The 144,179-nt window shown below is 35.0% G+C and overlaps 1 protein-coding gene across 1 annotated transcript; it reads right to left on the bottom strand.

Moving 5' to 3' along the window:
• Positions 1 to 83,549: 83,549 nt before the first annotated feature.
• GNAT3 (G protein subunit alpha transducin 3) lies at positions 83,550 to 123,461 on the bottom strand (the record flags this gene model as incomplete). Its single annotated transcript, XM_084229584.1, has 8 exons — positions 83,550 to 83,740; positions 86,033 to 86,186; positions 86,378 to 86,507; positions 97,139 to 97,267; positions 101,525 to 101,682; positions 107,190 to 107,331; positions 112,329 to 112,371; positions 123,344 to 123,461. 8 exons carry the CDS (start codon positions 123,459 to 123,461, stop codon positions 83,550 to 83,552), a joined length of 1,065 nt encoding a protein of 354 aa, XP_084085710.1.
• Between the last annotated feature and the right edge of the window lie 20,718 nt (positions 123,462 to 144,179).

The raw sequence follows: 144,179 nt of genomic DNA, 5'->3' as shown, positions 1-144,179 counted from the left end.
ACAAATTTGAATTTATCTATATCGGTAGGAATAGTGAGTTTATCAACATCAAAAACGCATTTATTCTTGAGGGCATAGGGGTTTGAGGGACTTTTGGTTTTAAGTTGTTTTGACCTAATGATGTATTGATATTATCTTTGTGCAGAGGAGGCAATATTGGGATTTAATCTCTTCATTTCTAAAGAATGCCTATGAAGACTCAAATGATGGTTACCCATTGTTTAAATCTTCTTCATTTGGCTCTTGGTCATTAGTGGGATTGAAAGATTGACTTTACCCTTGGACAGCAGATTTTGCAAAGCTGCTTCACAGAATTCATATCTACGCAGATGGCTTTGCTCCCTTGTCTTGATTCTAAATTACCTCAGTGAAGCATCTCTTTGTAAGGCAATGCCAATTCTATTCAAGACCCACCCCCATCATGTTCATTGCTCCCAGACTTGTAATTAGAGGCTGAACACAGGATGTTGGGGTTGATTGCAAAGGCTAATCCAGGAGGAGATGGCACACATGCTGAAAAATAATATTTTCCAATGATATTCACAGAAACTGGAGGGGGATGGATGTTGGAAAAATGATTGTAGAGGTTTTATAGCAGGACAAAACACAAAGAAACAAATCAACAAAGAAATAAGAGCATACATACGTTAGGCTACTGAATGGGCAGTCCTACCAGACTTTCTGGTGTGCCTGTGATGCCACAGGACACCTTATTGAGGCTGTTAACTTGAATTCAAATATTTCAGCCACCTAAATTAAATAGACATGAGGTGCCAGGACTTCCTTAGTATAGCATAGAATGATGAATATAAAAGGAAATAAGAATGCTGAAGTGGGGCCTCCCCGGTGGCACAGTGGTTGAGCGCTGGGTTGCGAAGCTGCCTGCAGCCTCTGCAGCGCTGGTTCGATCCCCGGCTGTTCCCCTGCCACCGGAGGAGGGTCCCACATGGTGCACAGACCTCTCCTGCCGCCCGCTGCTCCCCTCAGCAGTGTACTTCGGTCCTTCTGCCTGCTCTGCTTCCAGCTCTGGCTCTGGTGAATTCTCTCACCCTCCCGCACTTCTGACTGTACCCAGTGCTTGTATAAATAAATAAATAAAATTAAAAAAAATAAAAAAAAAAAAAAAAAAAAAAAAGAATGCTGAAGTGTATCTTATAAGGAAATAAGAATGCTGAAGTGTATCAAGCACAGGAAACACATATAAGCCCTTAATGTGTCCTTAGGAAAACTTTGCTCCCTTCACCAAAACTTTGAGCAATGCTTATGTAGGTAACACCAATGTCTTTGAAAAGCATATAGTAGCTGTTCTCTGCAAGTTGGGAGACTTGTGACTCTGAGAGATAGTGGAACTCAAGTTGACTCCTTAGTTTTAAAGGTGAGGATCTCAGAAATTCAGAAGTCAAGTGACTGCATTTAACTTCCAGAGACAAGAAGGTGCAATTACTATTAAGAGGGGAGGGTGAAGCAGAATTCCTTGACTATGAGAGTCCTGGTCATGATGATTGAGCAGCCTACTAAAGTTTTACTTGATTTTTATAATATATATAATACTTTATCTGGATTCATCATTCTATTTTATACTAAGGAAGTCTTGGCACCTCATGTCTATTTAATTTAGGTGGCTGAAATATTTGAATTCAAGATAACAGCTTCAAAAACTCTAGTTTTAGTGAGTAGAGACCTGAATTGAGTCTTTACGGTCAATTTCCCAATTCAATCCAGTTCATAGATTCAGAAGCTTTTGAAAAAAAGAGTAGGCAGATTCTTTTGAGGAAGGTCCCAACAAAATTACCACAAGTGTATAGGATGCATATTCATTTTAGTCATCCATAAAGTGACCTAAAGCCCTGTGCCAGGGTATCCATGTATTCAGTAATAGGAAAAGCTCAATTTCTAAAAGATTTTTGAATATTGATTCTAAACTGACACTAATACTATAGTATAGTATTAGTATTATAGTATTATAGTATTAGTATTTTGAAGATTCAAAATACTATAAAGTATGGTTTACTGTGATCAGGCAACACATGGAGTTTTGGTCAAAGTACTTCTGATACATTGTGGTTATTATTCTAGTTATTGAATGCATCATTGGATTAGGTAACATTAGCAACGGACAGAGTCTCCACATTGGCTTTCTGACATATAGCAGGAGGCCTCTATAGAAGGAAGGAAAAAGTGGAAGCTGAGGAAAACAGTAAATGAGAATTGATGCCAAATCGAGGCTAATTTCAGAGACTATTGTCACCATCTCATTGGTAAAACTTGAAATTTTTAACATCACATTCCCATTTACCTTTGCTATTTGTTTTATCCAGAAGATATATAAGTCTTATAACATATCAATCGTCATGAAATTAGTCAGGTAATGACTCTAATTTCAGTTGCTGATCCAGATGTGATATCTTTGTTAGAGTAGATTGCCTGAGACACATTGAATGTACAGCTGTTTAGCAGTGGGATTTCATCATCTTACTCAGGGTTATATGAACTCTTTTACTCTCCATGACAATAGGTCCATATAGGGAAACATCACACAGGATATTACATTTTTCCAGTATGTTAATTGCATTATATCAGTTGTCTTGTTAAGAAACAAGTGTACCAGAGTGCAAAGAAAATTCTCATGAAAATTGAAGTACTACTATGGGTTTTGGTGTCAGATGGGATATCTAGGCCATGTCAAAAGATCGTATCCAGAAAGATACATAGTTCTTGGTAGGACACATGATCCTACAGGCAACATGTACCACATTTTAGAATGTTTACTCTAATTACCAAGAAACATACATAGCTGCCAGTTTTGAATAGAACCCAAAAGAGGGAAACATGCTGTCACTGGTTTAGGCTGCAGTGCATGCTGCTTGGGCACTAAGGATCTATGAGCTAGATAATCACGTATCTAATGATAATAGGCTTGTTCTGTGGCACCTCAGGCCAGCCCTAAGAGGCAGATTTGAGCATATGTCCCTAGGCCCTTTAGGCAAAGCACTGCCCTTCATTGTTAACTATTCTCCCTCTAAGAAATAGCCCTGGGCTTGGTTTTCATTCCTGACGGTGATACTGTACAAGAATATACATTTTTTAAAAACTGACCATGCTACCTAAATTAAGTTTCCCATCATAAACTGTATGCTATCTGATGCCACCCACAATGAGCATGCTCTGTACCACACTGTCATCAGTTGGAATATATATTAAATCATGTTTAATAGATCATGACAAACACAAGTTGCAGTTCATTCAGGCTCCCAAACCATCTACTCCTGCTTCAGTGTTATGTTTACTTTGAATCAGATGTATGGACTTAGGGGCAGCAGTGTTCTATTACCTGCTGTCTGAAGCAAAAACCTTTCTCATCTGGTTGATAGTTCTGGATGACAGGTTGCCACCAGTTGGAAGTGAACTGCACCTGGGTTACAGCCCCATTTAGGGATGTCATTGAAAGTTAATGAGAAAAAAGCCTTTCAGAGAACAGAACTTAAAGGAATACTCTGCATTTTAAACATTACCTTGAAGGGACAATGGCTAGAGGTACAGATGGATACCAATTCATGAGAAAATTCTAATGCATACACTTGATGGTTATAGACTTGAATGAGTAAAATAGGAAGCTTGGTGGTACGAAAGTCTAGGGAAGGCAAATGTGCTCATCAAATCACTCTAGAGAAAGATCTTCTTTCCATTTGGACACAACCCATTCTGTGGAAGTTAGTTTGCTTCTTAGTCATTGCAGCGCTTGAACATTGGACTCGGGGAAAAAAAAAAAAAACTGCCAGAATAAGGATGGAGTTGAAACAATAAGGATTTTTTTTTTTTTTTGTCTAAAAGCCCATATGGCAAATACTACAGCTGAATGGTTAACACACAGACCAAGTCTGAGCCCCCGATAAAGTATCACTGCCTAGTGGGACTGGTGAACAGAATGATTACATTGGACCACAGCCATCCTGGAAGAAGAGATATTTCTCTCTCTGAAAAATACACTTTCAAAGGTTGTGAATTGTATTTCCTCCCCCACAGTGCTTCTGCCAGTTTCACCACCTGTGTATTTACTGAACACCTTATTCTCTATATTGGTGTCTCACACAATATGGCTTCTGACCAAAGAGTTGATTTTCCAGCAAAAGTGCTAATTCATAGCCATGAAACTCATGGCTTACCATGTCCCACATCATCCAGAAGCTGCCGTGCTGATGGAATTGTGGAGTAGTCCATGAAAGAAAGAGTCTATTGCCTGCTGGGAGCATAACTCAGCCCTAAAACACAAATGAAAATTTGCAAGTCTGAGGTGCCATCTGACAAGATGTAGCATATGTTCTGAAAGCCATTGATAGCAACAGCAACTAATACAAGATGCTGTGTCTACGGCAGCCAGGACTAAGGGCTTTAGAGTGGGGGTGCCCTTTCCTTGTTACTTTAGTAACGCAGTCACACAAATGTTGTGTCTCCTCTCTGCAACTTTGAGTACTACTGGACTAAGGAGTGAATTTCTCATAAAAATGGTTATGAGAAAAGCAAATGGAAACTAAGAATGCCACCGAACCACTGTGAGCTCTTTGACCTCATGAACAAAGCAGGAGTTTTGGAGTTTCATGTCTGGTTGACTAATCCTGATTATTAAGAGGTAAAGCTGCAGTTGGATAGTCTGGGACATTTCTTCTGTTATTGCTGCTGCTGTTAATGCTACTACAAACAATTCAAAATAACATTTGGTAACCAGGTAAAGCACATCAACCAGTCCAGAAGTACTGACTGAGGGGCAAGGACCAGGAACTGGATGCCAGAAGAAGGAAATTATAAAACCTGACTGTCCCCTTGTGACCTGTTGCTATGTGTGCTTTTTATCTTTGCTTTCTTTATACATATGTTTAGTAACTGAAACAAAAAGTTAACATAAAAATACAGTATTTGGTATTCAATTTGGTATTTAATTTTATATTAAATAAATGTAAAAGAAACTTAAATATTAAAGCACACAAACGATGTTTTCTAAATTTGCAGCGTCTATATTTCTGGAGTGATTAAAACTTAAAACCTCATCAACAATTTCAGGATAACAGGTACACACACATACACATATTTGCATACACTAACCTGTTGATATTTCCCCTCTCCCCTCTATTCTTTTTTTAAAATGTATGTTGTTACTAGTCATATTTACTTAAATGATATCAAGGAAGGATTATACAGTAGGTAAGATTGTTTCCTTATTTTCTTAAGCATAAGTTAATTTTTGCTGTTTTAAAAATGTTTCTTTACCAAGTGAAAGTGGTTATTGTTATTTTCAAAATTGTCACTGGAAGTCCTTGTTCATTATTTCTCAAGATCTACAGGAACAAATACAAACTTTGGTTACAGGCAAAGAAACATTCCTCTCTTCACTTGAGGGAACTGTAATCTGTTTTCCTGCTGCATCCTGCATTCCTTCCCTTAAATTTTTTCCAGGGTGGGACAAAGTCCTAGAATCTTTGCTGATCTTGCCAAGAACAAATTGTGAAGTTGTTGCTGAACCCATTACCTACTAAGATTTTGTTGTTCATCTTAATTTGAAAAAATATACCTCTCTGACCAAAAAAGTGTGCTTCCTTTAATAGAAAGGCACTGTGCAAGTAATTCTTAGAAGGCTCAACTGTAACCGTAGTTTCCCTTTGACCAAATGGGCAAATTAAAAGGAAAAAAATAATGACACTGAGAAATGAAAAGGGCCTATAAATTTTTTTTTCCAACAGTTGACTCACTGCTTTTCTGTGTTAAAGCCCAGGAAAAGATTTAACCTGCTATGGGTTACTGGGAAGTCACAGAGCTAGATAAACTAGTTGTGTCGGGGGCAAGCTTTTTGAAGAAAAGTCACTGGTTAGATGTGGATGAGAAAAATAGCTGTGAAAGGCATCAGGCACTGCAAACAGTTGCAGCTGCAAACCAGAAAGTGATAGTTTGCTATTTTAGTTACCTATTTTAATGCCATAGTTTCTTCCTCTGCCTTTCCAGCCCTATGGTGTGCACACAAACCATACAGATAAGACCAGAAAGAGAGGCATTTGTATCCTCACAATGTTTGTATTTATACACCAGAATGAACAAAAAGGAGATATGGAAACACTACTGTGTAAACTAATAACTTAGTCTTATCATCAAAGTCATAAGCTGCATGAACCACCCTCAATTACGCAACATCCCTCAGAGGCCCCTCCAGCAACTCAGCTGTCAATGCTCAATCACAGCTTCTTGAAGAATGGGGATTTTGTACCTTCTAATGCCTAAAACCCCTAAGTTCAAAAACCAGATCTATAGGATAGCGCTTTTTGTTCGAACAGTCCACTGAGGCAGGGATACAGGGTATTTGGGTTTAAGCAGAGGACTATTGTGAGGAAGGTAGGAGGAGGAGAAGGTAAATCTACCCTTTGCTCTGAAAAAAGAAACTGTTAACTACACACTTGTTGTAGTTAGTAGCATCAGGTGTCATCTCTAAATTTATTGGATTTATCTAGTATCTTCTTTGGAGCATTGAATCTAGCATTAAAAATATAATTTACTTTGTTTTGTTTTTAATCTAATGTTAAATAGCATATAATTTTATACTTAATGTGTACTCTATTTTATGAAGAGAACATTGGCATAATTTCATATATATCCAGGTTCTGTGTGTCACACATCAAAAAAAATTTAAAACACCAAAACATTTATATTAGTTGGATAATATCTAGAATTTAATTATTTTTCTGTTACATACATTTTGGAGTACCTACTCTAATAATAAAATGTCATGGTGAAATAAACTAGATTTAAAAAAAATATGATGTGAGATTTGAAATTGAGTATATTTTAGAAATATAGTATAGGTGTGTGTGCTTTTGACCCAAAATACTCTTTATTTCCTCTTTCATGTAGGTGAAGAATTATCATACCATGATAATGGTATGTCCAAATTATGTCTTAAATTTCTTCGAAGAGCAAATAACTTTCACATTTAAAATATTAGGGAGGAAAGATAACTTCTTTTTAAAGTGAAAAATTAACCATTCCAAAGGCAATGACTATATTGATTCTGTTATGAAGAGCTTTCACTGAGAAGCAGAGGAGAATCTTGTCTTTCTGACATAGCAAAAGAAAGAGTAGGTAAATGGAGAGTTTAGAAAAGGAAGGCACCATTAGTTTTTTGCAGTTGAATGTTTCCCAGATGTATTTCTGCTTCTTGTAACATGATGTCATAGAGTTATTATATCACTGTTACCTCAATTTTATGGGAACAGTGGCATGGTGGAACTTGGGGGATACTGGACATCAGTGGGCTGTGTTCATGAGATGGGAACTTGAAACAAATCAATTCACTTTATCTTTTTTTAGGAACAGTCTTAGATTTATAAAAAAAAAAAAAATTGAGCATTTTGCTTTCAAAATGTCAGTTTCAGTTCTCTTTAAGGAACAGTGGTGAGAAAACACAACACTTCAAATCTCCACTAAGAACTACTTTGTAGAAATGGCAAATTTAAGAGCAGAGTGGTTGACAAGGTTCTAGAAATCCTAAGGAAACAAATTCCAAATACATAATTAGAGTGAGAAATGAATCAGAGATGGATGTAGTCATACTTCTCAACTGCAATTCAACTCCATTGGTAGCTTTTTTATATGCATTCTGACAGAAAAAATAATATATTTAAGCTTAAAAAATGGAAATAATACATTTCCTGGATCAGTCTGTAGTAAAGGTGGTGTGACTACCCCTCGCCTCACAAATCTTGGGCTCATCTGGGCTGCACCCATCACAACAGGTGTTCACATACAAGAAGTCAGAATTTTTCTATTAACATATATTCTATACAAAAGTACATTTTGACTATACATTATTATAAATGCAGCCTAAGTGGAGATAATAGTCTCTGGATATCTATATTTTCATTTGTCCTTGTAGTTTTTATTTCAATTCAAACAAATGAGTTGAATATTAAACTCATTTTTCCAGTATTGTTCCTTTCAGTTATATTATTTATCACTTCTTATGCTCAAAGGACAGGAAGTCAATGGTTTCCCATATACATAAAGTGGTAGGCTAGAGTCAAAATTATTAACTCTTAGATGGGTTTATCTAGTGATACTCTCACTGTTTGAAGGTATTGAACATCAATTTTTGAAAAGTACATATCACTGTTGGCCCAGTAGTGTGTGTATGTGTGTGTGTGTGTGTGTGTGTGTCTAATATCCTGAAAATTTTCTCCATCAAAACTGCACAGAGGATTCTTAGATTAAGACTAGAGCTATTTTAATGCAGAGAATATACAATGGTGTCCTAATGTGTTCAAAAGCAAACCTGATCTCAAGACAAATTGTTAAAATATGAATAAAATAGCTGCTTCCCAACATGACTATTGGTCAACTGTCAATTCTTTTGGTGGGAAGTCTCAGAAGAATATAATTTGTAAGAAAAGTACATGTTATATAAACCCAGTGCATGTACGGTTCCTTTTGAGTTGGACAATTTTACTTGCATATTTTATCTTTCTGCTTTAAGAAAGCAGCATGTAAGTTCATTGTGAAGTCTTCATCTATATAAAACTTTAAATAGTTCGAGCTATATTTTTGTATTTTGACACTAAGACACTGCAGAAGTGAGCTACGGATTAAGTGTTGAAATAACCAAGCACTTTAGCAAGTGTTAAGGGCATTTGAATGGTTCCATCATACCCCGCTAGCCTAACTGGTGTCAAAAAATACAATGAAGTACCTGTTATAGTGAAGAAGAAAGGAGCTTGTGGGCAATAAATGAGGAGAAAAATAGCAATTGAAGTCTTCCTATTAACATTAAAGGGATAGTGAAATGGACATTTCTGAATTGTGAGAATGAAATAATTGACACAAATATGTGATGACTCAAGATAGTTCCTTGCTATGGAGATAGGAGCAGACTTATTTTGATGTGTACTCAGCACAGGCATTTTGTCATTGACAATAAATTATTATTGAGCACTTATTATAGCCTAGTAACCTTTCTGTGTAGATATGCTTACTTCACTGTCTTTTTAGATGCACCTGAACTTAATCTTCTGGAGAATGATTATCGTGGAAGTGTCAGGCAGTTCTGTCAAATTTCATATTCTTCCTTTCTCTTTCCCTTATGAATTATACATTTTCTCTTTTTTAAATAAAAACAAAAAACTAAACATGGGAAAGAGGATTTTTGGGGGTTTTATTTTATAATTTCCTCTCACAGAATAGAACTGAGGTTTCAACATTTTCTTGGTTTCTACTAATTGGAGTCTATTACATTTTATTGTATGATCTAGGAGGTCTTTCAACTATTTGGAAAGAAAGTTTGAGGGATGCAAATGAGACTATGCAAGTATAGATTTTAGAATCAGGAGATCAGTACATATATCACAAGTTATAACTTATTCATTGTATGACCATGCAAGTTAGTAAGCCATTTGGAGATGCATTTTTTTTCCCTTTGGTTAAGTCATGATATTTCAGAGAATTAAAATTGCATACAATTGCTCATTATTATAATTGTTCATTATTATTAGTTTTTTTTTGAGATTTATTTATTTATTTATTTATTTGTTTGTTTATTTATGCAAGAACCAGGGTACAGGCCGGATGCACGGGAGGATGAGAGGATTCACCAGAGACAGAGCGGGGAACAGAACAGGCAGACTGACTGAAATACACTGCTGAGGGGAGCAGCGGGCGAGTCAGGAGAGGTCTGCTGTGCCATGTGGGACCCTCGCCAGCTTGCCGGGATCGAACTGCCGCTGCAGAGGCTGTGGACAACTTTACAGCACTGCGCTCAACCGCCTGCGCCACCAGGGGAAGCCCCTTATTATTATTATTAATTAAAATACCAAGGTAAAAATATGACTAGGAAGTAGTAAAATAAGCAAATTTTAAGTAGATACAATAATCCTTAATTGTCGTATATAAGATTCCTAACATGATCTCATACAGTTTAAAGACAAAGAACTGTTAATAACTAGGTGTATTTTCACCCTTTTCTGTCTTCTCACCTTTCAAATAACAGGCAATTAATTCAGACATGCAAAATAAGTCAAGATAGAATCCTTGTAAATATCTAAATTACACACTACTAAATATATGAAAGCTGACAACATAGAATTTCATGATAATCAACTTATTTTATGTTTCTCAAATAGTATCTCTCAAGCCAGAAGGGTTCATAGCAAATCAAGGAAATCTATTAGGAAAAAAAAAAAAAAAATATATATATATATATATATAAATAAGCAGTCTGAAAAAGATGGTAGGGATTATAAATGTTGGGAAATTATTTAAATGGGTGTTTTGCCATAAATATACTGCGTTACTTTTGATAAGTTTTAATAAGACTTTCATAAAATGGTCAAAGTTTAAACAATTTAAAAAATCATTTCAGTTATGTGGTATTACTCATATGTAAATGTATCTTGAAAATAGTTTCCATTTGAAAATTTAAAAATAGCACAAAATCAACCAATAGATCTCACAGTTGACAGTATTATGTTTTTGACTCCAAGTGTTTTGCACCTTTAAATCTTTTAAATATTTAAGATTGCTAACTTCATAATATTGTTAGTATGTTTGAACAATGTATATCACTGAGTGATAAAAACAGGTCATTATTTATTTCAGTTATTTTGGGATGGAAAAGGAACTATTTTGCATGTAGAGTAGCATTTATTACTCAATTTCAAATGTGACAGATTATACACATGAATTTAAAATATTTGATTTATTGAATGATACTATTTTAGACCTAGACATTTTAATGATCAATTAGTTAAATTCTTTTATTTTATTAATGAGAAACTTGGGGAATAAAAGTTTGACTTTCCCAAACACCACCAGCTGATTTCCTTTATTTTCAGTCTGAGTGAGAAGTAGTCTTTTGGTTCTTTTTGTAGTTATGAGTTCCAAAAATATGCACATTTATGTCATCTGTACAATTTCAAACCCTTTGCTTATTCATAGAACTATTTTTAGGAATCTATTTATAGTTATTTCTCTATTTGTGATGATGACGTTGATGATGATGGTGGTAAAAATAATGAGAAGCAGTAAAGACTGACAATATAAGTATTAGCTTTACTGATTTCAGTAGGTTATGATTTCATTACCATCAAGAAGTTTCAGTGACACAATCTTCACACATGTTATTTAGAACCACATTTTCCCCCAAATCTTCCCATTACTGCCATCAACTCCATTACTACTCAAATTGTGGCCTGTACTTTTTGGAGTAGAAAGCCAAGAACATGACTTTCTGTTGACCTGGAATCTGAGCTGGGGCAATTAGAGGCTTCTCCCCTCCCCCACTCACCCAGGAATGTATGTTTCATGTGCCTTTATAAACTCCCAGAAGCTATCCAAGAACATATCTCTGAGATAAAATCTGTTGCTAAGACCATCTGGATGGTGCATGTGATTAAAACTAGTTAAAGCATCTATATAAATTTTTAAGATTTGGGGGGTGGATGCACAAAATTTTTTGTCTTGAGGCTTTCGCAAAGAGTCTCGGTGTAAGTTTCCTTGGTTATAAAAGCTACCACCTAACAGTATGGAATGGTATGTCTTTTTCTTTGATTTCTCCTTGACCTCCATGTATAAGAGTCAGTTTCAGATTACACCTGAGTTGTGACCCAGCAGCCTTGACATAATCTGGAACTTTGTCGGAAGGCAGAATCTGAGGTCCATCTTATGGGGTCCTCCTGACCCCAAATCTGCAATTTAACAATAACTCCAGGTCACCAGAGTGCACATGAAAGTTACTGTAGATCATCTTTAATGAACCTCGTGCACCTTCTGGATGAAAAGTTGGATTAGTTAATAGAGACTCTGAGTACAACTTCAAGCTGCAAATTGCTTTGCTTTGTGTTTTGGAGCAGGCACAGATCAAGACAATCCAGACTTTTTCGTGGTACTTCTGAAATATTTGCTATTGCCAAAAAGTGAGGAATGTTATTCTCACACCAGAATTTGATGGCACCTATATTAATTACCATTTCATGGCTGTGGGGTGTACTCTACACTTAGAAAGAGACTGTGCACTTATTAGAAGTGACTTTACACTGCATAGCTGTTAAAACTTCCCACAAATGCTACCAGCTAAATTATAAGGGTGAATTAAAGGGTGCCCTTTATAAATAGTCACAAAAGGCCTCTGCAGCTGATTATAGTGTGGGTGTAATTTGGAGAAAGGGTTGCTGTAGGCATGAAATTATAGTACTGCTATTTGGAATACAGCCAAGAGCCTAGCCATCTCCAGTAGCTGTATCACCACCTGCTAGTACACTTATTCAGAACTGAGTCAGAAAGATGGGTGAAGTCTAAATGAATCATCAAGTTTTCATCTAAAAACACTTAATGTAGATATTACTTTTAAATGAATTTTGTTTGAGGCAGACCCTGGCCTGTGGACTGACCTGAAGTCCTACATAAAGCAAAGGCTTTCTGCCAAATGAATAAATTGTTTAACACAGTTTGGGGTCTAAGTTAGTCCTGAAATTTTATCTGGATTCTGGTGGTACTGGGTATCCTCATATGTGTGCACAAGCCATCAGAATCATTAACTCTTCTTGGAGGCTGATTTGATTCCATAACCAACTATTTCTAGCACTAAGCCAGCTAAGAGTCATTGTCCTTACATTCCTTTTCCCTTGGAACCATGGTCACTAAGGTCTGCTGTGGCTTGGGGACAGATAGCTAGGGAGCAGTTCTTTTATCCTAAGGTTTGCTTTCCCAGTAAGTTAGTCTTCCCATTTCCTGTGTGAATTGGAATTTTAAAAGTATCCATGAACGTATATGTCCAAGTGTGTGAAATTTATGTGTGCCTCCAATAGTACTAATAAAGCCACATTTATATGGAGCTCACTGTGTATACAAGGCACTGTTTTTTGAGTCTTAAGTTTATGATTTGATTTAATCCTTACTATACTCATGATTTAGGTGCTAGTATTATTTCTTTTATAGATAAGGAAACTGAGGCCCAGGAATGTTAAGTGCCCCTAATCAAGGCCATAAAGATAAAAAGGAGTCAAAATTCTTTATGAGTAGAAATGCTAATTTGTGTTCTAATAGTAGTTTAGTAAGCAGTGTACCTGACTCTAGTGGAAGAATGAGGGAAAAGAGGTGTCCAACCCCAGAGAATAGAGGACCTCTAATCAGTGTCTGAGAAGGAGGGTGTCTCTTCACTGAGTGTCACAGTGACCTACAGCTGATAGAATAGTGAAACAAAGAGGGGCCTGTATTTCAGGGCTGAAAAATACTACAGAAGCAGAGCAGCAGGGGGGACATGATGAAGCCCAAATAAGGAATAAGTCACATTCCAAGGGCAGATGCCAATCCCTAGGCAGTCTCACATGGTCACACACTTAGGGACTCAAGCAGAAAGAGGACTCAAGCAGTGCTTTCTGTGAGCAGGGAAAAAACAGGCTGACTTGGGGCACTTGGCCAGAAGTTAAATGGAAGGATGTAGGCTGATGGAAGCAGATCTGAGAAGTCTTATTTATATTCTCTGTGCCCAGATGAAGGAAGAGGTACTTGAGGGCAGAACAGGGTGTGGCTTGATCATCTGTAATTTCCTGGGGGCTAGGACATACATAACTCAGCTAGTCCCACTCTGTCTCTACTTTGTGCAAAACATCCCCAACAGTGTTCAGTCCTTTGTATAGTCTTGTATATTGAGTAGAAGACAGAATATCTTACATTCAACAATGTACAAAGAGTTCTTCATTAAAAGTAATTTGGTAATTTTAGAGATGGGAGACACTACCACTAGAAAATATGCTCCTGTAAGAGAAAATGATTCTAATTAATACTTAAATAGTGAGAATTGTGCTGGCATTAAGGACATTTAATATTAAACTAAAATGTTACTGCCTGCCGCTTCCTCTTCTCTTTAGGACATTAGCATAGGATTAAAAATTTTTAAATGAGATTTCAAACCCATGGTGAGCAGCTGTGTCTTCTATAACAAAAGACAGTGCACTCATACATATGTATTATGTACCTAATTAAAACTGTTAGATTTTCATTTAAAAAGTTCTGATGATGTCCTGCATTTTTTATTGATTTGGCTCATTGGACTGCCACCAGTTTTCATATTTTAAGTGGACGAGGCGGGTTTGGGTGGGATAAACATTCCAAAGTCCATATAATTGGAGGGACTTGGCCTGAAGTAAGCTGAAAAATATGTCTATGGTTCTATTATTAGGTGTTCTTTTCTTCTATTTAACAAGGAGATATTCTTTTCTTCTGATTACTTCTTACTGCAAATGTAATGTAGTATAGTGATTTTAGAGAAAATAATAATGATCTATATTCTTGTTCCTCTGAGATAAAAATTAACTCTATTGCATTTTGTTTCTACAATTTTATTATATATTTTAGAAAGTTTGAATCATACCATATTAATAAATATGCATTTAAAATTTTTTTATTTTTAAGTGGTTTCACATGCCATGAACACTTATTCAAAATAAGATTTTTCATGACTGCCTTATCATCATCATCATGATCAACATAGCCACAGAATATTTTGTCATCTGCTTTTATATATATTAAATTATAGGGGAGCTAGAGATGTGATTGAATTACATGGGGAAGAAGAAACAAGCAAAGTAGTATAAGATAAATTCTCAGAGGTTAAAATGAAATAAATTGATGATGTTTAGAAATGATTTTTAAAAATGCCTACAAGTCACAGTGTAACAGAGACATCTCCAAAAAAGGGGGCGGTATTATGTTCCCGCCCCACTTAACTCTGGGCGGACCTGAGCAGCAAGGTAGAGCATAAAACACATCGTGGCAAAGAGAGACAGGTGGAGAAGGGCTCACTTGCTTCTCCACCTTGAACTTGCACCAGGGACTTGGGGGACTTGGAGGAGCCACGTGGAAGAGAGACCTGTGGAGACATTTGGAGAAAACACGCGGGTAAGAGACTCTTGGGAGGCTGACAGCGGCTGCTGTTATCTTAATTTGTTCTGTGCTCTTCTACCCAATTCCTATGGTTCCCCGCCTGAGGTGCTTTACATGTTTGGCAAGTTTTTTTGAGCCTCAGCAGCCCTGTGTTGGGCCCACCCTGTTTGACTGGGCATTACCCATCAACAGATGGATAAATTTGGGTGTTTTATTGGAAAACTACTATCCTTTCTTCTCTCTATGCACGTTAATCCTATTAAAGTTCTTTTATAATAATTCTGCTTTGCTTTTGTGCACACATATGGCCAGATACTTTTAGTGTGTGCAAGTTAGGGGTCCCTGAGGTGCCCCTTGGTCTGTGAATTAACAACAGTATGATTAGGCAAGAGTCAGAAAAATTTAAAAGTCTGCTTTTGAAAATGGGAACTTATTTTAGCAATTTCAAATAAGTTTTTCTTAGAAGCAATTTTTTTTTCAAATAGGGTACTGATGATTTTCATTATAAATTCTCCTAAATTACTTGATTTTTAACCATCTGCATATATACTTCGGTTATAAAAATGGTGTAAATTAACAGGCAAAGAGTTACACATTAAGATTACCATCAGAATCTCACAACCAAAGAGGTATGTGTGTGAATATTCCTGAGAGAAGGAGAGCAGGGGAAGGCTGCTTCGGGAGCAGCAGGTAGGGCAAGAGGGACAGGGTGTGGTGCCTTTTGGGATAGATTGAGATCCCAGGGAGAGCTTGAAGAAGAAATCAGAGGGTCGAGGTGGAGGGGCAGTCAGTCAGCTAAATCAGATTATGCTAGTCTTTCCAAGAAGACTTCAAGTGGGATGTAGGATCCTAAGAGCAGAGAGCATTAGACTTGAAAAAAAGGACAGTTCTTGCAAATGTTACCATCATGAAGAAACAAAAGAATTTGTGTTCCTAGTAATGTCTATTTACCATTGACATGTAAGACCTCCTCAATATAAACTTCATAAGATGCAAAAGCCATTTTGCTGCAGTGTGATTTGTTATACATATAGCTAAAAATCACATTTCCAAGCTTAAATGATTGGAAAGGGGAAAAGATAGCTTAGTTTTCCTGGAGTAAATTGTGAGTTAAAATCAAGAAGCAACTTTAATCCAATGCAATCTGGGAGGTGTCAGAAGTCACCTTTGCTTATTTTGCCCCTCCCCCCTTTCTTTCTAAATGGAATTGTGCTATTGTTGAGTTTGATTGCAAGTTTAGATAGGAAGCTAGAAAATTTGAGGAAGGCAACTACTTTGTTAATTTTATTTTTAACATTTTGAGCTATTTACAATATGCTAGGATCTCTGTCAGCTGTTGGTTTACAGAAGTTGATGAAACGCAGTCCCCTCCTGAAACCGGCCATTGCAGTAGAGCCAGAGGAACAATTTTGCCATGGCAGCAGAACTCTGAACAGCCGAGCCTGGCTAGCGTTTCTCTTAATTTATATGTATATTATAAAATACCAAAAATACAACCATTTCTTATGGAATGAGTAAAGGAAAAATATGTAAAAAAGAAAAAAAAAAGTTGAAGGTATTTTTTATTGTTAAGGATTCATTAGACTGCGACAAATCAAGTTTTGGATCCCTAATTGCATTTGCTTAAAGGAAAAATTGAGACCAGGACGGCATACTTATTTTCTGTTGTGCTTGAGCTTTTAAATTTTCAGACAAGAGTCTCCTTGTTCTTTTCTCCTTCAAATGAATATATTTCCTATATTCATATAGGAAATAGTTGATTTCTCTGCTTCTCTCCTTCCTTCTTCTAGCAGTTTCCCTACTGTTCTTCCTCCGTTTTATTTCTCTTTTGAAACATTTTCCGTCCACATGCTCTGCCTTACCATAACCAGTAGCCACTAAACAGCCTTAGCATTTCAACAATCAAACCTAGTTGGAAGACTAGGTTTTGGAAGACTAGATCCTAGCATACTGTAAATAGCTCAAAATGTTAAAAATAAAATTAACAAAGTAGTTGCCTTCCTCAAATTTTCTAGCTTCCTATCTAAACTTGCAATCAAACTCAACAATAGCACAATTCCATTTAGAAAGAAAGGGGGGAGGGGCAAAATAAGCAAAGGTGACTTCTGACACCTCCCAGATTGCATTGGATTAAAGTTGCTTCTTGATTTTAACTCACAATTTACTCCAGGAAAACTAAGTTATCTTTCTCCCTTTCCAACACTGGAAACTGGACGGGCCATGGGCAATTCTGTGAGGGGGGTAGGCCGGGTTCTGCCTGACCCGGGCAAAGTAACAGGCCCCGAAGTTGTCCACGTCTCACCGTCCGGCACTTGTGACGGCTCAGACAGCCCGGCCGAGAACTGAGGATCCAGGTGGTGTTAAGTCTCTAATCTGCTGACCTTGAGCTGGGGGAGGGGCTGGGGTGTCCAGGTGTGCGCAGCCCAATCCCAAATCCCAACAGCCCTTAAAAGTGGAGGCGGGAGCGGGGGGGGGGGGGGGGGGGGGGGTGGGGGGGGTGGGATGTGGGGAGGTGTTGGAGAGATGGCGGCTGGGGAGGACTCCGGTGAATGCTGCTGACTTTGAGGATGAAGAAAGCGGGTCAGGAGGCCAGTTGTGAGGTCCCCGGAAGTCTGAAAAGGTAAGAAAATCCATTCTCTCCCAGCGCTTCAAAAGGGTAGCCTGGCCCTGCGGGTTTCAACATTTTGTTTCGAGCCTGGAAGGACCTGTGTTGGCCATCCGCCCTCTAGGACTAGGTTGCTGTATTGGTTGCATTACTGTGTTTGTGGCACTGTTATAGGGCAGCCCCAATACAAAACGGGGTGCCGAACATCCTTTCCCCCAACAGCACCTCTGAAAAGCAGATGTAGAAATTAACAGATGCCATCTCACTTTGCAAAAGTTTGGAGAAAGGATGCAGCTGAAGTTTGTTCCTGGCCAGGGACCCGAGACCCAGTAGGATCAGAAGTGATTTTAAGAGTTCGCTGAGCACAGTTGATTCTAATTCGGGCGGATCCTTCCTGAGGGGGAACAGGTGTTGCAACGGGCCTCCAAGGGTGAATCTAGAGGTGTGAGTACTGCAGCATAGTCTGAACAAAAAACTTCCAAGCTCTGGAAAAAAACTATATGCGACATGTACTGTGTGCAAATGCATTTATAACTTGTGTTTGTGTGTGTACCGTGTGGGGAGGACAAAGTTTTCCTACATTTGAGATCTTGGCTGAGACCCCTGTAATAAAAGATGAATTAGCAAGAAAATTAACACAAAAGGCTGTTTTCATGAACCTCAAGTATACGAGGCTGATGTCCAAGGAAGGTCGGAAAAATGAGTACATCCCCAAAGTGGGCTAGAATTTAGGCTTAAATCCCACCTTGATAGGCCATGGCGAAGAGGGATGCAGGTCTCTTAAAGGAGAGTAAATGTTTTTTAGGAAACGTTTGTATCATACCTCCCATTTATTTAAAGTTTCTTTCATAGTTAGGTTTTCCACTTTCACTGAATGTCTAAAAGTTTTGGATAATATTCAAGATGCCTGTTTTTTGTATTTTTTTTCTCCATGCAAATATTTCAAGGGTAGAGGGATTCTCGACCCCAGGTGTTTTGTTTTAATGAGTCAAATGAGAAGGCAGCATCCCGGGACAGTAGCAGAAGTCATACTTGCTCTGCCTGAATCGGCCAACACAGCTCCTGAACCGGCTGGATATTTGAGCTTTCCCAAAACATATGGATAATAACAGTAGAGGAAGAGGATGTATCTTTAGTGTTTTTTTTTTTTAAGTTATTTATTTATGCATACAAAAACTGGGATATAGGCCAGAGATGTGGGGAGGTAAGAAGATTCACCAGAGACAGAGTGGGGAACAGAACAGGCAGATCTACTGAAGTACACTGCTGAGGGAGCAGCCAGCGAGATAGGAAAGGTCTGCCCTGCTGTGTGGGTTGCTCCCTGGCTGCCAGGGATGGAACTCAGCTGCAGAGGCTGCGGATTGCTTCATAGTGCTATGTTTAACACCTTGTGCCGCCAGGGAGGCCCTATTCATAGGTGTGTTCTGAGGTCTACAGAAAAAAATACCTAGAGCAATGAGTAAAATATGTAACTTGCCAACATTTTTAAGACTCAGATTATAAATCAAGATTTTGACAAGGGGGAGAAGCACTCTTAAATTTCACTGCCTTTATAGTAGGCATGTGGTTTACTGAATTATGCTTAACAAGTTTTATAATTCAACTTGGAGTCAAGTTAACCATTTTTTTTTTTTTTTTTTTGTAAAGCTGGCCTTATATATGATAGTATTTCTTAACTCTGGGTCATTTGCAATCATCATACAACTGATATTTCTTAGGGATAGAAATGATTATTGTCTTGTAAGACCAGAAAAAATAATACCCTCAAAATGAGATAAATTTAGGTAGAGACATTCATGATATATATTTTGAGTAAATTACAGTTCTCCAATCATTTTCCCTGTGAACGTGAGTAGAGAGATTATGCTTTTCTTCAACTGACTGGATCCACTGTGAATGCTGTGGTTTCATTAATTCACTATGTAGCAAAACCATTTCCAGAACACAGTGGTCTGTTCTCTTTTGGATGTATTCATATGTTCCAGGAAACTGTTGGAAGGGCCTCTATGTCATCAATGAAGTCCTGAAAATCTCTAGCATACTGATAAGAAGGAATAATGATGGGAAAATCAGCCTGAACTTTAATGATTTGCTTATCTGCCTCTGCCCTCAGCATTTCTTCATAGCTAAATTTATTAATTTCCCCCCTTACCCAAACTCTAGTTTACCTTGAGACTGAAGGCCAAAGCTTTTGTCTAGTTCTTAGAAACTATAATAAATAGAGGAAGTCTGTAGCCTCAGCCTAACTCCTAGGTGGGTACTGGGATGAAGTCATGATTCCCCACAGCTCAGCAATAATTGTGGGTTCGCTTTTACTCTTGATTCTCTCCAGTGCTCTAAACATTGCTAATATAGAGGTCAGTAATACTAGTCAAGGTCCTCTGGCTTTCCTTCCCTGAGTTGGATCAAATTAATGTATCTCTCATATATTCACTAATCCAACAAATATATATTGAACACTTCTTATTTTCTAGGCGATCTATTTTGCTCCTGGAGAGAGCTTTAGTTTCAACAAATTTTCTGCTTGTAGATCTTAGTTGGGGAAAATGAAATAAACTTAATATAAATTCTAGTGGAGACAAATGCTATGAAAGAAAATAAGCAGAGTTTTGATATGATGGGAATAGGAGTAGAGATGAAAGATGTTTTGAATCTAGTAATCAGGAAAGACCTAAGAGAGCAAATCTGCATCTGTAGAAAAAGGATATTAGAGGCTAAAGGTCTAGGAATACAAAGCATAAGACAGATATAGATACTCCTGAAATGAGAAAAGGCCAATGTGGCTAGAGCAGATTAAATGAGACGTAGAGAGGTAAAAGTAGGGAGGGACCAAATTATGTAGGCTCCTTATAGGCTCTGATGAAATGTTCAGATTTTATTATAATTGTGATGGCAAGTTATTGAATGGTTTTGAGCCAAGATGTGACTTGATATCACCTATGTTTTAGAGGATCTTTCTGCATTGTGGACAAAAATCTATAGTAAAATAATTTAAAAGGCAATAGCTATGGTAAAGTTAAAAAGCAGGCTCAATTAGAGTGATAAATGATCAAAATTTTAATATGTTTAGGAAAGGGATAGTACCTTTGAATCCTTGTCTGTTTCTTACTAGACTTTAAATAACTTCAAATTTTCCCAATAGAGTTTATTTGTACCTGAACTTTTTAGTTAGTTATCCTTGCTGGCTGTCAACTTTTCAGTTTCATTAACCTCTGCCTACACATGCCGCCCCCCTCTCTATTTTTCCTAGTGGGAGTGTGGTCTACATTTGTACTTGGACTTTTTGAATGTCCTTGTCAATATCAAACTTGAAGCCTCTTTGATCTCAAGCTACTAACTGTTCACTACTTTTCACCTGTGAGGGAGTCTCCTATAGTCCTTACTAACACTATATTCCCACCAATCCTGAACTTGAACCTGTGAAAGTCATGAAAATCACAGTAAAAATATTAGTGTGTGTGTAAGTGCCATAAAATAATAACCAAATGTAATAAGTATTGTAAGTATTGTTTACCTCTTAATAAGTAAGTATTAATACCTCTTAGTCCTTCCAATTTTCATGATTATCAGAACCATTTTCAGATGCTACCATTTCTCACATGGAACCACGTTACTTTTTTTACTTCATTTTGTCTTGCCTCAAATTATTCTTCATATAGCTACCAAAATGATCTTTTTAAACTGAAGAGCTGATTCTGACAGTTACTGCTTAAAGTACTTTATGGTTTCAGTTTCTATAATCTCATTTCTCCTTCACCCCTCCCATCTCACTGCTGTTATGGTGATTGAGCTCTCACACTCTAGCCTGAGTCATGCTTTGTGGTCAGTTTGCCTCTTTACCTCCTTTCCTCAACTTGGTTAAGGCATATGAGTTTATTGGCCATCTTCCCACTCAGCAACTCTTAGCAGCCATGCTTGAGGGACCAGAACATATTCAGGAATTGTTGGGGTACAACAGGCAAGAATAGAATTCCAGTTTTATAGTTCTAGGGGCCAGGTTACATTTCTAGGTCTAAGGGACAAATGTGCAACAAAAGTACTAATCATAGGGCCAAAAAAGATGAATGCTGGAAAAAGAAGATAAACTCTTTATGAGGTATCTGCAATTGAGTTCAAATCTAATAAATCTCATGTGGAATTTGAAGAAGTGTAAAGAAGGAAATTAATGGTTGTGTGCATAATATCTGTTTTACTGCCTACACCTAGATCCAGATGGCACTCATTGTAGTTCACTAGTGCTAACATTATGTTAATGTTATTAAGATAAAATGTTACCTGATTTTCATTTTAAAATTTGCTTTATTCTGGATGTTCAGAAACCTTTACAGATTTCTAATCATGAACTGTAGGTTACTTTGTTCACTAGTCTATTCAGTTATTCTTATGTATCATGTCATTATGTCATGCAATTTTTCAAAATTGTGGTTTTCTACTTTTCTAAAAAGTACCCCGTTCACTTATTGGAAGAAACTGAAGTAGAAACATTCCACATACCTTGGCAACAGATGTTATCTCATGCTGTATTCCTTGAATCGGTCAGTAAATATGGTGTCCAGGAAGGTGAAATATTTCAGCCAAATTTCCATCCAAGAGCCAGCTGTTTATGCAATTTTGGGGGAAAAAAAGATGCCATTCAAAGTCTCTTTTTTCAGTTACAGTATTCTGTAGCATGCTTTATGATGCTACACATATTTGCTTTTCTTTCAGAGCAGTAAATAAAATGCATGCAGTTTTCCTCAGCATTTTGTGTTTCTCTATTCTTTGATAAAAAATAAACATTATTTGGATGGGAATAGAGTAAATCTAGGTAGGCTTGTAGGTTTTGGAAAACTGTAAACCTATGTAATAGCAAGAAAGAGACCATTAAAATAATTATTCCATTAATTTTTTTTTCTGCAAGCTGCCTTTTAGTTCCCCCCCCACCCCCAAATGATTCCTTTCGTTCTGACTTTCCAGTTCAGATTGTAACCTGCTCTGGGGAAGAGAAAGGAATGTAAGTGTTGATTACATGTCATTTTGTCCTGAAATGTAGATTCTGTTACTTTGAAGAAACACGTTTTTAATTTTTAAAAGCAAACTGCAGGGAACAGAAATAGAATAATACAGGACCAAGTGACAGCAATTTGTTAAATTTCACTGACTACTGGTAATACTTGTTTCTTGTGTCACTCTGACTCAAGAGCATTTTAAAATTTAATATAACTATTATAAATGTCTTAAAATACGTCATTTGGGCCACATGACTTGGGAGAGAATGACTTTGCAGAATACATGCCAAGGGTAAATGTTAGAATTTGCCTACATAGGAAGACAAGTAAATTATCACGAAAAGGGATTCTGTAAGACAAAATATGTAATTTATTAAGTACTTTTATAAATATTAAAGCTGTTTCCTCAATAAAAGCTTAATTATGTTAAAGTTTATATTGACTAAGGGGATACTCTTTAAAGGGGGCAAATTTCAATTATGATGAACTCAATTACTTGTGTAAAAAGACTTTTCCAAGTATGTTACTCTGGCTCACCCCAAAATTCTCTTGTGAGAAAGAGAGCATTCAAGAAGTGCTTAACTTTTGTTAGATTGATGTATAGCTGTCAATTAACCTTCATTTAGCTTTGGTCATAGCAGAAATGCGCTCAGAAAAGGCGTTGTCGTCGGGGGATGTGCATGCCAACCCACTTCCATCCAAGACCCATTGTGGGTTTTTTTTTTTTTTTTTTTTTTTGGTGGGACCCTCGCTGGTGGCCAGGGAATGAGTGGTGCTGCAGAGGCTGCGGGCAGCCTCGCAGCCCAGCGCTCAGCCGCTGCACCAGCAGGGGAGGCCTAAGACCCATTGTGTTTTAATAGAGCTTCATGTACAAAAGAGTTTTCTCTAGATAGTTCCTTTTGCATCACATGAAAAGAAGGATATTTGACAATTTTTACCTACAAAATAACTTAATGTGGTTCTGAAGGCCCCAGTAAATTCTCTCATTATTCCACAGTGATTTCTGTCTTTTTTTTATAGCTTATTTACTGTCATTTATATAAATGTCAGTGAAACACTATAAAAAAGGAGCCAGCTGAACTGGAGAGGATTAGTCCTATAAGGCATATCTGATAATGAAAGCTGAAAAGACACCCTTTTATTTTCTTTTGCAAAACCCATTGTGTTTTAAATATTTGTCATTATTAGAAAAACAATTCAACAATATCTGGTGTAAATAATATCTGATGGGAGAGGACAACAGTAGTTTGAATATTAATTTCTTCTTCTGTATTTTAAGCATAACTATCTTGTCCCTAATCCTGTAAATCATACAGCTTTCTAGAAGAGAACATGTTTTTGAGAGAAAATAAGCAAAGCCTGCAGGAATACGTGTCTGTGGTTTCCACTGGCCTTGGCTTAGAAGTTATTTTCATCTCAAATTATGATCAGAATGATTAATTTTCCTAATTTTCTCAAAAAGAAACCCAGAAGGATAAAAAGTCTATTTCCCTTACCAGTCATATATCCAGGAGCAAAGTAAAAATATTTTTTGGATGTCTTTATTAACTTGGTAAGTTTCTCTAAATGGAGTTTCCTCCATTTTTATATTTGATCCCACTTCCACACTTGTCCTCAGTGTAATGCTTCATAAATGAACTCTCTTTCCCTCTCCACACTTTTCTTTTTCAAGTGGTCTTTAGTGCAGGTGTCTGCTACACTGACAATGTTATACTTTGAGTTTCTTTAGAAAAAAAAAAAATTAGTGCTCACTATTACCTGGGCACAGACCTTGAGTTTATTTCCCAGCTTCCTTGATTATAGATTAGGTTTCTTTGATTTGGTTACCCCAATATACTATGGTGGATTATGCCAGTTATAGAGCCAAATGGTCAAAGCAAGTATTAAATTTTCCATGATCTTACTTTTGTACCATCTTCTGAATGTCCTATAGAAACATGGAACCATAAAGTAGATGAAGGCTTCATTGATCCTTGAATGACTGCTGGTTACACACCCCAGAAAAAAAGTGATAATGACGTACAGTTAAGACACGGGTTTGGGGAATGTGTACTTGTTGTAGGAGCTAACCTTACTGATGTACTCAATACAGCATACCTGAGCATTACCTCTTCCAGTCTGTTTTTATTTTTAAAGATTTTTATTTATGTACGTATACAAGAACTGGGGTATAGGCCAGAGGTGCAGGGGATGAGAGGATTTTTGATTTTTAAATATACAGAAAATAAGTGGTGAGTTTAATTTGTTGATTATGGATTATGCCCAATGTAACAGCCACATTCCAAAACTTACCCACCAAGTTTCCTTTTCCTATGTTCCCTTCATACCATCACTTATTCTTGCTCTCTCTTTAAAAATAACTAGTTTAAAGTTTTAATGGTACTTAAGAACATTAGGTGAGAGTTCATTGGAAACAGAGTATGAGATGGGAATTTGTTATGTATAATTTATTTAGAAAATGACCTCAGGCCCACAGGAGTGAGAAAGGAAATGTCTGAGTAAGGATGTGGTCTCAACTGTAGGCTTATTTCACTGTCATTGCATGGGAGCCACTCAGAAGTAATATTGTGCATTAGTTTGTCCATCCTTAAAGCAACGGGGCAGTCTTTTGTACATTGTGCCCATGAATCTTTATTGGAAGGCAGTTCTTCAAGGATATGACAACATCAAGGTACAAAAGCAACTGGGTGATATATGCCCCAGCAGGCAAAGAGTTCTGGACAGTGTACAGATACCATTCTCTGCATTCCTAAATTCAGAACACCTGTAGTCCATAATGTGCTAAAGACCATCAGTTGAGTGAATTTCTTTAAATCCACAGTTATGCCTTCCCCAGAGTCCTGATGAGCATGCATCGATTGCTAAGGACAAGATCACCTAGGGGCTCAATAACTAGTGAGCCAGAAAAGCTGTTCTGTAGAAATACAAAGGTTAGTTTTTGTCATATTTGTCAGTGACTTTTTTGGGATTATACCCAGTGCTTGGCTTTTCCAGCGTTTTAGTGTAAACATGAAAATGCTGTATATATAATTACAGTAACAAAGTCTATGTAAACTATTTTTTTATGACTTGTTTACTCCTAATTATCATGTAGCTTGCCAGGTGGAGTTATGAGGAATTGGGGGCAGACATCTAGGAGTTTTCCCAACTGAGAAAAAGCTTCAAGGACATGGTGTCTTGGATTCTTTGGCCATTTTCTCTTTTGCGCTCTATCACTGCAACAAGAATGAGGCATAATGTGTTATAGAGCAGTGTATGGCATGCTGTGTTATAATAATCACTTGCAGAAACCCTTTATCTGAAGAAAACATTCAATAAATGTGAATTAAACCAAACCTGTTGGATTGGGATCAAAAAAAACCTCTACAATATGACTGTTGTAGATAAATATACATCGCACATTCTTGATTGCATTGATGCATTTAGTGAAAGAAACTTTTCTCCTAATAAGGCGTTTTTGCTTGAAAAGCACACAAAGAAGTTTTTTGTTGTTTTTCTTCTGATTTGCTTCCCTCTGGTTATGTTTACACTGACAACTAAAATAACAGAGTCCCAGTCCTGAGATGCCTGGTTGATGTTAAATGTAGTGTGTCTCTGCCACCCTTGTCTATATGAAGGGGTATCAGTATTTTATTTGAAGCAGTACGTCACTTTAGGTTTTAGCCTATGATTATCTAAATTAGGGTCTATGTTTAGTTGAGACAATAACAGCCCCAACAACCCACAGTTTAGAATAGCCAGGGATAGCTTGAAAAGTCACAGATGAAAGAGATCCGAGTTCCCTCTTTTAAGTACTCTTGTTTTGTTTACCAGCCACGTTTTAGAGGAAAAGAGTATTTCATCTAAAATGGAATGCACAATTATAATTCAGAAGAACATGGAATGAAAGTGAAAGGAACGAGAGGCTGTTGAAGGCAAATAAGAATTCTATTATAAAAATGCATTGTTATAATAACTTGAAAAATACTTAAATCATTAGTTTCCATTCCTAGTAAAGATGATCCTTAATTAAGAAATTAGATTACTAATAAGAACAAAGAATTTCATTTCATGTGACTTTTAAGAAATCTTAGTTTATTTATAGACATTGGGAGGCAGTAAGTGTAGCTTTTCAACCATAGGCACCACGTAGTAAAGGCATCACATTTTACATCTTAGGAAACATTGAAAATAGAACTTCCATGTATTTCTTTACCAAAGATTAAGAATGTCTTAAAAATGAAACAAATATATCTTTTAATATATATCTTGGAAGCGGAACTATTGAGGAAATTGTAGAGAAGCTTGTTGAGAAAGACCATGGGAATATACTATACATTTACAACAAAGAAAAAGGTAAGAAGAATCCTTTATAATTTGAAAGTATTGGAAACATTTCTTATCTCTGCAATCCACTGACTTTGTTTCTTTCTTAAAAATAAAAGCAAATTTGAGAAAATTATATATTAAAATGGAATTTAATGTATGAACACATAGGAGAAATTTTAGGGTTTTGAATATTTTTTTACATTTGTGCTGACTTAAAAAATAAAAAGTTTTGTCTATCCAGAAACATTAGGTCCTGAATCATTTGGAGAAGAAATATTTTTAATTGAATATTTATTGCTTAACACACTGCATTGATTTATCTAAAATTTTAACTTTAATTGAGAAATATTTCTACAGTGTTTGGTGTATGTGTTATTAGAGTGCAGAATGTGAGTAATATAATTTAGACATTAGGCATCATTTAAGAGCAGAGATCTGACTGGGGTTAGAATTCTAGTTTTAACCTTTCAACCTCTAGTAGCTTTGGGAAAGTTTCTTTGATTTCTGAATCTTTTAAACTCAAAGGTAAGCTTAATGTATTCACCAGGAGTTGTTTGGAAAATCAAATTTGATTAAGTTTCTAAAAGATTCCTAATACTCATCCATACCATAGAGGACTTAGGGTATTTATTGTGAACGTCAAATGAGATAATGGAATTGTTTCACTACATACTAATGAAGACTAAAGCTTTTTTGTGTTCCTTTGCAGTCAGTCTTTTACTTTGCAGTCCTTGGTTTCTTTTCTCAGTTTGCTTCATCTAATCTACTGTTAGCCTTGGAAAATAAATTAAAAAGTCCTTTATAAGGACTAAAATTGAACAAAAAGTCAACATAAAAAATAATTTAACCACTATACTAATTGTTACCACTGCATTGCTCAATATCATAGGCACTACCCACATTTAATTTTAATTAAAATTAGAATTCAATTCTTTTTCCTTTTTTTATCAGCTGCCATTAATTTACAAAGCTATATAGGTTCCAAAAAATTAAAATACTTCAAAAATTTGCCCATTATCCTTGTGCAGGTGCCATGTTAATCTGTCATTTTAATTTTAGTATGTGTACTGCTGAAGTAAGCACAGAATCTAGTTCTTTAGTTTCACATTTCAGGTGTTTGATAGCCAAAGTAGCAAGTAGCTCCTGCATTAGGTAGTACAAATATTTCCATCACAGAATTAGAAAAATTAGAATTTTATTTTAAAAGAATGATAAACTTTGTATATTATAAAATTTTATATCCTCCCATTACCCCCAAAATATTCAGGCATCTGTTTCCATTGTTGGTTTTTTTTTTTTTTCCTAGTTCTACTTCACTGAGAAATCTTTCTTCCTATCCAAGACTAATGAATACTTTAGAGTTAGAATGTCCTTCATTCCTATTGCAGCCCAGATATTGCCTCATATTTCATTGTTCTCAGTTTTAAAAACGATCTCTATTTTCCCTTCAACCCATTTTTTAAATTATTATTCAAGTTTATTTTTTAGTGAGATAACACTAGTTTACAAAACTGTATATGATTTACAGGATTAGGATCATATTCCTTCAGAGTCTGTTACTGAACCACACCAACCAGCAAGGTACCCACAGGCTCCCACTGTAGTCAATTGGGTACATTCCATGCTTTGTTCTCTACCTTCCCTCCCCCACACTGATAGCCTAAAACCTGAAGTCAGATGTCTATCCTTTGTTTTGTTCTCTATATTCCACGCAGAAGTGAAACATTTTAGTAGTATTCTTTCTGATTGATTTCATTTAGCATTATTCCTCCGTTTTAATTTACTCTTCAACTCAAATTCAATTTACCACTTCACTATTAAGTGGATGGATTTTTCACCAAGATATTCAGTTACTATTATCAAGAATTACTGTTAATCCCAGCAGACCCTTTTATAGTCCATTTCTTTCTAAGTTCATTATTTGAGCATTCCATTCACCAAGATTGATGACACATGAAACTGTCTCTAACTCAAATCTCCTTCATAGATCTAGGTATCCATCATTCCTGTTGGCCACATAGGACTGACCATTAAGTGTTTCCATAAGGAAGTGCTGTAGGCAATTTAAACTTTGCTTTAACTCCAACTCAAATCTCCTTTGCCTGTTCCTCCTAAGAGAAGTCAGTTGAACCATTATCATTCATCTTCACAATTTAGAAGTTTAGAAAACCCTCTTCCATATGTAAAATATATATTGTTAAACAGTGACTGGTAAAACTTTAAAGTCCCTCCAATCTTATTCATGATTTCCATCGCTACCATTTAGTGCAAGAGAAAACTTGTTCAAAATCTCTTTTCTTCAATTATCACCCTTCTCTACTTCTTTCTTCTCACTGCCTCCAGGGTAATCTTTCTAAAAATCAAATCAGCTATATTGTTGTTCCTTCTCTAGTTTCTTTATTTTTAATTTTTCTGCTAACATTTTCTGATAGTTTTTCCTCCCTTCTTAAAAGAACTATTGCCAGCATAATTATGTTTTTGTTAAGTAAAGCAAAACATTGAATTTCTAAAATTCTAGCACTACATGGATAATCTCCAGAAAAATATTCAGGGATGACACTTTCCCTTCAGTTTCATGTTCCCTTCAGGGTCTCTCAGTCACTGTTGGCTGCCAGCAACCTGCTAGGTCTTGGAGTTGCCACTTCTTACTTAAATTATGATATGTGTTTTTTTTTTTTTTAAGATTTATTTATGCATACAAGAACTGGGGTACAAGCCAGAGGTGTGGGGGGTGAGAGGATTCACCAGAGACAGAGTGGGGAACAAAACAGGCAGATCAACTGAAACATATTGCTGAGGGGAGCAGTGGGCAAGTCAGGAGAGGTCTGCTGCACCATGTGGGTAGCTCCCTGGCCGGGTATTGAACTTGTGCTGCAGTGGCTGCAGACAGCCTCATAGGTTGTGTCTTAACCATTGTGCCACCAGGGAGGCCCGATGCATGTTCTTTTTTTTTAAATTTTTTTAATACAAAAAATTAAAATTCTTTTTTATACAATATTCAGATTGATTAAGTATAAGGAAAATTATAATAGCATTAAACAATTTTTTAGGGCAGGACAGTGAGAAAATCAACAAGGAACATTACAAAGGCAAACATTTATTGCTTTTAGTTCAAGTCTTACTGCCTTCTTTGTTTTTAACAAGTTTTAAATCTGGATCTCTTATACTAAGTTTTTAACTTAGGGGGAAAAAGGCTTCAAACAGTGCTATTGTATTGCTTCAAACACTGCTATTCTCAGCTCAGATGTTTCCATCGACCTTTTTGCTTGGGAAAGTGACTGTAATAAAAAATAGATGTTTGTTGACAAGCTTACGTCTTACATCATATTCTACAAACATTTTCTATCTCAATAAAGTACCTTTATAAGCTGAGACTATCATGTAAGTAGTATATGATACATGGTTTTCTTTCATTCGTATGTGCATTAAATCTTTCATACAAACATGTCTACTCATTGGCCTCATGTGAGTACCTAAACATAATGCTAATAATGACTTTGAGCCATATCCTAGAGATAAACATTCCTAGATTTTCAAAAATGTTTTCTTCAGGATAGTTTCAGTGTTACATTTATCTAACTGTAATCAAACCCTTATGGTTCAAAATGAGTTCTGAATTGTAATCTTCACCAATAATTAAATTTTATTGAGCCATGGAGCCAAAGAAGACCTTTTAAAATCTTGTTGCTGGTTAATTTGCAAATCTGTTTAGATCAGTGTTACTTGGGGAATTTATTTTTAAAGAATATAAATCTCTAGTTCTTAAAGAGATTAAAGTCTGAGGCTTAGGGTTTTTAACATTTCTTACATATTGCTGATGTTGATGGAAGTCAGTTTGGGAAGAATACATTCATTCTTCCAGTTTACAGATGAGAAGACTGAAATAGGCCAAGGAAGGCAAACAGACTTCCCCCAATAATGGGGGAAGCTTCTTTTCTCAGAAAAGAAGCTAAGACTGTACTCCCAAGTTAGAGTACTTTCCTCGTTTCCTGTATAATGAACTTCAGGAGTTATTTAAAAGAGTAGGAGATGTATGAATTTCAGTGATTACAGTGTGATGCCTACTAGGAATAAACTTTTCTGCTTCTATCTTAGATTTTTTGGGCCATTCTGAGTAAATTATATGTTTTGAGAGTTGTCATAAATTGAGACTGCTCGTAAGTGTATAACTTGTGACAGCAGTAAGACATATTACTGTGAATAATAATAACAATAATAGGCATTTTATGGTATTTTTCTTCATTCCTTTAAGAAATTCAAGTTGGCATTTTCCTTAAAATTTAAGGTCTGTGGTTTCATAAGTTGGATTTTCAAATGACATTGAAATGCAACATTATGTTCTAAAATTTTTCACTTCATGATATAAGTCTCTTCAGACATGAACAATCACTTTGTGCAGCTTCAAAACTACAATGATCCTAAGTTCTTACCGAGTCGATAGGTTGAACTAGAACTGCCATTGCACGAATCACAAATGACAAAAGGCCTATATGAGACCTTATGTATTTTTCATGTCTGAAGAAATATGTATTAAAATAAAAGCTAAAATCTATAATGATCTGTATTAATTTCTGACTATTGATATCCCTTGGTTTTTACTTTATAACTCACTGATGATAATAAGCACTCTGAAACATTTGTGATTCAGAATTCAGCTGTAAGTGCTCAGCATTATAGGCACTTAAAGAATATGTTTACAATAACAATTACTTACTCTCCTACAGAGTTGAAATTGCAGCTTTTTATGAGCAAGCATCGCTATTCCATTATTTACCAGTCCTACCAAGTCCCATTAAACTCTCACACAAAAGATAATTGTTTTAATTTTGCTATTGTTAAATATCTTCTAATATACACCAGTGAGTACACTGTCCTGCTCCTAAATGAAGGTCAGAGAATATCTTTGGCCAGTCATCACAGTGTGTTTTGAAGTTTCACTGTGAGCCTTAGTCATCATGGTACATGTGAAAAACCCAGCACTTTCCTAGACAGTTGATTTCATTAAAATTCAGTGTCCATTACAAAATGTGGGCTAGAAATAACTCTTAACTCTGAAGTTCTGCATTCTTTTGTAAATAAGAGATTGGGTCACATTTGTAGTAGCCCTTGTTGATCTAAATTTCTATTGTTAATCATTTTCATCCTAGATTTGTTTTAAAAACATGATTTTCTAATAAATGGAGGTTCAGCCTTAATTACCTGTAAAAAGAATAATCAGAACACTAATTAGCTGATCATCGCAGTGGATATGAATGAATACTTTTGGTAACAACAAACCTTGAATAAATGCCTGATAAAACTTATCCTTGTTCACATCCACTCAGGTTCATCCTTCAGGTTCAGAACTGTAAAGAAATACAGCAGAAATGATCTAGGTTTTCCATAGTTGGACTGTAATTTGGACTTTAATTTATTTTTCCTTTTGTGTTCCTACCATATTAGGAAAATGGGTAGAAACAGAAATTATCTGAACTATTTAGGTTTACTCTAAGGTGTTGTATAGTCAAAATGACTTTGATTCAACTCTTTGGCTGGAGTGATATGCTATTGTAGGTTATGGTTAAAAATTAATTTCTATAAAACCCTAGAAATGTGACTGTAGAACTGAGGCTACCAACATGATAAGAGCCAATGGGGAGAAGGGACCCGATGGACTAAGGTGGAGAGTTCTTGGTACTTTGGTGGTGTAGTGGTATGGTAAATATAGTTGAAGAGATCGATTTGAATTCCAACTCCTAAAACATGTTGTAAACTGTTAACCTCAATAAAAGTACAAAATAAAATGTTTAAAAATATTGAATAAATTTTAAAAATATGAAATATGTGTAAGGTCTAGGAATTCAAATGCATACCCTGGTCTACTTAAAATCGTCCTTTGTAATCCTGAAATCCACTTCCTTTCTCTTTACAGAGGAAATGATATAAATATTTAACATTCCTTTGCTTTTTTGACTTTTATATCTTTGCATGCCAAAAGAAATTATATTGTTTTATATTTGCATGCTTCCAAATAAGAAATACATGCACAAAATGATCTACAATGAGCCTTTTTTAGACATTATTTTCCAGAAATTTCTTACTGTTTAGGAATGCAGTACATTCATGCTTACTGTTATCTTATTTTAGTATAATTTAAATATGCCACCATTTATTGATTATTTTAATCTTGTATATTTAGATTACTTCCAAAAACATTTAATCTTAATGAGCATTTTAATCTAAATACATATGTTCTGGAATTCTTTAGGGTAAATACTGAATGTTCAGTTAATGAGTTATAGGTTTACCATTGTTAGAGAATGTCAAGTTTGTTTACCAAAATGGTTAAAACAGTTGTTACTCTTGTCACCATTTTATGAACATTCTACTTGCTGGATCTTTGTACTTTTGTAAACATTTTAGATTTAGCTTTTAAAAACCACACAAATAGTAGTTTCAGATGTTAACTGATACTGGTTGTAACTACAGATCGATTTGGGAAAAATTGACATCCCTACAATATTGAGACTAACTTCATTGTTCATGGTATATTTTTCTGTTTTTTAAATGTCTTACTAAGACTTAGAATCTTTTTTTTTTTTTAAAAAAAGATTTATTTATTTATGCATACAAGAGCTGGGGTATTGGCCAGAGGTGTGTGTGTGGGGGGGGGGGGGGTGAGAGGGTTCACCAGAGACAGAGTGAGGAAAATAACAGGCAGATTGACCAAAGTACACTGCTGAGGGGAGCAGCAGGTGAGTCAGGAGAGGTCTGCCACACTATGTAGGTATCTCCCTGGCCAGTCAGGGGATGGAACTCGTGCTGCAGAGGCTGCGGACAACTTCATAGATTGCATCCTCATAGGTTACATCTTAACCCCTTGCTCCACCAGGGAGGCCTCAAGACTTAGAGTCTTTAAAATTTTTTTGTTAATTTCTACTATGTGCTTTACAGTTTTGATGACACTTTATCTTTGAAAAATTACATTTTTAAACTAATAGGTGATTTGTTAGTTTCAGATGTACCCCATCCCCAATTCACAATGTCCCCTATTTTAAACATATCAGTGTGGTTTTATAATCAGTGGGCTAATATTGATATAGTAATCAAAGTCCTTTTCTCAGATTTTTTTAGTTTTTACCTAATGTACTTTTCTATTACAAGATTCTATCCAGGATTCACATTAATTTAGTCTGGCTTCTTTTTTGTGTGAGTTTTAGACTTCGTTTTTCATATCTTTGACTGTTCTGAGAAATTACTTTTCAGGTATTTTGTAGAATAGTTCTCAGTTGGGATTTGTCTGATAGTTGTCTCATGATTACTTTGGAATTATGGATTTTTGAGGAGGAAGACCTTAGAGGTAAAGTACCATTTTTAGAACATTGTATCCAGGGTACTATCTACATGACTTATGTTGGTTGATGTTGAACATAGTCACCAGGCTGAAGTAGAGCTTGTCCAGATTTTCCACCACTGTAAAGTTATTCTATTTTTTCCCTCTTGTCACTCTGTAAATTTAGGTCACAATAAACAACTCAGGACTAGGTCACAATAAACAACCCATAATACTCAGGACTGGGGAATTATGTTCCTTTTATGTTTTCTTTTTTTTTTTTTTTTTCTGCTGAATAGAAATTAGTAGATTGATTTTTTTTTTCCTTTATAACCAACACATTTTCTGAGCTTTCTCTTTGTCTACTTGTTGTTTTTAAAATGTAGACTATGATGCCAGCTCTCTAGGCCTTGCATTCTGATGCTTATCTCTATTTTGCCTTGCTCTGTTGGCCAAATGCCTTACTGCAGTGCTTAATAAAAGTATAGACATTAAATAGCCTTATCTTTTTCCTGCTCTGTGTTTGATAGTGGACACTGATAAATTCAGTAGATTCCCAAGGATCTTGCAGAAGCAAATATGGAAAGAATGTTCAACTAAATATGAGATTATATTATATTACAGCAATTAAATTTTTTACCCCCGAATTCACCTTTGTTAGCATTAGTTTCTTCCCAAGTGACCTAAAATACAACCACACAGCAATTTTATGATGGCCGACAAGTATCTATCTCTGTGGTTGTAGAGCCATCTCCTTTCCTGTCTCCTGGTTCTCTTTCCTTATATTTCTGGCAGTTCTTTGCCTTCTTCCCAAGTCCTCATTTTCCTGTCCATTACATGTAGATTCTGTTCTAGATTGTAATATTTCTTTATACATTTCTGCTATAGCTTATTTTATTACCATCTTATTTTAGCTTTTACCACATATATCTTTATCTATGTACTCTTAATAATATCTGTCCCCACAAGCTCCCCCCTCCCTTCTTCTCATTCCAACTTGGTCCATCTTTCTAACATTAATATGCTATATATCTCTGAAGCTCAAAACCTTGGGGTCATGTTTTACTTATTTTCATACATGGGAAAAACACATTTAATATGCAGATTATGTTTCTAGGTAAGACAATAAATATATAAATGTCTTGCAGACATGGACAGTTCATAAACAAGTGGCCCTTCAGATAAGAAATCCAAAGATCACAAAACCTTCATGTTTATTTTCTTTTCAAATGCTAATATCTCCATTAAGGTCCAACCTGCCTCTTTCTCTCTCTCTCTCTCTCTCTCTTTTTTTTTAGTGTTTTGTGTATACCCAACTGTAACTTACATACAGGAAAATCAGTCTTTCTCAAGCAAAGCCCTCATAGTATTTTGATCTTACTCAAACATATACAACAGGGTGACTTAAAAGTTCTGAATGTGACATTGAAAGCCCTCAATAATGCCTATATTTTTTCTACATCATTGATCATTAAATTTTAAAGAAAGGTATTTATTAAATTCAGCAGCATGACCTGACAGTGAAATGAAATATAAGGTTAATATTTACCTGGTAAGATTTTTTTTCCAGAAATTAGAGTAAAAGCTTTTAGGTTTAATTCAGTGATGCTCCAATCTGCTCATTATATTTAATTCACTGATTCAAGCAGGGAAATCAGAGAACTGTTGTTTTAACCTGCTCCTGACCTATTGTACTTTAACTAGGAAGTCTGCTTTTTCTTGTTGGCTTGCCTATAAAACAGTAATCATAAAATGTTTAATTCTAGATTGTCATTGGGGAATTAACATTCACTGCAGATAACCTCGACTTCAAGTCCTCATTATCTTAGTTTCCACTACTCTCCTCTCTGTGTAATTATCTTTACCTAGAATTTAGTCTTTCTCCAAGAAGTTTGCTGTCTTTCAAGAGAATTTTTGATTAAAAAATTAATATTCTCACATTTTTTGAAATATCTGGGTAATTATTTCTCAGCTACTACTTTTGACCTGGTAAATTCTTAATTATGTCTTTAGCTTGGATTGAGAAGTAAGGTTAAGAGTGGAATCTGATCATCAAGATGAAATCTTGAGGTGGGGTAAGGTAATCTCTATTCAAGTCTTCAGTTTCTTAAATACCTAAATAAAGTGAGATAAAGGATAAGGTGAGGCCTGCATGCGAACAATTATGGCAGGTGTAAGTTCCTTAAATTTAGTAATCTAATTTTGTCTCCCAAGTCACTAAAAAAAGTTAAATATTCCAAACTGTGTGGCTTGGAACTGACCTACTTTTGAGGTATTCCTTTGTTGAATGAATATATGAAGGTCAAAAAGGAAAAAAAAAAAAAGATGAAACAAAACAATAAACAAATGTGATGCAGCCAAAGTGCTTTACTTGGCTTCACTGAGAAAGTCCATGACTCCCTTGAGGCAAAGCAAACCCATTTCACTCTTGTTCTCTGTGATAGGCTCTGACTTGTTAGCTATAAGGTGTTTTGAGTTAGAAGAATGTTATCCTGGAAATAGTTTGAGATGCAATATTCTGCATGAAGCCCATACTAAAATTATCAATTTGTATGGGTAGATTAGGAAGAAAGGGTTCAGCACCTTATGGACTATGCTGTTCACACCCCCACTTTCTAGGGAGGAAAAGAATCCAGTTTTTTGAAGAAAACTTTTCTCATTTTCCTTAAAGTATCCATTTTTCTAACCAGAGGTAGGATAGTCACTGGGGTCACATGACCTTAAAGATTTTCTTGTTAAGGCTTTTGGACTTAAAAATGTTTGTGAGACCAACATTAAACAAGTCACTGAACTGTACCAAGACACTGATTTTTTTTTTTTCTCTCTGCATTATTCCTGTATCTGCCTAAAAATCCCATTTGTCAACTTTTATTAATCTGTTTTTTATGACCTTGTATATAATCCCTATACTGTTATAACTCTCCAGGTTTTTCTCATGACTTTCTCTGAAGAGATGACTGACTTAATACCTTTACCATATACAGAAAATCAGGTGATTAGCCATGGTAACAAATAAAATTTCTGTCGTTATCCTCATGACTTGCCTTCTAGTTCTGGTAGTTCTGTCTCCTTTATCTAGAGCACATCCTTTCACAGGAGCTAGTAAACTGCATTTAAATTTCCAGCTTATTTCTTTGTTTTTTTTTTTTTTCTTTTGCAACTGACTTAGTCCCGTCCTCATATCCTTCACTTCATTGTTGCAATCGTCTCCCATATGGTCTACTTATCACATGCTTTATGCCACTCAAATCCATCCTCACACTCCTACCAGAATGATTTCCTGAAACCTATTTTTAGGTCATGTGGCTTCCTTTGGAAGCTCCCCAATGTATATATGGTAAAATTCATGCTCCTTAGCCTGTCTTGCAAAGCTAACTGATAATGTAACTCTTTAAAAATTGTCTTTCTTTAAATTGACAACTGATGCTTTTTTAAAAAGGAAATGCTTTCACATACAGTGAAGTGCACAGTTGTTAAGTACCATCAGATATGTTTGGGTAAATACACACTCATTATACAGCATTTTAAAAATACAACTCCTGTAATAATGATCTATTTTATTTCTTCAATTATGCATGACTTTTCATCATTTCTACATATGTAATGCAAGCTATTTCTTGATTTACAACATTTCCTGTCACTTGTCAGAAGACAAATAGACCAAGTACCCTTTTGTGAAATGTATCTTTTTGCTCTTGTACCTTAAATCTCACCGCCCTCATGTCCCTCCTCCCCAAGAACAAAGCCTTATTATCCTTATTAAAAACATCTCTTTATTATCCGGTAGACAGCACGTGTGCCAAGGAGAGGTCCATCTTAAAATTTTTCCATGGATATTCAATTCTTAGTATTACAAAGGTGCTCGGTACAAATTGTTGAATTAAATTACAAAATAATCACTGAATAAATAAATACAGTTTTTTAAACCAGTGCAGTTAAGGTGAATGGAGCACTTACGAATTATAAAACTTGGAGATGTGACTATTGAGGTACCAATCAGATCTCTGGTAATTATACCTGGAGATTTGGGGAAATTTATATGGCTTAAACGTTTAAGCCAAATTTGTATGGCTTAAATGTCACTTTGAAGATATTAAAAATTCTAGCTAGTTTTGCTCTGATCATGTACGAGTCTCTTTCATATCTTTTACAGAAAATAAGATAAATACTGATTTGTCATATAAAACTTATTACAGAGGAACATTTTATGCCCCTGGAATGAGAAAATTTCAGACTCTGAGAACCAAAATTTGTTTATGTATGTGTTACACCGATATTTCCTTTTTATTATGAATATTTTGTAACTAGTTATAACAATTAGTACAACATTTATACCCATGCTGTCAGTATAGAGATTAAAAAAAAATGTGTAGGACAGCATACCTAACTGTTTAGCGCTGCATAGCTAACTGATTAGTTTTTTAAAGATGAAAAGGATAAAAGGCCAAGAAACAATGAGGGGTGTGTGCATGGTTGGAAAACAGGTGGGATTGATTATGAATTGCTTCCAAAATAAGGGGGGAAATTCTTTTGTCATCCATATTTGGTTGTAGTTTGTCTTTGTCTTTAAAAATGATTCTTTTAAAAAGGCTCCATAATTTAACTGATGGAAAAATGAGTTGGCAGCCCATTCAATGGAAAGCTGTTGTTAATCAAAATAATTTCTTTTCTACCTAACACACAGCTGAATTTTGTCCCAGTGTATTTTTATGTCTGCTTAACTAAAAATAAAACCAGGAAGGATACTACAGATATATATATGTTTTTTGGTATAATCTGAATCTAGATTCTAAAGTTCTGTAGCTTTATTTCTGCCACCTGGTGGCTGAAATACTGATATTCTTACACTCTGAAGCTATTCTAATTCTGCATACACACTTATTAAAGTTCTTTGCCTCCCTTGGCTTAATGTGCCATAACTGAAACTGGTATGCATTTCAGTATATTGCACGTGGAAAAGTTACGATATATTTTCTTTTCTGAAATCCAAGGTTTATGATGGCATTCATTACTTGCATACAAATATGTATTACTATGTTGAATCCCTTAAGCAATATTTTGCAATGAGTTTTATTTTTCATTTCAGTGTACTCTAAAGATATTTTTGTACATTTTCTTCAACTAAGTAAATTTTCAGAATGCCAAGGAATTTTTAAGTGCCTTTCGAATAGATGTTTGATTTTGGTTAATATTCCAGAATGGGTAAGTAAAATTAAATGCATATTGCAAAAAACAGGTGCAGTTGTCAGTGTAATTAAAGATTTTTTTTTATCATTTTGTCCTTCTTTCAGTTCTGCAAAGTTGTTTATTTTACACCTTTCTAGCTATGCAAAATATATAATGTAGCAGGAATGAGTTTATTAGAGGAGTGAGAGATGAGGGAGTAAGGACATTTATGTTGTTACAGTGGAAATAAATCACTTGAGATCATATATTCAGGATATATCCCTTCTCCCTATGTCAGAGTTAAATAACATTGTTTATTTCTTTTGCAACCCCAATTCTGAATTTATGACTACCATTGAAATGTTCTACTCTTAACTGCTTACCAGGAAACCCTATGGTCCTGTGGTTATCAAAGAAGACTTTCAAAAATTTGGGGCGTTCCTTTTTTAGAATACAGTTGGTCTCATGTGCTTCTTTATTTAAGCTATGGCATCTATGTTTGCAGGAGGGATGGTTCAGCACTAATAACATCTTTAATATTAAGTGAAGATTTACTTTTAATTTTTTTGAAGTTTTACTTTTAAATAATTTTAATGTGGCATTATAGCATAAGTTTTAGATGTAGCTTATTAAAAATCAACATCCCTCTATCCCTCTTCCCTTGTGGTAAAGTCTAATTTATTCTTATAGACTAAAACTTTATTTTTGTTTTAGTTTCTCTATCACATATGAAGGAAATTACACAGTGTTTTTCTCCATCTGACTTATTTCACTAAGCATAATAGATCTTTTTTACTGGGTTATTTTTGCTGCTTGATGTCTTTGGCAATTCAAATTTCATGATTTTTGTTCTATTTCTGTGAAGAATGTCATTGGGATTTTGACAGGGATTGCAGCATCTTGCTAGGACTTCCATCACTGTATTGAACAGTTGTGGTGGAAGTGGACATCTTGTCTTGTTCCTGATCTTACAGGAAAAGCTTTCAGTTTTTCCACCAGTGAATATGATATTGACTGTGTGTTTATCATATATGGCCTATATTATGTTGTTTCCCGTCTATACCAGTTTTGTTGAGGGTTTTAATCATAAAAGAATTCAGGCTGAATTTTGCCAAAGGATTTTTTCTGCATTGATTGAAATGATTATATGATTTTTGTACTTCCTCTTGTTGATGTGGTATATCACAATAATTTATTTCTGTATGTTGAACCATGCTTGCATCACTGGAAAATTATTAGTTTTATATTAAGAGAATCACACTCGATCATGGCATTCTTTTAATGTATAACTAATAATGCTGGATCCCTGTATTTTCACTTTTGTAGGGAGTTTTTAAAGTAGAGGTATTATCATATCTAACAGATGCATCTTTAATTGCAAATTTTGCAAGTATTTTGTTTGCTAGTATTTTGTTCATTGACTTTTTATTTGTTGTTCCTTTTGACATCTCTGGTTTGTTTTTCAGTTTTCTTGGGACTAGGACATGGAATTTTGAAGCAAACTCTGTATTCCAGGCCTAGTTCTTTTTTTAGTTGATGTTGCTGAATGATTTGGTCTCAGTAGATTCAACTGTAAAATGGGAATGATGACAGTACATACCTTATCTGCACCAGAAGCTTTTCTGATAAGCACATTGTTCAATAGAGACTTTACACAATTAGATTGGTATAAAATGTAAATGATATTATTACATGTCAACATTTTCCCAATTCAATTTGCTTTTCTCTAGTCCTGCTTTCAGTCATTTTTAAAAAGGGGAGGAAATAGTATTTAATAAAGAAAGAGAATATTATTGGGAAAGGACAATTTTCCACCAAGGATCAATTGATGTAAATGAAGTATATAGGGAGCATGCATTGTTATCATTACATGACAACAAATGCAATGTGAGGAGAACAAGAATGAGGCCCTCTCCAAAGAGCTACCACTATCTACTGTTGCCAGAACTCTTTGAAAATTTGCAATTAAAGATGCACCACTTTTAGATCATGATAATATTTCCACTTCAAAAATTCCCTACTAAAGTGAAATACTTCACAGGGATTTAGTATTATTTAGTTATATTAAAAAAATCTTGACAGAAATGGATGCGAGCTCTCTGGTCAGAGGCAGAGCAATGGCTGTGGTAGTAAGAAGAAAAGGGATCTCTCCTTCATACTCACCTTCATTGTCTTCATGGATTTTTTTTAGGCCAAGCCTATTTGTGTGATACATTTTTTTTTTTTTTTAAATACAAGGCTTCACTTAAAATATAATTAAAACAAGTATTTTCTTCAGGGATATAAATACTCGTGTTTGTTTTCTGTTGGCATTTTGTAGGCTTTCCCTGAATCTGAGTTTATTTTTGAAAAGCACTTTTGAATTTATACCCTGTGCAGTTATCACTGTGGTAACCTTACAGATACAAATATCTCTAGTACATATAATACATCCAAAAACATTTTTTGTGGATAACCTTGATATGTTGGTGACTGTACAGGGAATTTTCCATTCCCATTAAAGAAATAAGGTTTGCTTTTTCTTTTTCCTTTCTAAAAATTATTCCCCACCAAATATATTTTGTTCACAACCATAAAAATGATGTTTGGGATGATGACAGGTTGTGATCACAATTTTCTCTGTGCCAAGGATGAATTTTTAAAAATACCATTCTTGCAAGTTTGCCAATCATCATTTTCTATGCCTTTCTTAATGTATTTTTGAGAACAAGGTCTACAAAATATGAAAGATAAGAGGGAAGCAACTCTATTTTTAATGATATGCTCTATGTAACAAAGTTTTGAACTTAAAATTTAAAATGGCACAAGAATTTCAAATGATTCTTAATTAAATGCCCTTGGCGTATCTGTTCATTTATTCTTTTGTTGTTAACACTAAGTTAGCAGTTGTGCTGGGTGCTAAGTATACTAAGATGATAAGGTGTTAAGTGTTAGGATGATAGATGCAACAAGTCATCATGAATCCTGCCTTTAAGGAGCTCATATTTCAGTGGAATATAAGGAAGACAGTTTACTATGTAGCATGATAACAATATGACAAATAATGAAAAGATAAGGTTTAATCAGAAAGAATGACAAATTCTTGAATAAGATTGAAGATAGACTGCACAAAAGGAGACAAATAAGAGCTGAGTCTTGAATGAGAGAATCGACATCTTGCTAATTAGATATCTATGATGGGTAGAGATATAGGTAAAAATTGACATCCTGGATAGACTGACATCCATAAGGACTATGTGACATAAACTAGTATTTAAAGGTACTAGAAAAATACAATCCATTATTACTGCCTACCATGACATAACACACCTAACGACCCACTTAGATTTTTTTCACTGGAGTAATAGTTAATGAAGTTGTAAAACTGAATCATTAAACATTTTACCTATATAATTTGGATCCAAAACTCATGACCTTTTTCTTTTCTATAAATCAAATTTGAATTATAGCTTATATGTAATAAAATTCCACCTGTTCTACATGCACATTTAGAGGAGTTTTGATAACATTTTACAGCTATGTGCTGACACTACAATGTTTATATATATATATAAACATAAACATTTATTTGTGCATATAAACATTCACATATATATATATATATATATATATATATAAACATTTCTAGGACACCCAAATACTCCTTTGTCCCCTACATGAGCCAGCAGCCCTTCCCCAAATTGGTTGTCTACTAATGTATCATAGCTCTGACCACACTGTATTGAGATTATCTCTTTACTTATCACCATCTACCTTTTTAAAATTCCCTCACTTTTAGCATCAGTCAAAATTAACTCTTTCGGGTGTACAGTTTTCTATGATTTTAACAAATATATATATAGTGGTATGACAGTCACAAAGAATCAAGACACAGAACTTCTGTTGCATATCACACAATTGGCTTATGCTACGCTGTTGTAGTCAACCCTACCCCTACTGCCTGCACCTGGTATGTTTCCTGTTCCTATTTTTATTTTGCATTTTTCAGAATGTCATTTAATGACATATTTTTCTTAATTTGAGGATTTTATAATAACCATAGTCTATCCCAGTTTTTTAAGATGCTGATATTTAATTTGTTTTTCAAAAATGTTCAGAGTTAAAATGAAGCATAATTTCTGAAGTAATTTTAAAATTTATAAAAATAAAATTGTAGACCCTAAATCACAAATAAAGGAGATGGAGTTTTTTTATAGTGCTTAAACTCAGTAGACAGCTTGATTCCAGGAAGACACTGTTAGGTACATTTTACCTGTAAAATTTATAACATGATGAAGTAGTGCCACCCAAGAAGTAAATAAAATTTTGGTGGTTGTACTCTCTTGATAAACAGTTATGGTTACTTTTATTTTTCTTATGTTGGATGAACTTTTCATAATTAGCATGTACTAACTCCTAATACACAAAACCATATTTTTCTGGTAATAGTATGACAACAAGTTGGCATTAAATTTATCAACCGGATAATTGAAAAGCTATCTTTGCATGTCTTACCCAAATCAGTTAATCTTGGAATAGATATGAGCATTAATTCTGTTCAAGTGCTAGACAAAAGTAGATGAATTTCATTCATTCATTCGTACCTTCATTTGTTTGTTCATTCTGACAGCTCAAAGATGGAACCATTGTGTTTCCTTTAGTTGTCTAGTAAATCATACAATTAGTTTCTACTTTCAGCATACATTTTCTAAAGAAGATACATCATTAGGTCCCAACTCTTAAGAAATATTAGACTATTTTCTCTGTATCCACAATATGTGATCTAGAGCTTTCTTGGAAAAAGGTCATAGGAAGAGATTGGGAATCGTAAGGCAACGAGGAAGAGAATCTACTAATAGCAACATGCATTTGCCAACATTGATATAGGCAGTCTGTAGATTGGAGTGACTATCTGATGTGACATGCTTGGAACATGACCTCAAGGGAGTTGAGGGAAAGATACTAGACCAAATGTTCTGATATAAAAGAGGTCAGAATCTGATAAGGAAATTCATTAGAGGATGTTTGATTCTGGTACACAACGTGCTTTTAAGAGACTGTATAAAGTTGAAAAATGCTGTCAAGACACCACCAGGAGAAATACAAAGAAGACTCTATTGGTTACAAATTTCCTAAATTATATACCTAAATAGAGGTACTCATTCAGCTTTATGGACCTTTTCTTACTTGAAGATCCATCACTTCAGTACTAGAAAATTTTCATGTATCGTTTTTTGACAATTTCTTTTTTCCATTCCCATTTTGTTGTAGTGGTGGTGACGTTGGTTAACAATACTGTATAAGGTTCAGAGGCACAGGATTATACCCCTCAGCTGCTGTATGTTACTACACTACACCAACAACCAAGGCTCACATTGTCCCCTACCATAGTCCACTGGGCACCCTCACACTGCTCTCCACTGCCACCTCCTCCTCTGGCAGCCTCAATCCTACAGTCAGACTTCTGAGGTTTGTTATTGGTTTTTCTTGTTTCTCTATTTCCTCATATAAATGACACCACCTGGTGTTTGTCCTTTTTCTTCTGACTTATTTGCTTAATGTTATCCTTTCCAGGCCTATACTTGCCATCCCAAATAGCAAGAGTTCAATTTTTTTTCTTTTCATAGTTGAGAAGTATTTTATTGTGTGTATATATGCTATTTCTTCTTAATCGACTTATCTGTCTTTAAGCACTTAGGTTTTTCTCCATAACTTGATATTTAGAAATAGTGCTGCAATGAACATAGGAGAACATATATTCCTTTTAATTACTGTTTTTGCATTCTTCTGGTAGAAATCTAGGAATAGAATTGCTGAGTCATATGGTAGATCTATTAATATCTTGAGAAACCTCCATTTCATATTCCACAGGGGTTGGACCAGTCTACACTCCCACCAGCTGTGTGTGAGGGATCCCTTTTCTCTACATTCTCATCAACTCTTTTTTCCCAGTTTGAGTTCCTTTCATATATTTTTCTTGCCTAACTGCTCTATGTAGGTTTTCCAACACTGTGTTCAATACTAATGGGTAAGAGGACATCCTTATCTTATACCAGATCTTAGAATAAACATCTTCAGTTTTTCACTATGGAGAATACTAGCTGTTTATTTTATATAAGCTTTTATTATGTTAAAGTACATTTCATCTATCTCCATATTTTGGAGGATTTTTAGCACAAATAGACATTGAATAATATCAAATTCTTTCTCTGAATATATTGCGATGATCATCTGATTTTTATCTTTTCTGATGTGGTGAATTTTATTGATTTTTCAATTGTGTAACCATCCTTGCATCTCTGGAATAAATCACACATGTTCATGACGTTTGATCCTTTAGTAAATTGTTAAATTCAGTTTGCTAAGATTTCCTATCTGTGGTTACCAGGGAAATTCTTTTTTTCTGTTATACCTTTGTCTGGTTTTGACATCAGGGTTTTATTGCTATTTTTAAAAAAGTGTCCTGTGCAGTGTTTTAGAGGTTTGCACAACTTCTACTTTTCCAGCAGGTGGCGCTGTAGGTTTTAAAAGCTTTTACCAGTTTAATATGGTTTTATTTTAATTTCTAGACTTTTATTAAATATACTACAGACTGAGAATTTTTTTGGAGGCATAAGATGTAGGCCTACTTATGCATCTATCATTCCAACCTGTTTACTATGATTTTAGATGTTTGGCCTTTCTGGACTTTCTGTACATGGGTATGTCTCGGAGATCTGATCTGCAGCAGGGAGAGGGAGTGATTCAGTCATTTGGGATAGTTGTTGGTGGAGTCTGGCTCATGTTTGTGTCACCTTCAAAGCTCTTTCCCTTGGGGTTCCATAACCAAATCTCTACAATTTACATGCTCTCCGGAGCGCAGTCCATTGTATTGTCTGTTCTTCTCACCGAGGACCAGGGACACTAGCACACCCCAACTCCTCTGCAGATAGCTCTCTCCAGTCAAGGGTGTCCCACCATACCACTCAACTCTCCCCTCCCCTGGGTTGCTGGTTTCAAGGTTTGCAAGGCAAGCTCAGGCCCTGGTACACAGCTTCAGTCTTCTCTCTGCACCATCTTTTGTTGAATGAGTTGACTCTCTCCAGTGTCTCTTCTGGTGCTGTCTGTACTGGTCTTGAATGTCCAAGAGGTTTTCCAGTTTACCCTGAAGTTACAGGACTCTTTGGGCTTAGTGTCCTCCTGTATGACTTTATAATTGTCTTCTGAGAAGCATAGCAGGAATCCTCCTCTGACACCCTCTTGGTCCATCAACCCACTTTTATTGAATTCTCATTAACTAGGCAATAGATTTGTTGGACTGATAATCTATTTCCTCTGACATTTTTTCTATTTTGTTCTCTGCTGTATTTTTATTTCTTACATGTATGTAATTCTCTATATTCCTACTCCAAGGATACTAATTTCAGAGTTTTATATTATCATTAGCGTATGCCGTTCTTTTTCTTCTGCTTATTTAGTTTTTTTTTTTTTTAATGTTGGAAGCATTTCTCAAATGACTGATGTTTAGCAATCTGTATTGGAGTGAACTTGAAATTGTATATGCTTGATTAGTGTTTGCTGACTTCTGGACTTGCCATTAGATAACACTTTATTTGGGTACCATTCATTCATAATATTAAAAATTTTGTCTTCTGGGCCATTTCAATTTCCTAGAGATGAACCTGTGATTTCAACCTGTGGAAGTGGTTCAGAGAGTGTCTACTTTGCAACAGCTCATACTAGAAATGGCGTAGGTATGAGACTCTAAGAGTTGAACCATTTCTTTGGTTCCCTTTATCTTAGCCTCTTGCCACCTCTAGTCTCTTTCTCCTATATTAATCTGGAACATCTCTGATTAGTTGTGCCAGGGTAGGGGAGGGAGGAGGGTCAAAATAAGGGGCATGGAAATTGTATGGGGATTATAACCAAGATGAAAATGCATACATTGTGCAAAAATGAAAAATGATGTAAAAATATATAAAATAAAAAAATGAAAAAAAAAGAACTGTTACCACTCATGTATACACTTTTTATCTTCCAAAATGTGTTAAATTTCTCGCTTGTATTATCTCTTTTCTTTCCACTTTGTGGTTACGGTTATATACTTTAAAAAATCTTTATTCTTTAGTTTATTAATGTTTAGACAGAGTTTAGCAATGATTCACTAACATTTTACAATTTTAAAATTCTAAAGTTAATTACTTTTTGGGACACAACATATACAGGATAGCAGAAATAATATGATTGTTGATATTAACATAAAATCAAAATATTTAATAAAACTGAAAATCTCTGAAATCCAGAACTGCACTATATCATTGCTTTTATTTCCTTTGTACCCTATTCTTTGGAAACGTAGGGAAAAATATGTATCACATACTTTAAAGTCACATCTCTTAGATGTGTCTTTCAGAATATGTAGAAGTGAGTTTTTGTTTTTTGTTTTTGTTTTTTTTTTCTAAAGAGGTTGGAATCTAGGTGTTGGTAAAGGAGGAACCAGGCAATTCTTTCACTCATAATGCTTTGGGCCTGAAGTAAATTAATTATGATGCTTTCTGTCTACTATACACTTGGGGAATTTATTTAGATCAACTCTCAGAGCTGACTTCCCAAGAGAATATAAGTCAATTATGGTTCAAGTTCTTCTTGTCTCATTAGTTATTTGAGTAATAATATATTTGAATGATGGCCCAAGAGACTAGAATTACTGTTTTTCTTAGTCCCGAATGAGCTTCTTAGTCACATAGTCCTAGATGCTCCTGATTAGAGCATCCTGTGTCATTTGACTGACTCAGGGACTGACTCTGTTCTACTCACTTCCAGAAAAACTGGTGGGGTATAGCTTTATTTGTTTTTAATAAATATCCTATTGTACTAGCTATTTGTAGATTGGCAAATTACATCTCAAAAGTACCTATAAATCAGGAGATTTAAATAGTGTGTTGGTTTTGGTTATTTTTGCCTATAAAATAGGGAAGAATGCTGTTTTAAATGGAATGGTTTTTGAGAGTTTTTAAAAACTGTAATCAAAATTAACACCCAGTGCAAAATTAGGTTGTTTTATTCTTGTGGCTACCTATCCTTTAATTCATGGAGTAGAAATAAAATGCTGAATAGTCTACAATTCCACAAATGATTATGACCTGGTCACGAGGTAGGCTGTTGAAATGAAATGATTATTTTATAAAGCATTTTCAAATGCTTGGAAAAGAAAGATTTACAAAGTAAAATAAACATGGTATGATTTAAGTGAGATTCTGTAAAGGAAAAACATAAACCATGTAATGTGAACAACAGCCTCTGAAAAATAATTTTTTATCTTATTTTTAAATGGCTGTTTGTGAAACTAAGAAACAAAATCAATTAGTCTTTGAACTGATCTCTAGAGAAGATCAGATAAAAGGTCAAAACCTAGCACTGTGTGATTAGTGATTCATTTTGATAATGTGTTTGGCTGACTGGAAGTAACAGCTCATCTCTTATCTTAGGACATGCTGATCCTCACTATAGGGAACATTAACCCTTCATTCAGATATCTCAGCCTTTGCAGATAACATGAACATTGTAGTTCTCCAGTTCTATCTAAATTCTGTATTAAACCCTTTCAATCATATGTTGACATAAAATCTTTTATACATTTTATATAGACATTAAGGCTAGAAAGCTTGATAGGTTATAAAGAGATTTGTTTGCTCTTTGTTCACAATTCATGCATGTTTTGTATTTGTTGTGCACATTTTATTACATAGTGTTTGATATATACTATTAGATTTTGATTTGACAGATTGGTCCGTTCATGTGCAATGACTAGATGATTGGTGTATCATCTGTTTATATTGACTTCTTTGTTGATAGATGAGTTACCACACAATAATTATTTTTGATAAATATAGATCAGCAATAGAACTTGGGAATTTAGCATACCTTTTGCAGGTTCAGTGACCAGTGAACCTAATTTTGATGAACACATTTCATTGTAAGCATAAAGACTTCAATAAAATGTAGATAATTTTATAGAGGATTAGCATCCTCCACCCGTGGGCAAAAATCAGTGAGCTCATCTTCCTGGTTTCCTGCTTCTGGATAGTGTTTATAAATAAATTGGGCGTATTACCATTATTATTACGAAAAATAGAGAATTTCTCTGTAAATGTTTAAGTAGATCTCTAATAGTAAACATTCCAACATAACAGAGAGCCCTTTCTGTCCCACATTTTCCAAATTGTTTCTTCTCACAGTTTCAAAACAAATATCTTGGTCTTTGGAAGTGAATGTTTTCTTATGCTAATGTAAAACTATCCTTATTAATGAAAATAAGATGCTGTAATTATTATTCCGAGTCTTCTGCTCACTTGAGTACTTTGCGAGCATGCTGCTTGTTCTTCCAAATATGATGGCAAAACTCTTAATTACACTATACAGATGCCATGAACTGAATTGTGTACCTGCAAATTTATATATTGAAACACTAACCCTTAACATGACTTACCTGAAAAGAGTCATTAGGAGATAAAGTTAAATTAGGTTATAACTGTGGGTCTCTAATCTAATCAGACTGTGGCCTTAAAAGGAGATTCTGTTTTCTTTGTAATGTGATGGCACCAGAAGAAGGTAGCTATCGACAAGCCAGGAAGATAGTTTTTACCAAAGGTAAACCTGTCAGACCTTGATCTTGGACTTTTCAGCCTGCTGAACTAGAAGGAAATAAACTGCTGTTGTTAAAGCCACTTTGCTACGGCAGCTCAAGCTGACTAAGGCAGCAGTTTATAATTAGTCTGCTTTGATAGAAGGTCTGCTGGCATACTGAACAAGTGCCGTCACAGATTTTAAAACTGACTAATTATAAATTGTATACTTATTGGACAACAGCCACAGACAAAAATCAACACTTTTTTCCATACAATTATAGAAAGAAAAATAGCTTTTATAATGTCACTGCTGTATTTAGCAAGGTTCAGGAATACTGTGCTTATATACATATCTACAAGAATCTTGTAATATTTGTAATAGCAATTATAAGTCCTTAAGTTTGATAGCTATATGATAATAGAGATACCTTTTATTATTGAGCTTTTATTATGTTCCAGAAGACATAGTTACATTAAGTTTTTGAAACCTCATAAGGTAGACACTATTATTTTTCTCACTTCACAGATGATGAAATTGATCATAGACATACAAATAATAACACAGGTGTTTCATTGAGTGCTCCTAATGTTCCATAAAAGCATGGTGCCCAGTGATACCCCATTACCATAGAGTTATAGCTGTCATATTGAAAACACATGTCTATGGGACAGGGACACAATGATGGAAGACCTCGCCAGCTTTTTCTGTTCTTTTTGTAGATAGCATTTAGTTTACTTTCTTCTCATGAGCACATGTTTAAAATTTCAATCAGTAAAAATAAGAATTTACCAAGATAAGAACTTTCTCATTTACAGTCACTTTCCTGTCTTGCATCCTTGAGCTTATACTCAGGAGCTGTTTGATTAAATTCTTATTTCATCTATCATAAAGCATTAAATTTGTTCCTTACATATTTAACCCTTTTAATTTATTCTGAGAGTAATCATAACTTCAGTTTTGGAAATTCCTTACAGTGGACTCTACTTACAGAGAAAAAGTGAAAGCGGGAGAGAAAGGGAACGAGGGAGGGAGGGAGGGAGCCATCTGTCTTCTTGCCCAGAATAAAGTCATCCAGAGCCAGGCAAGTAAGTCTCCTGTCTTCATCAATTCAGTCTTCTCAGTGTGTCCAGGCTTACTGAGAGTTTTTAAAAATGCATGAGTCACCCAATAGGTACACCAATGACCCACAGAATCCTTTCAGGAAAACCTCCTGTCTGGTCAGCTTTTGCAAGGTCATCAAAATGAAGGGGTTAAGAGTTTTTATCATAAATGGGTGGTGAGTGAGAGGTATGGACCTAAAGAAAAGGGAGGAGAGGGCCTCCCCGGTGGTGCAGCGGTTGAGCGCTGGGTTGCGAGGCTGCCCGCTGCCTCTGCGGCACCGGTTCGATTCCCGGCTGCTCCCCGGCCACCGGAGGAGGGTCCCACATGGCGCGCAGACCTCTCCTGCCAGCGGCTGCTCCCCTCAGCAGTGTACTTTGGTCCTTCTGCCTGCTCTGCTCCCCGCTCTGGCTCTGGTGAATTCTCTCACCCTCCCGCGCTTCTGACTGTACCCAGTGCATGTATAAACAAAACAAACGAACAAACAAATAAATGAATAAATAAAACATGCCTCTATAAAAAGAAAAAAAAAAAGAAAAGGGAGGAGGGCCAAATTGCTAATAAATACGTCAGCAGAAGTTAACGTTGACATGGTAGCGCTTTTATGCTTTCTGCCCAGAATGTTTAATGGGAGGATTAGTACCACCTGGTGCCTCATTATTCAGGCATCATTTTTTGGCCAGAACAGCTGCTTTCACACTTCCCACAAATATAATGTTTGTTTTCACAGAACAGACATTAAACAAACAAGTTAACAAATATTAACAAACACAAACTCATCATGCAAAGAACTGGATGCATAGCATCCACAAGCAATACAAGTACCGCATCTGCATTGAGGGCATAATTTTCTCTGAGAAACAATTTAGTGTTCTTAGGGATTAGTTATGGTGAGGACTTGTGGAAAGCATTCTTTGAAAGGATAGGTTATCCTTTGAGACTTGAGCAGGACCTACAACTGCGCTAGGGAAGCTTGCCCAATTCTCTAAGTTGTGGTGTAGGCTTCTTATGCCTTTCCCATGAGCATAATTGTGACCATCATAACAGTTTGTTAAAAAAAGTGGGAGGAAAAAAAATATGGAAAATTGAGCTAAATTAATGATTGGATAGCAGACAGTTGAGAAAGGATTAAAAATGAAAAAGAATAAAAAGTTTCCAAAGACTTGTGGAGGAATATGGGCACTTGGTAGTGAGCATGCGGTGACTTATATTTGAAGAGCATGCAGTAACTTATATTTATATTTATAAACCTGTACCTGTACAACACAAACCGTGCTGTGAAACAGTAGCACCACATTAAAAATAATACAATTAACAATAAAAATAATATATAGTAGTGTAAACCATTACCTCAATAAAATCATAGAGTACTTGAAAAGAAGTAATATATTATTTAAAAATTAAAGAATTGGCTATAAGAACTTGTTTTTTAGCATAACAAAATGCTCCAGACCCATTCTTTCTTGGTGCCAGTCCAAAGAAACACCTTTTCTACAAAAAAAAAAAACAAAAAAAAAAACACCCTTTTTCCTTCTGGTGTAAATGGTGTTTTGAAACTAAGACCTGGGAGGCAGTTGTGTGCAGCACTAATCGAGGTCAGTCTTGTTATGATTGCGTTGAATTCCTATGTGTGAATTTACCAGCATTTATCTATTTTTCTACTGATGAGCACATGAACTGTTTTCAGTTAGGAACTTTTATGAAAAGGCTGTTGTGAATTTTTTTTTAATAAGTCCTTTTGTAGATGTTTGTTTTCATTTCTCTCGGATAGCTATCTAAGAGTACAGTTACTGGATCATGGGTAGGTGTGGTGTATGTTTAATACACTCAAGATTTGAAGGACTTTCTCTAGGTTTTTCCAAAGAGGATATACAGGTGCTCAATAGACATGAAAAAATGTTCAACACTTTTTATTAGGAAAATGAAAATCAAAATCACAATGAGGTCATCATTTCACACATTTGAGAATGGCTTCCATGTAAAAGACTGCTAATTACAAACCTGGCAAGGATGTAGAGAAAGAAGAAGCCTTATACACTGTTTATGGGAATGTAAATTGGGCTGACCATTTTGGAAAGTGGTATGCATCTTCCTCAAATAAAAATTGTACCATATGATTCAACAGTCTCCCTTCTAGATATCTATCTGAAGAATGTGCAATCATCAACTTGAAGAGTTACAAGTATACAATGTTTATTGTAGCATTATTTACCATAAGATATGAAAGCAACTTAAGTATCCACTGATAAATTATTAGATAAAGAAGATGTGGAATATATACAGAATGGAATACAGTTCAGCTATAAGGAAGGATGAAATTTTGTCATTGGCAACAAAATAGTGAGAACTTGAGGAAACGGTGAAATTAGACAAATACTGGATTTTTCCTATATGTATAAGGAAATAAAGTGGATGAACAAACAAAAATAAGCCAGTGGACCTTGATAACAGAATCAAAGTTACCAGGGGTGAACATGGTGAGAGAAGGAGCAAGGGTGAAGTGGGTTTAATAGATAGTGGTGTTTAGTTTTTATTTTTATTTTTTAAAGAGAAAACGTAGACTTCAGTGAAATAAGAATTAAGAACTAAAAATATTGAGTTTAGATTAAAATAAAAATACAATGATAATATATGTAACCAAGAAAAGCTCAAATGTTACCAATGATTAAACAACTAGGTAATAAAATTCAAAGGTAATACAAAAAGTGATTAAAAATGTCACAAGATAACTAAAAACATCAAGATATTAATCTGGATTCTATAAACAAGTGTGGGGTCTTGACCATGTTCTAATATAAGATAGTAAAGATAATGGCATGAGCTCAGTATGGCAATTAATAGCGAACAATAATTCCATGAAAGAAGAACCTAGTTTTCACCAATCTGACTACACTTATTTGTCCCAATTTGAAAGATTAGCATTTTGAATTATATAGAAAAATAACTTTAAAAACCATGTCTGCTAGGTGAAAGGAAAAATTTCATGTTAAGATAAATGTACATGTGTGATTGATTATGTCAGGATACTGTCTTAATATGTGCATATTTCTCTGACTTTTTTTGGAATCCAAGAATAATCTCAGAATAATTAACTCTGAATCAGACAGATGAGCAATTTGATTAAGATATGGCCTTTTAAAGTCTTGTATTGATACTGGTGTGATGTCCTTTTCTGGAAAAAAAATGAATGCTGTGTAATTTTAAAAACCCGTATTCAGCCATCATTTTTGGTTTTGGAGTTCAGTAGTAGACCATCATGATGCACACTGCCTTGGGAGGGTAGGCTCATGCATCTGCGTGAGCTATTATATTAATGCCTACATAAGTTTGTGTAAGGGATCATAAAAGTGGAGAGATAGCAAGGGAACAGTACATGAATCATGGAAGAAGTAGCTCTGGGCTGAAGTGAAGGACACAGAAGGAAGAGGCCTCTGAAAGATGTTATATATAGATCTGTAAACTGGTAATTGGGGAGCTCCACTATTCTGTAGAATTTAAAAGAGCTGATTAAGATGTTTATTTTATACCTTTTCTTCTGAAGGACCAATATTCTAGAGAGATCAGTGAAGACAGTTTGGCTTTTCCTTCACCACTGCTTTGCACCGGTCCAGGCCAACTTAGCATTCCCTCCTCTCCCCTGATCTTGGGCTCAGTAGCCTCTGACTGTCCAAAGTCTCCTGGTGTTAAGAGGCTACACAGGGCCACCTTCAACATATTATCTACTTGGGCTCCCTATCCTACTCTGGATCTGATGTCATATCTAAAGGAATACAATTAGATTATACTAATTGATACTGGAAGTATGAATAGTTGATAACCCACTCCTACTTCCAAACCCTTTCATAAAAGTTTGCATTTTAAAATAAGAAATTTTTGAACTTAATAAATATTCAGTTGGCAATACTTCAGTCACTGAGAAAGTAAAATAAGGGAAGAAAATATGAAGGATTGTGAGAAAATTTGTGGGGAGAAGGGACATAATAATCTTCTTTAAGAACTTTCTAAGGCATATACTATCTTATCATCTTCTACTTTCTGTCCAGGTTATAATAAATGATTTCTGCTCATTAGTGAGTTTTTCTTTTGGGTAGGACAACTCTTATTAAGGCAACTATAATCAGAGATGTAATGTCCTCTCTAAATAAAACAAGAAACAAAAAAATCCAACAAAACTTTCAGCATGGTTAGAAAAACAAACTTTTAGGGCCTCCCCTGTGGCACAGCGGTTGAGCGCTGGGTTGTGAAGCTGCCTGCAGCCTCTGCAGCACTGGTTCCATGCCCCGCCACTGGGTGAGGGTCCCACATGGTGCGCAGACCTCTCCTGCCGCCCGCTGCTCCCCTCAGCAGTGTACTTCGGTCCTTCTGCCTGCTCTGCTCCCCGCTCTGACTCTGGTGAATTCTCTCACCCTCCCGCGCTTCTGAGTGTACCCAATGCTTGTATAAATAAATAAATTTTTTTTTTAAATAAACTTTTATATCTTCGGTTGATTGAAGGTTATAATGTATGGACATTTAATACATGTTTATCTCTAATCTTTTCCATAACTTTGAATATTCTACTTCACTTAATGTGAATACACTGTAAGTCCAAGGGAATGAGCACAAAATTAAGAAGTTGCTGTATGAATTTGAAGTGCATTTGGGGAAAAATTCCTGGTAGAGAAAAAAATGAAACTGGGCAAACAATTCCAAGAGCAAGACAATTCCAAGAGCAAGAGAACTCTAGGATCTATAAATGCACTTTCTACTCAGTCCTCAAGGTCACTTCCTGGTTTTGAGACTGCATCCAAGAAAATATAGTATATAGAGTCTTCCATGTTTGGGCCTGAATACCAACTCTGCTTATTTGAATGTGACTTTATGCAAGTATATTTTTAATAGTCTAGCCTTGATTTCCTAATGTGCTAATAATAGTATTGAATGTTTCCTCTCTTTATTTTATAGTTCTTGAAAGAACTAAAATGGATAATACATCTGAAACTTCTTTATACTATTAACTTTTTTTTTTTAAAGATTATTTATTCAAGCACTGGGTATAGTCAGAAGCACGGGAGGGTTAGAGAATTCACCAGAGCCAGAGTGGGGAAAAGAACAGGCAGGCTGAGGAGTACACTGTTGAGGGGAGCAGTGGGCACGGCAGAGAGGTCTGCGCGCCATGTGAGACCCTCGCCGCCGGGGATCTAACTGGCTCTGCAGAGGCTGCGGGCAGCTTCACAGCCCAGCACTCAACTGCTGCGCCATTGGGGAGACCCCTATACTATTAACTTTATAAGGCCCAGATTATTCCTTCAAATAACTTATCTCCAGAAACAAATATTAGTAGCTGTGCTATTTAATTTGATAAATCTTTATACCTGATGGTATCATATTTATAACTAAGAACTGCTAATTCAACCACTATAATGCCTATGAGAAGATTCATTTTAGTAATTCAATGAACAAATGATCTCAATCCACATGATAGGTAAATATATAGCCATTCAATTAATGACATAACATGCTTATATTAATAGGGAATATTTTACAAATATAGCTTATGAAAATAATTGCAGAAACTTATATTTATATACTGAAAGTTTGTTTTCTGCCCAAATTCATATGTTGAAGCCTTAACCTGCCAGTGTGATAATATTTGGAAGTGTGGGGCCTTTGGGGTAGGATTTAGGTTTGATCACAAGGGTGGAGGCCCCTGCTGGGATTTAGTGTCCTGAAAGGGAGCTATACCTGAGCTTATCCTCCCCAGCAACCCCCTATCCTTGGGCACCCAAAGGTGAAGTTGCATAAGCACACAGAGGTGTCTGTTAGTCGAGAAAAGAGATTGCAGAATGAAACCTACTTGGCTGCATCTTGCTCTTATACTTTCCATCCTCCAGAAGTGTGAGAAATAAATGTCTTTTGTTTAAATCCTTCAGTGCATGGTATTTCGTTATAGCAGCCACAACTAAGACAGTTACATAAATCTCGTTTGTTTAAAATCCTTATATATGTAGAAAGAAAGAAAATGATGGAAAGAAAATGAAAGAGTAGACACCAAATACTATGATTAGAACTGAAAGTAGATGGGCCTACCTAGTGGCTCAAAGGATTAAACACTGCACTATGAAATAATCCATAGCCTCTGCAGCACGAGTTCAATCCCCAGATGGCCAGGGAGAAACCCACATGGCGCATCAGACCTCTTCTGTCTCACCTACTGCTCCCCTCAGCAGTGTGTTTCAGTCAGTGTGCCTGTTCTATTCCCCACTCTGTCTCTGATGGATCCTCTCACCCCCCACATATCTGGCCTGTACCCTGGCTCTTGTATGCATAAATCTTAAAAAACAAAAAAACTGAAAGTAGAAATTCAGGATTTCTTATATTTTACTCTTTATTTTTATATTAGATATATCTTCAATATTCACATTGTTTTTCTGATTTGAAAATATGAAAAAAGATATCTAAAAGTAAATAAGGATTAAAATATTAAAATGCTTGAGTTTATAGTCAATGGGCTGATATTATTCTTTATTATGCTACTTACTGATCACATGTATTTAGCGATTCACTTGTTTACTAAACCTCAGTCTCTTCATTTGCCATAACCAAGTGTTGGGAATTTTCTAAGTGAAAACAGATTTAAAATATAATAAAGGTTTTAGAAATCAAACAATTACTATTATACAGATAGCATATCCTAAATAAGTTAGTCACTCAATATATTAAGAAGGAGAAGGGAAGAGGAAACAATCTTTAGGAACTTTAAGAATTAGCAACACACAAAGATGCTTAAAAAAATTCATTCGTATCAGTGGGAGTGAAAATTGAAAGCGTTAACATCACCAGCCATGTTTGGGAACAAAGAACACTTTGCTTTCGTTCTGAGATGTCATATATAACAAGTGATATGGTTTCTTGTCTTCTTAAAAGGAATTGTTCAGGTGTTCTGTTTGCTGAGTTTATCTGCCCCACCTTCTCAATTTCTCTGCATTTGAGCCTCTAAATTTGTAGTTTAGAAAATATATCAGCATTCTTAGTTCTGATCACACTAGATTGATCAAGATCTGTTGCTATTCATAACCTTCAGTAGTTCAGGACCTACTGAACTAGTAGAGAACATATTTTTCTGTGAAACATAATATGTGCCATTAAGAAAAAAAACAAAACAAGGGCCTCCCTGGTGGTGCAATGGGTTAAGCACCGCACTATGAAGCAATCCACAGCCTCTGCAGCACGGGTTTGATCCCCGGCCTGTCAGGGAGCAACCCACATGGCCCAGCAGACCTCTCGTGTCTCGCCTGCCGCTCCCCTTAGCAGAGTGTTTCAGTCAGTCTGCCTGTTCTGAACCTACTCTGTCTCTGGTGGATCCCTCACCCCCTGTATCTCTGGCCTGTACCCTGGCTCTTATACGCCTAAATAAATAAATCTTAAAAAAAAAGAAAAGAAAAAAACAAACCAAAAACCTGTCCTCTGTATCTTGATGCTGGATTAACTTTAGTGGTGTCTACAGTAATATATTTAAAACAAGCTAAGTTTGATATTCAGCTTCACTGTGTATTTGACAGATCATTCACTTTGAATCAAGTAGTTCCATTTTTCTGTCACTTAATTTTATTGTAGGAGTAAAAGCTTGGTGAAACAAAGGTCATATATGACATTAATGAAAAAAAAACCCAGCAAAACCGACATTGCTTCCTTAAAGGATGTCTATGGACTAACTGGCATCCACAGCTAAAAAATAAATCTGTTTTTGGTATCATCTTTTCATAAACAAATACATACATAACCTTGTTGAAAGACATACAGATATTTTGTCAATGTATACAGTCATAGATATCTAAAACTTTGTATATATTTTTCCATTTGCAGACTAGAAGGAAAAACTATATTGAATAAAGAAACCTCAATGTTATAGATAGTGAGTTGTCACAGCAGATCTAAAAAGTATGTACTCTTTCCACATTAATTATGATATGACTCTGGTATCTGTCAGTTTTTGCTCTTTTAGGAAGCGGTAAATAAAGGTAGAAATCATCCTGGTTCTCTAAGTTCAAAGATAACAAATGAACTAGATAAGAAACAGATAATTTATATAAAACACAGTAAAATCTGAAATCACAAAATTGAGTTTTAAAAATGAAAATGGGGTTAATCCATAATATAAAGGCTTTAAAAAGATGACTTAATACTTACTACTCATTTGTGTATTCATATATATTTCAATAACTTTGAGATAAAATTTGCATATCATATGATTTATCCTTTTAAAGTATACAGTTTAGTATTTTGAGTAGATACACATGCTTCTGCAATCATTACCACAATCTGGTTTTAGGAAATTTTTTTCTCTCCTTAAAGAAATAGTCTGCTGATAGTTAGATCCCCACCCTCTTTTATTACCCTCCAACTCTGACCAACTTTTATTTTATATTCTGTCTAAATAGAATTGCCTGGTCTATATATTTCATATATGTGGAATCATAATGAGACCTTTTGTGACTGACTGTGCTCACTTTCCATAATGCTTTCAAGTCCATCCATGTTGCTGCATGCATCATGTCTTTTCACTGCGAACTAATACTCCTCTGATGATATGGCCTATTTTACTTGCCCATTTGTCAGTTGGTGGATATTTGGGTTGTTTATCCTTTTGGCTAATATGAATAATGTTACCATAAATATTTATATAAAAGTTGTACTGTATCTTTTGAGAATATGAATAGGCGTGAAATTTCTGGGTTGCTGGGATGATATATGTGATAAAGTGTTTCTGGGAATAGATTTGAGATCTGTTCAGAGGGATAATAAATGAAAATAATTTTATCTTTATATTAACAGTATAAAGCAAAAAGAAATTAAGGATTCAAAGATATGTCTGTATTTAAGCAACTTATGGGAAGGTGAAATTGAGGAAGGAGGGACGCCAATGCTGTGTTCTGAAACAGTAAGAAAACTGTGTCAATGCTAGAAATAGTTCATGACAACCAAGAATAGAGATGGGGAAACTAAATGTGGCAAACAAGGAGATCAAACATTTTGGTGACCTTGGAGCGAACAGTACTGGTAGATTGAAAAAGGTAGTATAACATAACAAAGGTTTAAGGAGAAAGAGACAGGAAAGTGGCCAATGGATAGTGATTATTTAGCAGTTTTGATTTTGAAATGCAAGACAGTGTATAGGGCGGTAGCTCAAAATAGGACAACATATTCACAATCAAAACAAAGAAAAGGGACTATAAGAAAAGAGAAAAAATCAGTAACTAAGAAAAAGAGAAGATAACGTGATACAGCATAAGACAAAGACCAAGTCTTGGTGGGGGTGGGCGGGGAGCCTTTGAAAAGAAGTCTTTTTAGTAGATATATGTTGAGTTAAGGAGGAAAGTTGCTTCTGGAGAAATTTTAATTTTAGTTGCAGAAAATATTAGGCAACTCATTGAATGATTGTTACCTCTTTGGCATTCATTAAGCATGCATTTTATTCTAGAAATATATTAAATGTTTCATTAATAGAATTTTAGTCTTCCAGCAGTTCTATGGGGTGGCATTATTAATGTCAATTTATAGATGATAAAGTTGAGTGTTAATGTTTAGGCAACTTACCCCAAGATCACAAGTATGATTTTAAACCCAGGCCTGTATAGTATTAATATTATGTTGGCCTTAATCTTTTTCATAAATTGAAAAAGAATATCAATCGCTGACATCTGGAGTGTAATGTGTTTGTGGGATGAATTTATGGCCTATTTTAATGTCTAGGAATATATAGAGAGTGCACATGAAATATAGAAGCTTCAGGTTTTGTGATTTCCAAATGTCAACAGAGCCCAGAAACAATGATTGGAAGGCTTGTTGAGGCAACCCCTGCGTTAGAACACATGACCCTGCCCTCTCCAGCAGGGAGCAGCACACACTAACACTTGCAGACTTTCATTGCACCTTCACACAGTGCGAGCAATGGAAATGTCACTGTAGAAATGTAGTGAAAAAGCAAAAACAAAATCTATAGTAACAGGGTCCTGTCTTTAGGAAGCATTTAATGGAATACATAGATTATTTTTCTGAAGATTTATTTATATTTATGCATACAAGAGCTGGGGTGTAGTCTAGAGACAAAGTGGGGAGCAGAACTGGCAGATTTACTGAAATACACTGCTGAGGGGAGCAGTGGGCGAGGCAGGAGAGGTCTGCTGCACCACGTGGGTCAGCTCCCTGGTCTGGGATCGAACACTTGCTGCAGTGGCTGTGGATAGCTTCATAGTGATGAGACTAAACAACTTGCGCCACCAGGGAGGCCCAATACATGCATTAGTTTTGCTCCTTTTTATATTATATAATCATTATTAAAAGAGTTATATGTTGTCAATTCTGATTGAGACTCACAAGGAATTGTCTTAGAAATTGAACTGATTATAGATTAATCTCAAGATGAATTTTATTTTAATGGCAAACCTAAACATAGTCCTTAAAACTCAGACTAACAAGAGGAACTTTATAATGGTGATGCTTGGAAATTGATGGATTAGACATTTTCCAGCACCTGAAATTTGGGTTTTAGTAAGAAATGTCAGTGTTGGTTATATGAAAGAGAACCTGATGTTACTACAATATGGACTTTATTTTTGTATTTAAACACCACTAGACAATTTCAGCTTTTCAGTATGAATATGATACATTTCAGTGATACTTTGTTTTAAAAATTTAATGAGTTTGATGCTATAATAAACTTAGAAAACTCATGGTTGTTTACTGAAGGCAAAGTCTAGGAATTTTGGAAATGAAAGGGAAGTTCAAACCATCTAATGACTAAGTTTTATGGTTGAAGATAAACATTTTGTTTCAAGGTAGTCTTGGATATTTTCCTTAATAAACAAACTTTAAAGATTAAATACATTATAGTTTTAGTGCATTCATAATTACCTATAGGAAATTAAGTTTTGCTGAGCAGCCTAACAGAAACTTGGTGTATATTATGTCATTTAATACATATTGCAACTAGAAAAAAGCTTAAAAATATAATGTATTTTACCTAGTGTCACAGAGCTGGTGAAGCTAGTATTCAAACTTAGGCATAGCAGCCGTCATTCATGGGCTTTCCAAAACACCATACTGTCTTACTCCCACAGTCCTAATGTATGTATTTGAATCCACCTTATAGAATCTCTCATGAGTCAAGAATCCTAATAAGGATGGAATCCAGGATAGTTCAGACCAGCAACAAAGTAGATTACCTTCCCAAAGTTTCTTTTTTAATCCTTCGCTCAGTATACTCCAGAAGACATTCCCTAAACTGGGAAGCAAGGGTAGGGCAGGGGGAGGAGCTTTAGATAATCTGTTAGCCCCAAAATGATGAAAGAGTGACACCCTGAAGGAAAAATCTCCTCCCTTGATTGCTGTGTCTCTTGTTTCCTTCTATCCTCTTCTCCTAGATCTCTCCCTTTATGTACTGGGGCTACACTGGGTTTGCTTCTCTGACTTGTCTTTTCCTAACCTTTGGACAATCTGCATATTATTAAAATGCAAGGTTCTGCCATAGGGGTTAATAACCGGTCTTTTAATTAAAGTTAATAAAACCTGAAACTTCAATAGTTTTTATTTTTTCTACAACTTAATTGATAAATAATTAGAATATAATCAACCCTTGTACATTCCTAAATGATAAGAGCAATAAAGATGTTTTTGTGTATTCAAAGCAAGGCTTTTCAATCACACCTGAGTTTGTTAATGAGGTGATATTTGGAAAGCTTTTAGATAATTACTGGATGGGTGCTGTTTAGTGGGAAATGTGATTAAAGGCTGAAATTTTAAATTCTTCATCATCCCACCCCCACCTCCATGGAGAGGAGAGGGGCTGGAGGTTGAACTAATCACCAGAGCCCAATGTTTCAATCACTGATACCTATGTAGTGAAACTTCTATAACCCCCAAAAGATGGGTTTCTGAGATTGTTGAACATGAGGAGGTGCTGGAAGGGTGGTAACTGTAAAGAGGGCATGGAGACTTTGTAACCCACATATATTGCCCTATGTATCTCTTCCATCTGGCTATTCCTTAGTTGTATCCTTTTATAATTAACTGATTATCTAGTTTTATTTATTTATTTTTTTTCTGAATGCTGTGAGTCACTCTAGAAAATGACTGAACCAGAGGATGGGATCATTGTAATCTGTAGAGTAGGTAGGTCAGAAACACAAACAACAGCCTAGATTTGCAGTTGACAGCGGAAGTGAGGGAAGTGTTGTTGGGAGTCCCTAACCTGTGGGATATGCTAATTCCAGGCAGGTAGCATCAGGTTTAAGTGGTAGGACAGCCAGCTGGTGTTCAGAGAATCAGAGTGGAAATACTGGAAATACTGTCTGCTGTCAAAAGTGAAGTACTAAGAGCAGTAGTGAAGTAGTGAGTAGACAGAAAACAGGAGTTTTCCTTTATGTTTTTAACAATCCACCCACTTTCCATTTTCACCCTAAGATAGCCACAGATCTTTTAATCACGAGAGATTTATCTACGGTCTCAAGTGTTGGCAAGGAAATAAAGCAACTATAACTCTTGTACATGGGCATGGGTGTGTAAAATGTATAATCATTTTACAAAAAATAGTTTGGACTATTTTAAAAGTTAAATATACACCTACCATATATCCAGTCATTCCATCCAAGAGAAAGGAAAGCTTATGTTTATATTAAGATGAGTACGTGGATAGCAATTTCATTTGCAATAGCCTTCAAATTAAAAAAAAACCCTCAAATATCTATCAATATATACATTGATAAGCATGGTATGTCAATGCATTGTAATATTAACAACAAAAATGATACATACAAGAACATGAATTGGAAAGGGTTTATGTTTTAGCATCTGCCTTTAAGTCAGTGACTCTCAGTGAGGGAGAGGGGAAAAATCAGTTGGGAAATCTTGCTTTATTGTAATCATTGTAATCAAGATTTTGTTCTACAAATATATACATGAGATGTCTTCCTTGATAGAGTGTAAATATGATTTTGAAAATATTAGCAACCCCTACCCATGAATTTCAAACATGGTAGCAGTATTGAACCTTCTTGGCATGTTTTTAGTCAAACTACAAAGTGCTTAGATCTTAGGGTTATTGGTAGATATTAACAAAATGAGAATGCCCATCAATTTAAAGTCTTTCCCACCAAAGCATGAATGTTGGACAGATAAGGAAATGCTCTGGAACTTACAATCTACTTGACTTTTCAAGTTCTAAAGACCCAGCAAAATCCTGAGATCCATGGTGCATTTTATTTGGGTAATATTTCCTGAGAGTTCTACTTGAAGAAGCACATTGTGAATGAAAGCAAAATATGAGCTATGTAAGGGATAAACAAAAATCACTTCATTCCTTTTATTGAGACTTTTACTTCACGGTAGCCTAATTTCTTTTCTAAAATTCTTCGAATTTGATAACTTTGAACTCCACATTCAGTTATAAGCTCTCTTGGTGATTCATACTGAATCAAATGATTTTCTTCCTGTAATTATGGAAAATTCTTGATTATGGATTTTAGTATGATATGCTTGCCTGCAGGCTTTCAATTGGCTATGAGTACTGTGACCTTTATTTGTTCTCATTAAGAGCAATCTTATTCCTCTTTTAGGTTTTCAAGGAGAGTCATTAAAAAAACTTAAATTTTTCTTTACCCTTTCTTTACCCTTTTTCCTGTTATAATTTTATCTTCCTGTGTTCTGTAAAGCAAATCATGTTTATTTCTCTAATTGATATTATGGTATATATTCAGTGAATCCGCATCTCTATATATAACTCCTGTCAGGGTCACTTCCCCGCACACTAATCATCCTCATTTGCATGCATCTTTTATGTCCACTTTCTACATTTTTGCTTTCTCCAGATGTTTTGTAATTGCTGTCATTCTCTCTCTTACAAGTGAAGACCCTGACATATTAATTAAAAACAATCTTCTACTTAGGTCAGCTAGACCAACATATGGAAGGCAAAATCTCCTAGATAATGGCAGGACTAGGATCTTAATCCAAACTTAGAGAAGGCATATGATTTAAAAAAAAACTAAATCACCATGCACCTGTCACACACTAAATGGCATGTTAGTACCTGTGAGAATTTTACTAATATTAGAGGGAAATGTTTCTATAAACTTTACATCTAACAGCAATAATTACATTTTCATCCCTTTTATGTTTACCATAGTAAATATTTTAAACTGATTATTTACTTCTGTTCAAACATATGCAAACATAAGATTGCCATTTATAGTTCAAAAATATAATTGCTTTTAAATATCTGTAATCAAGTTCAACTAAATGTACTGAAATTTAAGAATTCAAATATTTCAAATACACTTTATCTTAACCTGAGTTTCCCAGAGAGAAAACACTAGAGAAAGGATTTTTTTACACAGATGACCTAGTTGGGTAGTGATCCTGGGGAGTAGGAATGAAGGACAGAAATGAGAATGGCACCAGAGAAATCTAATGCAAGGATATACCAGTGAGTAGCTGTTGCTGTGCCTGGTGCTCCATCCCTGGGCATTTCTGAGGAGCCTATAATCTTCCTTACAGAACTGTCTGTCCAGAGAGGATAAAAGGAGGATGCAATATCTATAAGCTTTTGATCTCTTTTAATGATGACTGATGCTTGTGGAGTAACTACTCCACTTTCTGCTTGCACTTGTCTGGATTTCCACTTGACTTCTGAGAATAGCTCATGCCACAGTATTGGAGAGTCATCAGTCAGGTGTGCTGCATGGCATGGATGAGGTACAGTCAGGTTTCATAGGAATAAAATTGTTGAAGCAAAAGTTGTGCAAAAGGTTTTTAGTTTGATATGGTCCCATTTGTTTACTTTTACTTTTGTTTCCCTTGGTCTTGGAGCTGATTACCCAGAGACATCGCAGTGTTTTGCCTATGTTTTATTTTATTAGACTTACATATGTCTATGTCTTTAATTTTTGTATATGGTGTGAGGTAGTGGTCTAATTTCATACTTTTGGAGTTGGCTCTCCAGTTTTCCCAAAATTATATGTTGAAGAGACTTTGCTGTCTTCATTGTATATTCTTGGCTTCTTTGTTGTAGATTAACTGTCCATATAAATGTGGGTTTAATTCTGGGCCCTCTATTCTAATGGTCAATATGTCTGTTCTTATAAAGCACTGTGCCATTTTAATTACTAAAGCTTCATAATTTTGTTTGAAGTCTGAGAGTGTGAATCTTGGGTTTTTTTTTTTTTTTGTTGTTGTTGTTGGTTTTTTTTTTTTTTTTTTGGTCATTCAGCATTTGGGATATTTTTGGTTCCATTTAAATCTTAGTAAGAAACTCACATAATGTTATAATGCAGTGTTACTTCACTTAAAAAAAAAAGCCAAAGAAACAAGCTTAGAATTGAATTCACAAAATTAGTAAGTGACACAGCTGGAGTTTGAACTCAAGGAATCTGAATTCTGCACATTTGAATTCTAGATCTTACATTCTTATGCATCAGGCTGAGTGGTCTGTGATACAGACAGTGTCAGTTTCTTCAGAGGCAGTAGTCTGCGAGAGGAGGAAGGAATGGTTAACGGGGTACCTCTCACTAACTGGTGTCTAGGATTCCTTCTCAGTATCCCTCTAGTTGTGGAGTCTTTCCAGAGGAAAGTTGTGGTTTATTTGCCATAAGCACAATTTCACAAGTATGTCTCACCTTTCTCATTTATGCCATGCTGTATTCATCCATCGTGTAAAGCTCCCTAATTTCATTTACTCCCTCAAAATTTTTCTTCTGGAATGAATGTTTCCAGCATAGAACTTTTCCAGTTTCTATCAAAAGATAAATGAGAATTTGAAGAGTTATTCCTTTAACTTCTATTTAATTTGTTCGATCACCTGCTGCTCGGATAGTTCTGCTTGAGATCTCAAAGACCTAGCACACAAAGGGAAATGTACACATCTGAAACATTTACCATCATTTTTTGGTAACATGACTCTTGGATTTTACTCCTCAACCATTCTTCTCCACACATGCATGCTCATTTTCTCTTTTCTACTTGCTAACTCGGGTATTAAACAGAAATCATATCTCCCCTCCTAGGTGTAGAATATTTTTTTCCATTCCTATAATTAAATGTAAGTGATAAAGGCAAATTGTATCTGTTAGTAAATGTATAAAGGCATTTTCCTTAAGTGAAAAAGATTATAAAATAAATTACCGTAGATTTTTAAAGTCAAACTCTTAAGTCTTTTGGTAAATAAGAATACTGTACTTTACTTGAATTAATCTACCATCAGTTTACCTTTTAATACTTGGATTAAGAGAGCATACTATGTATTTATTTTACATGATTAAAACTTTTAAAGGAGTATATCTTTGTGATTCAACCTAATCTGAATTGCTATTTAAATGTTAATTTTCTCACCATCATTTTATGTCATCATATTTATTTTTATATGTAGTTACTGGGTAGAAACTCAATAAAAGACATTATACACAGAGATGAATCACAGTCACATTCAGCTGATAATCATTGAGCTCCATAGTGGCCAGGGAATGTAAAGCACTTAGGATTCATTATCATTCAACTTTCATGAAAATTCATGAAGTAAAGATTACTCTTCTAACTGAGAAAATTATGTTTAAATTATGAATATATGTATTTTCTTTACCATTTATTTACTTTACAATTGAAGGCCAACTTGTTAAATGAATGGTAGTAGAACTAAGTGGATGTTCAGGTGATCTTAGTCCTGTGCTCATCTGGGTAGTAAACAAAGAGGGTTCCTGAGGGACTGCTGAGCTGCTGGTAGATGGGTGCATTAGAGCGAGATTACTAGCTTTAGTGATAGAGGCTCTTGGTATAGTTAACAGAATGAAATGTGTAATGAAGTTAAAAGGATAAGTGTGAAGGTAAAGATGATGTTTGTACTGGGAGATGTTGACTGGTTGGCATTGTAATCAGGACTCCTTTATCGCTCCACTGTATAGTCAGACTTCTAAAAAGAGTTGTCAGTACTCATTGCCACCATTATCCCCTTTTTGTTTATCCCTTGACTTTCAACCATATCACTTTGCCAAAATTTCATTGACATCAGTGTTCTTAAATTCAATACATATTTTTCAAACCTTATCTTCATTGATCTTTTCATAGTAGAACAACTGATTGTTCTTTTCCGTCTTTTGAAAAATTCTTCAATGTTGGCTTCTCCCTGTACGCATGCTGTTGTGATTATTTTCCTTTCCTTTCAATCTCCTTTGCAGTCTCCTCTTCTTTGCCAAACAATTGTTATATTTCTTTAAGGTATATCCTAGCTCTTCTTCCTATTGTGTATACTTGTACAATCACATTTGCAACACAGTTTCTATTGCTGTCTATTTCTTGGTGATTCACAAATATCTATCTATAATCCAGAGTCCTCTGCCTTGTGGATCAGAATTTTCAACTACCTACTCAATTTTACTGGGACATACACCAAAGGCACACCAAATTCATAATGTTCCAAATCATTTTCAAGTATTCCTTTTCCCTTTCTCAAGTTTGGTGTTCTTATATCATTGTTTACCTCAGTAAATTACCACCACTCCTGACACTTCATACCCCTGACTGCTTACTAACCCTTGTTGTTGTGGCGAGAAATCTCAGGAGAGTCTGGAGGCACAAGAATTTACCAGAAGCAGAGAGGAGAACAGAAAAGGTGGATTTATTGAAATGCACTGCTAAGAGAATCACTAAGCGAGCAGGGAGAAGTCTGTGCACTGAGGATTCTGTTTTTGTGGGCTTTCTATTTTGGGGTGCCAGTTTGCACCAGTTATCTGCTGGGATGTCTGGTCTCCAGTGCCGGCCTTGACACAGAAACAGGAATGCTTCTGCATTCCTGGAGCTGGGCTGGTTTTTCTGGTCATGGTGGTCGGTTCTATGGCCTTGTCCCCCCCCCCCCTCCCCCCAGGCAGCCTTATCCATTCCCTTATCTTTTCAAGCCTCCCAAACCTGTCTGCTGGGCTAGGAGTATGGGCTTAGTTTTTCACCTTACTAAATTGTACCCTGACACGTACCATGTCTGATGGTGAGGAATTAATCATCACAATCTAAAGATTTGGCCTCCAGAATATATTATAGTTTGTTTGCTGTTTTATTCTCCATTGCTATTGTCCTAGTTCAGATTACTATCTCTTTTTTTTTTTGGTAACATTTTGAATAGCTTCCCACTTATCTATACAAATCTATTCTTTTTTCTGTTATCATTTCCCCCCACCACGGCCAAATTCTTTTTGAATTGCAAATCTTGTTATGCCATCCAATTTCTAAACATGTTTTTTTAAAGTAAAGATAAAAATCTTGTATATCTTAAAAGACTGCATAATCTGATCTTTTCAAACTTATGCTACTCTTGCTCTTCTTTGAACTCTAGTTACATAGTCTTTTATATGTTCTGTGATTTTTTTTTCTTACCTCAGGGATTTTGTACATGCATTTCATGCAGCCTGGAATAGTTCTTTTTCTCCTTTCATCTCACTACTACATCTTGTCCTCAGAACAACTTTATTTACTCAGAAATAACTTCCTGATCCCTCTGACTGGATCACTGTTTGCATGACATGTGCTAATGCGATCATATTTACTGCTTTCTTAGCATATTCTGCATTTTATCGTTGCTGTGTTAGTAATGTAGAATGGTTTTCTCCCTCTTAGACTAGAAGTTCCATGAGGGTGGAAATTGTGCTTGTTTTGCTCACAAATGTAGCCTTCAGTTTTACAGTGTCTATTCTGTAATAGGCGAATAATGTATTTACTGAGTAAGTGAAATAAGTGAATGATTGAATAAGTTGAAAATTGGAAATATCACCTCTGTTCTATAATTCTCTTAAGAAACATGGTTATCTCCCATATTAGAAGTCTATTTTAAACATATACAGTAATCTACTCTCCTTTCCCTCAAATATTTGTTAGAATATAATGACTCTTTTGTTTACATTTATACTGAAAAAAAATGTTAGTGGGAATAAAACAATTCAAGTTAGTATTTTGTTTTTTTTTTTTGTTTTTTTTTTTTGTTTTTTGTTTTTTTTTTAGATTTTTTTTTTTTTTAAATAGAGGCATGTTTTTATTTATTTATTTATTTGTTTGTTTGTTTTGTTTATACATGCACTGGGTACAGTCAGAAGCGCGGGAGGGTGAGAGAATTCACCAGAGCCAGAGCGGGGAGCAGAGCAGGCAGAAGGACCGAAGTACACTGCTGAGGGGAGCAGCGGGCGGCAGGAGAGGTCTGCGCGCCATGCGGGACCCTCCTCTGGTGGCCGGGGAGCAGCCGGGGATCAAACCGGCGCCGCAGAGGCCGCGAGCAGCTTCGCAACCCAGCGCTCAACCGCTGCGCCACCGGGGGAGGCCCAGTATTTTGTTTTTATATCTTAATGATTTTCCTATTGCCTAATCTTAAGAACTACAAATTCTTTAAAGTAATGGAGTCAGAGTAGAGGTTTATGAGTCTGTATTTTTAAACAATCATCTCTGGTGTTAATAAAGCAAGTTTGAGAAACACCAGTTTAATATAGTGAATACATTTATAATAAGCCTACAATACATTTATACCATACACAGTTGACCAATTTTTTTGCTAAGAGTAGAAACCTGTTTGTCCTCCTATGTGATAAAGAAATTGTTACTCAGGTCTTGAGGCTGGAGATACATTAGTTAAGGTTGGATGCTGATAGTGTGGTTGTACCTAATAATGTGTAATTTTTCCTAATCCACAATGGTGCAATTAAGTCTCGTACATTGTACTGTGTATTCTTTTGGGAAATTTCAACCTAACTGCTAACATTTTTCTAGGTTCAATTGTGTCGGTTAAAGCATCTGGAAAATAACTAGGCTGAGAAAACCATGTTAAGATTATTACAACAGCATTTTAGTGAAAAATTAGAGTGTCAAGGAAGAATTGTATTTAGATCGATGACCTCATACTGATTTTATACAAAGGAGCAAGTGGTTTCTTAAGGAAAAAGAGAGGATTTTGTCTTTGATTCATCATTTTAAAATGATAATAAATCAAATTAATGCCATTCAAATGATTCCTATTTACAAACAATTAAGATTTATCCTGGGCTAGGAGATGGGTTTTAACATTAGAGTTTAATAATTTAGAGATGGCCTCTCAATTTACTGTGAAGATTCAGGATGAAAGCAAATCCCTGGAGAACTCCAAGAGCCTCTCTTTACCTGGAGGTTTTTATTTATTTATTTATTTTCCTGCAGAATACAGTACTTATCTAAGACCCATTCAGGAAAAAAGTAGTATTGACTCCTGTTACAAATCCATCCTCCACAAGGTAGCCTCACCAGGCCCACACTATTGTTGCTCCCTGTGAACTGTCACTTTTGTTAGTCATTGAACTGCTATATATTATACTGAATTAAGTTTCCCATGAATATAGTCTAAAGGAATACAAAGAGTGCCCTTTTTTCATTGAAATTTATTTTGTGGCCATATCATATCACCTTATGCTGAACAGAACACAACATCAAATAAATAGAAACTGCTTTTGTCCCCCAAATGTGTCACACAGTCTAACCAATGATATTATCACTGTTAACTTACATATTATGTCCCAAACCATATTTTCCACAATACTAACTGCAAAAATAGGGATTCCAAGTAGGCATTTGTATTCTGTCTCCTCAAAGATACACAGCATTAAAGGAACACTTTATTTAACCTGACTCAAAGATTTAATACACTTAGTCCCTCAACCTTATTTTTGCTGAAGTAGTCCAATATAGGAAACTGATGTATTAAATGAAAGAATATTGCATATTCCTGATTCCACAGTAATTTTTACAGTATCTTTAATAGTTCTTTCTTTTTTTTTTTTTTTTTTAAGTTTTTTTTTTTTTTTTTTTTTTTAATTTTTCTAGAGGCATGTCTTATTTATTTATCTATTTGTTTGTTTGTTTGGTTTATACATGCACTGGGTACAGTCAGAAGCCGGGAGGGTGAGAGAATTCACCAGAGCCAGAGCGGGGAGCAGAGCAGGCAGAAGGACCGAAGTACACTGCTGAGGGGAGCAGCGGGCGGCAGGAGAGGTCTGCGTGCCATGTGGGACCCTCCTCCGGTGGCCGGGGAGCAGCCGGGGATCGAACCGGCGCCGCAGACGCCGCGGGCAGCTTCGCAACCCAGCGCTCAACCACTGCGCCACCTGGGAGGCCCAATAGTTCTTTCTTAAAAAATGAATAAATTAGGGCCTCTCCAGTGGCGCAGTGGGTTGAGTGCAGCGCTGTGAAGCTGTCTGCAGCCTCTGTAGCACAGGTTCAATTCCCGGCTGGCCAGGGAGATACCCACATAGCATGGCAGACCTCTCCTGTCTTGCCTGCTGCTACCCTCAGCAGTGTCTTCAGTCTGTCTGCCTGTTCTGCTCCCTGCTCTGTCTCTGGTGAATCCTCTCACCCTCCCATGCTTCTAGCCTGTACCCCAGTTCTTGTATAAATAAAAATAAATCTTAAAAAAATGAATAAATCAATGTATTAATGAATGAATGAATGGATAAACAGACGGAGGATGAATAAGTGACTAAAAGTAATACCTAGGTCTAACATAACAAGTATAATTTTTTTTTTAAGATTTATTTATTTATTTATGCAAGCACTGGGTACAATCAGAAGCGCGGGAGGGTGAGAGAATTCACCAGAGCCAGAGCGGGGAGCAGAGCAGGCAGAAGGACCGAAGTACACTGTTGAGGGGAGCAGCGGGCGGCAGGAGAGGTCTGCACGCCATGTGGGACCCTCCTCCGGTGGCCGAGGAGCAGCCGGGGATCAAACCTGCGCTGCAGAGGCTGCGGGCAGCTTCACAACCCAGCGCTCAACTGCTGCGCCGCCGGGGAGGCCCAACAAGTATAATTACTAAATACAGTTAGAGTAAAGATGAAATAAGAGTTGTGCAATATGCTACCAGAAAGATAAATTAACATTTGCGATATAAAAATATCCTGTAGTCTTTTAATCAACATATTAACCTTTTAGAGGGCATATCTTCCGTATCTCTTCTTGTTTTACCTCATTGTTCGTAAAATTCCTTCTTCCCGACCAACTAGGTCTTCTGTTATATGATGAGCTCTCTTTGTATTTCTATCATATGATATTATAGTTGCATGTAATTTTTCTGCCTCCCCTATGGTTATACCCAATAGTCTCAAACATTTATCAGGCACTCCTGTAAGCACTTTACATATTATCTCATTTGCTACTACACTCTGACCAGTAGCTGTTTTTATTTTCCTAATTTTGCATATGTTTATACCGAGGAGTTAAGGACCTTGCTCTGGGCTACACAGCTAAGCAGTGAGGGAGCTGAAATACCACCCCTGATGCCCATGTAAAGAACCGTTACTTGGCACCACTTTCTTCTGCTTATATTCCCTTCAAATTAGAGAGATAGTTTATCTTTAAAAGCAAGAGTTTTTGTATTTGGGAGGGAAAGAAAAAAATAAAGGCAAGAGTTTTGTTCCCCCCCCCCCTCCCCGGTAACTCAGCTTCTCACACATATGAGCTCCTAGGACAATGAATCAAGTAAATGCTGCATGCCTACATTGAAATTGTTTCAATGAACTGCAATACAGTAAAATTGTTTATCATAAAGGTTTATGAGACATTAAAGAAAGGTTTGAAAGGAACAAATCCTTTAATAGTTAGAAAACACTGTATTTTGCAAGATATACTCCATATAGACAGCTGTTCAAAAAAAATAAATAAATAAAAAATGTCCTTTGAGTTCTAAATGCCATAGTTCTATTCAGCTCATATACCATGTATCTAACTAAATAAAGGTTTTTCGCTTCAAATTTCATATTCAACTATACTATTGTTGCTTCTTACTTTGTTGTAATAGTAACAAAATATGGTACCACATGCTGATGAAGCTATTTAAAAGAGCAGCTTATTCCCAGTAAAGCTCTAACATTGTTAGTCAGCTGATGCTTACAGATTAATGTCACAATTAGTATTTGGATGTTTGATATGCCAGCCTCCTGGGTGTGGAGCTCTTGTAAAATGCTGTGGGCTCAGTTGGGCACTTTGTTGACATAGCTCACAAAGGTAATATAAATAGACATCTGCTGGGCATCTACTGAGATGGGGTTTGAAGACATGGCTGTATGTAATGAGCTTTGATACAGCTTAAAAAGAAAAAGACTTTCAACATGAAAATACTGTTTTCAGAAGGTAAATATCACAACACATTTTGTTGACTATTATATGATCATTAGGAAATCAAATTGTATAAGTTCAGCATTTACACTGTGGATTCTATGGATTGTGAACTGGTTGTAGTTTGGTCTAGACATTAGCATGAGGGGAAAATATATCTTTAAATCTTTTTAATGATTGGAACTGATGCTAGCCATATTCTTAGAATTGAAACACACTGAGAAGGCAAAATGAGTCCATGATGTTTGAAGTCTATTGCATTTTACTAATCTTTCTTGAAAGGGTTTTAATTCAGTTTTCCTGAAGTCCCATGGATTATTATAATCTTCAACCGGTCGTATTTGAATCTGTGGGTTCTGGAAAAGCTGAGTAATGGCATATTTCCTTATTTTAAAAATTCTTAGTTTAAAAATTCTTGTGCAATTGTGTTTTAGATCTTCATGAAACATGAGATGATGTAGATGATTGTATTCAATAACTTGACTTCATAATTTAGAATAAGAAGTCAAAACTATAGAGACTTGCTGAAGTTATACATTTTAGGAAGATCAATGCTAGAAATCTAAGAATTATGTGATGACTTTCCTGAATTACACACACACGCACACATGTAATTGACTGAAATGATGAAACTTCTAAATTTATATCAAAAGTCATAATTGCTAAGCCTTATTGAGGGCCTCTTTATTGATTTTCAACTGAAATCTATCACTAACAACTAAATATATTTTTATGTATCCCAGTGAAGGAAATTTCTTATACTTAGATGGTTTAAAATGTGATAAATTTAAAGAAAACAATTTAGTCTGACTATAGAAAACTTACAAATAGGCGTTCTACAATTAACCACTAATGGAAAATACAGGGTCATTATTTTCATTAATTTTCTAAGTTATATTGCAAATTTTGAAGTGTAAGCATTTTCAACACTAACAGAATCTTGATCAGGTATTTGGTTGGCGATCTTTTGGATATTACAGGTAGGAGTCAGGTATAATGTAAATGGTATTAACTTTAAATTTTAATGTTATTTTGGTGAAAATTTGTTTCTAAAGTGGTTGCAAACATATTCAGTTTGGACTCTGTCCTGTTGTAAATGATAAAAGTTGTTTTGAAAGACCTGAAGTTTAGAGAAGAATGTAAAAATATACTAGCAGTAAATCTAAGCAGGTTATACTCATGAAATATAAAAAAAATGTGAAATAAGGTGTTTAAAGATTCTGAAGTTTGATTCCATTATTAATGTATTTTGCTGTTCTGTTGACAATACTTTGTATGACATAATTCTACTTTTTTAAGCAGTTAGACAAAAGACATGCTCAAATCATAAGGTTTATTTTTTTATATAATGAACTAATTATACAAACCTTTGTGATGTGCTATTGTTCAATATCGAAAATCTCAGATGATCAGCAATCTCATTTAAAACTTTCTGAGATGTCTAGATGGGTCTGTATTTACAAAGGCATCAATCTGTCAGCAAAGGAGAGTGGCATTGCTATCTTTCATGCCATTAGGATAGTGCTAACTATTTCTTGAATAGTTATGGGTTTGACTTCTTTAAAAGCTTGTATAGTATCTGTTGATACTAATGGGATATGGTAAATGGCTTTGGAGAAAGAGATTGCTGACATGCTTAAGTAGCCTCCTTGGAATATAAAATAAATATGTAAGATTTACCAGTTGGAAATTTACCAAGTGCATTCAAGTTTTTTTTAAGTCTGAATTGAGTAGAAATAAGTGGTGTCTTTTTAGAAATGAGTTATTTTCGTTAGACACTTTTATTATTCTTCACTACCCCACCAAGAGCATTAAGACAGACCTGGAAACTTCAACACATATACACATAGATGCACACACACACAGAGTAAAAGAACACATATTCAACTATACTATTGATCTTAAAATGGATCATCTGCTTTTGTACTCTTCACAGAGAATAAAAAGGATTTATTTGACTTTGTTATTATGATAAAGCTTAGGCAGGAGGAGATAAAAGTGGGCAAGAAGCACATAGGACAGACAGGTAGTCAACACATTGCAGAGGAGGAAAGAATTTCTAAAACTATAAATCTAAATGTTAAGTTAACCCATCAGTGGATGGGGAGAAGGAAAAATGCTCTAGGGAGCAAGATATTTATGGGTAGATTTAGATTAAAAAATGACAAAAGATTGTGCTAAAGAAGTAAAAGGTATGAGCTAATGGAGTAGACAACCACACTAGCATTTGAAGTCATGTAGTGTAATATTTCTGCATTTTAGAAAGATGATCTATTTTTGGCTGGAAAGGAGATGGAAGTGACAAGAATGGATACAGGATGGATAGTTTAAGGAGCTGCTCTGGGAATCTCTGTAAGAGAGTGACTTAAACTAGATAAGGGGTAGTGATGATGGGAAAAAAAAGCAAGTAATTAAAAACTATTTAGGATGTAGAATTAATAGAACTTTTTTGAGTAATTTAAGATGAGTAACAGATGAAAGAAAAGATAAGATCTAAGGTTTGAAGTAAGTAATTGAAAAAGATTATGGGAAGAAGGATAGATTTTCCCAGTGAATTGAAATTTAATTAAACTCCTTAAATCAAGCACTTACATAATTGCATTTTAAATTTCAGTGTTGTAAAGGGCAAAATTATTACAAAGAGCAATAAAAGTACCAAACAGGTGCATACCTGTGAGGTCTGGAAACCTCTTTCAAGATGTGAATGCTGGCATAAGAATTGAAGAAAAAACAGGAAGCAGCAAGATGTGGCGTGGAAGGGCAGCCCTGGCAATGAAGCAGTGAGTGCAAAGGCTTTGCTCTGGGAGGGACAAAGCCATGTGCCCTGAGTGCCAAGAGTTATCCTGAAACCTTATTTTACCTTGGGAATGATCCCAGCTTCCAGGAAATTAAAAAAAAAAAAAGTAAATCTGATTATTTTAGGCAACCAGCCATTGGCCAGAGTGTGGGCCTATATAAATGGGGATATTGGAGCTTTTCCATTTCAGGTTGAGGAGTCACCTGGAGAATAAAACTCATTGTTTAACTTATTAAATATTTAATAATTCCATTATGTATGTGATATATATGTAGATGAGTGCCAGATTATTTTTTTAAAATCATCTTTACCACTATTATGATTTGAGGGATAACTTATATATTCATCTATTTCAAGTATATAACTCAGTGTTTGGCAACCATACCAAGTAGTCACATTACTCATTAATATTTTCTCCTCCTTGGGTGGGATGATACACAGGGAGGAACTGTGTAATGTTGTTCTGATGAAGACTTTACTAGGAACAATGTGTGGTGCTTGGTGGTTCTTCCCAAGAATAAATACACTTCCAAGCCCTCAATTTAAATGGGAAAAGAAAAGGAAACATAATATGTTTGCTTATTATGTTAGAAGACAGTTTTATTAACACAATATACATGCACATGACTGGACTGGCTATCCCTTCTCGTGGCTGTGCAGCCTGGCATTGCCACTGGTCACTCTTGCCAGCTGTGCTGCTCTTTCCATAATGAGTTTGTGGTTCTTCTTAAAGATTTGTTTATTTACTTATGCATAGAACTGGGATGTAGGCCAGAGGTGCCAGGAGAGAGGGGATTCACCAGAGACAGAATGGGTTGCACAACAGGCAGATACACTGAAATACATTGCTGAGGGGAGCAGTGGGCGAGACAGGAGAGGGCTGCTGCACCACGTGGTTAGCTCTCTGGCCAGGGATCGAACTCAGGCCTCAGTGGTGATAAAGCTGAGACTTAACCCATATGCCACCAGGATGAGCTGACTTTGTGGTTCTTAGAGGAGATGTGAGAAGTCTCAGCACAGTAACATTTATTGCACATCAGCAGCTCTTTGAACTCCTTGACATTGTGTGCTAAACACTTCCAGAAGCCCCTGGGCCGCATGTGCTCTTTTTTTCTTATTGCTCTGGTAACCAATGTTGGGCATCAAGATATGGCCCTTGAATCTTTTGCACACCTTGTTATCAGTGCCTCTGGGTTTCCACCAGTCACATTTAATTTTGACATGTAAGTCTGACTGGTGCCAGATGAACTACTTGTTTCTCTTATTGACTACCATGAGCTTCCTGAGGGGTTTGAAGACAGCAAACACCAAATAGAAGATGGCTGCCACCCCCGTGGGCAGTGCTGAAGGAGAGAGGGAAGGTTAAAATCACAATTTTTAAACATCAGTCACATTCTAAATATCACTTTATTTTTTTAAAAAAAGATTTATTTATTTATACAAACACTGGGTACAGTCAGAAGCATGGGAGGGTGAGAGAATTCACCAGAGCCAGAGTGGGGAGCAGAACAGGCAGAAGGACCGAAGTCCACTGCTGAGGGGAGCAGCGGGCGGCAGGGGAGGTCTGTGCGCCATGTGGGACCCTCGCCTGGTGGCCGGGGATCGAACCGGCGCTGCAGAGGCTGCGGGCAGCTTCGCAGTCCAGCATTCAACCGCTGCGCCACCTGGGAGGCCCCTAAATATCACTTTAAAATTCTTTATATATCCTCTTCCTATTTTTGTTTTGTTTATTTCAATTAAGAGAATCCTCTGGTATCAGTTTTCAAAAGACAATGCCAACTCGAAAGTCCAATCTACATTGGTCTGAGGTGATTGTTTAATCTTCTGTTCATTCAGACATAAGGAAAATACTTTAACAATTGTTCATCTTCTCATGGGGATGTGTTGGTGCTGGAAGCGGGAATTAAACTCATTACCCTGAGCAGTGCCTCAGAACCTGTGGATGACCTTGTCATCTGTTACAAAGGGAAAATGTAATTCAGAACTTCATACCCACTGATCCATAATGAAATACTTCATTAATTATTTGCTGTTGGATTCTCAATTTTAATAAAGCTATCTAGGCATAGTGATAAAAAATACAACTACTTTCTTCGATTTCTTTTTTATAGCTATTCCTTAATATTTTGAAGAATGACTTTTTATATTTATAAAAGAATAGAATTCTGAAAAAGGAATGAGCCTTTTTGATGTAATATATATGGGTTATATATTTTTATAATTCTCTTATCTTTTTTCAAAAGATGTAGATAATGATGCTACCTTATGAACAGTGTTGTGTGGGAGCAAAACATATATGTGTATAAAAAGTGATTTTTTTTCTTGAGTATAGTACAGATTAAATTTCTATGGACTCACTGTGAGGAATAATTTAACCTTCACTTCATGGGAAATAGTTGCATTTGCTGATAAATTATCTCACATTAATTGCACTATGGAAATATATATATCAATATTTTAAAATGCAGTAAGATTAAGATTTCAATTGGATATGATAAACATAGCCTAGATCACCTTTTCTTTGGCATTCTGCATTATTATTTTAAACTTTCTTAAGCCACCAGAAAGTGTAATCATGTAGACTTTTCCCGATGTATGCCTTTTACTATATTAAAGTATGTTTCATGAATTTTGATACTATATTTGACCATTTTTCTTTATAAAAAAAGAAAGTTCACAATATACTAAAAAGTAATGCTAGATTTGGTTACCAGTTTAGAAAATACTAATGTCTTTCAAGTAATTGCTTTGTTTGTATGTCTCATCTATTATTCTTTATCTGAAAGTTGTAATTATTAGAGGGCCATTATTGTCCCTGAGCAGTAAATTAGGATCTTTTTATTTCCTTTTTCTTTAACCTATTTCTTAACTGATATGACAAATGTGGTTGAAAATCAAAATTAATGCTATTGTTAATGAAAAAGGAGTCGGCAGCAGTAGTGCTGGTAATAGCAAACATGTCAGAGAGAACTCATTTTCGTCTTAATTTGGTGGAATGAATGGTGGCTTTGGAATAAGTTGTAATAAACAGAATGATGGAACGGTTAATGTTATAGTAGAATGGAATTTTACTTTGATTTACTAAAAAGATTCACAATAATAAGCAGCCAGGTGATTACCATTCACAAAACACAGTTGTCAGACATCAAATTATTTCTCTTCTGCCTTTTACTGTAAACAAATCAGGACTTTTAGATACAATACACATTAGTGGAAAAGACACTAAAATATTAATGGTTTCATAGGTTTAAAAGTTGGAAAATGACAAAAAATACAAAGTTCACGACAAAAGACTAAATATCTAAGACTAAACAAATTTGGAGTTTTATCAATAGTTTTCTATTCACAAATTTTACTAAAATTGTGCATAATATGATTATCAGAAGATTATCCTGTACTACTGAGTTCAAAGTACTATGGTTCTTACTAGGATTTTGTTACTTGATTTATTAGTTATTGGTAATCTAAATTTATTCTGTTTGCAACATTTAGTGGAAAACACATGAGGTAAGTGTGCCCCCATGTGGCTATAGTGTTTTTAAGAACGACAGGAAAAGGTCTAAATGGAAAGAGATTGATCGCTTACATTACCTAATGACTATTTACACCATCCCAAGCACAGGGTGGTCACTCCTATTTTTAAAGTTAATATAAGTATGACGTTTCACAATTTCTCCTATAGTTCTGACAAATATTTTATTTTTAGTGGCTGCACATGTTAACCAACACATCCACCTGTGATTCTAAAGTGGTGTACATTGAAAATACATACCCAACACAGAAGATTTATTTTTCCTCATAAACATAATGTTTGATTGAGACAAGTCTGAGTGATTATCTGCTGTATTTAAAAATATATTTTATGATCAAATGGTATAATAGATCAAGTAAGAAAAAGTGTATCAGGATAGGTCCATAGCCTAAAACAAAAAAAAAATAGTTGCCTATTTGGTGGTTTTTTGGTTATGAATTTTGTTACTGTTTAGAATGTTTGATATCTATGGTTGTATATTGTAGACTCCACAAAATTTGACACTTTTTCATAGAACTTCTTTGTGGCATGGATAACTTGTATTTTGACACAAAAGTGTTAGTGAATAGTCTTCTTCATTCAACTCAAGATGTAAAGATTTATCTGTTGACCAGTTCATGCTTCTGGAAAAGTTTTTCAACAACTGGGTATTAGTTACCTTGTTAGATAAAACCCTACACCAGATCTGAGGTATCACAGTGTGTCTACAATCAGTCAAATCTTAGAAATGAGTGATTTGGGAGTGTTAAAAAGTAAAAGATAATCAAATTTGGGGACATTCTGAGTCAGGGAAAGAAATCTCAACTAAAAGAACAGGAAAATAAAAGCATAATCATATTTGAACATTAAATGACAAAGACTGCTTCCTTGAGAAGCACTGACTGTAAAATCAGAAGCACTAACTGTACACTTAAAAGGTTCATTTTAATAGGGGTTTTAATTCTATTGTTGGTCCTTCCGGGTGGGTCAAACTCCCTGGTCTCGGGTAGTTTCTCCACAGGCTAAGGGAATAACTTCCTGTGCTTCCCATTTTGTTATTTCCCTCATCCCCAAATGCTGTGCATCAGCACTTTTTCAACCTTTTTTTATGTTAAAAAATTAAAACGTCAAATCACAAGTAGACACACACGTGCATTCAATAATGGAAACTTTTTTTTCTCCACCAAAATTTTCCTTAATTAAAAATTATTGGATAACATAACAACTGTTGATGTTTTTAAATATGGAGAAAATCACCTAAAATTTCAATTGTAGGGTTAGAAGAAATTTAACATTGAAAAAAACCAAACCTAGCTCTAATTTTAAATTTAATCATTTAGCATACTTAAATGTTTTCACATTACATTTCATAAATAGCAATGATTATCATTTTTTTTTGCAAAGATCAAAATTTATTTACTTTTAATAGACAAATTGAACTATTTAGACCCCATCCTTTGTGTCTGTGTTATCTAAAAGAGGTACCTCAAAGATAAGACTCAAAATCTGAAAAATAATGATCCTAACACTTTTTAAAATTATCTTTTTCCCTTCTGGAATCTTTTTACACTGATGGAGAAGAACAGGTTAAAGTATAAAATGAGAATAAAAATGCAAAGGTATGGATGAAATAATAGCATTCGTAATCTTATTTGAAACCTTGCATTGCATGTCTCCTATCAAAATATGGGGTTGTCATATATATTATTTCTCAGCTAGAAAATATTTTTGAATAACTGAACTAAATGATTTTGCCTTTCTGTCCTTGTTATCTTAGGCTTCTTAATAATCTATATTCTTCAAGGGAATTTCAAATTAATTCTCTTAATTTAATTTATATTTTTATTTATCTCATTTGTTGATTACTCCTTTTTGTTTTTGAAAATAAGCCAACGTACTCTTAGCTACTCAAGGTGATGTATTAAGTAGTGATCATTCTTGTGTGTTTAGACTGGAAGGAAATATGTTGGAAAACAACAAGATGGCTACATTGAGATAAAACTACCTAATGCACCTGAGCTACTGACTGGCAATGTGCTTAATTTATGTTCCTGTCATCTCTCCCAGCTTGTAAAAACTTAATTGTTTTCAGAGTAGTTGTAAATCTTAAGAACTGACCTATTCTTGTGACCTATATATCACCTTCTAGATGTATAGAGGGTAAAAAATGGAGATGCTTGGAAGTGCATACATTCTTTCAAAAGAAAAAAAAAATCTTTTCATGAATAATGATTTGGGTTTGTAAGGCACCAAATTAGCTTGCCCTGTAACATTTAGAATGGATCATAAAGTACTAACAAAGAAGCACAATGTTTCTTCGAAAATCTCCTCATTACTGCTTACTTCCCACTTCTTATTCACAAAACCAAAACATACAAACACTAAGACATCAAATTATTTCTCTCTCTTGCAGTCCAGGATTGTTGTTCCCCAACTTTCAATTATAATAATGTTCCCTACGAGTCTGGAATGAGATGTGAAGCATGAGTGCTCCATTGAGGACTGTTGTTCAGTTTGAACAGCCTCATACTGTGTATCTGACCATACAAGGTCCCTTGCTTTTAACAGGGTTGGTGGGTAAAGATTTATTATTGAAATCCTCAACTCTAAGGTAAATTCAAAATTAATATTTTTCTAAGGAGAAAAATGTAGCAGGTAAAATTATATGCATTTCTTTGGCATATGTAAATTCCCTTTAAGTATGTATAGTGAGCATTTTATTTGACTAAATAGGAGTAATGAACCAATAATATGCCACATTTATCATCTCTGAATAGTCTGTACAGTATGGACACAGTTACATATCTGCAAAAATGAATGTCTCTCAAAATTTGGTTAATACAAAAAATATGGGATATACTGCATTTTTCATTGTTCTCGGATTTAAAATAGGACGTAATACAGAGCTTTATTTCCAAGCAAATTCAGTGTTATTGATAGTTTGGTAATTCTGTAATAATTCATATCACTATCAGATGTAAGTGATAATACATTAAATTTCTTGAGTGAAAACATTTTGCTTCATAACACTAGTTTTATTTCTAGAAAGTTAATGTCTGTTCAAATTAAACCAATCACATCACATTTTATGTCTTGAAAAGCACACATGAACAAGAGTGGGAGAAAAAACAGGTTGATTAGAAAAGCCCACAATCTTTTAGATTCTCTTTGATTATTATATCTGTAACTGCATCAAACACAAACTTGACATTTTGAGTATCTGTAGCGCAGGTCATGTGGGAATAAATTTCCTTGTCTTCCTTTTTTAAATTCAGATCTAGAAACTGATTCTTGATGTAGTTCCCTGCATCTTCAAATGTATTTGGACCTTGAAAAAAAATTGCATTTTAAAAAGAGTAAAAGTTTAATACCAGTAAGTTCTAGGGCTTTATACAGAGTATGGCATATTATTTTTTGTATTACAAAAAATAAGGATAATAGTGAACTATCAAGGGTCTATACTATGTGATCATAATTATGTTTAATCTAATGGAGGCTTAAGGGTGATAAATTGTAATATCTCTATTAAAAAGCTCATAATACAGTAAATATATATACTAACACTTATACAGAGTGAGTAATAAAGCATATGTGTGTGTGTATCACTATGAACTAAAACAAGAAAAAAATAGAAGATACAGATTTATGGGCTACAGAATGAGGTGTCATTCAAGCTAAACCTTGAGGGTTAACTACAGGAGAGAAGAAAAACAGTCAGTGAATAACCAGAAATTAAATGAGAATGGGCTGGATCATTCATTAGATTTCAGAGTAGAGCTGGGAAGCAGATGAAGAATCTTGTGAGAGGGAAATAAAAGATTTTTAAAAATGATTTATAGGAATCAAGTAGAATAGATGGCTTGGACCAGATTATGGACTAGTCAAAGTAGTTAAGATGGGATATATTAGACTTTAGAGAAATATTTTTGACTGATTATTTGATGGAGTTAAATGAAGAGCTAATGAAGATTATGCGTGAGTAGCAGGATACACAATGGATCAATTGGGAGAAGGCAGAAATAAAATAGGAATGCTAACAAATACAGGTCAGCTAAAAAGTGACCCATTGATTGGCCTTTAGAGTAGAATCTGTTCAGTGGGGACTTGGTACGGAATGGGGCAGTACCATACATATTTTCCAAAGAGGTAACATTTTATTCCCTGATTTATTATAACTAGGAGCAAAATTCCATGAGGGACAATCCTTAAAGTAATGTGACTGCTAAAATCCAAAACATGGACAATACTTAATGCTGATGAAGAGTGTAATCATAGAAATGCTTATTGATTGCCAGTGGGAATACAAAATGAAACAGTCACTTGGGAAGGCAAAGACAGTTTCTCATAAAGCTAAATAGACCTATTATACCATCCAGCAATTGCACTTCTAGGTATTTACACAAAAAACATATGCATACAAAAAACCCTATATGTGGATGTTTATAGTGACTTTATTCATAATTACAAAAAATTGGAAGCAATCAAGATGTCCTTGACTATATGAAAGGATAAAAAAATAGGTTTGTTTATGGAGTAGAATATTAGTGATAAAAAGTGAACAACTTATGAAAAGACATGGGGAAATTAAAATGCATATTGCTAAGTGAAAGATGTTGTTCAGAAAATGCCACATACTTTGATTGAGGGTATGACGTTCTGAAAGGAGAGAACTATAGAAGATTAAAAAGATCAGTGGCTTTCATAGCCAGTGGTTGCAAGACTGGTTGGAGAAATTAATAGGTAGAACACCAGGGATCTTTAGGGCAGTGAAATTAATATGTATAATATTGTCATAGCAGATACATGATGTACTTTTTAGCAAAATCGATAGACAAAAGAATCAACCCTAGTTAATAATGGCTTAAGTTAATAATGTATTAATGTCTGCTCATCAACTGTAATGAATGTAACAAACCAATGCAGCATATCAAAAACAGAAAATTGTGGGAGTTGAATGAAGATAGCCTATTTTTAGAGCCATATTTACTGTACATACAAAATAAAATGAAAATACAGAATTCCCATGTAGTCTATTTAAAAAGACCTAAAAATAAACCTGTTTAATTAATGATATCTATAAATACAGAAAAATAATCACTAATTATGCATGATATCTATTGTGATAGAATGCCTTGCTCAGACTAACATCTAGGCCACCCATGAATTTAAGTGGTGATACTAGATTTCTATTTATGTTAACTCATAAATGTTGCCATCCTAACTCAATTTCATTAACAACAGAGCATAAAACTATTTACAAAAAAAGAAAGTTTTCTGAGGGGAAAACAACCCTTCTCTAAAACCTGACATTTATAGTCATTGACTATTTGCCTCCCTATTATGTAAAAGATAATAGAGTGTGCAATGTTGTTTGATACATTATATAGAGTAGCAGCCGTGGTCTGTCTAACTTCCACCTGTTTATTCATTAGAACTATATTTTACTGCAGGCAGTACAGAGGGTTCTTTTACTTGTTAGATTTTTTCCAATTGGAATTATACACTGGACTAAAAAGTTATCATAAACCTCTAGCTCATAAGTATTATGTTAAGATCCAGATTGGAAAACATGTATATATATAAAATTTATGATCATTGAACTAATGGAAAAGTATCTTACCAGTATACTCTGGAAAGCAGATGCTAAGATGCACTTTGGTTATTTTTTCTTGAAAGAGATCTTTTTTATTTAGAAACAAGACAATGGATGTGGTTGCAAAGTACTTGTGATTACAGATGCTGTTGAACAGGTGAAGGCTTTCCTGCATTCTGTTCTGTTAGGTATAAAGATGAGAATGTAGGATTATTATTTGTAAAATAGTGTTCAGCATTTTATACAGGATTGAAAAATAACATCTGTCTTTGGAAGGCCTTTATTGAGTTGAGAAATGTGGTTGTAACATTGGAAAGTGTAAACACTTGATTTTTTTTTTTAACCCTGCTTTTATTTGCCTCTTAGACTTACCACTTCTTCATCTTCCACCAAGACCATGTCATATGCACTGAGTGCAGCACAAAATATAATGCATGTAACTCCTTCAAAGCAGTGAATCCATTTCTTTCTCTCTGATCTCTGTCCACCTACATCAAACATTCTGGAAAAAAAAGAATAATGAATCTTATAAATATCTTCCAAAATTTGCATTAGGATTAACATTTAGAGTTATAAATGGATGCTCTCAAACTTTTAAAATGTATTATTTTAGATTTTTATTGATTACAATGTAAATCTTAGCTGTCCAACTTACAATACAAGGATGCAAAAATAAAGTTCATCTTTTGATTATCCTTATTCAGACTTCAGTAAAATAATTTCACATACTGACTTTAAGTATTGTGTAATTTAAAGCAATTTAGAGTTTAACTAAAAAAATTGGTTAACCTTAGAAAATTTTGAATCTATATATGTTCTCTTTAAGTAATAGAACCTACAAGAAGATTGTAAGCTACCATATTTCTGATTATGTGATTCTTACCTGTTCTAGCTTTTTGTGTATTCATTCATTCATTCATTCATTCACTGTTTACACTCTGTACTGAATACTATGCTAGACCTACAAACACTATGATTAAGATACAGTCACTATCTTTAAAAAATTTGCTGTCTTGTTGAGAGAAACAAATGTTGTTATATTATGTAACAATATTCTAATATACAGTGAAAATGTGTGGTACTAGAGGGAGATTTAATTCAGCTTACAAAATAATGAAGCATAACCAGAGGAGATGTTTGAAAATTTATCATTCCTCTGTCTTTGTATTTTGGTCAAAGGCACCATGATGAATATAGAATCTCAAGGAAATTAAGAGTTATTCTTAATACTTCCCTTTCCTTTATCTTCCATACAGTACATAGGAAAACATAGATATTAATTGATTCACTTTTTTTTTAAAAGATTTATTTATTTATACAAGCACTGGGTACAGTCAGAAGCGCGGGAGGGTGAGCGAATTCACCAGAGCCAGAGCGGGGACCAGAGCAGGCAGAAGGACCTAAGTACACTGCTGAGGGGAGCAGCGGGCAGCAGGAGAGGTCTGCGCGCCATGCGGGACCCTCCTCCGGTGGCTGGGGAGCAGCCGGGGATTGAACTGGCGCTGCAGAGGCCGCGGGCAGCTTTGCAACCCAGCGCTCAACTGCTGCGCCACCAGGGAGGCCCTTAATTGATTCACTTTTTTCAACTTCTTTAGTGTAAGCCACCAACATTTCTCACCAGGACCATGGCAAAAGTGTTGTTGCTGGTATCTCACAGCACTCAGAATTTTATTTTAATGTAAACCTAATTATATCTCTTGCCTGCTCACAACTTCCAAAGCCTTCTTTTCCCTTTAGAACAGGGAATAAACTTGACAACACTAAGACTATAAGCTGTTTGATTCTTGCTTACCTATCCAAGCTTAGTTTATCACACTTTTTTTTTTGTTACAGTTAAATCACAAGGCCATTCTTTCAGTTCCTATGATAGAAACCTAACTTTTTATTATCCCAGGATTATTGCACAGCCTGCCTCCTTTCCATGGCTTACTATTCCCTCCTTTTTTCCTTTGTTCTTTCAACTTTTAAAACTTAGTGTCAGGGGCCTCACTGGTGGCGCAAGGGGTTAAGACGCAACTTCTGAAGATATCCGCAGTCACTGCAGCACGTGTTCGATCCCCGGCCAGGGAGGTGACCCACATGGCGCAGCAGACCTCTCCTGACTCACCCATTGCTCCCCTCAGCAGTGTGTCTCGGTTGATCTGTCTGTTCTGTTCCCCACTCTTCTGTGGTGAATCCTCTCACCCCCCCACACCTCAGGCCTGTACCCCAGTTCGTGTATGCATAAATAAATAAATCTTAAAAAAAAAATAAAACTTAGTGTCAATACCTCCTGCACAAAGAAGCCTCTGTGTGTCCATGTATACTGTAGCAACCATATCAACTTATTTTTCTAACTCACCATTTTCTTTATTTCCTCTATAGTAATAGTCATACTATATAGTTAACTGGTTTATTTTTTACATGTTAAAATCTACAGTCTCCTTAATGGAATTGCAGCCTCATAAGGGCAGGAAACATGTATATTAATGACTACTATAGTCCCAGTTCCAGGCCCTGTGCTTGACCATTTTAATAGACGTGCAGTACATATTTGCTAAGTAAACAAATATATTACATATCAATCAGATGGAGGGGGGATTTTTAATGTAAAGTGCATGTGCAAATCAAGAAAATGTATGGGACATATTTGGTATAAGCAAGCTATTTGTATTTTTGAGGACATGAAGACTAAGGTAAGAACAAGGGAAACATAAGGCCTGATATATCTCTGACATATCAGAGGTGCTTGATAATTATTTATTCAACAAATACTTATTGAGCACTTATTACATGCCAGGCATGCTTTTAACCTGATGGGGTGTGTGTGTGTGTGTGTGTGTGTGTGTGTGTGTAAGAGAGAGAGAGAGAAAGATTTCAGATATTAGTATCCTAAGTAGGTAGGGAAAATAGGATCTGTAATTTGAATGAGTGAGAGAAGGTCATAGTTAAAGCTAATTTAGGTAATAGTCAAACCTGAAGAGATGAGGAACTGAGCCAAATGAAATGTCTTGGGAAGAACCTCCCAAGTAGAGGCAATAAAACAAAAACAAGAACAAAGGAATTGGCCTGAAGTATTAGGCCATAAATAGATTTGCCAGATCTTTTATATCACATGAGAAGATTAGATTTTATATTAGTCTGTGGGGGACAAACAGATTGTTAGGTGTGGAACTAACATATTTTGTTTGCTGCTAGATTACTTGATCTCAGTCCAGAATATAACTTTGATGAGGAGGAGATTAGAGTTGCAGAAAAATATTGGAATTTTCATAATAGTTTAAACTGGAGATATTAAGTACCATCAGACATCCAAGCTATAGAAAGACATCAAGATAACAAAAAATATGTGGGATAAGGTAATGGTTGACATTAGGTTTAAACCCTTCGTGGGTTTTTCAAACTGAAACCACATCTTGTATCTCTACCCTCTGAATTTGAATGTATAAGAACTTCCATAGTTTTTGTTTCCTCTTTTGCTTAAATTCTCTCTTCTGGGTTTTATGCTGTGCATCCTGTAATGGGGTGCTAACTAGTCATGGAATCAGGATAAAGTTTACTGGAAGAATGGAATGATTGTGCTGAGTGAACCCAGTCTTTAATTTCCACAGAATTGGCAGTGTGGTAGGAACCAAATTCTAGAACATCTTGGTTAAGTTTCTCTACAAACACAGAACTTAGATTAGTCCTTTTAACATTGTTTCTGATCCTCTTTTTCTCTGCTTTTATGTCCAGTATTCCATCTCTCTCCATTCGTATCGATACTTTCTTCCTTTTGCCATGTTTATATTTTCAGTCAGATTTTATTCAAATTTTCAAACCAGAGATTATCCTTTTCTCCTTAAGGTAATTTAACTGCTCAGATTTCCTGTATGGTGGCCAAATATTTTACCTTAAGGAAGATAATCTTATTTCTTTCATGTTAATGTTCTTTTGTCCAAATAATTGGGGTCCTGATCATATACTTGATACTCCCAATATATGGACTTTGTGGAAGATATATGTACCCCAGCAGAAGGTACAAAGGAAGCTTCCTACAGATTTCTTTTCTATGACACAATTATCTCAAATTATCTTCCCAAAACTGGATCATCTAAAAACTCTATGAGATTAAGTCAGTGAAACCAAGTTCACAAATCTTACTGGATATGTCTTCTCTGATGATTCAACTTCTTTGCAAACTACTATTGTTGTTAACACGTACGTGTAAGAGAGCTATTCTCCTCTCAGGTAAATATGTACTATTAGCAAAGGATATAATTTTTGTAATATGACTCTGAGCCCTGTATCCTTTCAACTTATCCTGCAGATTCTAATAAACATGTTTTGATAGGCTTAGCTTTCTCCTAAGAGGGTACAAAGATTACTTAGCCAAGGGCATTATTCATATTGATAAAATGGCTTCTGAAAGTCCGTCTTAGATTGCATACTAATAATCTTCTAAATTTGTGACTCACTGGATAAACAATATGTATGGCTTTTTTTTTTTCTCCTGTGCAGTTTCATATTAGATAGGTCCTGGGAGCCCTGAACATTTCTCTAATGCCATCTGCTGCTGCTATTAAATTGAAATGCTTGCTAGCAAATCAAACTGATGGCTGGAGGTTTGGCTTTTCTATCAGTTCTCCTGGATATTGTGTTAGCTCTAGGAAAAGTTACATTTTGTTTTGCTACTGTTGTGATGATTTATTTTTCACACCTATTTTTTCATCTTTAGTTCTTTCTCTTCCTCTAATTCAGGGCTTATTTCAGAAGTGTAAAGCATTGCAACCTATTGAAATAATGTGGAAATTCATGAAGTGGAATATTTATTTTGAAAATTTACTGAAGCATTCTTTTATGTACACTCAATCATGACCATTCTATGGAAAACAAGAGAAATTAGATAAAGATATGTGTATTCATTGAAAATTTTAGCTTCATCAAATCCTCTGAATAATTTAGGAGATGAATGGACATGTGAAACAGCCTGAATATATTTTTTTAAAGATTTATTTATATAAGAACCAGGGTACAGGCCAGATGTACAGGCAGGAGGGTGAGAGGATTCACCAGAGACAATGCGGGGAACAGAACAGGCAGACAGACTGAAATATACTGCTGAGGGGAACAGCGGGTGAGACAGGAGAGGTCTGCCACGCCTTGAGGGATTTGCAGCAAGCTGAGATTGAACTGGCCCTGCAGAGGCTGCAGACAGCTTCATAGCGCTGCTCTCAACCGCCTGCACCACCAGGGGAGGCCCTAGAATATTCTTAATTCTCTTTAATAGTCACAGTAAGCAGAGCATTAATGATAATGAATGGAATTGGCAGTGCTCATCTTGGGTATAGTGTTTTTGCTCTATTTTTTTAATAATACACATTTTCTTATTAAGTCTTATATTCAAATTAGGATTCTTAAATTACAAAAAGATTTTAATTGCCTAAAATGGATGATATAGATAAAAATTAATAGGCAAAGCTTTTAAATGACAGCTGAACATCATTTATTTTAAGCTGTCCTTGGCATTAATGTACGGCTAATCATCAGTTATATGACTTTATATTAAACATTAAACAGATAACTATATAGTTCAATTTTGTAATCCATTTTAAACAGTTGGGAAATCTGTTGATTTTTATGGGTTTATTCAAATATTTGGCTTAATATTTGTGTAAGATTATTCACATTTCACATCAGAATAATTATGAAATAATCTGCCTTTTATGGTATTTGTGAAGTCATTACATAACCTAGGACTGATACAAATGGGTAATCTTATTACAGTTAATTTGTTAGCTGTCTTGGCTCAGTCTATAAGCATTTGAGTATATTGGGCAAATTACATTTTCTGACATTTGTAGGTGGACTATAGGAAAATAAGATTTAATTTGAGAAGGAATTTATTATTTAAACTATTCCATTGAGTGGGATTTATTAAAGATAGTTGACTGTATCATAAAACTACATTATGGAGCCAACAAATGAATCTGTGCCATCACTACACAACCATAGCAAAATGGCCTAATGAGATCTTTCCCTTGTCCCCACATATGGAAAAATATCAGAGTAGATACTTGCAGGTTATTCTATATTTCTTAATTGCTTAAGGAATTGATTTTTAAAAAAAATTACTTGTATGCCTACTGTGTATGTGTCTATCTATTGTGTGTGTGTATCTATAACTTAAAATACTCATTAAATCATTCTCTAATTCATAGTCATTGAAATAATTCTATCACTAGAATAATTAGGTATCAAATTATATAGCTTATTTCAGTAGCATTAATGATGAATAAGCTCAAACAATTTCATACTGAAACATGAATTATTGCTGCTTAATATCTGATCAAGAAAAAGTCTGGTGGCTAACCAGACTCACTTCAAAGCTAAGATGACTCTTACCCCACTAAAATGAGCACAATGTACATGGTTCAACTTTTGAATTCAGAAAAATGACAATTTATTTCATATCATAGTTTTGCTCAAACTGGTAGAAAACAAGTTATATTTTTTGTTACGCATTTGTTTCGTATTTTTGTTTTATGTTGTAATATAGTTGCTGACCTCTTCCTTAGCTCCCATATACTTCAATTTTGATTTTTGCTTAGGGAACAATTAGGGAGAAAGTGACTTCTCTGTAATTGTGTGATAAATGCTTATAAATCTATTTCTGTGTTCTTTGTCCTGAGGAATGCTTTATAGCAGGAAAACAACTCACATTTGCATTAAATTTTCTATCTAACATCTGTAAAGATAATATACTTCATCAGTTTGGTGGTTAAGACTTCTAGTTTGGTAAGAACTCTAAGGTAATTTCCATAAATTGGATGATGCATGAAGATGATACAGTATATTGGCAGAAAGAATTTTTCATTTTGTTGTTCCTGTTTAAAATTCTAGACTTCTATAATTCAATATGTAAATTAAGTATTTAGTTTTAAATAGTTATAGAATGATTTATGCTATGTGAATGCAAATCAATGCTAATGCAATATATTTTAATACTTGGGCACTTAGTGAAATAACATTGGAAGCTACATTATTTTTGTTTCCTGTTTTAAAATACTACAAAATTTTATACTACAAAAGCCTGTGCAGTTTCAGATAATCCTATATATTACTTCAAAAAAGTGACTTATCTACAGGAATTCACCTGGTGATATGTCTGAATTGCTGTGATTAAACTTTAAAAATTATGTTAAAATATTTTAAGCAGTTCCTTAACTAAATTAAAAAATCATATAATTTAAATAATGTAAGTCCTCAAGTACAGAGCTGTGGATCAAGAAGACGTAGTACATATACACAATGGAATACTACTCAGCCATCAAAAAGATAAACTATTACATTGCGGCAATATGAACAGGGTTGGAAGGGATATGCTAAGTGAAATAAGTCACAAGGAGAAAGACAAATACTGGATAATGTCACTTATATGTGGAATAAAGAGAAAACAAATGAAAGGTCAGATAAAAATCAATCTAACAACAACCCCCAGAAAGCTGACTGTATAACTGAGACTACCCAAAGGGGAGAAGGGGCAAGAATAAATTGAGAAGAAAGCAAAATGGACTATGGTTTGAAGATTACATGTGTTTTGGTGGTTGGTGCGGAGCACTAAACAATACCTGAAGGGGGGAGATCCCATACTTCTCAAGCACAATGATGTAAATTAATGTTACCTCAAAAAAAAAAAGTATGCTTGTCTTTTTTATATGTAGTTGTACAATTTAAATATTCTTAGTTTCACTAGTTACATTCTTTTTTTTTTTTTTTAGAAATTCCCTACATTTGAATGAGTGTGTTCTCATATAACAGACTATTAAGCAAAAGGGAAAACAAAAACTTATATTAAGGTAGAAAAGAACATAAGACTTGTTTTAATGAATGGAAAAAGGTAATAAAAGCGTATAGTATGGAAAATGTTATGCCAAAATAAGTCCTAACTGGGCCCTGCATCTCAATTTACAGATGTCTACATTTTATCATTGATACTGTAATAATTAACAAATCTTTCTCATTCCTTTATATATGAAAGTGAATTAGTAGTTGACCTACTATATAATTTCAGACAGTCCTTCACAAAATTAACCACAGAATATCAAAAGAACAGGAAAGTGATGATGTACCAAAAGGGTTCTAGAGGATCTAATCTGATAAGGGAAAGATATCTTTAATGTTTTAAAAAATTAAACACAAATGTTATGTTCTATGCAGAATAAATTAAGCTCAAATTTATATTACTTGTTGCTAAGTAAAATAGTTAAGGAAATGAGCATGATTTTCTGAGGCTTTGTGTGTTAATTGGTGGTTGTCTTCTACCCTGGGTTTAGCACTGATTTGTGAAATACCACAGAGTCCTGCTAACACAAAGATATTTGTCCTATAGACTGTCATTTTTTCCCCTCTTCTTTCTGAAGAGAATTATGAATGACCAACAACATGAGGAAAAGCACTTTCATGAAGAATGGTTTATACCACAATCAGCCTAATAGTTCCTAGGTGATAAGCAGTGTAAGGAGTATGGTCTTTCAAGACAGAAAGATGTGCATTCTGATAACATTTCCACTGCTTCTATGTATGATCTTGGGTAAATATTTCAGCTTGTTCTAGTATCTATTTCTTGACTCTATCCTACAAAAGGATAGCAATGCCCAATTCCTTATGTTACAATGAGCATGAAAAGACAGTGTTCATAAAGTGCATAGTACACTTTGTTCATCCAACAAGGATTGACTGTATGCCTGCTTTTGTTAGCCATTGTGGTAATCACAGAAAATAGAGCTGTAAACAGATAACCCCTGGTCTCTAGAGGTCAGAGCATATGAGGCAGAAACAGAATCAAAAATAGCAAATTTTTAAAGAAACAAGGCAACTGTCTAGATGAGTAAGATTTTTAATAGAAAACTAGTAAGATTTTTTAATAGAGAGAAAAATAGTGTGATATTTCAATGGTACAGTAGCACCAGCCCATGTTGGCATGTTTAGTATTTGCATTTCTTCCCAGTTCTGAATTTAGTGACATCATATGGGTAGTTTGAAATTGGCCATTGTCAGGGTATTTATATCAAGGAAATCATTAAGTGTCACAAATCAGCCTGTTCTCCTCCTCCTGCTCTAGACAGCTTGTTATTTGTTTATCAGAATGTAGTAGTGACAGGGTTATGTAGGGATGGTTAACAGATGGGATCCCAAGGAAATAACATTTAATTTGGAAACTTAATGATATGAAGTGAATCCTTGTACAAATCCAGGGTCACCGCTGCTACCCTCAGCAGTTTATTTCAGTCAATCCGCCTCTTCTGCTCCCCATGCTGTCTCTGGTGAATCCTCTCAACCCCCACATCTCTGGTCTATACCCCAGTTCTTGTATGCATAAATAAATAAATATTAAAAAAAATCCAGGGTCAAAGAATTTTAGGCATACAGAACAGTGGGGGAGAGGCCTTAAGGTTTGGAATGTTTGAGGAACAGAGATACAGAACAGATAATTATGATAGTGACCATTTCTGAGATGTTAACTTGGGTTGGTGTTACGGAGAATGACTAAGGTTGTGAGCTTCTAGGTATTCAATGTGTGACATTAACTTTCTTGTACATTTTCATTGAGGTAATATTACTTTACAATACTGTATATAATTCAGAGGTTCATACTTTTTAAAAAACTGGCCTGTGATCTCAACAATCTCTGATGTAGAAAATTCCATTTGCTTACTCAAAAGAAGCTAATACTGAGTTATAACACTGTAGGACTTGATCTTTGCAAGACACTTACTAGGCAAGTGAAGAAAAGGTGATTCTTTTACTTGCAATATGCTGCTAATTAATGGAGAACCTGGGAGTGAAAGTTTGGTAGTACTAGCCTAAAGGCCTATCCTCAGCTTCTAGTCTGTGTTTCAGTGAGAAATTTGAAGAGCTAAAAGAAGGTTAAATAAAACAGAATGTGCTAAAAATGCTTTGACTGGCTGAGGAGGCCAGAGGAGAAGCAGATGGACTAGGTTTCCAAAGGAAAACCCTAGAAACTCCATCAAAGTTCAGGAGTCTGGAGAAAGTAGTTGCCACAGAGGAACTGTACCACAGTTATGAAGGCAAACTTTCCTCACATTTGCCAAGAGGGGCTATTGATCCCTGTCTCTGGAGTATCCTTATCCTGGTTTGATTTTGAATTCATCTTTCAGAAAGTTAACTACTTGTGGGTCTGAAATTCCAGTCCAAATGTTGAAGCATTTCTTCCATAATAACTTGAAAATATTATCTTGACTATCTATGTCTTAACTATTCTTATTATATACATGAATCACTAATTTTAGAGCTTAAATATTTTAAAATTTTATCCACAAAGGGATATAATTAAAATTTTCCCTCACAAATGGATGTAATTATGTCACCTTTTCTAAGGATTTTCTTTTCAAAAATTTTCATTATTGCATACATGAATGCTTTAATTTTATTTATATTTTTATTACTAAATTGGTATTTTATTAATGGTATGTCTTGATCCTAATTTTAATGTTTAATATTCTGTCTCATCCTTAATCTATAGGGAGAGGCACTTCAGTGTGAAGTTACATTTTCTAACATGCTAGTATATCCATTTCTTGATATAGCAAATAAGTAATTTTGCAATAGAATTTCTAAGAAAGTCTTGATAATGCAACACCAATGAAAACAATGCATTTATTTTCCTACCCAAACCATGCTTATAAATTAGGTCTTGTTATTCCAGTAAGTACCATCACATTCAAATAATTTTCTTCTTAATTTGCATTTTTTAAATTAAGGAAACAAATTAATATAAATACTTCAAGCAAATTGAGTAGTAAGGCAGAGGGAATAGGATCCATGGCATCTGTAGCTTAAATGGTACTTAAGTATTTTTTCCTTTTTTTTTCAAGTAGGATAGGAGTTTCAGGTATGAGCAAAATAAAATCTAGCTGCAATCTGCTCAACACAGAGGGATTTTCTTGGAGAAGAGGTGAGAGTCAGGATGAGGGTTGGAGTGAAGGGCCACAGGGGTCTCATGAAGAACAGTGGTCATGGAGAGTGTGAGATCTAACCAGCATGCCTGAGAACTCACTTCTCTTAGACATGAATTTGAGTTTTTCTGCATGAAGTCACACTGAACCTAATGTATGTTTTCTCTTGAAAGTTAGAAAAGACATTTGTCCATACCTGAAGTGCAAATCTTTAAAGGAGAATTGAGTTTCAATGATTCCAGTTGTTTTCACTCGAGAATGAAGAACATCTTGCTCATTTGGGACATATCCAGGAGCTGTTATTCTGTCCAAATCATTAAGGTAGCTAATTAGAAAAACAAACAAGGTGGCGTTTATATTTTCATTGTTGCATTTGAAAATGCCAGGATTTAATACAAATGTGTGTTTAATTTAGGGTAGATTAAATTTTTTAACTCAAGACTTTTTTAACTCCAGTTTTTCAAACTCTTTTGAGTGTCAGAATTATAGGCATTTGGTGGCTGAGATGATGCAGAGCCTGGGTGTGGCACACAGTTGACTCATAGGGCTGCTTTCAAAGGTGGCTGGATCAGTGCTGTCTTAGCTCCTGTTACGTGAGGTGTATGTGATAGATTTAGAAGAGTTCTCTTTACAGATGTACCATCCTTCCCCTGCCACTCCTCCCTTCAATTGTGCTATGGTGTAATGGTGGTCACTAGACTAGTCTCAAAATACCATCCTTTGAGTGTAGGCACTTTGAATTTTAATAGTGATTAGTTTTACTATCACAATTTGAAAGTTGTTCTATTGTTTCCCATGGGTTGTGTAGCTTAGGACTTTGAGTCATTTCATTAAGTGCAGTTTTATCTCCAATAAGATTGAAAAAAGAAATTTCTGACTTTCTTGTTGGTTCAATGCTGTAACTAATGAAATTGCTGACCCACCTCTGAGCCAGCACTCCTGGGGATAGAAGACCTGACTTACTCATGACACCCATTCCTACACCTATGTCTCTTCTGTCAGTGCATCTGGGTGTCCATATTTTAAAACTACCCTTACTTGGAATAAGTCTGATTCAACTGTGTGCTTTATAGAGTCTCTTTGGTTAGAGGAAAGAATATGCTTTTTGCCTCATTCTTGAAACCAGATGTCTTTAGATTAAAACAAAGTAAAGTACATTATTGCTTTAAAAATAGTCAATCAGTTGAAAACCTCTGTTCTAGACTTTCAGTACTAAGGCTTTAGTAGCTTTTTAACAGCATAGCTCTTTCTGGGAAAATGTTAAATAGAGATAGTAAGAGCCTGCTAGATTGTTGGTGATTAATTTGACCATTACAGTGAACTAAGTTTACATGTGTAGCTTAAGTAGAATGACCACGATGGCATAAATCTGGTCATGCAAAATTTGAGATGTAGAATCCAAATGAATATTATTATTTAACGTAAAATTTTCTAAGACTAAGTTGAAGAACTAGCATTTTGGCATCTACCACAGTAACTTTAAAAAAAGCAAAACTATTTTATCAGTTTTATAAAATGATTTCAATAGCAATATAGAAATATATTCTTACATGATTTCACTTGCTCTTGAGATAAAAAGAGCAAAGAAAAGGCAAGTGTCCCAAAGGGATTTAGGCCCAGGTCAAATTGACAGTCACATTTCAGAAACACACATATGTATAATGTAAAAATTCATTGCCATGTTTTATTCTGACAAGGTATTATATTTTCCAAAAAAAGACATATATACACATATTGAAAGAAAGTATTAGAAAATTTTTCTGGTTTACTTATCTTTTTTCTCTTGTGTGAAGGAAGTTTTTGATGTGAATTCCTGATTAAGTCTACTTATGTGGTTGGCAGGTATACTATTTGTCAGTTGGGTCAAGCAAGAGTAAAAAACTGCCTGCCAACACAGATTAACTTTATTTTAGTGATAGCTAAACAAATGTTTGGGTAAAGACACATTATAGTGTATTTTAATTTGCATGAATAAATAATTTCATGCAAAGCATAAGTATTTGCAGAGTGACACATTTGCATTTAAAATGCTTGTTTTAATAAACAAATGTAGGATTTGGATGAGCAAGCTTCTGATCTAAAAACTTAAACTAAAGCAGAGAATCTAGATGTTTCTTTTCTAATCATGTAAAAATTTGTATTTTTTTTTCTGATGCAGTCTATGTTAAATCTTATAGTACATGGGACATAAATAGCACACTGGATGACCTCAATAAGTAAACCATAAAATATTTTCCCAGTTTGTCACTGTCATGCACTTTTTCTTTCAGTTTGCTAGTACTGATGGTTGGTAGTGGGGAGTGTGTTATGTTGCCAACAAACCATTCACTTTTCTCCTCTGTTAAGGACTTTGTTAGCTTCTACTTTAAAGAGTTCTAGGTTTGCGAAAAGAGCAAATTATTTCGCTTTCATTAAAAAATAGGAAGTAAGGACGCAACCACTGCCCTATATAATGTGTGTAAAATAGACGTGCTTGTGGTACCAATATCATATTACATTTAGTTTTAAAATGTGGATGTTATCCAGTATTGAAATATCTATTAAGTTTTGGGAAAAGACAATGGCTGTTCAATTATTTTTCTTAGTAAGCGCTTAATCTTTATTTCAATCACCCTTAAGGGCAGAGAAAAGTTAACAATGAATTCTCAGTATGAGGGGAAGTCAGTTTTCCTATTGTTATTCTTCTGCCCTGCAAACCAACCTGGGAAGTTAAAAACCACTACAACTTGGGCAATATTCACAAAATGAGTGCAAAGACATACGGTGTAGTTGTGTTTAACCTGAAAAAAAAAACAAACAAAAAATGCTTTCACTATGAATCTGTAATATGATAGGTATTCCCAACGTAAAATACATTTTATGTTTTAAAATAAAGAAAAAAGAAAAAACTAAAGCTTAAGATTACAAAGTATGGAAAGTAAAATGTTATTTCTCTTGCCACTTTTGACTATGTAACTTGTGAATATGTATTTTTTTCACTTGAAGAATTTGGTATATGTAGTGTTAGGATTGCAGAAACATTTCTCATATTTTAAGGAAAAAATCACATTTAATTAATACTATGTGTCCAAAACAATATACTATAGTTCCTTTGCAGCTTTTTTCTCTCCTTCCCCAGAATTTGCCGGTTGTTATGGGACTATTCTATGTTTGATTTCTTATTAATTGTGACTGCCTTTATCCGTGATTCATATAGAAAAACAATGCTATGCTACAAAGAACATTTTTAGTGTAAAAATTTGGCTAGGCCATAGGACACACAAAAAGCTACCAAGCTTACACAATCATGAGGCGCTAACCATTCTCTGCTTCATTAGAGATACTAGAACACAACTTTCCTCCAAGGGCTGTGTGTCCATGGATTTTGGAATTTAAGGTGAACACAGCCGAGTAATTTCATAAAGCTGATTGTTGTTATCTTGTCCTAGAATTGATGTGACTTGCTTTCTCTTTGTAATACTTACAAATCTGAAGTACACATTTCATTGCTCTCGCCTCAATCTTTTATTTGCTTCACTTTTAACTTATCTTTTCAAAGTATTGTTAACATGTTGTTGTTAGTCCATTAAAAGGACTGTATGTTACTTTTCACACATTTTTACGAATGGAAAGACATATAGAATAATTAAGTTATATTTACGTATGTATACACAAGCTTGCAAGCATGTAACCATGGGATATGTTAAGAATCACTTACTAAAATGAAAATTTAAAATAATTTTGGTAATGAAATTATAGTGTCCAACCTCCTAATTTCCTTGTGACTGATAATTGCTAACAGGATGACATTAGCTATAAAAATTATTAATCTTTTTGAGCCTCCAAAAGAATCCCACAATATATAGATGTTTTGGAAATACATTTGTTTCTTCTAGAACTCTGTATCATGTTTATCAGACCAGTGGAGCCAAAGCACATGTCATCAATAAATACAGTGTTTTTGGAACACGTCGTCAGTAATGTGAATTGAAATGAAATGTATAGCCAAATCCTCAGTGTGTGTGTCACTGGCGTGCATGTTAAATAAGGTATACAATGATTACTACTAATTGGAAGAAAATATTTGTGACATTTGGATCATCTTAGACAGATAGCTACAAAATGAATAGCTTAAAATGCTTGCCTGGGGCCTCCCTGGTGGCACAGGCATTGAGCGCAGTGCTGTGAAGATGTCCGCAGCCTCTACAGTGCGAGTTCGATCCCGCACTGGCCGGTGAGATACACATATGGTGAGATACACATATGGTGCGGCAGACTTCTGTCTCTCCCGCTGCTCCCATCAGCAGTGTATTTCCGTCAGTCTGCCTGTTCTGTTCCCCACTCTGTCTCTGGTGAATCCTCTCACCCTCCCACACATCTGGCCTGTACCCTGGTTCTGGTATGCATGAATAAATAAATCTTTAAAAAAAAATGCTTGCCTGGTTTTAATTTTTCAGGTATCATTTATGTCTTGATCTTTTCTTATTTCCCTTCAAATTTTATTTCAGTAAGGTTATTTATGATGATAAATACAGAGAATCTAGAATTATAATTCTTAATTTTAAATAGATTGACAGAGAGTATATCCTGTCAAACTACTTACTAAGCTGCTGAGTCGTTGAGCTGATATTCAGATGCTCGTTCAAAACAGGCCTGAACTCCTGGATCTCCCCATAGTCGTTTCATCACTTCAGCTAACTCTGGCGTCATGCCACCATCTCCCAGCATATTTGCCATTGCGCAGAGTTCTCTTTGGTCTTCCTAGAGCAATGTTTTGGTGAGAAGGATAAAAATATATTGATATTTGAAATTACATTTTTTTAAATAGAGCATTTCCATTTGGTGATTTTTATCTTATTCTTTAGGTTATAATTCTGATGAACATTTATTCAATAGATCTTAAAATAAATAGTGCTAAGTTTTCTTATAATAACTGATGTCTAGAAGAGTTGTCATGCAAAAATTGCTATCTATAAGGATAAATTAGGTTTTTTTTGGTATATATCATAACTTCTGAATATGCTGTCAAAACAAATAATACTTTGATGTACGCTCATTGACCTTTCAGACGTTAAAATGCCTGGGTTAAGGAGAATAAATCTAATCTAATCTGTCAGTTTGCCTTCCTTTGATCATGGCTATATATTTTTTAGGAAATAAAAATATCATGTAAGAATTGAAGTGTAAGAATTAGAATGAAAATGGAGAATAAGACTCAATACTCTAAAATTCTATTTCAAAAATATTGATTTAAAGGATAAAAGAGGGAACAGACATCCTTCCATGACTCTCTACCCTCCCACCCTCTTTTTTTTCTTCAGAGTCCTTACTACTATTTATATAGTTCTCCCTACTATCTGAAAGTAGAGCATTTGTATTGGGCATTATTTAATAGATTATATTTTGGGACTGGGAATGTTATTATTATCCTTAATTTATGTGGAAAAAATTTAGTGTATATTTCTTTATTTCATCTATGTTGTATTAGGCTAAAAAGCACATAAAGGCAGAGACTTATTATTATTATTTTTTTGCTTACAATTCTTATGACTGAGTGTAGGATCTATTATATAGAACATGTTCCTGAAATATTGTATAAGGAAATAAAATAAATATGCTAATTATCCTAGATGTTATGTTTTAGGAAAACTTTAAGGATTCTCCATTAATTTCACCAATTTTTCAAGTAGCTCCAGGAAGGCTTGCAAGGCATCCTGAAGAAATTTTATTTGGGAAAGCTTAGAAATTATGGTGGTTCTGGTATGGTTCATTCTCTCAAGGTGGTACAATTCTGGGACAATGCTGCATAGAAAACAGAACTTTTGTAGAAGTTGCTCAGACCGGGCCTCCCCGGTGGCGCAGCAGGTTGAGCGCAGCACTGTGAAGTTGTTGGCAGCCCCTGCAGCACTGGTTCGATTCCCGGCAGGCCAGGGAGATTCCCACATGGCGGGGCAGACCCTTCCTGTCTCGCCTACTGCTCCCCTCAGCAGTATACTTCGGTCCTTCTGCCTGCTCTGCTCCCCGCTCTGTCTCTGGTGAATTCTCTCACCCTCTCTCACCTCTGACCTGTACCCCAGTGCTTGTATAAATAAATCTTTAAAAAAAAAATCTTAAAAAAAAAAAGTTGCTCAGACCATCCTCATCAACAGGGGACATCAGATGGTCCTAGAAAGTCATGAGCTCTTTGTGAATTACAAATATCCCCCATGATTGTGGAAAAAACTTCAAATGATAACATAACCTAGGAATTCTTGGTTAAAACGCCATGGTTGGTTGATAGAAGATTTTCAGGGCTTTTGAGTACTATTATTGTAATTTCCATGAAAAGTTTGTAAACAAACACATTAACCATATCGCATCATATAACTTTTGTTATAGAATATCTCGAGGAATCATTGTTTGTTTGATTTACAGCTCGGTTCAATTTATAAGAGTCTGTGTCAAACACGGTAAGATACTCAAATCGTGTTTAAAGTATTGTAACTTTCAACATACTTTTGTCAGCCAACTGAATGTTTTATAGGTTCTAAAATTGAACATACTAATATTCAGAGGGGATAAGTGCAAATTTATTAAATATCTCTATTATGTGTCCCTCTTGGGGGACTTCACAGGATTCTCCCTTCACAACTCTTGAACTGCCTCTCATTATCTTCTCACTGATCTCTCTGCATTATTAAATTCAATTCATTACTTAAAATTTTTTTAATGTGGTAAATACACATAATGGAATACTACTCAAGTATAAAAAAGATGAAATCTTGTTATTTGTGACAACATGGATGGAAGTGCAGGGGATTATACTAATGGAATGTGTTAGAAGGAGGAATACAGATGCTGGTGTTCCTATTCATATGCAAATATAAAATAAAGCGATGAAACAGACAAAACTAACCAACACAAACTCTAGAAATCTAACTATAGAGGGAGAAAGGAGGATGGGGAGCAAAGTGTAAGAGACTTAATCCTATTGTAGAGGATTATGTGCACTTTGGTTTGGTGTGTGTGATTTGGTAGCATACATCTGAAAAGTTGTATACTTAGACCCCTAAGACATAAACAATTTTGTAAACCAACATTATCTTATTAAGAAATAATTTAAAATACATACATACATACATACCTAAAGGTCTTTCACAGGACCTTTCAATTTGAATAACCTTCCTTTGAAATGCTTCCCTTAAATTCTGTGAGTCCACATACTCCAGGTTTAGTTCCTAAAATTCTATGCTGTTCTCCACAGAGTTTCCTATTTCTCTCAAATGGCCAGAAAATGTTGATGTTTTTCCAACTCTAGTGTTTAAGGATCTGTTCTCCTAGTGCCCTTCTCAGGTCAGTCTCAGCACTTAGCAAACTTTTCCCATCCTATGCATTTCCTTAGCATATATTAGATGCCATAGTTTAAAGGTGTCTAATAGCATCAAGATTTACATCTCTTTGAACTGCGAATGCACATTTTCAAATGCACAGAATTTACAAACTCAAAATTTCCAAAACAAAACTAATTTGTTCTCAACTAGGTGAGAGAATTCCTTTTCTTAGTGATTCTTTCTACATATTTGGGACATTCTACATCCAGCTATGCTGCCATTTGAAATAGTTGATGCGTTGTGATTACTTGCTCAACATCAGTTTTTCCTTGTCTTGATGGCAAATACTCTTTTCATTTACTGCTGATTTCTCAGCACAAATCCAGTGTCCTGCAAATGTCTGATAAGAGTTTAATGAAAAATATTTTTCAAATGCTGTTGAATGTGTAGATTTCAATATGTAAATTTTAATGAGCTTATGTTCAAAGTGATTATTGAAAAGAAAAATACCCTAATGTTGTAACACCTTCTGTAATACTTCATATTTGAGGAAATTCTTATTTCCCCCCTCTATTCTATTTGTTTTTGAGGTAGCATTGATTTATATTGTTGTATATGATTCAGAGGGGTGTGTTCATACATCCTCAGATGTGTATCACCATACCCCATCCACCCCAGAGCACCCATATCCCTTTATCCTATACCATTGGGCCCCCTCCCCACTCTGTTCCCACCCTCTCCCTTCCTCTCTGGGATTCTCAATACTGCAGTCATATTTCTAGAAATCATTTTGTTCTAGTTTTGTCAGTTCCTTTGTTTCTTTGTACTCCATGTTTGAGGGAAATCATCCTGTATTTGTCTTTCTCTTGATTATTTAAATTTAGCATAATCCCAACTGATTCCATCCATTGTTACAAGTGACAGGATTTCATTGTGTGGCTTCTAGTGTTTCTGCTTCCTTCTCTAATAGTTGTTTGTAATTCAATGAGGAAAGCATTGTGGATAATGAAATGGAAACAGAGAATTTAACTGTTTTGTCCAAATTTACAGTAAATTTACAGTAAACAGTTCAGCTCTCTGTCAGACTTTCTCTCTTTGAATGGAAATCAGTGTGAAGATGTACCGATGGTTATGTAAAAATATAAATTTTATAAATAAATATGGGGCTATAGGACACCAAAACTCTGAAAGTTACACATAGAAGTACTCAGCAATTAATGTATTCAATAAACAGTTTAAACCAGGTAAAGTGTGCATTAATCTTAAAATCAAATATAAAAGAATGCAATTGAAACTGCTATAGTTTATATCAGTTAAAAAACAAAATATGAGCTATCTAGTGTCTGACAACTACTTGGTATTTGACAGCATGGAGATTACTCAGAAATCATTCCAATTGCATAGTGCTGCTTAAATTATTGTTTTCACCACTCCATGTACAATTTGAATACATTACATTTTTATTTTTTAGTTACATAATGGCAGTGATATTCAGCATATTATTTTCTCTTTACCTGCATGCCAAATCATTGAGACTCCTAACCAGCAAATTTCTTCTAAATTTCTTCTAAACTCTGTTTAATGCAGGCCAAATTGTTAAATTTTTTTGGGCCTTATCTTCTATATCTTTAAATAAGGAAGTTATACCTGTTGTCTCTTAAGGACAGTTTAAAGTCCTAGGTTCTTAGCAAAGATTAAACTACTCAATAAAAACGTGATCATTACACCATATGATGATAAAGAACAAAAGGATATTGCAGTTCAGTTCCTGAAAATCCCCCTTGTAAGAGGGTAATTGTTACCTAGAGAAGTAAGAGCCAAGTTTTGGAAAAAACTAAAAATGGAAGGAGAGACTAGCAGAAGTTCTGATTCTGCTTTACAAATCATTAGTTCTAAGAACAGCATTTTTACACTGTGGCTCTTAGTAAGTGGCAGAACAAAATGGATTTATCAGTGCCTTTAAAATTAACATAATGAAAGTTATTTTATTATTTTCATCCTTGATGGTTTTGAGAGGTCACTTACATGATACATCCCTAAATTCCTGGAGGAGTGGGAGGGAGGGTATTACAGACTTCATTTTCTTCTCTATAACTAACTGTATTGTTCCTCTCTATTTCTATTGTTAGTATTCAAGATCTCTTACATTGGGAACTGTTGGCTTCCCCTGGAGGCAATCAGCTGCTCTTGGAGAGGACCTATGGAAACAGGTGAGTTCTTCCTGTGGATTGTTGTTACTCCTTTTCTTGGGAATGATCAACATTTCTTTGGATACTACTATATTCTTCACTTGCCAACTAAAATACTTTGATATGTTTGCAAATAAACTGTTTTAAAGTAAGTGAATTTAAAATGTATTTTAATGAAATAATTATATGACAAAATATAAAAGATAAAATGTGATATTTAGATGCTAACATATAAAAATAAGCTATGACTCTCAGTTATATTTATTCAAACATTTTAAGCACACAATTTTTAATTCTTTTTTAAAAACTAACATTATAAAAGAAGCATTCCCCTCTTATATAGACTCTATAATGATCAATGAACATTAATGATAATTGAGGTGTTATTATTAAAAATAAGTCTCATGAATGTCTCATAATTAAACTAAGAAATAAATGTAGAGCTAAACAGATTGCTTTTGTGGAACAAACACTTGTATTTTTAGCAAATATAAGCAGTACTTTTTTAACGTAGTGTATGATTTGATAGTATGTTTGACTCCTGGGAAAACAATTAATGTTACATAAGATTATAGCACATAGTCAACAAAATCTTTCATTCAAAGGAAACTAGAAAATCTTATACTACATAAAATTAATGTTTCTAAAATTCATATTTTATATACTTAAATTTTGGGTACAGATCAATACTAAAAATTTGGTAAGGCCTACTGTTTTATGGCTCAAATGTCATGGTAGGATCTACATTTGTCATTATTTGCATACTTACTGAACTTCTGGGATTTGCATAATCAATCCCAAGGGTAGTCATGGCTTTTACAATAGCTAGGATGGATTGCAATGTGTTACTGTAAATTACTGCTTTGAACTCCATGCATTCTTGTTCACTGTAACCATTCTTATGGATGATCCTATAATGTAAACATGAAACGTTTTTGTGAGTTGAACAATTGCTTGTAATACTGAAACACATCAACAGTAATTTGCTTGAAAGAAATTTGCTGCATGTATTAGTTTTAAAAGGAACAATTTTGTCTATATATGCTAAAGGTGAGCAATTCTATGACTTTAGATTTTTGTTATCACTGTCTTTAATATAGCATTTTCTTTCTGAGAATCTCATGCTAAATATAAAAAGGACTTAGGATTGTCCCTAGATAACCAGTATATAAAATGAATAAATCAGGATCATTTTACTTTAAAAGTTTATTTTTTTTCAGGCAAAAATTTTCTAGTCCCAGGGCAAAGGTACATACAGTGTTCTAAAATTTTGTGGTGTTTACAGCATGATATTTAGAGGAAGTGAAACAATTTAGTAGAACATTCATGTCTTTTCCTATCACTTAAGTCACATTGGGAAATAGGAGTGCCTGTTTTCTATTTATAGCATTAACAAAAGCGTTTTTTCAAAATGTTAATTATCCACTGTTATATCCCTTTGTCACTTTTCCATCTGTGTACGTGCCACTGAGTGCTCAAAGTTGAAATGCCCAGACATATTATTTGGCTGAACTCTTCTTTCCACTCATTCAATCAGAAGTCAGGTCAAGTTAACAATACACTTATAGTTTTGGAATAATAGCTTAAAATAGACTTATTTATTAAAAGCTAAAATCTTTGCATATGCTAATTACTTTGTTGCATGTTTGTTGCGTAATATGTTCTTGTTTTTATTTTTCTGTCTGTTCTGGAAGTTCTTTGTATTCATTAGGTATCATTTTGGATGTCATCTTACTAAGTATTCGTAGTGTATCTATACACATAGTGACTTTATAGGAGTAAAAAGAATATTGGCATATATAGGAATATAGGAGTAGAAGAATACATAGGCCCCTTCTACATTAAAATCTATAAATGAAAGGATTCTGCGTTAAAAGGAGTAAATGTACCTTTATCAATTTTTTTTTGTTTTAAATATTTGCTATATTTAAATTACTATATTTCTGCTTTAAATTTGACTGTTGCATTAAACAAATAAGTAATTTAAACAGATAGAGGCTCTAAGAATGTGTAAAATGTCCTAAATTACAAGGCAATTACAATAAATTTGGGGGAATGTAGACTTTCTATATGGAATAGGTTCTGGTTCTTAGCCTTTCGTTATAATATGAGCAAATGTATATTGCACAGCAAAATGATAAAAGCAGACTTTGAAAAGTCTGTAGAACTTTAAATACCATTGTTTTGCTAAGAGTTGCATAAATAAATTTCTGTGAAATCAAATGCTCTAGCTATAAGTTGGTTACTAGGACTGCTCAAATTATATGCATTATATGTTAAAGATAATGAATAAATTATACAAGTCCGTCATCTCAAAAACATAGATCAGAGCTTCACTATCTAATATAGTTGCCACTAGACCCACTAATTAAATTAAAATTAATTCGGTTCCTTAATCACATTAACCACACTTCAAATGCTAATAAGCACATGTATGTAGCAGCTACCATATTATGCACTACGGATATGGAATCTTCCTAACATTCAGACAGTTTATCATAGTGTACCAGATTATTGGAAGTCATAGCAATTTTTGTATAGTGTAGTAATGTCCAGCAACAATGTCAGCATGTAGTATAGAACTGCAAAAGAAAACCTGATAAATTCTATGGGGAGCAAGTATAAGGGGTCAAGGGAGACTGCTTGAGAGCTGTGAAGGCCAGTTGATTATTGGAAGATAGTTATTTCCAGATAGTCAAGAGGAAGGAAAACATTGTAGGCAGAGGAATCAGTGTGATCAAAAATATACTTAAAATTATCAAGCTGTCAGTATGTGGTAAATACTGTTTTGAAGTGCTTTGTATCCTTGTCTTATTTCATACAATAAACTAAAGTAGGTAAAATTGTTGCCTATATTTTACATAAGAAACATAGGCATAGACAAATGGAAGCAATTACCCAACATGCACAGTGTATGGTACAGCTGGACAGCAAATGCAGTTAATTTAGAGCCCATGGTCTTAGCAATCAAGTTATACTGCCTTCTATAGGATGCTAGTCCATAGAACCATGTAAATTCAGCATTTCTGAAAGAGAAAGTAGGAAGGGAGAAACTATGGGACATGAGGATAAAGAGATAGTCAAGAGCTAGAAGCTTGATAGTGTAGGTTATAATTTCAATTTAGGAAAAAGATAGTCTTTTAAAGGAGATCAGTTGGTGGTAGTGTGGATAACACAGTGGAAGGAAGAGGTGGGAGATAAAAACTATTTAGCAAGATACAGTCTTAATTCACATTAAAAATGCTGAGGTTTTGAATTAATGTGAAAAAATGATGTTTAGAGATGTGGCATAACTTTGTGAAAAGGTGAGGGGTCAGATAACTACACCTAGATATTGTTTTTTGCACTGATATTGTTATAATTCATTTTAGGGCCTAGAGGTTCATTGGATGGGGGAAGATAAGTTTAGCATTAACTTATTCTGAGTTGGAACTGTCCATAGATTATAGAAACAGATGCAACGCATTTGCTTCTCTAGTTTATACAGTGTCTGAGTTTGAAGGAAATATTCTGGGATAGTTCCTTTGAAGATGATACTGAAATCATTGGACTTTGTCAGTTTTCATTTAAAAAGATGTAAAGTAGACAGATAAGAGAACCTAGTACATAAAAGACCAGCAATTAAGTTATAGTCAGAGAATCTGGGAGAAGAGTTTGGAGGCTCTAGAAAGAGTTATCCTGGAAGATGGGGTAAAGTTTTAGGAGGGAAAAGCCCAATGGAGTCAAGTGAAATTAAAATGTGGTTTCTGAAACATATAAAAACAGCAATTGGGAAATCATAATTGATGCTTATAAAGGCAATTTCTGCGACATGCCAGAGGCAAGAGTAGTGGCAACAGTAGAAGAGAAAATGGAAAGAAGAATAAAGAGAGCTAGTGCTGACTATTTTTTTTACAGATACTACTGAGAAAAAGGAGAGATATGACAGAATAAGGAGACACATTCTTTCTAAAAAATAAAAGTAATATTTGCTCATTGAATAAGCCCAACAGTTTCAAAACAAAGGTACAGTGTAACTAAGTCCCACTACTGAGAACAAGTTTCTCTGATTATTGATACATTAAAAAAAAGTCCTATTTTGTCTTAGTTGAGATGAAGATTATACAAATTTCTATTTTTATGAAAGTGCTGAGATTTAACCCCTAGGCCATCAGGGAGGCTCCACCAATTTATAATTTGGCTTCCTAGTAAAAATAAGCATTTTCTTCCATTAAAACTATTTTCATATCCATATAACTTATAATATATGCAAAATATTGCAATTAAAGACTGAATGGTCCTATAATTTTGCAATCTGTATGTTTCTTTAATCTCAGGCACTTTGCTTTATCTCATATTCATATCTTCATATTTAAATTATTTTCAGACTTTTAAAAAACTCAATGACTTAAAATTCTAGAAATGTATTTATAAAATCAATGATTTTCCCAATTTACTATGTTTATTGTAAGGATTAGTTCTTTAAACTTGTTATATTACTCTGCAAGTAGTAGTGAGAAAAAAAATCCATTTCTTAAAACCTCACCTTTACTGGCCATATTATTTCAAAATTATTTCTTACCAATTTACCAAGAAGAAAAATAACTCATTATTGGTATATTTTTCACTTTTTTATACTAGTTTAAACTAAAATGTACATATTTAATAAATATTTGAAATTTGCCTTTTGTGAGCTCTATGTTCATTGTATCTTCCCAATTATATGTATTGGACTGCTTATTGTTTTTCTTAACAATCTCAAGGTCTTTATATAGCAGGTTAGTCAATCATATTTATCATATTTACTATGGATTTTCTTCTAGTTTTCTATCTAATTGTTTATATAAATACTTTAAAAATTTATGTAGTCAAATAATTGGTCCTTTCTTTTCTTCTACATTTAACCTCATAGAAAATGGAGAGGTAGAATGGGATAAGAGGGGCTCAAACACGATTATAACCTGAAAGAAAAGAATAGATGAACACAGTGTTAGAGGGGATGCAGGATGACTCGGGTTCAAGGATGGAGCTGAGAAGCCAAAAGCAGTTGATCAGTGATACTGGGATAAAGGAGACAGAGACAGGAAAAGGTAAACCACTTTTTGTAGATAGAGATTACAGGAAAGTTCAAAAGTGAGGCTTAAATATTGGTTCATATGAAATGTACATGACATTACCTAGAAAAAAGGAAAGGAATGCTGTGATGGTTTCAATTTAAAATAAACAATGTCTCAGATCATTCCCACTTGATATGCTCCAAAGAAGACCCTTCAACATATATTTAAAAGGAGCTCGAAGGTGATTGTCTTCTTTACCCGTAACAATGATTGTCCTTTAAAATTCTCCAGACAAAGCCATGTCTGTTCATCTCCACTTATCAATTACCATTTTATTCATTTAGACATCGCATTCTTGTATTGTAATGTTTGTGTTAATTATTTGCTTATTAAGAAATTCAGATTTGCTTATTTCATTAATAAGTATGGAGAATAAGTGAACTGAAATCCCTGAATACTAATTATTTTCAAATGTGCATTTCATTCCCAGCTAGACAAAATACCAATTATGTTAGAAATACTGTTTTCTCATGATTCAAATGGATAGTTGATTGGCATATTTTGAAGTGATTTCATTTCTAAACACTATATTAAAGCCCTAGATTAGTTCCTGTTTAATTTATTTAAAACATAGCTGCTCTTAGTATTCACTTTGTTGAGAGGCAAAATTAAAAAAGGAATGGAAATTATATTATTACTCATCTGTATGTTTTCTGCTCAAGGCTGGGAGGGATATTTGAACAGGAATTGTGCCAATTCTGCTATAACCTGTGATTTAGAGACTATCAATCAGATTTTCCAAAACTACTTTAAGAATGGTCAAATACATGGACAGGCATAAAATATCGAACATTTAAAATATGTGTACCTACTTCATTTGTTTAACAATAGTACTTTTCCCAGATTCTCCTGCTCCTGCAACAGAAAGATTAGAGTATTATCAACTGATGTAACACATTTTTATAGATATTAATATGCATGAGTGTCACTTACTTATTGGCAAATAAACAAATACCTGTCTTGTGTAAAGGACAGTAATCTCTGTCAAATTCTGAAAGAGATGAGCTACTTTCTGGTAGAGCAGAAGAAAGTAAAACTCCTCATATTGATATACACAGATAGAGGTCTGCTCCAAGGTAGAGGATATTTTCTAAAGCAAGAAGAGAGTATTAAGGAAAAAAAAATCTGTTCTTGCATTTGAACATAGTTTGAAAGCTTATTATCTCCTCAGATTGCAACCCAAGAAAGATGGTCTAATATATAATGTATATAGTTTTATTTCAAACATTAGGGTAGAAATATAAATATAATTATATATAATCATTATCAAATGATTATCAGTATGCAGATGAGAATAAAAATGAATATAACTCTTGAGTGAATATAGTGACAGAATTTGATTAAAATGATCACAGAACAAAAACCAAAATAACTACAATATGTAGGGTAAGGGGTAAGGCTACAGTACAAAAACAAACTTTAGTTTTTACTTATCCTTGTGTCCTAGATATGTGAGGGATGAGAGTGGGGAGTGAGCAAATTCAGGCAACTTCTTGAAGTTTGGAAGTTAGAATCTTTAAAGACAGAAAAGTCTGGAATCATGAAGAATTGGTAAAGCCAAGGGCTTCCCCTGGTGGTTCAGGCTTTTGAGAGCAGCGCTATGAAGCTGTCAGAATCCCACATGGCACGGGAGACCTCTCCTGTCTCACCTACTATTCCCCTCAGCGGTGTATTTCAGTCAGTCTGCCTGTTCTGTTCTCTGCTCCATCTCTGGTGAATTCTCTCACCCTCCCACACATCTGACCTGTACCCCGGTTCTTGTATGCATGAATACATAAATCTTAAAAAAAAATTAAAAAAATGAATTGGTAAAGCCTGATAAGTTTATCTGTTCATAAATTTTTTTAGATAAAATTACTAAGTATTAAGGAAAGCTCATCATTTTATAACCATATAAAATCATATCCTAAGAATGTATTCCCAGGTCACAGTAACATTTATCAATAGAGACATTAAAATATGATATTTATCAAGAGTCTGATCCAAAATACCAGTACATAGAATTTTAGTTTTCTCATACTAATTTATGCATGTTAAAAGAGAAGCAAAGGCCTCCATATATTACTGGCAGTCCCAGAAACTGGGTGACAAGACATTCTTCAAAGTCTGTCTGGTTATTACTTTTGAACAGATTTCAATAAATACAATTAAATCAATTTTTTTAAGATTTATTTTTTATTTATGCAATAACTGGGGTACAGGCCAGAGACATGGGAGGGTGAGAGGATTCACCAAAGACAGAGTGGTGAGCAGAACAAGAAGACTGATTGAAATACACTGCTGAGGGGAGCAGCAGGTGAGACAGGAGAAGTCTGCCATGCCATGTGGGTAGCTCCCTGGCCAGCTGGAAATCAAACCTGCGCTGCAGAGGCTACGGACAGCTTCACAGTGCTGCGCTTAACCCGGTGCTCCACCGGGGAGACCCTAAACCAATTTTAAAACCACCCAAGAAAAGTCCAAATTCAAGAAAACCAATATCCATTATTAGCAAAGCAGTCAACTATACCTTGTTTTACCTAAACTAGTATCATTTTATGTTAGTGTCACATGACTTTTGGTAACTTAAATCTCAGACTTTTATCCAAATTATACTGTAATATATATTGCACCTGAGGATCCTGAATACCTTATTAAATATTTTAGCCCCACTTTCAACCACTTTATTCTCCCTTCCCTATTCTACTTGTTTTCCTAGTGCTCACCTTACTCCACAAACTATGAGCTATTTACATATTGGTTTACATTTTTCCTGTTTGTCTTCCATCACCACAAGGTAAATTCCACACAGGCTAGGTCTTTTCATTTTGTTCACTGATGTGTCTGAAGCAGCAAATATAGTGCCTAATTCATAGTAGAATCTCAATGAGACAAACTCATATTCATACTTTGAAAATAATATTTGACTTCCAAATTTTATATATATATGTATATATATAGATATAGATATAGATATGTATATGTATACATATTGAAATGCCCTTGCTTAATTGGCAACCTTTTCTTAAACTTTGAAAACAGATATAACTACAACTAAATTTAATTCTTCATAGCAAATTTGTTTGGACTAAGGCATCTCTAAATGTGTTAGTTTCTGTAGTTGTCTGAAACAATATATAATATTGAAGAAGTCAGTGTGGTAAAACTATGGAAATAATATTTCACCATCTGGTGGTGATATGTAGATTTTTCCTCTTGGGTAATCATCCAGCATACTTTTTATGGTTTTTCACACAGTGTGAATTTTGAGAGGAAAAAAAAAGGTTAACAAATGTAAAATCAACCACAGCAGTCTGCTAATCTTTTTTCAGAGACTTCTGCTAAACACAAATACAGACCTTGATTAGCTATATCTTCTAATAGAGGCTATGTGTAAAAATGAAGTATTTGAGAATAAAAAAATCACAGTAAAAGTATCACTTCACCTGCTTCCCAAAGACACCTGACTATATTATTTTGCATGGCTGGGTATTACTTTGTGAAAGTGGTAATTGCAAACCAATGAGCTTTGCATAATACTTTGGTTTGCTGACTTAGACAACTTGCTGTTGTGCTCCAGGCTTTTCATCTCCTTGAAGGAAAAGTTATTCAATCTGATTCTAAAACTGCTCTCGGTAGTTTTGCTTTAAACTCTTATGGCAAAATGTACATTAAAATGTAGTAGCATCCTACACAGGTGACAGATTGGGAGAACATCTCTCTTAACATGTATTTTCAGTTGTGGAAGATTAGAGGTAGGGGATACAGGAACAAATAGGTCCAACAGAAACTCCAGTCCCTGTCTTTGCAGGTATATTTAGTTTTTATGCTGTTCAATCAGAGTCAAAATATTGGGGAAAGAATTATTTCGAGAAAATCTGAGACTGAGAAAAGGACTAATTTCTATTACATGTCCTTAAGTACTGCTGCAACACCTATGATTTCTAAAGTGAAATATAGCAGTTTAGTTCACTTTCATTTAAATCAATTAACTACCATGAGAATAATGAGAAAAACTGTGCAAGGAATGCTCCAGAATTGTACAAGCATGCATATGCATGGTAGACAAATACAGTACTAACAAGCGCTATTAGACATGTAAAAATTTTAAATAGTCACAACCAAATTTAATTTATTCTGTATTATTAACTTGTCAAAAAGTTACCATAATTTTGGGGACAATGGTCTTTTATACTTCACATATAGGGCCAATTGATAATCATACTGATGATACGAAAACTGAGCAAGTTTCCGAAGTTATTTGTAATTTTTGTGCATTTGTTATTTTTGTAGCTTTTTTCTCACATATCTAATCATTCATGATATGTCTCAGACAAGCAAAATAGCCTGTCACTTTTTAAAATAAATGTAGCTTTTTTAATAAATCCACATATAAAACAATATTTTTCCTTGAAAGACTTTCAGAAACGTCTGGATTATTTCTTGTACTATGTAGTGATTTTAGTTCTATACTGATGTCCAATATAGTTAACTATAGGATTAACAGAAAATTCCTGAAGAAAAGCCAACCTCTTGAAAATCTCATTTATTACTTGGAACTCCATTGTAAAGTTATTTTAGAAATAAATTAGTGAATCCCATTCTCACAATGTTTCTAGGTCTTAGTTCACAATAATCATCCCATTCTTGTAAGATTAGATCATGTTACAGAGCCAAATATAGTTATCAAAACAGCATGTTCACATAGGCTGAGGGCATTCTAAAACAATCTCTCCCTCCAAATTGTGGTCATCACTAAAATTATTATGTGGGTCAAAGGTACCAAGGAAATTTGAAGAAGAGATGCATTTATTTCTTTGAATTAATGTTTTGAGTAAATAAATATTTAAAGTTATGCTTAATTCATCTTCTAATACTCATGATGATTTTTTTTCACTCTTAATGACAATAAATTAGATATTTTATTCCACATTTCTATTTGAAAATACCAAAACCAATTTTAGTTTTCATTTTAGGTATATGTATTATATTTTAGGTATACACTTAGTTATACATGGCTGTAAGTATACAGTATCTATACCTGAAATTAAACTTCAACTGAACACCTTTCAAGACTTATTCAGTACAAAGTGTAAAAACAGGTGAACAGTGTAAAAGTGAAATGAGAATAAACACTTCGACTTCTAGTCATGAGTAAGATTTTTTATAAGGGATCTTAAAAATCATGTAGTTGTAGAGAAGAAAGAAATCTTAGTAGTCAACCAGCTATGCACATCTCTTCATTCTGTGCATCGGAAAACTGAGTTCAGAGATTATCAGTCCAGACCTGGTTTAAAACAACCTCTCTTGACTCATAATAACAATGAATCATAATAATAATGCCATAGTGTTGTTTTCCTTTTAAATATACAATTGATGTGATTATTAAGGTAATTTTAATATTTGTAAATTATTTTAGGTTAACTTACTCTAAATATAAAAACCGTGTACTTCCACAGACATGTTGCTATTTGTCATGTGTTGCTAGACTGGGCATCAAAGATGTGAGGGCAGTCCCTTTTGAATAATTTAATTTTGATTCACTCACTGTTCTGTTTTCATGAAACAATAAGAAAATTATATGTCCCTTCCACATGACAATCCTTTAAGTAATCTAGACTGAAGCCGGGAATATGTAATAGACATTAAATTAAATAAAAATAGGCTTGCACTCACTTCTGACTTTGATTAGACATCTTGATCAAATTTAATCTCACTGAGAATCAGTGTCCTCTTTTATAAAATTGTGTTAATATCTACCTCAGGATTTTGAAAGACTAACATAAAAAATACTTAGGATATACTTTGGACTTAGTCATCTCTCAATATTTTACTTGAAGCATGCTCTAACTTTTATCTAAGAGACCTTTCAAGTATATTATGTTCTGTTCCTTTAGTCTTTTCTTGTAGAATGTGAATTTTAGGCCTTTTTCCATACGAACCACACTCCATGCAAGAGCCGTTGTCATTCTGAAACACTGGTGGTAAAAACTCGGTCGTATATACCAACATATTTATCAGCAGTACTGATATTCTGATACAGCAGGGTAGGGATGCTCCTACGTTTGCCCTGATCCTGCTACTTGTTTTCAAATAGAACACTTAGGAGGGACTATGGTTACCTTATCTTCTTTTTTAAAAAATAGCTTTATCACATCCTTATGCTATATTGAGCTTGTAGTAGTTAAATATTTTTCCTATCATTTTCTCTATATCATCTTTTAGCAAACAGATTCCCTCTTGTGTCACACATGTATTATTGAATTGAGCCTCAATTAAAAATAAATTTCATTTTGCCCATTTGGGCCAACTATTTTTGCTACTTCAGATCACTTGGAATTTTGACTTTATTATCTGTCACTCTATCTCTTCATACTGAATGTTCCTCAACTGTCAAATAAAGCCTTATCACTGTTACCCAAATTCCTGATAAGAGCATTAAAAGTGAGAAAGCCAAGCATATTAATCATAATAAGTACTTGTTCACTGTCCGTTAACAATGCCAAATCCCCATTAAACATGACGATCATGGAAGGTTTTTCTCAGTCCTGTTTATTTGGCGAAGGAAATTGCCTTCTTTTCCTAGTTTGATAAGAGTTTGAGTCAGAAACGAATGAAAGAAGTTTTTCAGTCTGTGTGTTTGCTCATCTACAAAGTCATGGTGATGTTTCTTCTCTAGTGCTGACCTATGCTAAACACATATGAATAATAATGTGAGGAATGATATTAATATTGTTCTAATATTTTAACTGTGGAGTCTTGGGATAATCCACACCCCACTATTTTAAAAAATATTTCAGACATTTACGAAATCTGTTTGCTTTGGGTTTTAGGTTTTGGGTTTTTTTCCCCTTAAAGTTATCAAATACTGGATTGAGAAGAATAGCCTTAAAAAGCTCATATAAAGTTCATATAATTTTTAAATTATTTGCTCATGAGCTAATGGGTAGGATTCACTTGTAAAGCAATATGGATACATTTTCAGATAAATTTGAATTTTTCAGAAAACCAATTATACAATGCACTTATTTTCCCAAACTTTATTTTATTTATTTTAAAGATTTATTTTTATACAAGAGCTGGGGTACAGGCCAGAGGCGCAGGAGGGTGAGCAGATTCACCAGAGGCAGAGCTGGGAGCAGAACAGACAGACGACCGAAATACACTGCTGAGGGGAGCAGTGGGCACTACAGGAGAGGTCTGCTGCGCCATGTGGGACTCTCCCTGGCCTGCCGAGAATTGAACCCGTTCTGCAGAGGCTGCGGACAGCTTCACAGTGCTGCGTTCAACCCTATGCGCCACCGGGGAGCCCCTCCAAACTTTATTTTAATAATCTTGAAATCTTGGAAGTTTAAGAAAATAGTACATTAGAACCTATATTTTACACCCTTTGTCTTTGCCAATTATTAAAGCTTTGTCATCTTTGCCTTCTTTCATATACAACAGATATGCCTTCTTTTCATATACCATAGCTTTGTTCAATGTCTCTTAATTATAAAGTTGATGAGGAAGAAAAATTCTCAGCTGATGGACATTGTTCAAGAACCTGCTTTCCTTATACAGTCAGTTTCTAAGGATCTATCAAAGTATAAATAATGTGTACTGCGTACACATATTAACATTCACACACATAAAATTTTTGTCCTTGGGCCTCCTGGGTGGCGCAGGTGGTTGCGCGCAGCTCTGTGAAACTGTCCACAGCCTCTGTAGTGCAGGTTCAATCCTGGCCGGCCACAGAGTTACCCACATGGCGTGGCAGACCTCTCCTGTGTCGCCTGCTGCTCCCCTCAGCAGTGTCTTAGGTTCGTCTGCCTGTTCTGTTCCCCACTCTGTCTCTGGTGAATCCTCTCATCCTCCCACGCCTCTGGCCTGTACCCCAGTTCTTGTATAAATAAAAATAAATCTTAAAAGAAAATATTTTTCTCCTTTGTTTGGAGAAGCATTTAAAAGAAATTAGGCACATTGTCTATGAACACTTCGGAAAGCACTTTTTAAGAGTAAGGCTATTTTTTTCTGTAAAACCATACAAAGCTATTTTCTTGCTTAAGAAAATTCATATTTAATACAAAATGTTGTATAATTTGTACTCATATTCAAATTTATCTGACCGTTAAAAAATATTTTTTATAGATTAAATATTTCTTGAATCTAAGATCCAAGCAAGGTTTCTATATATCCTTTGGTTATTCCGTTATTTAACCTTTTAATTTAGAACATTTAGTTATATTGTTTTGTTATTTTGTATTGTTTTTGTTGTTCGTTAGATAACATTGGCATTTATCTAATGTCCATTTGTTAAACAAGAAGGGTTGCTTGAAAATTTGAAAATGGTGATTATCTTAGTAAATATAAGCACATTTAAAGTACTTATTTTTTGTCTATATGTTCCATTCAGGTTCATATTTCTAAGAGCTAAGTGATTGGAACAGTATTTTAAAACAATTCAATAATGATAGCAGCAATAAAAAATTAGTGTGATATTTATAATATAGTGCATTGAGCAATTTGGAATAAAAGATTTTAGAATGTAAGGAAAATTACATCAATTATAATTAGCCCATGATAGTGTTGGAAATTACTAAATAAGGTTTATTATAGTATTATCACTGAGACTTGTAGAATGGATGTGGCTATGTTTCAAACATGAAGAAAAAAACTGATTTTTTTCTTGAAACTTGCCATGGAACTTTGAATCTAATCAGGTCACATGATGTAATTGGTAAAAGCACAAAAAAATTAATATAGTAAAATAAATTGAAACTGAAATTTGAATTAAATGTAGAGGAGACAAAGGAAATAAGTAAATGTGAGCAACATTGATTCCACAATTGTCAAATGTTTCTTTTGAGTATAAATAATTTGATTAAACATCTGTAACTTGTCTCAAAAACTAATGTAGGAAGTCTATAGTAGAGAATATCTTTATTAGAATTTGCTTCTCTTTTTAAAGTGTACTCTTTCTGATGCCTCTGTATAGGCCTATTTTATTTATTTATTTATTTATTTAGTTTTAAGATTTATTTATTTATCTATACAAGCACTGGGTACAGTCAGAAGCGTGGGAAGGTGAGAGAATTCACCAGATAGGCCTATTTATTTTAAAACATCTGGCATTGTCTTGCTGGCAGTTACCAAATGCCCCAGGAATATAAGCCATCATCTATATTTAGTGTTTCATAGAACATTATCTTTTGTTAAAGAAGCAGATTTGGCATCTCTTTTGTAATTTTACTGAATGTCTGAAAGGCATAATTAAAAGGAACTCTCTCTGCAAAGTCATCCTTTATTTGTAAAGTAGCACTTGGATAGTTCTTCATGTTCAGTAAAGTCGGTGTTCAATAATGCAAAATGGCCCATCTATTTTATAATACCAATTAAATCTGAAAAGTTGTGTGATATGTTTTGGCATCTAGAATATCATCAGATAATTAGAAGATCAACATATAGAATGAATTATGTCAAAATGTTTTTTAGATTTCTAATCTTTATAAGCATAGTTTTAGATTCAGAATCTGATCCATAATAAGGCTAACTAGCTAACCCCCCATAACATATACCCACCAATAAGTTAAAAACTGTTGTTCAGCCCACAATGATGAATAAGAGTCATTGTTGATTCGTATTGCTTTGTCACTGGTGAGAGAATGTAAGGGTAGGAGGCTAGAAAGATTTAATTTAGCTACTCTTTTTTTTGCTTCTGGTTATACTTAAGTTTGCTTCCTTTTTCTTTCTTTTTTTTTTTCCTTTGTGATCCTAACTAGAGGTTTGTCCATGGTACCTTCATGGTAGGTGTGGTAATACACACCTGAAGGGCATGATCTTATACCTTTAAATCATACACAGTATTGTAAAACAATGTGGCCTCAGCTAAGAACAAAAGATAAAAGATTTAGTTTAGTTCCACTGAGCACTTTTATTTTTATTTTTATTTTTTTATTTTTTGTGGGACCCTCACCTGCGGCCAGGGAACGAACCGCTGCTGCAGAGGCTGCGGGCAGCCTAGCAGCCCAGTGCTCAACAGCTGCACCACCAGGGGAGGCCTGCGCACTTTTATTTTTAATGACACAAAATTGAGTATGAAGATTATGGGTTAGAGAACTGAATGCAGTTCAAAATGAGAAAGCAATAAATAAATAAATAAATAAATAAATAAATAAATAAATAAATAAATAAATAAATAAATAAATGAGAAAGCTATTGTTACAAGACTTGCTTTTTTTTGAACTTGACTATTAAATCACCATATAACTCAAAGAAAGAAGAGAAAGCTTAGATGCTTGGAATATAATTGAAATAGGGAGTGCTTAAGATAATTTGGTTTATTTGTACAAAGAAAAGGTGAATGAGAAGTTGAGTGCACATATTATTGGAACCAAATAAGTCCAAGCATATTGTATGGTAATGATGGAAATGAATTTGTGCAATTTTGACTGCCTTGGAAAATAATGGATGTAATGTGACCACCTAATGATTCTATCACACCCCTGGTATAAAAACCTTTATATTTTTTTTCTGATTTAACTCACTACTTTAATCTAAAAATACTTGGTATATTGAAAACATGTTTATTCTTTAGAAAATTTATTCAAACATAGAGGTTTTTAATGTATTTTATCATCCTTTTATAACATTGCTCTTAGTACAAGAGGGACTCAGATGCATTTGCAGGAATGCTTGGCTTTTCCTCTCCCCTTTAACTTGCTCTTTCTATGTCCACACACTTTCATTCTTGATCAAAGTCTTGGAGAATACTTTGGAGTGTTAGGGAAAGTATATTTGCTGGTTTTATGAGATTTGTCCCCAACAGCTTTGTAAGTTACCAACCTCTAGATGGTTGTTTGCAAGTGCTATGGGCAAATGTGAACAACAAAAATTGAGCAAGAAAGGGAGAAATTATTTCCTTTCCTTTGAGGAGCAAGTGTTGGGAATTCTACGGTTTGTTTCTAAGAAATTCTCGCCATAGGGAACAAATTAGAAAATGAAGGGACACTTAAAAACTGAGTAGTTTTTTCACTTGAAGGACCCCCAATTTTGTAAAAGCCATTTTGTATATAAGACCAGGAAGTACAAACAACCATGATTAAAGTTCTTATTATCATATATATGTATATTTATCTAAAAATGCATTTATTTCCATTTGATTAGTAAATGTTAAATTTCTACAATAGACAAGTGTATAACATTTATTTTCATTCTTTAATTCATTGACCGTTGATTGAATTTATAGTTGTTATACAACACTAAGTTTTGAAGAGACATAATTCGTGATTTGAATGAACATGCAAAGGTCCTGAAAGGGTTTAAATGAAGTAATTTTCAAATGTACAGATAGTAGCACAGGCAGCATTCAGTAGCCTGGATAATAGTATTAATATAATTTAAAGTATAATATATTTTATATTCTCTAAATAATGAATAACTGTAACCACAAAAGTAATTAAGAAACATTAACTAGGATAGCAATGCAACATATTTCTGTTCAAACATACTACCAGATCTTTTCAACTTGGAATGAAATGATTTTAGTTTTTAGTAAAATTGCTAACCTTCAGGAAATGGTTAGGGTGCCATAAAATAATAAACATGAAATTTCTTTAACTATAGTAAATTGTCTTATTAGCAAAGATAAATTGTGTCATTTGGTAACATATTTGTATCTGTGCTTAACAAAATCATGTAATAAAATCCTATGAAAATATTAATATTTTTCTATAGTGTACATATAGAATCTCATTTTCAAATACATTTTTATAATCTATACATTTTAAAACATTTTAAATTCAAATTTAAAAAGAATATATATCACAACTAAAGAAAACATTATAGTTTCAAAAGCAAAGGAAAAAATTACCTAATAATAGCAACTTTACAGTTCTTGCATCTCGTTCAGCATCTTCCTGAAGCTTTTTCTCCAGTTCTTTTGATCTTTTGGCTGACTCTTTGCTCTCTGAACTAATTCCACTTCCCATCTTCTGGTGTTCAATACTTGTCAGTTTATTTGCTCAAACTTTTTCAAAGGTAGAGCACAGCTCTGGCTTAAACATAGGGTGCAAGGGCAATGCTCTGCTGAAGCACCCAACAGCCCATTCCCTCTCGCGCTCTGCTTCTACTTTGACTAAAGAGATGCTTTCTAATCTGTCACCTGATCAAGGGCTAAAACTAGACAGCCCTGATGGAAACTGAAGAGGGACTTCATTAGGCTTTCAAATTACTTGGCTACTTCCATCACATCTTTGAAAACCTCCTTATTTTTCTTAAAGAATAGTATACAATAATGTAGAAAATTATCCAGATCTACACACCAGAGATAATCTACAATGATCACTTCAAATGATGGTTTCCCACTAGTAGCAATCTTTATTACTGTGATTTCAATTTATTATTAGTGATCAACAAGCTTTCATCTTACATTTGGACTTTTAGTCTTCTAATTCTTCATAAGCAATCCAATATCATTATCAGAATATTTATGTTAAATTACCCAAATTAATAGCATCTCTATGCTGAGTTTATGACTTAAAAAGGTTACAATTCTCTTAGTATTTATCAGTTAATTACATAACACCTTTATATAAAAAAATGGAACTTAGTTCTTACATTTATACATATTGTTGTGCTGGCACACACAAAAGACAATACACAGTGCTTCTAAATTATTGATTTTGGTCTCGTAATATCCATCTCTATAAATTGAGCTTTTACTGCTTGTGAGAAAGTCAATCCATCAACATTAATTGAGGGCCCACTTGGTGTAGATACCGAATCGTGTTCAATTTAGTCTGTGCATTATCTCTTTGGGGCCATTAAATAACAAATGCTGTGCAGGAAGGGCATTTATTGATTTGATACCAAGGGAATAAAAAGCAATGTTCTTTGAAACAGCAGGTAATTTGGTTCTTCCTGAAAAGTAACTACCTAAAGATGTTCCATGCCTTTCAACTACCCCAATGAATATCTTGTACCTGAAGATCTGCAAGTTTGGGGACACAGATTTTGCTGCATAATTTATTGTTACATTAAGCGTAAAATAATTGTTAGGTAGTCAATATTTTCCTTATAAACAGAGTTGCATACCTGGGACAGCAGACAAGTCTTTGAATGTGCATTTTGGAATTTATGACTATGCCTAAACAGGAAATACTAGCATACTGTCAACCCATCAGCCTGTCAGTGCTTGTTCTTGTGAGATTGCTTGTAAAATTTGAACAGGTGGGTTTTTGCATATTGATAACAAGGAAACAGGCTGCCAAATCGAATATATATTCCTGCTTTGTTTACTTTTTTACTGAAAATATCAGACTGCAGATAGATTAGCATAGTCAAAACTTTGTGAATTTCATTCCCCTAGAGCCATGATAGAATAAAGGTGTTGAAAGGTAGCTAGGCAAGGGCTCATGCAAATTATATGATTCTGTTTTTACAATGCAAAGGGCCTGCCCTGTAGGAACAAGATTTGCACTGCCTAAGCTTATTTCTACTCACCCATGAGCAAAGTCCACAGCAACACAAAAAAAACCCAAAAACATTAAAATAAATCTTTTGCCTATAGTTTTTATATCTAATTAAATATACACTAAACCCTGACTATATATAAGATTCTTGTAAATAGGAGCTATAAACTGAGAAGCTACATCATATAATTTGGATTCATGTAAATATATCCCATGACATGTTGGCAGGAATATACCTTGCATGTGAAGGGGTATGTGCTTTCCCCAGACTACTGAGTTACTAACAAAAACTGACCCACTCTTTCAGGGTTGGAAGTGTACATTTTTGAACTCTCCCTTTTTTAAACTCGGAATGTTGTCATCAACTTTATGAGATTATGTTATTTTCATCAGTGGCTAAAATAATCGTGACATGAAATTCGAGATGTATCTATATATAAGGGAGGGAGACTGGAAAGAGCCAGAGGAAAGAGAAAGGCTCATTTCTTAGTCCTCTCTCCTGGGTGCCTGTGGCACAATTTCACTAATGAGCAGGGTTTGTTAATGTAGATATTTCCATTTTGCTTCACTTAGAATTGTGGCTTTCTGGTTCAAATAAAATGATGAAAATAAAACAGTAAATCATTTGGATTGGGCACAATATCTTAATAGTTTGGATGTCCTCCACAGTATTTTTTACACTGTGCTAACCATATAAAATGTTAAATATTCTTGCTAATAAATTTATATATGTCTGGAGAAACTTTTTTCCCTTGTACACTTCTGGGGTTGACAATGTAGTTAGTATGTTTTCTATGGTTCAATGTCATGGTTGGCTTATCTGAACACAGTAGAAATTTCAGAGTGATTCAAAAAAAAAAAAAAGAAAATCCCACTTTTAGCTAAAATAGTATAAATAGATAAAAATAAAAGCCTTACACCAACATTCAAACTTTCATTTTTTTCCTTAAAGATAACATACTTTCTATTGTTTCTTTTGTTAAACTTTGCTCCATAGTGAGGGAAAATTGATAACAACAGGTAAAGGAAACTAAATTACATGTTTTTCATGCAGGGGAAAATATAGCCATAAATCTTGTTTGTTCTTAAAAACAAGGACCATATGTCTCAAAGACATTAGCATCATGGTAGATAATTGGTCAGCTGAGAGAGTTTGTACACACTGAGACACATGCACAGATGTATGTGCGCACACACCCATGGACACACACAGAAAGAAAGATGTTGTATTGGAGCATTGTGATTATTTTTATTACCTGTATGATTCTTTTAAAAACTGTTTTAAAAAATTATTTTTAATTGTGCTAGTAATTGGATAGTCCCATCACATATTTCCACCCTAGTGTGGTGTTTAGGAATATTTATTGAGAATGATTTTTCAGAACCATTTGGGCATTTTGTATCACAGCATCAGCCAAAACAGGAATATCTTCTTTTGGCCCTAAATTGTACATTATAGAGCATGACTTGAAGTAAAATACAGAAATGAGCAAGCCCTCATTCTAAAGGTCTCTGAAATAACACAAGCTTGGTTGGTGTGAATAATTTTTCCTTTTGCTATTTTTGGTGAAAGTCTGTAGACCTTTCAAAAGGGGACATTGCCTTTAACAGTTTGGGTAATCACAAGTTTATATTTACAATTCAACATCTAGCTAGAGATAGGCTTATTTACTTCTCATCTGCTTTTAATATTGAGCTCTCAGCCTGTGTTTTGAAAATGTCTCCTTTGCTGATATTACCTGGTTTTCTACAGTCATCAAATAGATTTCTGCCAAGAATGTGAAATGTGGCTGTCTACAATGGCTCAGCTCTTTCTGGAAATTGTCAATACCAGCTGTCATCTAAATTATTCTTTATTGTGTTTCCATAACTTATAGGAGGTGTTGACTTCAGGCATCGGGTCTCCCTGGGTGTTTTGAGTCCTCGCTACCTTAGCAATGACCTTAATCCTTGTGTATTCCCATGAAAATTGAGGCAAACCATTCTTCCTTTGCTAATGGTACTCAAATGTACACTTCTGGGAGCTATGAGCATGGTATTTCGTCAAGAGAGTTTATACCTCTGGGGAATGCTTGAGAGCAATCTTTTGATCTTGAGGGAATAGGGCAAAACTTACTGTTTCAAGTTATTACATTTAGATGGTGCAATAAGTATACAGTGCCAGCATTAAGCAGCTCTTATGTCTTAAGGGGTAATACAAATAAGTATTTTTATTCAGTACAGTTGAATTCTACCTTTACTTACTTTCTTTATGGATAAGATTATATGTAACTAGAAATAAAAACAAGTGTTGCAAGTCTAATTGACAAAGATGAGAATCATAATTAGTTGCTAAAGGGCCTTCTTTTGTCCAAAATGATCACTCTTTCAAGATTTTTGTATGTCTTCTCTATAAAATTTCATTACTTAACTCCCTTAATCTTTTTCTTCACAAACTTCAGTTTTGATCATTGCAGCCATCTTTTATATAGGTTACCTGCTTCTGTTCTCTGATCTATTTCAGTCTAATTTATCTGATTGTGCCAGGTTAAATTTCCTCAAAGCTGTTTCATTATTATCCTTACTGAACATATAAAGATTCCATATTTATTACTGCATTCTGTTATGCCTGTCACCATATACTCAATAATCTACTTGTCACTACTCAACTCTCCAGACATATTCTCTATTAGCATGCATAACAAATTCTCACTTACAATTGGGCTTTTATCTCTTTCCTAAATAGGTATCTCAAGTTAGCTTTCATACATGCTTTTTTTTTTAATTCCCTCACTAGGGTACTAGAATGGTACCTATTCTCTAAGAAAGAATCTAATATGTTCTGTGTAATGCATCACATTATGCTACCACTATTGGTTATTTACTTCCCAAATTCTTAAGAGGAATCTGCTTTTGGTTAGTTTGTCCTTCCTCATTAATGTGGCAGGATACTTTCCATTAATCATGCCCTATGATTCTTCTGTTTTGTTGGCAGGCTTTAAACTGAGTGAATATAGAAGAACATCATGTCTATTGAGATAATTGATGAATAGTGAGTGATTGATAGAGATATGGTGTTGGACAGCTTTTTGATCCATCTTAGAAATGCATTATTCTCTTCCAAATGATTGTGTGTGGTATGTTAGTTCTAGAATTACAGGAATTTACAGGAATTTATTTTTCGACAATTGATGTATTCAACAATTGTTATATGCCAGCATAGGAGATTCGGCAGTAAACAAAATTAGCTAGAACTTGAGGGAACAGGGTAAAACTTTTTGTATGTCTTCTCTACACATTTCCCTTTTTATAGAATTTAAATTCTAGTTTGTGAGTATATAGGATGATTCACTCAGACAGCAAAAATGATAAATATTTAAAGTGTACAGAATTATAGATGGTGACAGTTGTTAAGAAAAAAAAAAAGGACATAAGGACTATGAGTTAAGAGTGAGGAAAAGTGATTAGAATTTTGCATAACTTGTTCAGAGAAGACCTCATTGAAAAGGTAACTACATTGGATCATGTTTTCCAAAAACTGTCTAACATGAAAAATGCATGCAGAAAATTTATTGCAAAATGTTCTTTGAAAGAATCCATAGATGTGAGTGAAGGAAGCAATAATGACAGATGGAAAAATTAGATTGCAGTGCAGTTACTACAGAGAATTCAATCAGTCCTATATTGGAGAAGCACTAAAGATGAAATGTTGCTTCAGAATGATACTGAAATGAACGTTGCTAGTTGCCAATATACCCAGTAGCTGGAAGAACAAGTCCCAGTCATGAAAGGAGTTTGAACTGAAGCAACAGAATGTTCATTTCAGTAAAAATTGGGAAAATACATAAGAGGGTTGAAGAATAAAAAACATAGGCACCTTAAGAAAGACAAATCTAGGGCCTCCCAGGTGGCGCAGCGGTTGAGCGCTGGGTTGCGAGGCTGCCCGCGGCCTCTGCGGCGCCGGTTCGATCCCCGGCTGCTCCCCGGCCACCAGAGGAGGGTCCCACATGGCGCGCAGACCTCTCCTGCCGCCCGCTGCTCCCCTCAGCAGTGTACTTAGGTCCTTCTGCCTGTTCTGCTCCCTGCTCTGGCTCTGGTGAATTCTCTCACCTTCCCGGCTTCTGACTGTACCCAGTGCATGTATAAACCAAACAAACAAACAAACAAATAGATAAATAAAATAAGACATGCCTCTAGAAAATTAAAAAAAAAAAAAAAAAAAAAAAGAAAGACAAATCTAAACAGAGAGACTAGTAAGTGCAAGGGCCATGAAGGAACACTTGCATCTTGTAACAGAAGAACTGTTATGGAACAGGGTGGCTGGAATAGAGAGAGTACAGGGATCATAGTAGTTAGGAAAGAGGATATGTATCCTGTGGTGGGTCCTCCATATTATTGAAGGCCTCCTAGATTAGCTAGGATTTTGGTTTTTGCTCTGTGAGAGATTAGAAAATTTTCAGGGTTTTGAGCAGTGGAGTAACTTGATATAACTGACATGCTAGCAGGAGAATTGTGAATAACATGTTGAAAATTAGGAAAGTTTTTGAATAATCCAGGTGAAAGTCAACCTGCTTTAGGTTAGACCATCACATGATAACAAATGTTCAGATTTTGGAGATAATTATGGGTAGAAATGATAAGGTTTGAGAGCTAGAGCATGTAAGAGAGAATATCCTGAGTACTCATAAAAATGGAATTGTTATATATTGAAATGGGAAAGGCTGAAGAATAGGCAGATTTGGAGAAGGGCCAGGTTCTCAATATCATTCATATATTTGAAATAATTATTAGTCAAGTGGTCGGTCAGGTCACCCACCCTAGATGTGATTCTAGGAGTTGTAAGCAGGTGATGTCATCCAGAGATATAAAAGTTGATATGATTGGGGGTTTGTGAAGGTAGAAAAGAAATTCAGAACTGTGGCCAACGTCATTTCAAATAAGCCTGAGAGGTTGCTGCTAATGTTAAAGGAGAAAAATTAGAATATATCTTATCCTCCTAGATGCCAAGGTAAGAAAGAGTCCTAAAAGGAGGGGGTGATTCACTCTGAAATGCTACTGATTGGTCAAATAAAAAGTGTAGTGCGAATTAACCAGTGAATCTAGTCAGGCCAACATCTAGATTTTTCAGGGCCAGAGTATCATTCAAAACATACATTCAATATTTAAATATTTATGTTAGATATCAGCCTAACAACTGGTAAAAAAAAAATAAACGATTTTTTAAAAAGTAATGCTGTGAACTTTTAATACCCCTACAAATGGTTACTTTTTGAAAATCATCTGGAATAGAGGTAACTACACCAGCAATGTGATCTGATCTTGAGGTGTAAAACTAAGGGAAAAGGCTTGTGCAGATCCTGAAGTGGTTTAAATGTTTTCAACAGGAAATTGTAGGGTTCTGGCTTCTGGAGTGTGGTCTAGAATAGCAGCATAGGTTCTTGGTGGGCATTTACTATTGGCTTCATAAGGTCCTTGCTTGTGGGGAAGAGCTCAACTAGTAAAGGGCCAGAGCAGGGATCTAAGTTGTAGAGTGCAGGGAAGGAATCCCTCTGGTCTGTATCTGGACAGGGTATGGGTTTCAGAGCAGTAATGAGAGTGATAAAAATGGAAGGAGAGAAATTGGAGACTAGAATGAACCTTGCTTTCAATTTTCTTTCCTATAAATCAAAGGAGCAGACTGTTGTGGTAGCTGGTAGGGGAAGTTGATAATAGAAGATGCTTTTGTATATACTGATGAAAAAGATACCATATAGGAAGAAATGGTAAACTTTGGTAATGCAAAATAAAGAAGGGGCTGTATTGTTGAAATTATATCCTGGAGTAGGTGAGAAGGAATGGGAGAATAGTACACAAAAGAATGATTGTTTTCTATAAGAGACAGGATAGCTCATCTATAGTAGCAGAAGAGAAAGATAAATAGATACCTGTTAGTATAATGGTTGAACTGTTTAAGTATCTTTTCTGATTGTTCTAACTTACTGAAATAGAAGCAAGAGTTGAAGCACATGTTGGATATTTAAGGAGACAAAACAATGAAATACTTATTCTGAGAACAGATTGGGATATAGATTGTAATTTCCAGGCAGCAAGGAAGGCCACTTGATGTTATCAGAATACCATGCAATCCTCAACTGTAGTTATAGATTTAATATTAAGCCAGTTAATAGAGCTGTTTCTCACCTGGCACATTTTAGCTAGAACAAGCACAGATATGAAAGCAGGAAAAGTATACTTAATTCCAGTTTTGAGTTAGTCAAATAAACTTTCCATGAAAAGGGAAAGACAATTTAAGTGTATTCAGGGAGAGATTAAGGTGACAGACTGTTATTTATACAAGGTAGGAAAAGAAAACAGGAAAGTATCGGTGTACACTGTAAAAACAGGAATAGAAGTAAGTGGCTAAGGTGGAGTAGAGAACAAATCATTGGATGGACAGATTTTACAGGCCTGAGAAGCCAGGGTATTGAAAGGATCTTCTGTAGAAACATTAAAGTCACTAAGAATTAAGATAGGGATTGTTTTAGAGAATGTGACAGTGATCCAGACATTAAATATTTGAGGGAAATATTTGAAGGCAATGGCAGTAGGTAACTACAAGGAGGGTAGTAGTAAATGGAAGTTTCTGATGATGTAATAATAAGCAGTGGATATTTTCAGGAGTAAGGAAGGAGAACAGTTTGGACACAGCAATGAGGAACAAGAACCCGTCCCCACCTGCACACCCAGGGCAATAAGGGATGTGGAGGAGAGAGAAAACAGGTCTTGAGAGGACTGTAGGAAAAGCAGGTTTAGTGATTTGAGGTTGCAGTTAAGCTCTAGTTACAGCAAGAAGTTGATAGAGAAATTACAGAGAAGAGTTTGAGAAAACCAACAATTTTGTGGAGGGCTGACCTGGTGCCAGTGAGCACTGTGTACTGGTTTTAGTCAAGGGGGGTGGGGTAGGGAAAAAAATAGCATCAAATAAAGAGATGACACAGAAGCATGAGGGTTAAAGCCCAGAGGATAAGAAGGAATCTGGAACTGTGCAGTATACTTGGCACTTACGTGGAGAAAAGCATGAAGACAACTTGTGAGAATCCCGAGGCAGAGAGTAGTGGAGAAACTGAAGGCATTGGGGTAGGGCAAGGATGGGGATAGGAGCATAGGTCCTGGGGTCTCAATGAGTCCTGCTGTTAGGAAGCAGCAGTGAGGTCATAGTATGTGCTCATTCCTTCCTGATGAGAAAAAGTCTTGGATGATGCTCACAATTCTGTATTGACATTTATTGATAATTAAATGCATGAAAAGTACTACAGTGCACTCTGAATACATAATTTAGAAATTGCGAAACACTCGCTGTCTGTCGCCCCCTCTCACTGGGTTTAAGCTTCTCTCCTTGGGTTTTTATTATTTGCCTTCATTCCTTGTCTTCACTAATGTCTTTCCTCTTTCCTCTTTCCTAAAGCCAGATTCTGTCTTCCAAATTCCATATAACTTCTCTGGAAAATCTCATTCCCTCTTAAACATTCAACTGTCACATGATGGAGCCCGAAATGTTTACTACCCCCAGTTGCCTTGTAGCTTGTCACTACCCCTAATGTATTTAAACATTAAATGTTTAACACTGAACAAACCATATTTCCTCAAGGCCCCCTTATCCCTCAAACTTGAGATCTGAGTCCTTTCTGACTCTCCCTTTCTTCCTGCACTGGATATATGGTCTATAGCACTCAAAAGTGCTTTCAAATCTTTCCCTCTTTCTATTTCTTTTGCCAACTCCCTTCCACCAGCACATGCTTCTCCCTCTCTCTCCGTGATTATTGGGCAGGCTCCTAAAAGATAGTATTTCCTCTTTCCATTCAGCTGCATTTTTATTCAATATGTCATCACAGGGATGGAAGATTTGTCTTCCCAGCAACAAATGGTAATGTACCTTATGACATGTCCACTGTTTAAATGAAAAACAAACTTTTAAGCCTATAAGAGTTCATCTCTGTTCGTCTTTCTCCTGAATTTTTCAGTCTCCTCATTCTAAATCCTGGTCAAAATGAATCATGTGCTATTACCCATACATTTTGTCAACCTACATGCTTTTCATCAATAACCTTGAGCTAGTCTTGCTGCTGCAGACCCTTTTTCATTTCAAATAATTAATGTTCAATTCAAATGTCACTGCACCTACTACTTTCAACTCCAAATTTGAAAGCTGTTTATACATTTTCTGAAAAAGAAAAGTTTTTAGCGGGACCACTTATAAATTATCTAAATAAAATATCTGCTTTATTACCCATGGTAATTGATTAGCTGTAGGCTTTGGAGAGAGGTATCTGAAACAAAAGAAAACAAAACAAAACTCAATGTTACTTGTACTTTAATTAGAATTGTGCAATAGAAACTTCACAAGGAAGGAAATGTCTTATATATCTACATATGCACAGTGCAATGCAGTATCCACTAACTAAATATGGGTGCTGAGCACTTAAGTGTGGCTGGTGTAACTAAAGACAAAATTTAAAATTTTAATTTTATTTTGGATTTAAATTAAAATAGCTACAAATAGTATGTGGCTGTAGATATTACACATTTGACCTGTACATGATTTCCTAGGTAAACTTTGTCTGCAAAATCCATTCATCGTACCACAAGCAACCCTTGCTACAAAGGATGCTACAAGACTCAGACCTCACCCAACCACTGTACAGCTTCACTTTGCTTCTCCTTCTCTACTATATGAATCCTAATCTGGTTATTCTCCCCACACTATCTCGAGCACACAAAAGCCTGAAAGCAGTCACAAAGCCATTACTACCTTGACACTAACCTAGGTTCCAGTATTTCCACTCTTCTTGTAGTTCCTATATTATATTTATCCATAGTTTCGAGACATTACTAGTTGTTTGATGGTAGCAGGAAGAGAGATGAAAGTATTTCAGTGCATTCCCCTCCCCTTCATTGCGCTAGCTAAAATATGTCCCCATGTCTCCACTGAATTATCTTTTCCCTAGCAAATCTTCAAATGATCTCTACCTATATCTCTACTGAAGTTTTAAATTATAAACCATACCAGAGAATAACATTCTTGAAGAATATAAAATATAGTTAGGGCAAATAATACAAAGATGTATGAAAAGAGAACTGCATAAGAGGTTTATGGTTTTAATAGCAAATCAAACATAAGTTCCAAGAAGTTCCAACACATCTGAGAAGACAAATGTGTTCCTTTTATATGGTGGCCAAGAAATGTTACATGAAGAAGTTAGGTTAGCTCAGCTTTGAATTATGGGTAAAATTTCAAATGAATAAAAGATATTCAGAACACAGCATAGAATACTGGAAGGACTTAGAATTTGTCAGGTGACACACCAGGAAGATGTCATTCTTTTGGTAATTGTGTCATCTTGTACAAACTTCTTAACATTTATAGACATTTTTCCTTGCAAAATGAGAGGCTTACAAAGATATATTTAAGATTGAGTAAAAAGTTCAGAAAACTCCTGTGGTAGGGACTGAAAGTTCACAGGCATTTAATATAGAACAGCATTTATGGCTTTTCCAGATGAAGGAAATGGCATGTCCTGGGAACTAGAGGCAGGAATTCCCAGACACAGGTGAGTTTAAGACATAGTGGGATGACTTACCAAGTACAGATCAGTTTGGCTCAAGGATTGTGTGTATTTGGGAGCAATGGAGACACATTTAGAAATATAAGTTGAAACAAGATTGTGAAAGGCACTGCTTTTCAGGTAAGGAGTTTATTGCATAGGTTGGAAGGAGTCAAATATTTTTGAATAAAGGAGCAGTGTTTTTTGTTTGTTTGTTTGTTTGTTTGTTTGTTTGTTTTGTGGGACGCTCACCAGTGGCCGGGGAACGAACCGGCGCTGCAGAGGCTGTGGGCAGCCTCGCAGGCCAGCGCTCAACCGCTGCACCACCAGGAGAGGCCCTGAAACAGTGTTTTAAGTATAGAAATGTACTAGTGCCATGCTGAAAGGTTGCAAAGAGGGACAAAAATTAGAGAATCAAGTCAGGTAACTGGTATGGTAATCAAAACAGTAGGAAGTAAGGATGAGAATTAGGTTACCAAATGTGGGGAAGTAAGTTTAAAATAATATAAATACAAGAAATAATACCTAGCAAAATGTAATAGATGCTTGATGGGAAGATAAACATAGAATGAAAATTTGGTGTGGTGAAGGGAACACCTTTGGTGGAGCCAGAGAATCTTGGGTTCAAATACCATCATCACTGTTTTTGTAATTTAATCATATAGTCAAACTTCCTGGGACACGTTTTCACAGATTTCCTATAGATAATCCTGCTGTGGATATGGTGGTGAGCCACTTACACCCTCCCACAGCCTGATAGATGTGACCTGCCAGTTCTGTCCAGAAATGTTCTTTCAAAAATATCTACCACATTTAAGGTCACACACTTCAAAGCATAATAGTGTGCATCAAATGTCTGGTGCTTCAAATCAGGACAATCTGAAAAATCATGATTTTTTCCTGAAGTGGAATTGCCTTCTTTGTCTTGAATTTCCTTATTGCTTTAAATACCTCTAATTTGGGCGGCTGCTTCTAATCACTCAACTGTTAACTTGTGTATATCATCTTCCTAAAACCCAAACCAAAACACTTTACTGCTCTAGACTTGGCCAGGTGTTTTCCTCTACTTCTCTTGCCTTGCCTTGCCTTGCTAATAGTATTTACCAATACATGACATTGAATAACTTCATCTTATCTCCTCAAATTGTGCTGTAAAATAACTAGGGAAGATGCTTAAGTATTATTTTGTTTACTAGTTTCAGATCTTGATATAGTGCCTGACATATTGTAGGCACTCAAGATATGTTGAAGAAAATGATTTCTGCTTTGAAATGAGTCTTCTTTCGGTTAATTTGATAGAATTAAATATTATTTTGAATGTCGCTAGGCATAGTTCTAAGCTCTGGGACTTTACTGGGAGGGTTCTCTCAAAGTTATTGATACATTATTATTTTAGGATTCTATATAAATCAAAATAGAATAAGTCATATTGCTTTAGTGAAAAGAGGAAAAAATCTCAGGGCCTTGAAGCAACAGTGATTTCTTTCTTATTTCATGTGATATGTAATGAAATTTCATGGAGACAACATTGATGGAATTAGGAGAACAGAATTCCGAGGACAGAGTATTGGGGGTTATTTAACAAGTAAAATAAAGAAGTCTTTCTAGGTTTCAGTATAATTGCTTGAATTCTATCAGCATCTGCTACACAGAAATGTACATATGTTCACCAATCTGAACAAAAATAGTTTAAAATTAGATGTTTTAAAGTGTTTAGATAGCCATTATAGCTATTAAACTTTCCTATGAAAATGAGACATTTGTATTTTGAATTATGACTACTGTAAAATTATTTCATTTTCTTTTTTTAGTTTCCAATAATCCAGAATAAATGCACGTCAAGTTTGTGTCATATAAATTATAAAATTATATAAATAAGCAAGAATGAGAAATTTTCTCACAGAAAACTTTGACAGTTTTTGATTTATTTTCATGTTTTTATATTTTTTCAGATTTTATGTTTTAAATTAGTTCTAATAAAATTCCAAGAACATATTATTTTTATGTTTTCTTTGAAATATTTGATTGTTGGCAGTTATTCCAGTTCTTTGGGGGAATTGTTGCTTTCTGAGCTGTTCTTCTAACATTCCTTGGCTTATTTCCCACATGTGGAGAGAATTTCTTAAGATTTTCATCTTTTATGCCTTTTACTAATGAGAATACAGATTATGACACTTTGTTAAATAATAATATACATTACCTCCTACTATTACCCAATTTCCATCTAGTTTATAGCCCTCACTTTCTGTGTCCTGCTGACGATATTCTCAAGAAAGGACACTTCTGCTCAGGAGTAGAATAGGTAAATTGAAATCACTCCAATTACATCATACATGCATTGGCCTTATTCACTGACCAGTCTCAGTGACTCACACTTGCACATTAGTCAGACCTTTTAAGAATAGCTGTTTGGCACATTGTTATAGTACCTCAAACAAATGCATTCATCTGCTTTCTCAATGTTCTGCTGTTTCAAGTTTATTAGCATATTAAGCAGCAATGGTAAATTGTTGATTTATCTTAGAACGACAAAGAAGAAAGGAAGAGAAGGTCTTCAGTCACAGACCAGGGATTATTACGGCAGCTCAAATCAAACATTTCTTTTTCCGTAAGAATTATTAAACAAGGGAATATCAGAACGGGTCAGGGAAAGCTATATATTTTGCATAATTTAGGAATAAATCTTCTGGGAAGGAAGAGAATACAAAATCTTTACTATGCACACTAGTGTCAGGCCTATGTAAGAGATATGTGATGAAATCTCAAAGTAGGGAATATTAAAAGTTCAGAATTACATGTCGGAAATAAAAGGTATCCAATTAGTGATTTTCTCTTTATTGCACAAATAGCCATGAACAAATGAGTTAAAATATTTCTAGTTTTGCTATGTTTGTGTGTTATGCTATTCTATAATACTGTAAGTAGTTTGAGAGCTTGGCAAGGAAACCCTAAGTTGATCTCTCATATCCGTTAGAATACTCCTTGAAATTATTTTCTTGCATTTTATCCTCCTTTAAGCAATGTAGATGCAGAGGAGAATTCTGGGGTATCATTACACTGATAAGAATATCTAAAATATTTTTTTCCCTTGACTACATCTACAGCTTATCTGTACTCAAAATTCTTTTAAGACTTTCCACCTTTTGACTCATGTTGACAACCAGTCAAAAGTAAATTTCAAGGCAAACACAAAGTGAAAAGACATTCTGCTGCTTCTGTATGCCTGAGAAAGCATTTCTGGGGAAAACATTACTCTTGGTTTCTTAGAGCTAACTGTATCATCCAAGAATAATTATGAAATGGAAACTTAGGAGATTTTAAGCTTTGAATTTTTAGAAATTCGCTATGTTGCCCTATTAGAACTTCCCCCACACCTCTCATTTCTTCCTCTCTCGTGCCAGACCCCAATAGCTTCACAGCTTCCTCCTCAACTTCCTGAAGAACAGACTGTGGAAGTCAGGGAACTTAACTGGAAGATACTTCTGAGCAGAGAACATGTTTTCTTTATTAATTTTTATTATGGTCTCCTCTAAAGTCTCTGAGGCAGAGACGATCCTTGAAATATATTAATTGATTTTTCTGGCTGCCTTATTTACTGAGTGGAATGTCCATGTAATAAACATGCAAGTGAAAGAATAAATGAATGAATAACTATAGTTATTATTGCAGATACCTACCTGGCTTGCTCCTTCTCCTATTTCATTTGGTTTGTTTGAAGTACCATTGTTTTACATGCTTATTAAAGTTTTGACAGTATAGGATTTCTCCCCGTCCTGGAGATGTGGTCACTGTAGTTCTCTTACCACCAAAGCATCTGCAGTCTTCCACCATAGAGCATTATGCTCGCTCCCATTCATGCTCTCCCCCCTCCAAATACCACTCCTGCATGCCTATGATCTATGGTAAACTTTAAAGGGTTGGTTTTAAAATTTGTCTTTGTCTGGCCCTTTGTTTGGTGCAATGTATTCCACATGTAAATGAAACCATCCAGTATTTATCTTTCTCCTTCTGGCTCACTTAGGATAGTATCTTATGGCTCCATCAATGTTGCCACAAATGCAAAGAGTTCATCTTTTTTTTAAAGATTTATTTATTTATGCATACAAGAGCTGGGGTACAGGCCAGAGATGCGGGGTGGGGGGTGAGAGGATTCACCAGAGACAGTGGGGAACAGAACAGGCAGATTGACCGAAATACACTGCTGATGGGAGCAGCGGGCAAGTCAGGAGAGGTCTGCTGCGCCACGTGGGTTGCTCCCTGGCTGGCCAGGGATCGGACTGATGCTGCGGAGGCTGTGGATTGCTTCATAGTGTGGTGCTTAACCCCTTGCATCACCAGGGAGGGCCGAGTTTATCTTTTTTGACTGCTGAATAGTATTCCATTGTGTACATATACCACATCATCTTGATCCACTCATCTGTTTGGTGGTATTTATGTTGTTTCCATATCTTGTGTATTGCAAATAGTGCTACACTAAACATAGGAGTGCAGATTTCCTTTTGAATTGGTATTTTTGTGTTCTTTCAGCAAATACCTAATTGTGAAATTTCTGGGCTATTTCCTAACACATTTTTAGTCTTTTGAAGAATCTTCACATTGCTTTCCATAGGGGCAGGGCCAGTATTTCAAGTTATTTTAAAAGAACAGGGTGGCTTCACTTATATGTGGAATATAGAGAAATAAAATCGGGGAGAAGTAAAACCAAACCAGTAACAAACCCAGAAATCTGACTGTAATTGAGTCTACCAGTAGAGGAGGGAGGAAGAGGGCATAATGTACTATGATGGAGGACTATGGGTGCCTTGGTGGTGGGTGTGGGGTGGTGCATGCGTCTCAAGCATGTGATCCTTTATCTCTAAATTGTATAGAATTCTATACCAATAATACCTCAATTTAAACAGAAAAAGAGAAAGGGCCATCAGTAGACTGTTCTTCATTGTATTCCGACTTAGAAAATAATTATTTACATTGTTTTGGTTCATTGCCTACTAATACTTGTTACTTTAAATGCCTCAAATTAAAGTAAAAATAAATATTTAATAGTTGTATGCCCATATAAATGTTCAAAGCCAACATTTACTTTCTAATTTTGGAAACATTTTAGGCCTAACGAAAACATAATTTTCTTGGCTTACGAAGGTATAAAAAGAATATTGAGTTTTCTTTCTTGTGATTCTTTACCTTCCCCTGTAGGGCTTTTAAGCGTAATGTCCAGAGTCTGGTATAGTTAAGTAGAGTTGGGCAATGATTTATTTTGTCTGCTGTCTCATATCATTTCTAAGACCTGATGGATAATAAGAAGAAATTAGAGTGAAAATCTACCTGTCAGAGGTACAGCTAAAAGAAAATGAAAAGGAAGCAATAAACAAGTGGAACTCTTATCGTAATGAGAACCAGCACAATGCAAATCAAAAGTATTATAAGACATTAGAAAAGTATTGACATAATATGAGAAAAGCAAGAAAGATTATGAATTTTGGGGAAAAATAGATAATAAAAATTTAAGGCTGGGTGATATGAGAGATTATCATGGATAAGAGACCTGGATATTTTTCTCAAATTAAATCAGTCAATTCAAGGACAAGACAAAATTAGAATCTGAGTTTTTCAACTTTAATCCTAGTTTTAGTTCTTTAAAAAATATCTGTTCATATTATTAATGTAAAATCTTTGAGCAAAGATATTTGCCTTCTTCACTGCAGTGTGACTAGGGTCTACAACAATTAAACAATGCCTGACCACATTAGGCATATTAACTAGTGGGATACAGAAATACGCACCAAAACCATTGATTCATTGAGACAATTTTTGAAGGGTTGTTACCAAACTTCCATGTTAAATAATAAGGTGCATGATATAAAAGCCCTAAAATATTTTGATATTTTCTTTCAATGCAAGTGAATGCTTAGTATTTAAATTGAATTATATGTAACCACTTACATTTGAACTTTTCGACCTATAAAAATAGTAATTTCCTATTTCAATTTAAAAATCACTGATATAAATTCAGTGATGTGTAACTTTAAGAAGATGAAAAAATAATAATGCTCTATTAGCATTATAAATACAATATCATTTATGCTATTTCTCACTGACAATGATAAAAACATTTTTTGATTAGACTAGGTGATTTGGCATGACAAATCACCATGGAAGCTTATTTAAACAAACATTTCTGAATCCCTACCAATTGGAAATTCTGGTGTAGAAAATCAAGTCTAAACCTTTTGTATCAGATTATGGCTTCAGTGCAGTGTCCAATACCATCTCTGCACCAGCCCTCTTAACCCCCTTTACTCCCAGTCACACATTATGTGTTCTTAAGTCTTTGTCTTTACTGTCTCTATCTGACATACTACATCAGTTTGTCAAATTAATAAATTTTAAGTCATTTCTTCACAGATTTATTTAATTGTTTATTATCTATCTCTCCAAATACATCTAAAATCTCATCAGTAGGATCATTCACTAGCATTTCCTCAGACCCTGGTTCATTTTCTGGTAAATAGAACATGATTAATAAAGAGTTGTGATGCCCATAGTTAAATTACATATGTCTAATTTGCTGCAATATAAGGTATAAGGACATAAATATAAAATAAGACTACACCTTACATCCATTTCAGCTGTAGTTGGAGGGTTTCTTAATTCTCTTAGTCTTAGGAAAGGCTTCACTGAATTGGTGGCAAATCAGGATTGAGTTTGTGATTGAAGGCTTGGGATTTTCTCCACAGACAAACATGGACTGAAAATTTAAGTTTCTCTTTCCCTCTCCCTTTCTCTGTCCCTCCCTCTCCTATTCCTTCTCCCTTCCCTCTCCCACTCTCCTCCCCCCTCCCACTTCCCTTCCCATTACTCTCTGCCTCTAAAAATGGCATCATAAATATTTTTTCATTACTTTCTCAACTGTTGTTAGTCACTATCTACCTCTTATCATAGTTCTAGAGCTTATCTAATTGTAGTTGTGCCTTTGTTTGGATAATATAACTAGAGTACTTTTAAAAGTGTTTTTCTCTTCCAGAGTGAATTCCTATTAGCTCTTTGTAATTCTTTTGGTATTTGTCCTCAGTATAAAAGGGAGTTGGCTTTTGGAAGTATTCCAGAAACTTTGACCTATGATTTACAACATTTGCTTAATGACACAAAAGAAAACAAACAAAAGAACATTTTTGAATGTCCCCAGAGACTTTCCCCATTAACATCTAATTTTGGATTGTTTCAATTCTTGCTATTAGCAGTCTTAGAAGCTGCCAGTTCACGCAATGCTTTCAGATTTACATGAGAAAGCAATGAGAACATATGGGACAAAAGTTCTGGATTTTATATTCTAGATTTTAAACTTTCCCTTAAAATTTAATCAGCATCAGAGGAAATAAACACTTTTTTCCCCCTCCATTGTATAATGGGAGTGATAGCCTCCTCCCATTTCCCCAGCGATAGTGAGGTTCCAGATGACCCCCTTAACAGCAACTTTAAAATCAGATTGACTCTCCTAAGAGTAAGTTTGCAAATATTTTTACCAAGCGGAGAACTGCTATTTTAAAGATGGAGCCCAAGGGCCAAATATTAGTTCAAAACTATTTACAGGGCATAGAACTCAAATTTTTAGTAATAAAATTTGCATCAAAAAACTACTTGTCACTTCACCAAATATAATTATTTAACCCAGAGAGAAAAATAATTATGAAAAGACTTTCGATTCATGGAACATTATATAGCTGTCAAAAAGGGGGACTTGTGTTATAAAATGTCTTCTGAACAGTTGTGAACATGAATAATTTTTATTTATTTATTTATTTATTTATTTATTTGTTTGTTTATTTGTTTGTTTGTTTGTTTGTTTATACATGCACTGGGTACAGTCAGAAGTGCGGGAGGGTGAGAGAATTCACCAGAGCCAGAGCGGGGAGCAGAAAAGGCAGAAGGACCAAAGTACACTGCTGAGGGGAGCAGCGGGCGGCAGGATAGGTCTGCGTGCCATGTGGGACCCTCGCCCGGTGGCCGAGGAGCAGCCGGGGATCGAACCGGTGCCGCAGAGGCCGCGGGCAGCTTCGCAACCCAGCGCTCAACCGCTGTGCCACCGAGGAGGCCCAACATGCATAATTTAAAAAGGGAAATAAACAGAACTATTAAAAATCCCTTCTTTTCCCTCTACATAATGATGGAGGTGGGAAGGCCTCCCTGGTGTGCAGGTGGTTAAGTGCAAGGGGTTAAGACACAACCTATGAAGCTGTTCGCAGCCACCGCAGCACGAGTTTGATCCCCGGCCAGGGGCCTGACCCACATGGTGCAGCAGACCTCTCCTGTCTCTCCCAGTGCTCCCCTCAGCAGTGTATTTCAGACAGTCTACCTGTTCTGTTCCCCACTCTGTCTCTGGTGAATCTTCTCACCCCTCACACCTCTGACCTGTACCCCAGTTCTTATATGCATAAATAAATAAATCTTTAATGATGGAGGGGGTAGTACCTGTGACTCCATAGAACTTAAGGATTTCACCCATTTTTTGTTAATAATCTTTTTTTTAATATTTATTTATTTATACAAGCACTGGGTGCAGTCAGAATTGTGGGAGGGTGAGAGAATCCGCCAGAGCGGGGAACAAGACAGGCAGACTGATGAAACACACTGCTGAGGGGAGCACTGGGAGAGACAGGAAAGGTCTGCACACCATGTGGGCCCCTTGCCTGTGGCTAAGGATCGAACCGACGCTGCAGAGGTTGTGGGCAGCTTCGCAGCCCAGCGCTCAACCGCTGTACCACAGGGGAGGCCCCATTTTTGTTTTTCGTAAAAAGAAAACCAAAATCACTAAATAGCAATTACTCCATCTAGTTACATATAGAATGGAATTGCTAACATGTTCACATGGATAATGACTCTACAGTTTATTGACATCAGAATTAAAAACCAAAATTCTCATTCTTAATCCTTACAGGGGAAAAGTATTCTCAATCTAGGAAAAGAATGTTTTACCTTTCAGTGTATTATTTTGAAGACAAATGGAGTTTCCTTTCCCCGAGAAAAAGAATTTTCTCAAGGAAAAGAAGTCAAGAATTTATATTAACCCCAGTTCAGTTAGTCCTGAAACTACATAAATATGATTTTTCTTAATTAATTTGTGACATATTTCAAATATTTTTGTCACTGGCTGTATTCTCTTTTGAAATAGTTTCAGCAGTTAGATTATTTCCTAATTGAAGAAAGTGCTTTACCTCTCCACAATATAAAGTACAGGGTGTGTTTTAAGTAGCAATGATTTTTGAGCTCCACTCATGTATGAGGGACTATGGCAAGGACTTTGATATGCCATTTCTAATTTACTAGTGTTTCCTCATGTATAGAAGAGGATAATAATGGTATTTACTTCTTTGTGAGCATGGAATAAAGAGTTGGTGAATGAAAGCACTTAGAATATTGATGGTCACATAGTAATCTCTGTATGCATTAAGAACTACTTGATATAACACTTAGTAGATTTATATTAGTATATTTCTTAATAGCATTGTTTAGCCAGTATTTAAGTGTTGAGAACATTGAAATTTAGGAGTTTAAGGCACCTTCCCAATTTCAAGTAAGTAGGGAGGCCAGAATCTCTAATTCCAAAGCCTGAGTTTGCTGCCTCTTCTGTTGCTTCAGTATTCTGTACAGGCCTCCCAGGGTGTACATGGTAACTATGAGA

This window comes from Talpa europaea, assembly GCF_964194135.1.
Source record: "Talpa europaea genome assembly, chromosome: 3".
Classification (NCBI taxonomy): domain Eukaryota; kingdom Metazoa; phylum Chordata; class Mammalia; order Eulipotyphla; family Talpidae; genus Talpa; species Talpa europaea.
This window is presented reverse-complemented; position numbering and strand designations above follow the sequence as displayed.